Raw genomic sequence first — 144,179 nt, forward strand, 5'->3', positions numbered from 1 at the left:
AATTGTGTGCTTTACCCTGTTTGTTTAACATGCTCCAAGTGCTTTGCATACGTTTGGTTTCAAGCATGTCTGAACCCAAACACCTCGGCCCCAACCTGAGCCACAGTGTGTGGAACACAGCCCTCCAGATTGGAACCCAGCTTGAGGTAAAGGTTAATGGAAGCGACCTGCAAAAACAGAGATTTACAACTACCGCATCTGCTGCGGCAACCTTGGCATCACAACATTCCTTGGACTAAAAACACCTTTCTTTATGGCCCAAAAAAAAAATAACCAAAAGAAGAGGAAAAAGTTTTATTTTCGTATGGCGCAGTGTTGGCTGTATAAGCTGTCCCTGGATATTTGCTCGATGATTCACATTCATCTGTGAACCCGAGAAACTCGATGTCAGGTTGAGAATTGCCTTGAGGCAGGTTAAGATGATTCTGCCAGGCTTAAGATCAGAGGAAATGGAAAAAGAGAAGAACACTAGAGAGAACAAGTCCCAGTCTAATGTGAACACAGGAAGGACAGTGCAGAGCTGTCTCTCACCCTGGAGAAAGCCTGAAAATATCTTCTGTTGTCAGAATCACTTAGACAGAACACATGCACCAGTGAGGGCCATACATCTACCCATACGGGTTAGTCTTAGAACCATATGTGACAGCATGCAGGATGGATGGGCCCATGCGCAAACTTCTATTTGGTTCCCAGCACCATTACTTATGAGCTCATGAATTGCTTCCAGGTAATGCAGAAGATTGTCTGTATTTTCAGCCACTGTGTATACTTTTGTCTCTGAGAGAGCTCAAGGAGAAGTGCTATTGAAATCACTGACAGCCTCAACGTTTCAGACCTGGAAGAGTGTTCCACATGTGAACGTTGCCGGGCAACAAACTCGGTTTCAGACCTGGGAAGAGTGTCTCGGCAAGTATTGGCTTTAAAAGGTGCAACGTGTGAGATTTTTTAGTTTAAAACATTCAAAGAAATTAACAAACATTATCAAAAGAACATGAAGAAGCAACAGTTTGTGCAGAGGACTTAAATGTATTGTGCTGATGTGATTCATTTCATAATGTGGCAGAAATTAGAAGATGACTCCTTCCTCGCTGCCGGGAGGCTGCTTGCTAGGGGAGTAGAGCATCCGGCAACAGCTAGCTCAAGTTCAGCCAATCAAAAACCCCAGCAGTGTTGTAAAAATTGGCCTTTCTCCCAGGAGACCGCTGTTCGTGCGTGAAACGATAAGTCAAGGATGATTTATTTGTCACGTAACGTCCGTACTTAACGGCCCAATACTGTAGGTTTGTCATCCAAACCTAACTAAGTACTTCATGATCTTTTCCTAAACCTGATGAAGTAGTTTTGTTTTCTTAACCTAACTTAGTATTTGTTTTATTATCTTTTCCTAAATGTAACCAAGTAGTTCTGTTGCCTAAACCCAACTGTAAAGACGGAGGTTCATTTTGAAAAGACCTAATGCATGTAACGCGCAAAAAGTGACACATGTTGCTGAACTTTCGTAGGAAAACACAAAAAAAAATAAATGAGGAGTAACTTTCTTGTGAGATGTCATTCAAACCATTGGATGAGGGATACATTTTTGATCGGCTCTTTATATTGTATGGACCCAGTAGAAGAGGTGCAATACTGCTCCCCCCCCTATTTCTTAGGAGCAGATGGCGAGACATTACATGTTGCACATTTAAAACTATATTTTGTTCGGGGAGGACACAATCCCTCATGACAGCAAACGGCTACAGTCGGCTGAATATCGTCAAAACAAAACAACAACAAAAACATTTTACGTGAAAGCAGAGCTTAAGAGAATTTCCTGTTCAAGACCTCTAAATTACTCTTCTTTTTCTCCCCTGTGAAAATGTTGAATACGACCTGACAGACACTTAAACCAACAAGTAAAAAAAAAAAAAGGTGAGGGTAAACTACATAGTTATATTTCTTCAAGGTAGAAATCACTGCTGTGGGCTGGCACCGTCTCTGTCTCCATAACTTCACAGGGTATTAATTGTTTCAGCGCCGTCAGCAGAATGGCCTCTGCTTGTTGAACCACATCCAGGAGTAAAGTCATCAGCCAAATTGCATGGGAGCCGGTGCTGAGGCTGAGCCACGGAGCAAGATGCTGAATTTGAAGACGGTGTCGGAGAATTGCCGGAGAGGTGGATTGAAATCAGATAACCGAGCAGATGAATGGGTGGGGCCGGTCGGTATAGCATGGGACATTGCTAATGCATCAGGACAGGATGACTGTAAAAAGACGTGATAGAGCTGAGAGATGTCATTGACATTCATGCGACATGTCTCACCGACGCTGATCTACAGTGCTGATTAGTATGCGAGGATATAATATACCATGAGAACAAGTGAAGAAAGGCATTTGGTGGCAGTCACATACCAAGTGATTAGCTGGGAATAAGTGCAAGAGGGGCCGCAGGGTATAAACCTCTGTGCTAGCTTAAAACGATGGGGGGGGACATTTTCATTTAAATAGTCCGACCTTCCACAGGGAAAGACATACGTCACCCAGAAGGTTCTATTTAGCAAGAGCTCCAAGAATGTTAGTGGTGGAAGTGGTATTCAGATCCTTTGTTGAAGTAAAAGTACTATGATGGAAAATTGTATTTAGAAATTTGCTAAAGTAAAAGTGCGAACATGTAGCTGGAGCATATACTGGAGGAGCAAACAATACAAGTTATCTCTGTGACTGTTGTTACATTGAGAATATTAAATCATAAATTCAGCTATGCATTTTAATTTTGTAGTTGGCTCCAAGTTTGACCTTTTTCATTTTCTCCAGGGAGTTTAAACTTCTGTATATACTAGTTACTACATATATCATATATCTAGTAAGCTTACATGTTTTGAATTGAGTATATATATATACACACACACACACACAGACACACAAGTGTACACACAAAATATACTGAAGTAGCAAAAAGTAAAAGTTCTCTTTGTGATGATTGGTGCATTAAGAATATTAAATCATCATTTCACTAAGTGGCATTTTAATTTTATAGTTGGCTCCCAGTTGTACCTTTTCTTCTCCGGGGAGAAAAGACACTTATATTTTCAACAGTATATATATATATATATATATATATATATATATATATATATATAAAGATAGTGGAGAAATACAGTAAGTAGTAGTTCTTATTAAAATGCAGCAAAGTTCAAATATGCAAAATGGAAAAACCCAAGTAAAGTACCAGCACTTCTGCCAGTACAAACAAATATACAACAAAAAAAGAAAAAAAATGTTACCAAATAATTCCTGACTTAAGAGTTTTTTATAGATATGGTTGCATGAATGCCAGTAGGAGGCCAGCTGTATTCAAGTCTGGAAGAAACGGGCAACATACTGTATATTAGTAAGCCAGTGCAGATGCAATCCACATTAAAAATTCCTCCCTTAAATACACCCAAGCTCTAAAAAGGCAGCTGGGGGCGACGCGGAGGGAGGCCGCTGTCGATTAAGTGCCGTTTGCGTTTCCAATGCGGGTTGGTGCAGAATGTTAAGTAGCATTCTGTTCATAACTTCTGGTTCCTGTCGTTCCTTTAGAACTTGTCACTGTTAGAAACTAGGAATCAGAAACCTAGGGCAGTTCCGAGAATCAGCCACATTTCAGCACCACGGACAGCGTCCTGGAGCCGTCTGTATTGGTTCACAGTACGTGGGTTACCCTCACAATGGACCTCGTTCCCACACACGCAGGCCTGTGCATGTTCTTCACAACACAATGCATTTCATCTATTCTAACCACAGACGTAACGACAATAACCTGCAAGCATGTATCTAACCTGAATCTAAACCTTATTCTAACCTTGAGTCTGAAAGTCATTCTCTGTCCTCACAAATATAGAAGAGCACACACGCACGCGCTTAAGCACAATTTCATGTTTAGGAAATTATAACGAATTCAATCCGTATTACAAATTCCTATATACCTGCGCATATACTTAACACAGGATTTTTTATACAAACACAGAAGCCAATAATGATGAGGCTGTTAAAATAATGAAGGGGTCGCTTGTGATATTTGGTTCGGCCGTGATGGGGGGGGGGGGGGGGTGTATGTCGGTGTAGTCCGTGGCAGCACCCTCCCCTAACACACGTCGCACCATCAGACGAGTTCACGGGTCGCGGTCTCGCCAGAAGAGGGCATTCCGATTCTGCCTGACAAAGTTGCATTGACACGCGGACGTGATTAACCACGGCGTTAAGCCTGCATTCCAAAAACCGAGCGGCGACGAGACCGAGAGGAGGATTTGTACCAAAAAAAAAAAAGAAAAGAAAAGAAAAGATGGATCTTCGGATGGGTGATTGTTCCGCGTGACTTCTTACACGGCGGTTTCGCAGAGACTTGTGGACAGCCGACCGTTACTTTTGTTCCCTTCTGTGCGCCATGCGCGGATCCGTCTGAGCATCCTCGAGGATAGAGACGCCGAAGGTTCACTTGGTTGAGGAATCTAAGGGCTGCTTGACTCTTTTTGGAAAATATCGTCTTGTTGTTGTTTTTTGTGTGCACCATGCCACCCGATTTGTGAAGTTTTTTTTTGCGACAAGATTTTCGCGGATTCTTCGTGTAAGACTGACACGAATCACTTGGACGTGGCTCCGTTATTGTCTGCGCCCACTGCGGTACTCTTTTTGGCTGTAACTTGAAAAAAAAAAAAGAGAGCAATTCTCCCGCTGCGAAGACATGGATAGGGAGTTTTAAAACCGGATATTTCTTTTAATCTGGAGTTGGAAGTAAATGACATTCGCCCCGGTTCGGTTGCAGGGTTATAGATGCAGAACTAAACCGGATAGCACAACCAGGTCCGGGAGAGTGAAAAAGGGCAGGTGCGCTTTGGAAGTCGGCGGCTGCGCGGAGAGACCGGGCTAGTGGATTAGGACGGTACCTGTCTGTGGAGAGCGCGTCATGCGGACTCGGATGTCGCGCACCAGAAGCCATTAAAACCTGTAGGCTGGAGCTGACAGAGACGCGGACATGGGTGAGTTCTGATTCGTGTTATCATCTTTTAGATAGCGTGTTTCAAAAACATAATTATATATTCTCCTGCTGTCCTCATTTCTCGCAATACAATACGAGGACCTCTCTGTGTCTCTTCCGAGCGGAACCTGGGTTAAATCACATGTGTGCATCAAAAAACAGTCTGCTTTTTTTTTCTTCAAAATGCACTCTTGCAATGTCTAATATGGGGTTTTGGTGTCTTTTGTGAAGTGGTTCGGGGAGCTTGAAGGATGTGGCTGAAGCCCGTGCTGTAGCCTGTTAGTCGCAGAGCTGCAATGTGTTTTTCTCCTCCATTTCTTGCTGGTGTGGCTTATTAGAGCCTGTACTTATATTTGTATTTCATAACGCTGTGCGCTAAAATATTTGGTTCGCTGGCAGAGCACATAAACTCGTGTGTCTAAATGAGGTCTATCCTTTTTTTTTTTTTTTTTTCCATGACTAGTTAGAGTCGCTGGCTCATTGGCGTGGACTGAAATGCTAATCACGGCAAACGCTGGAAGCCAGTCAACTTTATAAAGCGTGGCCCTGCATAATCATTGATTTGGGCTTAATCTGTGCGCACGAAGCCCCCATTGTCCAGCTTCAGCCCGGTGCTGACGCCTCCCCAGAAACTCTTTGCGGGCTGAAGGCGCGGGGATCGTGCAGGGTTTTTTTCTTCTTTTTTTTTTTTTTTGCTTAGCGGATTGATTCTCATTCAGAGACAGACGTCGTGTTCTGCACCTGGCACCGAGAGGGACTCTCCAAAATCCAGCAGAAAACTGCGCGTCCATCTATCAATATACTCTGCGTCTGTTGTGTTTGTAGGCGTGTGTGTGTGTGTAAACACCCCACTCCTTCAGCAATGCATCATGTTGTTTCTCTGTCTGCGCGCGTGCAAGTGTTTTAACTATCTTATTCGCAATTATATATAATGAGAATTAACCATTTTTTGCCCCGTTCTGTGTCCCTTACGCGTGCGCCAGTTGCACACGCGTAGCCCACCACTGCCCCCCCCCCCCCCCCCCCCCCACACACACACACACACACACACACACACACACACACACACACACACACACACACACACACACACACCATCACTCTGTCCCTCTGTTGGTATTTAACTGTTAGCTGTGTCATAGTAATTAATGGCTTTCCTCCAGAAAAAAATTTAATAAAATCAAACATTGAGCTTCTTCTCCTCCATCTTTTGCTTTTACATTTGTCTCGGTCTGATTTCATTGTCCGGGGTTACCCTAATCTCCTCAGCCATCCTTAACTGGTATACAGATGGCCAAGTTCACTGGTGGTGCTGTGCCATTAATTGCGAGGCCGCATGATGTATCGACCCACGGCGGGTTACTGCACCACATCAATATAAGCTACAAGAGCGCAGAAAAGCCATACAGTACGGGCCGGTGGGAGCTCACACGTAATTTATGTGTGCTGCAAAGCAACCATATATTGTTAATCATAGAGGTCTAGTTTATGGGCCCCCATTCCTTAATTTAATACCAGAGCATGTCAAAAGAACCCTGCATAGTTGATGTGCAGAGATTTTTGCTCCAAACGTATTTCAAGTCCAGGGGCTCAGGCTCAGTCCCCGAAACTGCAACTCTTGTCGACCACACGGCTTCACGCTGCTGCCCACAATTATTTCATGATTATGCGTCGCCGTAATCTCAGTCATCCGCCAGTGTAGCTGACAGCGATGCTCTTCATTAGCAGCATGCAATGCACTTATGTTTCATGGGCCATATCATTAGAGATCTCCCTTGCAGGAGGAGAACAGTAGGGTAGGGATTGCAAAAATTTAATAAATAAATAAAAAGCCACAGCCAATGAGGCAGTTGCAGAGCTTTAAGATGAATTCAGAGGCCTGAATGACATTCCACACGCTGTCTGTGTAATAGTAAATAAAAACAGATGCACTGTTTCTTTGCATCAGTGCGACAGTGGCTCGTCCGGCGAGCTCACAGTACTCTGTGTTATGGGCAACAAATGACCTTTTGCTAGCCCTCCAGCATCCAACAGGTAGCATTGTTGAAATGCCATGGTGAAGCAGGTCAAGGGCCGGACATTAAAAGGCCCTTTGAGGGCGATATGGGGCCTTTTCTTATTCACATTTGCTTATTTTGAAAGAAAAAAAAAAAAATCAATTGCTTGTGAGGCGCTTGGGATCCAGCATTCATAACCTGCAATATACATGGTGATCCTGTCCAGGTTTTTAGGGCCTGGATGCATTGAGCTACACCCTGGAAAGGTTTGCCAGTAACATTTCATATGTGTACTGATGTAATCTAATCATCAGCAATGTTAGACAATCGTCCCAGTCAAAGAGATATACATATGCTGTTTTCTACTTTCTCTACAAGAACACAGTTTACATGGAGGAAGTCAGTTTCAATGCTAATCTAAACTCTAAAACAGATCTTTGAGGAAATGTGGCGTTCACTTTTTAAAAGCCAAGTTGAAACAATCAAATGTGATCCTCACAAATGAAAAACCAGAGCAAGGCCAATTTTCTACTTTCAGAGTTATGCATGTTTTTATAGTTTCTTTGCTCTTTTGGTGGTGGTGGTGGGGGGGGGGGGGGGGGGGGGGGGGGTTGCCCAGTCAGGAACGCAATCCCATCACTGTGGATTCATGAGTTCAACATGACCAGGATGCTGTTCTTTTGTTGGGTATCTAAGCTAGGTGAATTGTAATGAGCCCTGAACAGGAGGAAAGCTGTTGCCTGGTTACTGTTCATTTACCTTTTGTTCTCCAGACTGGATGGTATAAGGGTTGGGTGATCACTTCTACTCTCATATCATCCATTTGGGGTGACTGGAGATCACCAATAGGCAATCTCAATCGCCAGGGGGTGGAGTGGGAGAGGGTGTTGTGCCACAGCACGCCAGCGAACGCCATCATGGAAGACTTTGTCTTTGTGTCAAAAAAAGATGAAGCATCTTGTATTTGGGGATAATATGGGTTTTACCCAGATGTCACATAACTGCTTAAGTAATGCCACTTCAGTTATTTTTATCCAAACAACAATCTTTTCTTAAACCTATCTAACTAGTTTGTTGCCTAACTGCGACCCAAAACCAAGATGGCGATGGCCAAAATGCCAAACCCCAAAATGACTACATATCACAAACTAATGAGTGATGTCACAGTGATTATGTCCACTTCTTATATTCAGTCTATGGTTCCAACTCACACAAGCTCCGCCGTCTACTAGAGTCCATGCGTAGTATTCTCCTCCAATCACAGGCGCGCATTTAGTCCAGTCAAAGGCCAAGGCTGTGTTTATTGAACTAGACTTACAGTATTGTAACCTTCCTATAAATTCCGTGGATATACATTTGTAAAAGAGTACTTGTTCCGTTTACCATCAATATATTATTTTAATATCTCAAAACAAATCACTTCCCTAATGTTAACTATACTCTTATGGAGCGCAAAGCAACATTTGGTGAGCGCGTATGGATATCCATGGAAAAGAGACCGCAAACTGGTTCATAATGAAGGATTTAAAATTCACTCATTGCTCATGCTGATTAATTACGCTCAGCGGGCGGACATGCCATTCCACCAGAAACATCTCTAAATGGGGCAGATTTTTTTAAATAACATCTTAGGTCTAATAGTAAGTTAGTTAAAAACGCTTTAAATATCGGCGTAGAAAAAAAACCCGATATAAGATAACCCACATTAGCATAGATTGTACAGTAATTTCAGTTTCGAAAACTTTGGCAATGTAGCATTATAATGCGTCGTCACAGTGGCCTACTGCAGAGTTCAGATAGGGCGAGAGACTTTTCTCCACTGCGGTACAGTGAAGAGTGAAGGTCGATTGGTCGTGTGTGTGTGTGTGTGTGTGTGTGTGTGTGTGTGTGTGTGTATGTTCACAGTATTCATGACAATACTCCCTGCTGTGCATTTCCATATTCTACCCTAATCAGTGCTACAAATACAAGACGGGCACGCCAGGACACACTGTTTCCCGACCACTGTTGAGATGGGCCTAACTTGGCAGGCCTTGCTATCATCTCAAAGATAATTGGAGACTAATAGGATGGCTTAGGCTGGTCCGGGGACGTCCTTCCCTGTGTGTTCGGCTCTTGTCCAGCCTTTATGTGCAGTCAAGGCTGAGGCTGGGAGCTGCTTTGTCAATGACAGGCAGCAGATAGCAATGAGCCACTTGTGTGCACTCAAAGTGCACCAGTTAGCGAGTCCATTTGCCAAGTTATTAAGCTACATTTGGTTTTATTTTAGGTCAGCAGTAAAGTGCACTTACTCTCTCCATGCGTTAGGGTTGAGAGGTAGAAAACGACTATCTTCCCGTGCTGAGGACAGCAGGGCCGTCTGCTACATAACTAAGCGTTACGCACATGCCTCGAGACAAACTTGAGCTTTGACTCGTCCATTTGTATTAGATCGAGACAGGTAAACTGCAGAGGGTGACGCATACAAAATGAGAATCACAGGTGTCCTAAAAGTTGGATCTGATCGAAGCAAGGCAGAAAGACGTTTGGAGGGCGAAAATGGAAATCAGTAAGGGAAGTGAAAGGGCCGCGGAGATGCATAAAGAATAGGCATCACATTCTGGCAACAGCCTGATGGCAGTGTGGTTCAAGGACGTGAATAACTAGCATATTTTCAAAAAGGACAGAGAACAGAATGAGGGAGAAATTATTCATCTTACTAGATCCTGCATAAGAACAGTAATGGTGAGAGGTGCATCAGGTAAGAGGTAATGGAGACACAAACCCCACAAGTGACAGCTCAGAGGGTGACTTGTGCTCCTTTGTGAATAAGATAAGAGGAGTAGAAGGGAAGGAGATGACTTACAGAGGCATTAGCGCACAGGGCGCTCATTAAACCGCATACAGTGTCAGTGAGGGAAGGGGGGGGTGTCTTGTGAGGCAGGTCTGAAAGAGATGGCGGAGTCACTTCTAATAAAACAAGCCTATTATGCACATGGGAAATAAAAGCAATAGGGGTCTGTTTCTACAGCCTCCTGAGACTCGCGAGTCAGACACAAAATTTAGAAAGCATGCATTCATGTTTAACAGCCCACGCAATCTGTTCCCCGGTCTATTAAAATTGCTTTAAATGCGCATGGAACATTACACATGGACATTGTTCTATATTGGCATTCGTCTGCCGTTTCTACCTTTTTTGCCTTCGATGCACAGTGTTGTTGGCAAATTAGTTGAAGATACATTCAGAAACCTGCCCTGTAAAAAAAGCAAACAAATTGGCTGCATTCAGATGAACTGCTTCTTGTGATCACCGTCTTTTGTCTCAGCAATGTTCACGGGAATGTATCACAGTTGTTGGAATCCAAGATGAAGAAACATGATTGATACATCTGCTGGTATAATCAATAGCCAGCACAAATTATCTGTTCAGTTCCATGGTTCCCTCCATCTGTAAGGAATGATGAAAGATTCCTCTGAAAAAACAAACAGTAAGTGTGTCTCCCTCCCTCAGTCACACTCTCAGTCAATACCCATATGGGATCAGCAGATGCTTGGCAAGGAGCGGAATGGCTATGTTAGATAGCATATGCTCCATGATGCCTCTCAGCCACTCTATGTCGGGGAATTATTTCTGACAAATCCTGCAAAGACTACAGAAAACACTAGAAAAACCCAAATTACGTTTATTGCTTCAACTGTAACGGTTATTCCATGTTTTTAGCTCATCGTCAATACAACACATTCATTTCTGTTAAAAAATTCATCATGGTGCGTGCCAACACACTTTGTAAGCTATTTAAAGTGTGGACTACTTCCATTGTGACATATTAATCTTATATCACAATGATTGTGGTAATAAAGTCCACACTTGATGATATTGCCTTGAGAAACACATATAAGTAGTGAATCCCCCCCATACCACTCCCTCAAGGGGAAATCAATGCATCTTAATGACACATCATTAGTGGCTCTGTAAAGGGGAACGATTTTAATGGAAACAACTCTGTCTCACCTCAGAACAAGGAGTGATATCACAGGGAGCTACTGACCACTGTTTTTCACTTTTCAAATAGTATTTGAAGCCGAGCTGCACACACACACACACACACACACACACACACACACACACACACACACACACACACACATACACACACACACACACACACACACACACACACACACACACACGCACACACACACACACACACGCACAATCATGTTTCCATGACTTTTGGGGACAGTACATTGACGTACATTAATTTGCTGGAGACTTACCATTACCATAACACCAGCTTTTTCCTCACCCTTACCCTAACCGTAACCTAACCATACCCTAGTCCATACAGTATGACGGTCTAAACAGATCAATTTTCCCACAGGACAGGTAAAACACGTCTACACTCACACACAATTAAGAAATTTACTGTACATCATAGAAAAGTAGCAATTCTCCACAGACAAATGTTGGCATTCAGTTAAGTTGTTTTCTGCAGCACATATGAGTTGTGTAATTCCATAGGGTTTATAGTGATTGCTTTAATCTGAACCAGTGGAAAGCAGAATTGATGATTCATGTTGAACCTGTGCTACTTCGGTTTTGGTTATACATGAAATGGCTGGAGTTTTGAATTGAAAACGCCTCCGGGATTGTATGCACAACCACCAGCTCTTGAATGTTAATTTGCTCTGTACACGCTGCCTTTCACGACTTATCTGCCTCTGCCATTGGTGCAATGATGGCTTATGGGTTGACTGAATACAAACACAGATAAAGATATGACTGAGCAAATTGTAAGTTGTTTTGTATCAACACTGGTTGTCAGTGTTGATACAAAAGGGTCTGTCCTGAAAATATTAAAATGTATGTACAAAATCGTATTTCCTTTTACCTCCTCATCCATAGATTAAGTAGTTCAAATGGTTTGGAAGCCTTCTGGGTAGGTGAGTCATCATTCACAGTCACAAGATGTTTTCCAGAGGTTTTTTAGACTTGAATTCCACAGCAAAAACTAAGCTTGCGAGATGTACTTTGGTTATTATAGATGACAATTCCCTTTACATCTACTTAAGCTAAAGAGGTGTCTATCTTTATTAGGCAAGACGTCCTTTGCCCCAACCTACATAGAAGTTGCGCTGTGGAGTTTTGTAAAAAATATCTATAGTTGCAGACACTAGTGATTTGAAGGCACCAGGTTCTGTAAAGGACATTCTCCTCAATTGTAGGATGTGATGTGACTGGACCTAAGTGTCAATAGTTGTGTTGTGTGGGGGGAGGTGTTAACAATGTATGTTACAACCTTGGAGACTGAACATTTCACAGGTTGATTTACAACATTGCTGTTACAGTTGAGTGGAAGTAGGGGGTTTTCAAGAAAAGGAAAAATGGAAACTGGAAATACTAAACGGACAACCAGTTTTGAAGATACAAAATTCTGAAAAGTGACCCTGACAAGTGGACCTCATTGTTAAATTATGGCAACTCCACGTCAATCAGTATATGGAAGAGTCTTCCTTCCTCTAGTGTGAGGGACAGAGCTGGCAGGCATGATGAGTCACAAGTGGATTTTAAAAAAAGAGGGGTTATTTACCCCAAAATAAAGCCAACAATTGTCATAATACGTAAATTAGGTCTGAGCTCATAAAAGGGGTCAACTAAACAGAACTACACTCAGGCTACAATAACTTAACATAAATGGATGAGAACTGAAATGACTAAACTGACCTAAGAATGACAAAAAGTCACCAAACAAACTGAACTCAAAGGGGAACATAGGATCGGACCAAACAAAGGGGTACCACAAAGACTAACTAAAAAATGAAACTAGAGGACAAAAAGTTACTATCAATAAATAGAAATATTTCAGCAATTAACCAAAACAAAACTTATATATAATCAGTTGAACTAAAATCTTTAGAAATCCCAATCCCCCCACAATGTGACACTTGGCTATAAGCATTGGTAACTCAAATAAATAAAAATCAGAAGGGCATGAGGCCAACTTATCAAAAGACAAATTAAAGTGCCTGTAAATATATAATTAACTATAAAGTCCATCACATCTAGAAAAAGCTTTTATCTTTATTTTTCTTGACTTTCACAGCTCAGTGTTATGTTATTTGGTGAATTTCCTTTGCTTTTTTACGCTTTTGGCAAATGGGTTAGTGTCCTCCCCATTCAGATGAACACAGTAATCATTACACTGAATATGAGCTAAAAACACAAAAGAGTTGCAAAACTGCCAAGTTTGCTGGGCCTCAAATTTTTATCGGCAATACGTTAGGTCTGGATGTGTTGAAACATGTTATTATTTTATTTTCGAGGAAAAAACAACCATTGGTTGGTGAACACCATCATTTCCAATACTGCACACAAGGAAAAAAATAGGCTACTCAGTTTGTAGCATGCATTTATTTTTTTTCATAACTGCTGGTTTAGGGTTTCTGTAATAAGCTCATCTGCTTAACTTTTTTTTTCTCCTTTGCCATTGTCCTCTCCCCCTTCCCCTTCCTGTAGGCTCAGCTTTGCGGCGTCGCTGGTTAGTGGTCCAACTCCTGATGCAGGTGTGGCTGGCGGCAAATCCATCTTTGAGTGAGCGCGCATGCCCCAAGAGCTGTCGCTGTGATGGAAAAATTGTCTATTGTGAGTCAAGCGCCTTCCGTGATGTCCCCAAGAACCTCTCAGGAGGCTGCGAAGGCCTGTCTTTACGGTACAACAGCCTTGCCAGTCTTCGCGCAGGCCAGTTTGTAGGCCTCAACCACCTCATCTGGCTCTACTTGGACCACAATTACATTGCCTCTGTGGATGGAATGGCCTTTCAGGGGGTCCGCAGGCTCAAAGAGCTGATCCTGAGTTCCAACAAAATCACGTCGCTCCACAATACCACATTCCACCCTGTCCCCAATTTGCGTAATCTGGACCTGTCGTACAACAAGCTGCAAGCCTTGCAGCCTGGGCAGTTCCAGGGCCTACGGAAGCTTCTCAGCCTTCATATACGCTCAAATTCTCTAAAAACTGTCCCAGTGCGTCTGTTCCAAGATTGCAGAAATCTTGAGTTCCTGGATCTGGGTTACAACCGCTTGCGCAGTATTACTCGGAATGCATTTTCAGGCTTAGTCAAGCTCACTGAGCTGCATTTGGAGCATAACCAGTTCTCAAAGATCAATTTCTCCCACTTCCCTCGCCTCTACAATCTGCGGGCACTTTACTTGCAGTGGAATCGAATTCGCTCAATGAACCAGGGCCTCACCTGGACCTGGGCCTCCATCCAGAAACTGGATCTGTCTGGAAATGATCTGATGGAAGTGGATGCTGTTGTTTACCAATGTCTACCTAACCTGCAGACCCTCAACCTGGACTCCAACAAGCTGACCAATGTCTCGCAGGAGGTGGTCGATGCCTGGATCTCTTTGACTACGATAAGCTTAGCTGGGAATGTATGGGACTGTGGCCCTGCCATCTGTCCTCTGGTGGCCTGGCTGAGAAACTTCAGAGGGGCAAAGGAGACCACAATGATCTGCGCCTCCCCCAAGAAAGCCCAGGGGGAGAAAGTGATGGATGCTGTCGATGCTTTTGGTGTTTGTCAATCAAATCCAGCAACAACGCTCACTGTGAGTATCCCTCCAACCCCATCCAGAGTCCCTTTGCAGACTGAACGCCGACCAGCCATTCTGGCTTCACCTACTGGTTCTGGAAAGAGAGGAGAGGGATCTATCAGGGGTCCCACATTGTCAGCTGTTACCCCACCTGTGGCCCTTCCCCCAGAGCAAGACATGGAGCCTGTGTCCTTTCACAAGATTGTGGCTGGAAGCGTTGCCCTTTTTCTATCTGTTGCGATGATCCTGTTGGTAATCTACGTGTCTTGGAAGCGCTATCCTAGCAGTGTCAAGCAGCTGCAGGAGCATTCGGCAGCAGCCCGCAAACGCCGCAAGAAAGCTAGAGAGACGGAGCGCACCCTGAGCTCTCCACTTCAGGAGTACTATGTGGACTACAAGCCCACCAACTCTGAGGCCATGGATGTGCTTGTGAATGGGACCGGACCCTGCACCTATACCATTTCAGGCTCCCGAGAATGCGAGGTATGACCCACACCACCGCCACTCCTCCTAAACAAAACTCTGTCCACAGCGCTGCGACCAGAGGTAATTATTTACACTGCTTTGATAGATGATTAAATCTGCTACTTGATTACTTAGCCTTACACTGCAGGTTAGGTAAACACTATGTACACATGGATTATTACAGAAGTGGTTCAGCAGTACTTTGTGTATAACAAGATATCTGCCGTTTTCAGATGCTTGTTTGCATATTCGCTTAAACCTTAATCTCTGCTGAGTTTGTTTTGCTGCAAAAAAAGTGTACAGACATACAGATAAATGAGACTGATTGGATTTCCTATTATGCGTAATCTTGAGCCTCAGCAATGCTGTTTATGATGAGACATTTGTGCTTGTTTCGGTACTTTGCTTGTTTTTTTGCTTGGGTATCACGGGCTTTGAGCTTTGTGTGTTTGCTCTACTACTATTCAATCTTTGATGAGCAGTATTGTGTAGGGACACTAGCTGAATGGTGGTTAGATTCACTTCTGGACACTGGATGTGAATGCTGAAAGAGACTCTTGTCACTGAATAGAACTTCCCCTGAGCCTGAACACTTTTCTTGACATAGCTATGGCTCAAGACAGTTGGAAAAGACTTAATGCCTATAGTCCCCCAATAGTACATGCTTTTCTGATATGTTTCCTTCATTTTCACACAGACTTGCTGAAGTTACTCACTGCCTAATCGATTAGTCACACAAACTGAAACTGGCCATCCACAATTTAACTAACACAGGGATAGGAAAAAAAATGACACACACACACACACACACACACACACACACACACACACACACACACACACAGAAAGAAGTAGTGTTTGATAGTCCCGAAAGGAGTGGGACTCCTTTGAAATGTTTTGTTCACTGGCAAGTGAATTTCTTCAAAACATTTTTTACAGACTACAGCAATGTGGGAATACTACTTTCTCCCTTTGCTTTCAGCTGCTACACTCTTGTGTACCTGACATACTGTACCATTCTTGGTTAAACATTTTATTCTACTGCTGAGTTTATCTAGGTTTTCCGCACTCTATCTAACCAAAGCTTCTGGAGGAATGTATTCATCATCAATGATTAACTGGCACAGTTGTAACAGGTAGCAAAGAAAGGGCTAAGCCCACCTGGATGATTAGGTAGCCCACCATCAGAAGCTGTAACCCAAGCGACATAAGACATATTTTGGTTAAGCTCTCTATATATTTCCACATTACCAGCCCACTCATACTAAGTCTAGTTCCAAGATTCCCTTGGCATTTCCATCACATGAATTTCTGGCAGGCTCTCTCTGGAGGAATGACTATAAATGCAGAGGTTTAAACAGCATGGTGAAGGAGGAGGACTCTATACCTCAAATTATTTTCTATTTCTGTTACTGCACGTCTGGCTTTCCTGGAGGCAGGTCGCCTGGTAATATGTTATACTTGCAGGACTGTGAAGAGGGACCACCAATCACAGCTGCCATTTTGTTATTTGCCCTGCCATCTCCCATATATGCTTTCGGTGCCTCCTTGCAGCCTACAGTGCTGTTGTATGGCTAGTGTGAATTTTTTAATGTTAAACTTAATTTAAAGTGATGTTGGATGGATGGAAGGGGGAAAAAAAGAGGATGCTGCAGTTCATCTTCAACGGCTGTACTTCATGCTGTACAAAAAAACATTTGAATTATGTGCATTTCACATTATTGCATTTTGACACATCTTTAAACTCAACACCCCATGCTGCCAAGCAAACAAAATGTGTTCAATGTTTCCAGATCGAAACATAGAGCACAGTCTGACAGCAATATGAATTTAATGTATAGAGGCTAAATATGATCTGTAAAAAATAGCATAATCCACTACAAGAACATCATAAATATGGCTAAAAAATCTTTTTTATTGCAATCCCAACAAAAAAACTAAAGATTCACATAATACATATTTGCTGTTTGGGTGATTTGGATTTCATAAGCTTGTACAGGTGCTTGTATTCTTGTGATCGCCCCCTATAATGTAAATAATTAGCTAATTTGCAATAATTTGCAAAGGTACACAGCTGGAGACAGCAGCCAAAATGAATCATATCTATAGGGAAAAGGCATGAGTTGCAATACAGATGAATATTCTCAATTACTGAAAAAGGGGGAAAAAAAGGTATATGGATACGGATTACATTTTGATATCCTTTGTCAGATGAAGATAGTTGTAATTAATACATATTTGAAAATAGTAATCAATATGGACACCTGGATTGTCAGTCTGTTCACGCCATATTCAAATGTGTCTCAGGGAACTGAAAACAGACAACCATATATATGTTAGCATTGTTTGGTAGAGAGCTGCTAATGCCGACAGGTACATGATATTATACAAACAATTGAAAGGTAGGTAAAGGTGAACAAAAGAGTGCATTGGTTGCCTTCCTCTATGTCACGTCACAAGGGATAAAATAGCTAGTTGTTATTCCACTCATTTTCATTCCCGATATCCCATGCCAGTTGGATCGTAATATTTTCACCCTCGTATTGCTCATACAGAAAGTATCAATAAAAAGGTGCCCCCCCCCCCCAACCCCACCTCGCTTTCTCTCTAAAGGACACCACACAAACTACCTCGCAGCCTCTCCATCAGCGTAAGCTAGAAGCAGGCCTGCAATTTACCATTGAAATCATTGCATCTATCATTAGCCTTTTATCTTGACTTGATTGAACTTGGCAATTTAGCTGGCTTTTTATCTTTTATCTGTGAGCAAAATAAAGCAGGAATTAACCCATACTAAGAGGGGCAAGGGTCAAATCAACAGTACAGAGCCAGCAGAGTGTAACAACTCACGGGAAAATAAGGTACTGGAAATATCTGTGACTCATAGACACGCGTATAGGAAAGAAATAATCCAGAAGAAAAGAGTTTAAGTTTTGTCATTTAGGGCAAATCAGGAGTAGATCAAGTAATTCAATGAAAAGGTGGATAAAGGAGAGAGTAAGTGAAGTGAGCCATTCTCTATAGAAAAGTACACAGTAAAAAACAAATATATTGCCAACATGGTAAGGCTCCCAATAGAAAGTTGACACACAGTCTCATGAACCACAATTAAATCAATTGATCTCCAGTAGGTTCATTAATTCTGATTTACCGACTCCCTAAGCTATACCTACAGGAGGGAATCTGGCATGCACGGGTGACGTAAATCAAGCCATTAGCTGAAATCTTTTTTTACTCTTATGAATGTGAGGTGTGTTAACAAAGCTAATCAAAGCATCAATAATTACTGAAAAAAAGTAATACAGTCTTATTTTAGTCTTCTTCTTTTTAACACTGCAACAGAGTAATGCATTGTTGAAAATGGTTACATTAATGTCTTTTATTTTTTAATATTTAACAGAATTTCTTAAATTTAGAATTTGTGAAAGTGAAAGACGGACCTGTCATCCAGTTGAAATTCCTATGCAGGGCATACATGAGGAGTAGAATAGCAGTATGGGCTCCAAGTTGTCCACCTTGTGTGTGCCCCTCCCTCCCCTGCTTTCTGCAATCTGCTAATTAATTCAATACACCTGTAGGGGATTGCTACTGTCAGCACTGTGGCATGTTGGCCTCCGGTCTTCGACGGCTACTAGCCATATTGCGTGTAAAGCGTTTAAACTCTTTGTGTGAACACGTGGAGGAGAAGCGAGTGAAGGCCCGGCTTCCTTTTCTCCTGCTCTCCTCCATTTTGTGTCTTGAGATTTATCCTTGAGAATGCATTCTCTCCAGCCTTATCTGTCCCTCTGGCTCGTCCCTAAAACATTGCGGAGGACGGACGGGAACTATCAGTCAGCGGTCCCAAGTTCATCTCAGAATGTGCTCCGATCTTGTTCCTACATTCCGTTGCTCTCGCGTGGACATAAATCACTCGGCGAGAAGGGTTGGCAGCACCTGCACTCGCTCGCTCCACCACCTCACATCCCCGGCTGCCTCTCCTTCAGGCTCCAGGCCGTGGCGGCTCAGGGGCCTGTTCATCTCCTCTGAGCTAGAATTGTTTATTCCCTCCCGTGTGTCACTCATACCTTTTTTCTATCATTTGGATTCCGTGCCATCGCCATAACTCACCGTGGACCTCTTCACATGATTGTCCTTTATCAGCCCCCAGGTCCAACCCTGACATAGATGCGTGGTCGGTAGCCTTTCTAGTGAATTGCCAATCCTCATTTTCTGATGTCACTTCAACCTTCTCACAGCAAAGCTTTTTTGTATCACTTCATCCCCATCTTCTTTTGATCTTTTTCCTTTCTAGCGGTGCTCTCGATACGGCCCATGCATTTGACCTGATCTTGAATCTCTGCCACTCATGTCTCCTTTTCATGTCTCAAAATCATTTTTCCGTTCTTTGCAATTTTTTTTTCTGTATTCCATCTAGAAACCTGGGTCACACTACAAGTTAAGATTTGCCGCCCTTTTTTTTTAAAACAATTCCTTTCTTCTTACTCTCATTTCCTTTCACTTTGCTCAATCTGTCTAGCAGCTCATATCGTCATCCGATGACCTCTGCTCATTTGTTGTATCCTGCCCTCTTTAGTGGTCTGAACCCCAGTGAGTAAGTGATAGAGAAGTGGCCGAAATCTTCTTTTTTATAAATGCTTTGGTGATATGCCAAGCCTGTTCTGCCATCTACCCAGCAGTGCTAGCCCTAATTGACTCAGTACTCAGTCTTATCTTACCCGACTTGTCCTGAAAAGTCCCGAAACTCATTTCTGCCTGCAGGACATGCTATTTTCCCTCTTTTGACTCTTACCTCCTCAGCCCTTCCTTTGTTACTGCTGCTGACCTTTACTACAACCTCATCCACTTGCTGTAATGTCACACTGCGTATAGCTGTCTTTGAATTAATTAATGTGGTGCCTATTTTTAAGAAACTCTGACATCTGATGCGGAAACCTAGACAAATGATATCGCACCTACTTCTCCTGAATGTGCTGCCCTTTAACCAACTTACTTAATAGGTCTCACAATGCTGAGATTGTTCTCATTGCAGATTCAACTCGCTACAGCAAAGAGGGAAATTACTCAAACTCTTTGATTATACCTGCTAACTGTGCTTCATGGAACACATGCTGAACTTTGACCTTGCATTTGCTTTAATTGGCTCTTACAGCCTTAACAAAGTGGGGGGCTTCTTTTTTTTTTGCAAATAAATGTTTTATCAAACCGTTGTTTTGGAGTTCTGAGTGAGAACAAAGGCGTCAACCAATCACAACAGATTTATTTAATACGTGCACTACGTTATACAATAAAAAGGTAACAGGCTGCCAGACGTTGCTCTTGGCCAATAGGATCCTGGTAGTTGGTCTTCTATTAAAATCTTTTATTAAAAAAGCGTTACAACTGTCAAATTCCCATAGCCATGCACATCGTTTACCGAGCAAACGTGGGGAATGCTAGACACCATTCTACTATGAATAGCAAAATACATGCTAGCTGTAGCACTAATGCTTAGACTCATGCCGATGATGTTCCCCTTTATATTCTATTCTGGTACTCAATTAACTCAATTAAGTTAATTAATTAAAGCAAAAATGATTGAATTATTTTTTATTGAAAAACTATTAAGATTATCTTCATAGTTAAAAAAACCCAGCATTAAATGTGTTTGGTTAGGTTAGGTGACAATGACAATGCTTTTTGTCAGGCACTGTAATGGCTAACTTGATTCATATCCATTGTCAAAGATTTATGATATGAGAAAGCATTTTGTGGGGTTTGTTGGATGCCTTTCATAGCAGACGTAGCTACTGAAATGTGACGCTTCTGTTTCAGTCAAAGCCCATGATGTAACACTCTGAAATGAAAAAGTGCACACATTCCTGGGCAAATATGTAACAAAAGTTAACCGTGCTGTTACTAACTTGACCTGTGTCACCGCACAGTGGGAGCTGTCTCTTAAGGTATGAGGCATTTTCTTCTCTCCCTGCCGCTCTCCCTTCGTTGCACGATGCAAGGTCATGATGTCAGATTGTTAATTGCTCCGAAAAAAATCAACACAAACACTGGGAGGCGAGCCAAGGGCAAGCGAGCTATCTGTAATTCAGTGGGGAGGCTGAACTTCTCGATGCTAGTGTCTTCAGTCGACAATTAGCCGTGTTGGAGACTTCAAACATGCACTGTGCTTGAGAGAACATCTCTCATCCTGCTAATCCTGTCTGTTTCACACTCTGGTTCCATGCCGCTGCTTTCTGCACCGGCGTTTGATCCATGCTTAATGAGGGTGTTAGATCACCAATATAGCAATTACATTACATTACTTGGAAAAGAAGCAAGACTCTTTTCTTTTCGCCCCAGTTTCTACCTTGCAACCCTTGTGCATCGTTAATGCTGAGCTTCCTGACTCGCTGCCTCTGTTAGGGTCGCTGCTCATCAGCCATTATTATTATTTTTTCAACCCTGGTGGTGTGTTCACTCTCAAAGCCTTCTTTGTTTTACACAGGTCTCTTGCCATTTTTACTGCCACTTACTTGTTTCACTACCTACTGATAGAAGTACTGTTGCTCTACACCGCTTGTTCTATTCACCCCCCCGTTTGGATCAGAATACTAGGATTGCATATTGTAACTGCATGTGAATTGTGTATAATAAAAGAAGCCTAGGTTGCGAGCACAGAACAAATGCTGAAAGGGTAATATCACATTAGAGCCACTACTTGGTTGCTTGCCCCTGAGTGATCGGTGTTTGCTGTCTTTTCAATTTTTGACAATGCATTTAGTTACAGTGACAATATCAATCCTTCACCTTTTCTTCCAGCATGAATCCTCCTCTTTGAGGATTTTCCACATTTATGTATTTTCTATATCAAAACAAGAAGGAATAAATCAGATATAGATTCAAAATGAGTGATTAAAGCTGCAATCTAATATCGATATTTTTTTGTACATGAGACAGATAATCCAAAAAAAGAAGAAAAAAAACAGGTTCCTTCGCCTCATTTTCATTTTAATGCTCCTAAATGGATTTGCAAGTATCCTCTAAGAAGATTTTCAAGATTTCCACTGGCCGTAGAAAAGCTAAACAGTCTATGAAGAAGAGAAATAGGCAAAACAGAGTCTAGATTCATGTTCGATCAATTAGTTTGATAGTTTGATAGTTTAGAATTCACGAGCTTCGCGAGCAGTGATTGGAAGCTGCGTTGTACAGACTGCTCGGCTCTGATTGGTTGTTTTTCCTTTGGGCACAGTTGGAATCTGGAAAACGCCATTAGAAGCACTAAAAGGAGGCAAAGGAACCTGATTTTTCGAAGATTATACGTCTTGTGTACTACTGTCAGGATAGTGACAGTTTGAGCAAATATTCTAAAAACATTTTTTTCAAAGAAGTTACCAACTGCAGCTTGTTTTTGATGATAAAGATGAAGATTTAGAATTTTAGCATATTTCTCCAAAAAACATTGCAACATGCATTTCACGAAGCAATTTCACTCTTTTCATAATGGATTGTAGGTGTCTTGTTTGTAATGATAATTGCTCGGAAGCTGTGTGGAATGAAGGGAAACAAGGTTAGACAGTGTGGATCCAGAGCAATGGAGCACTCATTTTTCCTCATTAGTGGACAGCCTTACTATCACTTTGCGCATTAGTCTCAAAATGAAAATACTTATATCAGTTAAGCATGAGGGAGGATGAGTCATTCATGGACCTGCATCTGAGTCCACAACTACAGCAGAGCATCTGTTCAGGCCTAAAGTGACATAAAATGAAGACGTGAAATGCGATGATATGCTTTTTAAATCATATCTTTCTTTTTGGTTTTGTTTTCAGAGCACTTCTGCTAAAATTGTGCAGACTTGTTCACTCTCAGAAAAAAATGATGTGCCATTTAATGATTTGACAAAGAGTCAAGTGTAATTAGCCTGTCATCCTTGCATAACGCCGCTGTCAGATGAAAATATTAAAGCTCTCCGAAGTCCATTTTTTCATATTTCTGTTTAATACGTTTTGCGAGGGCCCAGTGTCAAGAAACTTACTTAGAATTACAACACTGCATCTTTCAAGGAAATAAACTCTCAATTCATTGCTTCTTGGAAGAGTCGTTATCCAGTTCTACAGTGCGTCCTAATTAACTAACTACTGTAATTAGAGGAACAGTCTGAAAAGAGAGGGTAGAGGCCTTGTTCTTTGTGGGTGAACTGAGTATAAAAAGACCACAGATCTGTGTCTCAATAGGATTTCTGTTATCCAGCCTGCTTTTTTTTGGTAACCGTTCCTATAACTAAAGAACAAAGTACATGATCTTTCCACTGACATTCATGTCTCTTGTGATAGCGCTTTCATGTCTCTCTATGAAACCATTCAAGAGAGAAAAAATAGGAATGATTTTGTGTGGAAAAATTCTCTCACTTCCTAACCCAGAAATCATCTCGGGACCCCTCAGCAGGGGTCACCGATGCAATGTGTCCTTGGCACACCCTCTCAGCTGTTTCCACTTAACTGATTACACGTCTTCACAGCAACGTGTGGGCATGGACGTGCTGCGCGTGATTGGCGTCCCTCTAAATCTCCTGCTACTGACAAAGCTCTTGTACCGGTTAGGGTGTGAAAATGTAGAACTTGATCGGTCCTATTCATAGACTTTCATGTAACCGTACCTGTAGACATTAGGGTCACCAGCCTTACATACAATGAACCTGCTCTGAGACTGGCTAAAGTAGTATGATACAGTAATATACAGAGAAAAAGATGTTAGAATTTAGACTTCTACATTTTTGATAACACAGTACTTCTCACTTGAGTGTATGGTCTCAATCGCTAGTTTTAATTCTTGTTGAATACAGTATAATGTATGGTCCCCTTTAGAGTCACATAAACCATTAACCAGGGTATGCTTGAGGGCTGGGCTAATTTGTGATTGACAGGTCGCCACCACAGCGTTTAACCCTTTTACTGTGTTTTTTTAGTTCATGAAAGTTGTAACATTTTGTTTCCCAAAAAATGTTCTTGTTCAGCATCTGGTTGTACTTAGCTCCGCCCTCTCATGTCACTTCTGGTTGCAATAAACCAAGATGGCGACGGCCAGAAACCAAGATGTTCACGGACAACATACAAAGATGGTGACGGTCAAAAAGAAACATGGCGATGGCCAAAAACCAAGATGGCGACAGCCAAAATGCTGAACTTGAGGTTTAAAAAAAACGCAGTCCAATGGTTGACGTCATTTTGACTACGTCCACTTCTTATATTCTGTCTATGGTTGTATGGCTTATTGGTACTGACAGCATTCAAGTCACCCTGTTCAGCAAATTCAACAGGCAGAAGAGATAGACCTGCTCAGGGTGGAAGTAGAGTCAGACAGGTAGGCAAGTGAACCTGGCAGAGAAGCACGTTCAACGGGACGGAGCGGTGGACAGGCGGACAGGAGAGGCAGTTAGAAAGCCAGCAGAAATCAGGCAGTCATCCAGACTCAACAGCTAGATTGGCAGGCGTCCGTCCACAAAGACACACAGGCCTTTGTCCGTGGACAGCTGTCCATTCTCTGATCAGTGATGGCTCAAAGCTTTTTTCTTTTCTTTTGAAGTAAGATAATAAGTTGGAGGCAAGGCCCAGCAGATTGGCATGTTTTCCCCCAGTGGTCACATCAAGACTGCTATGCACCGGCGATGTTGTGTGCGTTTTTCAGAATTAAAGGGCACTTTTGATCAAAATTGTGTCAAACTTGTTGGGTTAATTATGCCACTTGAATTGGAAAAATTACAGCAGAGATGAAAAACTTAAACTTAAAATGCATTAACTACCAGCCTATTTCAATAACACTGTTGAACAGACTCCACACTACAGGCCCAGATAAACACATTGTTTCCTGCCCGTATTTGACAGATCTGAGATATTTCCATTTAAATGGTAATAGCTAATTGGTATTAATAGCTATTGCGTGCGTATATATATATATATATATATATATATATATATATATATATATATATATATATACACAAACACACACACACACACACACACACACACACACATATATATTTATTTAACAATTTAGGTCCGCTCCCAGCACTGCTTATTTCTTGCTTTTTAAATTCTATTTCTTTTCAATCAATTCAAATTAATGCATAATTTAGCTCCTTCAGTTTCACATCCCATTCAAACCAATCACGTCACATGTATTATTTACATCAAAGCGCTTGTGCGCTTCGCGAGAGCGTCGCTCCCGAACACTTCTACGAGTTATGGCAGTCCAACGCGAGTCGTAGCGTGAAATACATTGATGTTGAAAATCGAATGAAACATTCCCATGCCTTTCAAGTTTTGATCCTTCTCCGGCGTGTAGGTGTCGGACCTGCATGTGCCCGCATCCACTCGCTTCTGCATGCAAAAGCAACCTTCATCTCTCTCCGGCTAGGCTATTCTCAGAGGTTTCATTCCATTGTGTCTCCTATTCCTTTTTTAGCCCTTTTTTTGCTCGGCAATGTCGAGCACGTATTATTTTTAGTTAATTACCTGTCTCTGTCAACCTCCAGCGTCCCACGCTGTGGCCTCGCTGCATCAGCCTAGAGTTCAGGCTGTCTTCCACTGCAGGAAAATGCACACCTCTCATGATTGATGACTTCTATTCTCCCACGGCTTCACTTTTGTATTCTCGGCCTCACGTGTCCGAGCTGCGAGGAACGTAATACAAACACTTGTCCTGCAGAATAAGTCCCAGCCTCATGTGTGGTGTTCCGACACAAACAGAAAGACAATTTTTGAAAAGGGAAAGATAAGGAGGGAGACGGAACTATTAGAGCTCTCGAATACACATACTCGAGCAATATCCACTCTATCGTGCAACACCCTCTATGTTGCAAGTCATATATTTGGAGGCCATATTTCACCGTAAAATATAACGGTCCCACTTTTCTATTGAATTAGCAAGGTAATAAAAGCTCTGTATTGACAAAAGTGACAATGGCTACGTTGGGGATTGATAGTGCCATGAAGCTAGCAAGGCTACTTAGGGATCCGGACCCCTCTCTGCATCCATCGACTGCCTCTTTGAAACACGAAAGAGAAGATCACAGATAATGATGATCATAAAATGATGAAATGAGGATGAGTGCAGAAACCCACCTGAGCCCTGTGTCTTTTTATAAATCACGGCATCTGTTTCCCCACAAAGTCCTTGGACATCTTTTAAGAGTACACGCAGTAATTATAGTATTCATTTGGAATGACCACATTCGCATAATTGCAAATTGCTCTCAAGGTCAGCATTTGAATATGTTTCATATACTCTGTGGAGAATGAGACTGAGCATCAAACCAGCCCTCCATCTACTAGGGGCGGAAACATTTTTAATCTCAAGTAAGCACAGCACCAGCAATTAAAACAAGGCGGCGCCTCGAGATTAGATAACAAATTGCACATGTTCTTAAGACTGACTTGTTTTGTATTTGACTGTTTCATATTACCACCAATTTGTGATAAAGGTGGACTCTCCAAGACTCCCAAAGACCAGACTTTGATGTATGTAATTGTAGTGGAGTGCTACTGCATATGAGAAAAGAGTTGTATAAACCGGTCATTCTCAAGTTTTTTGGGGGAGGCGGAATCCAAAGGTGGGGCGCAGGAGAATGTATTAAATTCATTTACATTCTCATTTATTTCTGCAGTACACCTTTGAGTCACTAGAGAGGGCCTGAACGTTCTTATTGTTCTGATAATTGTAGCCTACTTATAACATTTAGTTTAATAAAAAAAGGCAAGCATACATTCTGTTTGTTTGACTGTCCAAAAAATAACAGCCTTTTAACTCTCTAAATGCATTTATTTGGACAAATTTTCAAAGTATTTCACATGTTTTTAGTTACATGTGCATGAAAGAAAAAAATAAATAAAACGTGCATCTTTTCTAATATACATATTAGAAAATATATCTATTATATACATATCTATATTGAAATTGGATCTTTTCTGGCTGGTTTATCTATTCAAGACAATAAAAGGTGATGTTGAAATGGCAGTAAAAACGGTCAGGAACGTGCCTTTACGCATAAATCAGCTCTTCTCATGATTAATGGGTCATGATGGTTTGTCATTTTTTGAAAAAGTGGATCCCCAGAGCAAAAGTTTGGGAAACGCTGGAGGCTGGAAACTACATTAGCTGCTACTAGCGGTTTTACAGAATAGTCGACAGCCAGATGCTCGCACTGAACACTGTGTATCTTTTTAGACTAATAGCTCATCTGTGGTTTTGGCACGGTGCGGTATTAAAGCAGCGGCAATGCTTCGTGCTATCCCTGTAAGAAAGCAGTGGAGTTGTTTCTGCAGTCAGACAGTATATCTCCAGCTCAGACAAGCTGCTAAGTTTAGCCCAATCAGATTGCGACAGAGCCCAAGTGGGTCCCGCCTACATTAGTTAAACCTTTACTAATTGTATTTCAGACCTTTTTGAAACTATAATCTCTCACAGTCGACTACTTTCTGGGAGTATAGTCGATGACTAGTAAAATACAGTAGTTGTGAATGCTTGCTGCAACTGGCATGAAACGCCACATATCCTATCAAACTTGAGATGCATCATGGGTAATATAGGTGCCCGGTTTTGACAGGGAAGAGGAATGAGAGGCATAAAAAGTACAATATCTCTGGTTCGGCTTTCTTATTTATTTTTTTTTAAGAATGGGCCCCGGGGGCAGATTCATTCATTTTGACTGGTTGGTAACACAGCCTTGTGTACGTATGATATTTGGTAATGTTGGAGTATATTTCCCTTAACTTCTCGGTAATCATGTATTTTGCGCGGTTGCTGTCAGTGAATCATGCACCACCTTTAGTCACTTCTGTCCTGAACGTATAAAAGAATAAATTGATCCCAGATAATGGATAATGAACGCCGCATGGCCTCCTGTTACCCTCGTAATGACTCCTGCAGTGAATGACCGGTATGCTCTATGGGCTCTAAAAGGGCAGTTATTCTTTGTGCGACCGCTCGTTGTTGTGAATTTTAGAAAAAAGCAAACTGAAAATCATTTGCAAAAAGGCATCTCTCGTGCTTTCTAACTGTTGCACAACTGCATGAATAGGAGGATCTGTTTTATATCATTTTTAATGAAATGTCTTGAAAAGATTTGAAAAATCATCATCAGTTGCAGCCCCTAATGCAACCGTCCTTCGACCTCTCTGTCCTTCATGGCGAACCCATCAAGAGACCGCCTTTTTTATCGTCGAGTGTTTCCTACATTCTGTCCATTCATCTTACCTGATACGCAGCCTTTGAGATATGATTCTCCGCTGCTATTTTGCCACCGATTATAACTATTAACAAGCACAATGGATGGGGTCACTACCCCTCAGCATTAAAACATTCACCAGGGAGTATGATTTACTGGGTGCTCTCACCAAGCCGGAAAAACTGCGCTCTTTTGCAACGTGGGACATTCAAAACGGGACGCATTCCAGAGTGCATCACAATCGACGCATACAGAGCATTTTAATCGCCTCCGCCACTCTCCTCCAACTCTGTTCTGATTAATTGAATTGTTCACTGCTGCGTGTCTGATTTGACAATGTGGCTTGAATGCTATGACACAACTGAGCCCTTGTGTATAAAGAGAGATTCCAACTTTTGGAGCAGAGAAGCATAACCGTGGATGTAATAGTTGTGTACTTGAACAGTAATAATTCAATTCTGCAGTCCCTTTTTTATTTTTTTTTAAAGACGTGAACTGCCCACAAATTAAACAGTTAAGCAGATTGTTTTTTCTAGTCAGGTGGAGTTTTTTCCCCCATCATAGTAAGGGCCAGGGCAGGGCAGTAATCAACATCAGGCCAACCAGAAATGGGTTAACAAATTGATGTTTTGGACCTATGACCGCTGTAGGTGATGCTGGCAGAATAATCTGCACAGCTTGCATGGGTGCACAGATTAAAGTGGTGGGTGTCAGTCGGGTTATCCTTTCAACGGTGAATTAAATCACCTACAAAAAGGACAACAATACATAAAGAGCAATGCAGGGAATCGTGATAAATACAGAAAAAGGTACAATAATACAAGGTACTGGGGAACATTTTACGCTGTCACCTATATTTATCAAGTTGGCTGCAAAAGTGTGGTACAGAAAAAGACACAGCAAAGCAATGGAAAATAACAAGTTGAGCCAAAAGATAGGAGTAGACAAAAAGGCGAGAGAAGAGAGAAATGGGCAGGTGGACCCGGAGTGATGTGGGATTTGAGGACGGAGAGAAATTGATAGTTGGAGTGGCACAGAGCGCACACACAGTCGCTCTCTCAGCTCTCTCTGACCTGAGAGGCACAGCCTGTTTGATTTAGTGCCAATCAGATTTTTTAATGTCTGTGCGGTGCATCATAATTTATTAGGATTATCATAAACTTGCGCTGGGAGTTGGAGAGGGCGCACTTGTGCCTCCCTCTCAGAATGAATTACTTGCTGCGAGCAGGAGTGTCAATCAGGCCAGAAATGGCGACACCAGCTCCCCCTCCACACATTTTGTTTTGTTTTTTTTCCTCGTCTCCAACCTTTGCATGTGGCCCATCAAAGCTGGGGCCCACAATGAATATTCATCCCATCATATTCCACCCTAGATGGGGGGCCAAGGATATGAGGTGAAGGAGAGCTAAAGAAAGGCAAAGCTTAAATTGCATTCTGGATTGGAGCGGAGTGTCTCACTCATCAACAGCGAAGGTGGGGGCTTTTTTTTTTTTAGGGAAGGCTTTGGATTCATTATATTAGTGCAGTACCCGTTTGGGGCATGGCTCTTTGGGAGCGTGTGCCTGCTCTTAACGGGTCCATTTCATGGCTCCTGGCATTGCTGCTCGTAACGTTGTCAAGGGGGCGTGCCCGTTCAGAGCGAATGTTAGGAGCGGGGACGAACAAGCGCTGTTTGTGGCGTTGTGGAGGAACCAGCTCATTTCTGGATTGTGGGTCGGGTAGCTGCAGTCGGCTGCGGTCAATGAGCCGCAGCCTGTAAAGGCTCCCTGGGAACCACATGCAAACCTCTGAAGCCTCGCCCCCCCCCCCCCCCACTGATGCGCGTGTCGCATGTCCAAAATTGCCCCAACTTGGACACTGCACGTCCTTGGCTCCCTAGCAATACAGATGCCAAGTGTGAAAATCGGATGAACGGTTCTTGAGATATGCGATGGAAGATGAGTAAAAGAGAAGATACAATAAAAGAGAAGATACAATCTCACGGGTACAGACCAGTTTGGAACAGCAGGTTTTGTTCCTCATCATGGACAAAGACTATTTTGATTTGCATCTCTGATTTATCCACCATCACAGAGTGGAATTATTGCCATTAATACAATTCATAATTATCACTTTTTTTCAACTTCGTCCCACCACCCCTCCTGCATATAATTCCAATATTGACTAAGTGAGCTTTCTGCTCCCTTTTGTGACAGCTGAACGCCGGGTAAAGGGGACACGACACTTGTCTCCCTAGCTGTGTCTGTCGAGATTGAAAAGGAGTCTCACATCTTCTGCTAAGCCTTGTCATTCCATTTTAATCACGTAAGAAGGAAAGAACCATTGAAAGCACCGCTTTAAATAATACGGTGTTGAAGTGTTATTGTGTCTCTTTTGACATGATGCACTGATATTGAATTAATTTACTCCGGGCAACAAATGGGTGAGTGGGAAGCAAAAACAAAGGTGATGATGTAACTTGAGAAAGATCACTAGCTTTGAATAAATAAATAAAAAGTCCTTCTGTACTGTGTCAAGATGTGAAATAAATACCACATATTAATTAATTTGGAGTTCAGCCGACCCTGCGAAAGCCTCAAAGTCTAAAATTGACCCATTAAAGTTTTTTTTTTCTTTTAAAAAGAGAAAATCTGTCAGTGGAGTCAGTTAAGAGAAATGATAAGTATTTGAACTAGACATAAGTCCACAATATTAAATATTTCAGTCAGTCATTTCTAGAAAATACTTGAATTATTTATATTGGAAACAAGTATTTTGTGAACAGGGTGTAGGGTCTGCACATCCCAAAAAACTGGAACTGATGATCAAAAAAATCAACTAAGGCACGAATACCCCCCCAAAATCTGATATAGTTCGTAGGAGACTACATTTTGATCTTATATTCAATATTTGCTTGCCTAATATTGATCTTGATGTTTCTAGTTCATTTTTCATAAGCATGTCATAGGTGGGAGTAGCAGACGGCGTTGATTGAAAGTAGATTGACTTTCAGTCATGCAGATCCAGATCACCTGAGTGAGGAATGTGTTTGTGTCCACAAACTGCGATGGTGATTGGATAACGTCTGCCATAAGATCTTGGTTCGATTGAAACGTTGCATTACTAAAAATCGTGGGGCTCTTTTAATGCAGTGCGCGGGTCTATTGTTTGGTTCTCGTCAAAGAACTATTTCGTAGCTGAACTGGGAGATAGTTTCCTCTTAAGATGGGCTTCATTATGGTCGAATATTACTTGAAATGCAAATATTTGCAGTAGTTTAACCTAAGTGGGTAGCATCGTGAGCACTTCATCACAAAGTACAAAGGACCTGAACTATTAAACATTTCACCTTATTGCAAGTTAAAGCCTCCCTAACCGCTAGTGTCTTGCAGCATGCGCTCAGGCAAGCACCAGGTTGTGTCTTTCCTTTTTAAGGGTACATTTACTGTGATTTACAGAATTTACAGCGTGGCTTTTAAACCCCACGGTGGCCTGCAGTGATAGTGGAAACAGACATTCCAGTGAATGAATGGTAAATCTGTGGAACAATAGATGGGCTGGCTGTTGGGAGCTGGTTTGGGGCCTGTATGCTGGCATGAAGCTCAGTGGGAGTATGAGAGGCAGGCACGCTGGAAGCCTAATTAATCCAGCCTTCCTTAATTAGTCTCCCTCACCGTCCGTGACGCGCTGGCCAATCTTCCGACGCTCCCCTTTCCCTCCTCCACTCTTCCTGAAAAGTGCTCTCTTCTTTTTCTCCCCACAATCCACACTTCCCCGTCTATTTCCTCCCCTTCCCCTCCCGCTGTGTCTGGAGTGTCGTGCTTTTGCAGGCATGACCGAACGGTGACAATATGTTCCGAGGTGATAAACATAGCGGCACGCTGCTGCAGAGGGCAGCTCAGGCAAAAGCGACGGCAATCTGTGCCGTGTGTGTCGCCACCGGAGGACCGCCAGACAAAAAAAAAAGAAGCCCAGCTGTGGGCGGCAGAGATTGCCGGCAGCCGCATTGTCTTTTAGAGATACACGGGCGGGTCTCACAATGCAGGGTGGTCGCCCGCGTGGCCGGATGGTGCGACGCCCTCGAGCGCTCGTGCCTCCTTTGCGTGCAGTAATCGCGCCGGTAATCTGCGAACGCCGGTTCAAGGGGGGGGGGGCGCTGCTGAATGCATCCCTCCAGCTTGGCAGGGAAAACAGGCCAGGGCAGTAGCTGTGACCGTGGGCTGCTGAGCTCAAAGATACTGACATTAACGGCCCCGGCCCTCTCACTCTGTGCCCAGAATAATGAGGCAGTTATTTCCACTTGTGGCCGTGGCCATTCAAAATGACTGCACTGAATACTGATCAAGACTAACTGTTGACATTTTCACGCACCACGCCGGCTCCGTAATGAGCTGCATGATGAAGTCATCAGGGTTTGCTTCATCTTTCTTGCGGGAAAAGTAATGTACTCCACTTCAAACTTAGAATGTATAGAATTGATGTTGCAGCGAAGCAAACTGTTCCTTATTTATTAGTGTTACGCTAAAAACTATGAAAAATAACATGCCCAAACCATATATTTGTAGTGGAAATGTGTGTTATTTTAAATTCCAACATTAATACTGTATTGCTGCATTAATTATATACATATCTATATTGAAATTGGATAAAATAACAGGTAATGTAATGATGAACCCATAGAGGGTAACCACTTACCAGCTAGATAGATTTCTCACGAGTTGGTGGGGAACAAACCAGAGCTCATATGAGAGTAAATTCAACTTGCAGTCATCAGGCAGACATAAACATGACACCAAATGAATGGTAATGTGTCATTCCGGCTTTTTTCGTCCCAATACAGACACCTGTGCTTTGGGTTAGCGGCTGATACTGAGTACTGATCCAATACCGGCGCTTACTTAACAAGCTTTGCATCAATCTTGACTTAAACACTGCTTTCCTAGCTGTGTAAAACAAAATGTAACACATATATAAGTATTTTGAAATTTACGGAAATGTTATTTATAATTAGAATAATAAATCGTACACCAGCAACTTGGTTGAAATTCAACTGCAAACCTTTTTTCTTAATGCAGCAACAAATTAGTCAAAACTTAATCAGGAATTAAAATGATAAAGTAGTAATAAATACCAGTCCATCCCATAACGCTGGTCTGCGCAAATTTATAAGGAGATAATGTGTTGTTTATGTTTTTCTCTTCACATAGACTCTATCCCCACATGTGGGAGTATCAGACAGCTTCGTTCAGCTCTGCTCTGATTAGGGCCAGCTTGACAGTAGATTGACTCTCAATCATGCAGATCACGACCACCTGAGAGAGGAATGTTTCCAGCAGCTGTTGGAAGATTTTCTGGATGTGCCTACCCTGCAACCTGTTCATCTTTGGTATCAATCTTCTCATCTAACTCTATGCAAAAAAAAGTTACAAAATGTTTTATCTCAATTTTGTTTGCATTAAAAAAATAAATAAAAATATTAGGAAGAAGTTAAAGGAGTTAAGTTGGATGGGGTTTGGTACTGCACATGCATCTTAAGAGGCAGCTCCTACCGCATCTTCACTCTATGTATAGAAAAAAGATGGTGAGAAATATGATATGTGATAATTACCTGAGACAGATCTGCCATACTGCCAATGGACCATAATTTGATAAATAACTCAAGGGATTATTTTTTTTATATATATATATATATATATATATATTTTTTTTTACTTTCACTTCTGACCTCTTATTTCCACGGGGGTCTGAAATAGAGACCAGAAAAGGGTTGAGGTGAAGTTGTCTTTTACACTCCAGGAGCTGAAAATGCCTGAATTTTCCTCCTCCGTGCTCCCCTGTAATAATGTTTCAAATGTCAAACCTTGGTCATGATTGCCTTCCACCATATCAGATGAGGCTTTGGTGGCATTTTGCAGTGAACTCGGTTTTCAAATGAGATAGAAACACAAAAAAAAGAAAGAAAAAGAATCCTTGGGATTGTTTCAGATAGTATTTTTTTTTTTTTTTGGGGGGGGGGGTTTCAGGAGGAAACTTGAAAGGTTTACAATTGAGACGTGAACACCATCTGCAGTGTGCTGTAGCTTTGTGTAACTCACACAGTTCAGCTCCGGGGAAAAACCCACGGACGGAGTGATCCCCTCTAAGAAGCAAGCGTTGCCAGAAACACAAGCCGGAGTTGTCAGCTTCTTGTCGATTGTAGCGGCTTGGCGAGTTCGTCTCCAACTCCTTACCCCTCTGCCTGTAATCCCAGGTTACTCTGAGGACGTGTGGGTCTGAGATCTGGGAGCTTTCAAGGTTCTGCACTCTTAACTGGTGCATATAGTGACTCACTGCTCACACTGCAGTCTGCAGACTTAACCGTCGCAGTCCCCGAGCGCTGAGCGTAAATCTGTTCAGTCTGCTCCAGTTTTTTCTTTCCCCCACATTTCTTGTATATTTGATGCCGTGATTCACCGGCTTTGCGTCTCCTCTTTGAGAATATCTGATTTTTGGTGCAAAAAAACTATTTTTTGGCCTGTTAAGTGTGGCCCATTTCTTCTGTGTTTTTTTTTTTTTTTTTGGTTCTCTCTATGTCTATATTTCTATAGCTCTCTCTCTCTCTCTCTTTCCCAGGGCCTCCTCGGCATCATTTGCATGGCCTACTTTCCGTTCCGGGTTTGGTTTAATACCCACAAGTAGACACTCGAGCAGTAAACACTTCCCTTGCCGTGACTACCAGCGGGCTTTCCTGAATGAACTGATCCACTTAGGGCTTGATCTGTAGAATGCCCGCTATACCATGCTGGACCATACTTCAGGATCTTGACCGAGCAGTCGCACACCTCCGCAGGGTCAAAAGAATTCACTTCCCTCTGAAGGACGGACACTTATTACAATAATGGGATTCATTTAGTTCTTAACAGGGATACATAATCTGCACTAATTTTAGTAGTTCACTCTGTCACATAGGAGAGTCCTGTGTGAAATCCTGAGTTAGCGCATCAGAGAATAATGGAACCTGCATTTTGTAACAGTGAGGATTGTTTCAAAGAGCCTGGCAACGCTACATGACTGAAACAGTATAAGGGCCATCAAAATACTCAACAGAAGGAAAAAAACAAAACAAGGAACATGCTGCAAATTATGGTTATTGATCTTACCGACGGATTTTCAGCAGACAGGAACACGCAAGATTTTGACGTACAGTTCTTCCAGGTTCCCGAACAGTCAGCGCAGTGCGATCACTTCCACCTGTCACGGTACCTTTCAAATTTGAGCTTCAGATGTGCAACAGCTGAATCTAGTCAGGAACTGACAGCTGCGCCTCTTTCACTTGAGAGGGAATCTGTTCCTCCTTGTCAATTTGTTTCCTACTGTGCTCATTACAAAGTTGAAATTCCTCAAAACATATTCAAAAAGCTGTGAGATGAGTTGCAATGTTGTTGTTTTTTTTAAGCTGTAACATGGATTTCATCACTTCAAATTCATTCCGTATTAGTTCCAATGTATTCAGCGTTTATAGGCCAGCCATGTGTTTTTAAATGTAATTGCCACATGCACGCACAACGCATAAAGGTGCAGGGATGATGTATTTTTGCATCACACTGGTTCCCTTGACAATAAGCCAATGTGATTTTTCCAATATAAGCTCTGTGGCAAACAAACGTTTATGATTCTTACATGATGGGTTCAGCAAGATGATTTTTGAAGCGTGAATATAATAGTCATAGTCATATAATAGTAAAAAGCTAATGTGAGTGGGCGTGATGAATTTTTTGTAGTCTTATTTAGCCACTTGTTAGCAACTGCCTTTTTTAAGACACTAAAAAGCTTCACGACTCACAAGAGGGGTATCTACTGATGTATTTTTTTTTATGGTAGAACAATAAGTTGAAGACTTTATTTCAGGCATTTCACCAAAAACCTTAAAAAACGTTAAAAAAACGACAACAATGACTTCAAGCAGAAGGACCCGGAAAGTGCAAAAATGCTGACTCATTTCCGGGGTTGTCGGACTCATTCCTGCAGCACTCTATTATGTGCATATAGACACACAGTCACATATAGTGTATGAATGATAAAGGCAGAGTATATGCAATGCATAGGCCTACAAAACAACATCAGTGACGGGCTTCACCTGTCAACCTGAGCGCTACTCTCCATATACCTCCAGGGTTCTCCACTATTTCTCCATAAAGTGTTCCCTACAGAGATGGGAAAAGAAAATAGTATCAAATGCATAACTTCATAGCAAATGTTCAGCAGCATTCGCACATTTGCATTCATTTCTTCGGTATTTGGGAGGTGGTGGGGGAGGATCTCAGAAAGCTAATCTCCCACTGCATTTGCAAGGCTTTCTGGGACACCAGCACCCCAGGAGGAAGCTGTCTGTGCACTATAAACAACTTCTCAGAGTTTTTTTCTTTGAGAGAGCGGGAGATAGACGCGGAGGTTTGCCTTCCCTAAGATGGGAGCGGCGAAATAAGAGACGGGGAAATGGATGAGAGATAGAGAGTGCGGGAGCAGGGTTCATACATAATGGCTGACTGGTAGAGAATGAGAATTGGCTGTTTTTCATTTCACCTGTCGTCGTAAAGGAAGCGCATGCCACAATGGGGGGGCAATGTCACCAGGACGGACGATGTTTCCATGACAACTGGGAATCCCCCCCCCCTTCCCTTCTTTCTGATTTGTGTTGAGCTGTAGGATGAGGTCTTTAGGGACTGCCGTTCTACACAGAACGTGAGTGAACCCGCGTCATGTCCACTCTGTGGGACCAGTGTTGCGTCTTCCTTTCTCTTCGTCGTCGCGTCGCTCTCCGTATCTTTGTCTCCGTGCTGCCGTTTAATCCCGCTCGCATCAAGCTGCGGCCTTCTGATCGTCACTCTGCTTGTTCTACATCAAACGCCGGCAGCGAGAGTGAATTTAACAGTCTGTCGTGCTGTCGCTAATGTGTTACATCTGTGTTTTACATCTTGGCAGCAATCGGGTTGCCGTTCGCAGGTACTCAAGTACTCTCCAAGTTTTGCTCATGTTTTTGGGAAGAGCTGGAGAAAAAAATAAATAAATAAAAGAGGCACCGGAGATACCGCTTTGTCCAACAGAACAAAGAGCGCACAGGTTAAGATCCCCACGGCTGTCTATAAAGATAACAGCCCATCGTGGTTTAGGACGTTTCCCGTGCTATCCGTGAAATCCCCGGGATGAAATGTATCAGCGCTGTGATCCAGGATAAGGCCGTGCTGCATACTGACACACAGCAGTGACTCAGTTCATCCGAGTGGTTTAATAAGTGTTGCAGAAAAAAAAAAAAAAAAAGGGAACATCCTAAACTCCTGCTCAGTTATCATCACAGTGTGTTTGTGTGTAAAGGGTCTGCTCATATGAATCACAAATAACAAATGTGTGGTGCTAAAAACGCTTTGACAAAATACTTTATTTAAAGAAAAATCACTTCAGAATCAGGGTCTAAACTATAGTTATAGATAATATGATGGATTTTGAATTCCTGTTTAAGTTTTGAGCAATTTGTTGTTGCACTTGAATTGTGATTTGTGGGTCTTGTTTCCTTCTTATCAGATAGGCACTCAGTAGCGGCAGACACCCAGGTATTGGTAGTGGTGGGGCATGTCCTCCATGCTCATCCGCCTCCCAGACCCGGATGAGCACTCTACCATAGTCCCCCCCCCCCGTGCTGCCATCCTCCAGTGTTCTGTAGCCAATATTATTCTAGTTAATCTCAGTCGGATAAAAAAAAATTGCTTAGATGGGTCACCAAATATACTGTATAGTATACATGGGAGGCCTGCCCAAGTAAGGTCACCACTTTTATATTTTCATCAGTGCAACTTATATATTTTTGTTAGTTTATGGAGGTACAGAAAAATGCTTCTCATTTATTCCCCCCCCCCAAAAAAATGATCTTTCATTCGAAAGAAGGTTATGTTAAAGGCTGCTTCATGAATTTGTATGATTGAATATGTGCTCTGAATAACTTTAAAACAGCTAAGTTATTTAAGTATTGTTTTATTATAATAAAGATGTCTTTGGCATCAAAAGTGAAATGAATAACATCAAAAACAACCAAAACATCAGTATTGACCAGGAATTTCACGATCAGTGCATCCCGACTGATGTTTTTTTTTTCTTCTGTAGACAGTTGTTGAAAAAGTAAAAACCCTTCACAGCAAGTAGATAATCGACAGTAACCTGTTTATGGAGAGACACATTAATCTTGAATTGTTCTAATGTAATTTCACAGTGCTGAATATCTCAAAACCTCAACAGATAAATCCAAATCCTACCTGCATTCGTAGATACCACTGGAGATGAGCAAGAAAATGTGTTTCCTGTTGTAATTTGGGTGAACCAACACTGAAATTGTGTGAGGCGCTTCAACCGGGGGGGGATGTAAGTGATGGCACTGATTCAGATAAGATCTCCCACAAAGCACCACGCAAAGTCTTTTGTGGTTGGTATTGTTCCGCCGTTGTTGGCTTGCTCACAATCAGACCTGACTTGGAAAGAAGAAGAAAAGGAGATCGAGCGAAATCAGGGGCCACTTTTCCATTGTCACGCAGTTGGAAAATGATGAGGACAATCTGTCCCACGCAGGGAGAGACAGTCCCCTGTAGGCTTACTGATTTTAAGGCAGTACGTTTATGTCATGTTCCTCCATCTCTCATTTGGGGAGCTGCAGGTGGGCTATTTTTCTTTTTTTTTTTTCCTGGCATTGAGTCACTCCCCGACAGACCTACAGTAGCACTGCGCCATTTTCAAAATGTATTTACTGTGGTCAACAGTTATAATCAAGGTCCATTTCACCTCCACTGAAGCACATTATTAGGTGCTATATCTCAATAATACGTTTTGGTTTCAGACGCATTTCTTGGATATATATATATATATATATATATATATATATATATATATATATATATATAGTGTGAGGCATTCAAATGATGTTGATTTAAATGGTGTGGTATAGTGGAAAACAATGGTTGGAACAAATGGAGAAGTGATGATAAGCACTCCATATATTGATTCTCATCCGAGCCGCACATTCGTAATCATCTGTGATCCAAATCTTGACCACAGAGCTTCATTAAGATTCTGACAAAGTACAGTTTTATAATTATGCAAATGTCAGCCTTCTTTTTAAGTCCCTCTAAAAATCCAGTCCTGCAAATGTGATTTATTCATATCGAGTCGGTGGAAACACACAAAAGAGGAGACTGTTTGTTTGACATTGCAGGACTTGGTGCTGGTAAAACCGTATTTTCAATTAAAGGCTGGTGTTCTTTGCCAAGAAACTTTAGATTGTAGACTTTTTCTATAACAATCAATTTGAGGCTGAAATAAGGCCAATGCATTACTCACTCCCAGAATCAATCAGCTATTTTTGTCCTTTTTTTTCCCCCTTTTTTGCTGTTGTTGCTGTCACCACTTTGTTGATCGGTTTCTTTTTTAATCAATACATGCATGGATTTCTGTTTGAAAGAATATCACTTAATTTAATAGATTGATTTGTAACATAACCATGTAAATATTATTGAGTGCGAAATATGAGGTCGATCAAAGTAAAACGTTGTTTTTAGCATGAACAAAAAACAATAAAAAGGTTCTGGGCTGAGTCACAAATAACCAGAAGAACATGGATGAAGACAGGTATTCAGCAGCATTTACTGGTCCCCACACTTTGATCAACTCCACATGAACAATACTTCCTGGTTTCCCTCTGGCATGAATTAGAAACTGATTGGAAGATAGGACAACAAATGTGAAGAAAAACAGCAAGGGTGCAATAATTGCAGCAGTTTATTGATATTCTCTAAGCTGCTGGTTAATATGTAAACACTTGAACTCTTCACATTGTCAAATCTGATTGGTCAAGACTTTCCTACCATCCTTGGCGTTTCCAGAAGAATAGGATCAACACAGTTATTGACTGTGATACATGTGATTATTGCTTGGCTGTTTCAAAATAATGGGTAATAGTAGTGTGTGTGTGTGTGTGTGTGTGTGTGGATGTGGCACTTCCCAGAGTACTGTTCTGGATCGATAGATAGATACTGTGTTGTCCTGCTGGCTTTTCATGATAGTGTTTCTACACGCCTCCCTCTGATTTTAGAGAGTTTTTACTATTTTGCACTTCGACAGTTCTACATTCTTATGAGTACTATGATCAATCAACGTGTTCATTGATTTTAAAACAGAAGCCTTGTTGTTATTTAGCTTTTCTGAGGCCAAGATGCTGCTCCGATGGTCCCGCAAATTTGGAAAGTGCAATTTAGACTACGTGGTGATTTATTCACGCCCACTTGATTGAAAGCACAAATTGTTATTCACATTATTATTAATAGGCTGATATGTATGCCCAAATAGGCTATGATTTAATGACAGAAACCAAGTAATTCTATGTATAATCAGACATTCAGCGCATCATTTTGTTCCTTCAAATAGTTTATTATTCCGGGTCAACTTTCATACTTTTAGTGCAGCCTACAGACATCTGGACAGCACATCACACATCTAAAGTCTTATCCACGCCTCATGTATACATTGTGAAAGTAATCCATTAAAGTTCTGGTCACTTTCTGGTCACGGTCGGTATGGAGAGATGTAAGTATAGTCAGTGCCGGTACTTGGCTGTCATGAGAAATGCATGAAGTCTGCGGTTCTATCACCTCCCCGACTCCCACGGTACCAGCCACCCCTGTTTCGATCAGTCTGAAGCCGGGTTGTCAGTTCGAGGGGTCAGAGTTGAGACAGAACTGTTAATGACTCCCAGCAGAGAGGACATCAAGGCTGTGGTCTCTCACTTCTGGCGTGATGCAAATACACTGGAAGTGTGCATTGATTTCCCCATCATGTCAGGACTATTCAGCAGCGCCAAATCCTTTCCCAGTCTCTCCCAATTAGCTTTCGGCCCGGGGAACACTGTCGATCCCCATCTGCCTATCTGCCTGTCAGTGGCTTCATTCCACCAAAAGGGGGGGGGGGGGGAGAGAGAGAGAGAGATGAGCAAGAGAGCAAGCAAGCAATGGATAATTTTGTGTTTGGCGGCTACGGGCGAGAAAGCTTGGCAGATCCGTCCACAGCCAAAGCCAGTAGGGGTGGTTTGGAAGCGGAAGGACTCCCTGAGAGAGATACTGTTGTTCGGATGATAGAGCGAGGCACAATGCCCACTCGCTCTCTCCGCAGCCATTTATCAATGAAAACATAGGACTCGTTCTCCGTATGGCCTCTGTCAAAAGGAGGGATGTAGATTTCTTGTTTTCTCTCTGAGTTTTATACGTCTCTGTTTCTGTCCATCTTCCATATCTCCCCCTTGGGATGGAGCTATCACAGCGCCGCCCTGAAGGTTAGGGAAACTGGTCCAGATAATGGCCTGTCTGAGAGGACTTTGTCTGAGTCTTTCACTCTCCCAAAAGGCCTTGGCGTTTGAAGTTGGCAGAGCCAGATGGACGCTCTGTATGATTGCAGCCTCATCACTTTCCTCTGGCTTCTCCTGCCCCCCCAAAAAAAAAAAAATAGAAGATAGTTTGCTCCTGAACCAAAATGACTGACTGGAATATATCCTCACAGTGCCAACCGCGTCAAATGTCGCTCCGTATCTTCAACTGCCCCAAAAAATCTGCCACACACCACGATCGTCAATTTGGGGGCTGGAATGAGACATCTGCACAAAGATGAGTAAAAAAAAAAAAAATAGTCCTGTCTGTCAAATTTAATTTGACATCCACTTTTCTCCTCGCAAGGGGTCTTCTCTGCCTTGCCCACCTCGCACAGCTGAATAGTCCGTAATTGTATTTATATGGAGTAGCTGTTGTATTCAATTGGCCGTGAGTGGTTCCATCCTTTAGGAACAGGCTCCTCGCTCATGACGGAGGCTTTGTCCACCCACATTTAAATGAGAGTCGACGCCACTCTCCTCGCTCATTGATATTCCTCCTCACCCTTTGTCCCCCATGGGTGTAATTACTGAAGCCACGGGGAAATGGCGGGATTTTATATAGTTCGTAAAAAGCCTACTGAGAGCTGCCCACTAGCGGGGAGGAGGAGAAGGACACACCGCCCTTTCTGGACCTCATCGACCGGGCCACTAAAACCACCAATTTGATGAGAAAAAAAAGAAATGCATCCACACGTAGACAGTTGTTCAGTCGTGATTGGACGCTATCATCCATGCACACAAAACGCCGCTTGGAAAAACACTCATATAAATGCATGCTCACACGGCAGGGCATGTAGTCACACATTGTGAAAAAGTAGCTGTCCGCCCCTGCACGCAAACAGATAAAGTCGCCATTGGCCTGGGCTGCAGGCCGATAAATCCCCCCCCCCCCCCCCCACACACACACACACACTACATCCCTTTATGGGTTGTGCTTTATTTTGCTGCTGGGGTTTTATCTGGGGGCAGCAGTAGCTGAATCCGCATATCCCGGGCCCTGGCACAGCCGAGACTTCGCCTACAGTGCATTAGCTCTCACATGAGGAATGAGTTTTTTGATGAAACGGCCCACCATTCTCCGGCCTGATGGAACACCAATACAGGTTTAGCCACAGTGATCTAATCCGCTGCTGGGCCCAGACACCGGCTGATATTCTGGTGAGAGGGCAGGCAGACAGAGAGAGATTGAAGGAGCTGAATAGAAGAGATGTGGAGTAAGAGCAGGGGGATTGAACCAGAATGAAAGGGATACACTTTGCGAAGGAGAAACAGCGTGAGAGGATCTTCCATTAGAGAGTCCATATTTGGCGTGTGTGTGTGTGTGTGTGTGTGTGTGTGTGTGTGTGTGTGTATGTGTGTGTGTCTCACCCATCTTGCTGGCAGATAAACAACGCCTTGCATGACTGCAGGCGCACCGGTGGGTCAGCGCGGTGTGTTTGAGGGGGTAGATCGCGAGAACAAACATCGATAACAGCCAAAGTAAGCAACAGCGGCAGCGGCGGCGGTAGAGAAACCCTGGAGGAGCAGAGGCTACATTCAGGATTGTGGGCATGACTCATTGGTGGGCTATAATGACCACAGATGGCCATTAGCGAGGTGTGAGGTGAACGGCGCACCGGCCCCGGGCCCCTAGCGTCGCAGAGGTGCACGCTGCTCAGTTATGACAGGCTCAGGCTTGATGGGCGTCTAACGAGCCCCCTGGTAAGATGTTCTCGTTGTACGGGGATGCCGTCCCCTTTTTCGCCTGCGGGAGAAAATTTGGTGTGCTGTGGGAATATTCCACATTCTCCAGCTTCTAACCAATTACAAATAAAGTTGGTCACATTCTCTAGCCTGTCAATCAAAATGTGTTTTGAGTGGGATAAGTACTTTTACAGGATAAAAAGTAATCCTCCACTCACAAATTCTTCTAACTCACATATTTTAAGGCAAGATGTTTTATTATTTTTGTTGTTGTTGGCAAGCCATGATTCTAACTATGCTAATGTTCACACACAGTATTTAGTATTTTCTAACTGCCCTCCGGTAAGAAATAATCAATTTCCATTGATCACACTAATTCATACAAACTTGGGAATAATATGGTTGTTTAAACGGATGCTGAAACGCTTTCTATGGAATCTAGTTTTTGGAGAAATCAGCGAATGACTTCCCTTCATTCTTTCCTTTCCGGCTGTGTGTGAATTTTGCATATGTGTATGACCCGCTTTCTCAAGCATCCTTCACCCTGCATCCTTCCCTCCTCCCTCATATCACCTCCTGAGCGAGGAGGGTCTCACTCAGCTGCCTCAGGGTCTCATGGCGCTCTTATTCCCCGGGTGCTTTCTGTGTAACTGTACGGAGGGGTTGCTAAGCCCCCCCCTCTGCCGGGACGTGGGTGCTCAAACGCCTGAAGGAGTTTGGGTGGAGTGGGGGTTTGCTACTTCCTCTATCGCCTGCGGTTTGTCCCACATCCCTGACTTGTCCTCCTCTCCCTCTGTCTCCCATATTTCTCTATAAGCTCATTTAGATTTCCTGCCACGTTCCATCGTGGCTAAGCTGAACAAATCCCTGCATATTTTCCTAATGGAAGCAGGGCTGGGAAATTTGGGTTTTATTTATTTAAAAAAAAAAGAATAGTGAGCGAGGAGAGTGGAACAGACTTATAGTCGGATCTAAAGCAGTATTGGCCTACTAATATGTGTTTCCCTTTATTTTCACACAAACTTAAGGGGGTATGTATTCAACCAACCATGATAATAACTAAGTGGTTTTGTTACCTAAACTTAATGTTAAATTATTTCTTGTTTCTTATAATAAATCACATGCCACCTTCACGGAGTTGTGGTTGTTTTCATGTATTTCTGTGAGATCACTTAGACTTTTTTCTCAGTATTTGTTTACCTGTTGTTGTCTGCCACAACATTGTAAACCACATTTTTTTTTTTTTATTTTGCTCTACCACTGACACTTGTACACCTTGGTCATGTGGCCTCAATAAGAGCATAGCTCACACAAATTGGGACGCAGCCTGACGCTGTGAACACCAATCCTCTGCCCGCCACATACCGAGTGAAGCCATGTATTATTAATAGGGTACATGGCACTAAGTCTGGAACAGCCAGGACCTCTCCAGAAAGGGAAATGCGACAAGTGCAAGCAAGTGCATGGACACCACTGTCCCATTTTCTGCCGTGTTCCTCTTTGTCAGGTTTAGTTTGACACTTTTTCCAGTTTTATTGGCAATTTCATAGATTGGAACCCGGTCACACGTCTGGCCCAAATCTGCCAGCAGAGTTACACCTACCTTTATTTTTTTTTTGTTGCTTTCTCGGCTCTACTTTCAACTCACCTCATTGTATTCTACCTATTATTTTTTGAAAAGCATAAACCCAAAAGCTATTCACGCATTGTGCATGCGCTTCACCATATTGAAAAATCGTAATCCCACCCCTTGCATTCAAGTATGTGCGCATACTTGAAAAGTTGGAAAGTTGCTAAAATTGAGCAGCAACATGATTTGCTTTGATGTGTGGTCACCTTTTTAATATTTAAGTCGGCTGCATATGTAGATATTAGGCAAATGTAGAAAAATGTCTATAGCACCATGTGCTTTAAATCAGGGGTCTTCAACGTTTTTCAGGCCAAACTGATAGAGAGATGGAGCAGGGACCCCCTACTATATACAGTATATTGTATACAATTGTGTTTTATATTAAACTGGGCCTAGTACCATGTATAAACATACCTTGTTATTGTGCATTCAATACTAAGCTATTCAAATAATACACAGGTTCATATATTCATGTTTTTATTTTAAAGGTACAGTGAGTAAGGTAGTCGTGCCACTGCCATTTAGAAACACACCTTGTATGATAATCATGCATACAAGCTATTCAAATGTGTCTAATCAACCAAAAAATTTGCGGACCCCTTGCAGTACCTCCGCGGAACCCCTAGGGGTCGCGGACCCCCCGTTGAAGACCTCTGCTTTAAGTCATTACACTGCAGGGGTCTCAAGTTCTGTTCTGCTGGAAAATAACAAGCATGTCCTTTCAAATATATTGGCCTAATTCCCATTCAGATAATGCCAATGTGCATCCATGGGCATATTTTAAATTTTTTTCCAGAATAGTTGAGTGACTGTTTCATAACTTTTTCCATTAGGGTCTAACATGACTAAAACTAGCTTACACCTTGCAACAGGATCAAACAGTTTTCATCTGCCACATCCTTTTTCCTGAAGCGCAAAACTTCTTCAAAGAAAAGCATTGCAAAACAAGACTGTTTCCAACTCGTCACACTTTGAATTTCTCTATCCTGTCCTCTCTTGTTCGTCAAAAACAACAGAGTCTGATCCTCACGCTAATAGGTTCTGGGCGTCCTTCGTGGTCCTTTATGGTGCATCAGGCTGGCGACGGCGCGGCTTTGCTCGACTCAGCAGGTATCCGTCTCCAACTCCTCCTCTCTTGAGGGAGCTCGGACACCGAGTGGACAGAGGCGCAGAGGCCTGTGGCGGAGGCCCGAGCGATTTCATGACATAAAAACAAAGCAAGCTGACTGTGGAGCAGACAGTGGGGGGGGGGTGTATGCCGAATGGCGGCGTCTGGGTGGGGGGTGGGGGTGTATGCCGAATGGCGGCGTCTGGGTGAGGCAAGGAGCCAACAGGCCTCGGACCAGGCGCTCCGATTTAACACATCTAATCATTCACACTGCCTTGGGCCACGGCGGGGGTATTATGGGATTCTACAGGATTTTCATTTTCAGCTTAGTGACTGACAGCTATCTACATTGATTGACACTGAGGGAACTAGCAGCCCGCTGAGAGGGGGTGGGGGTGGGGTGGGGGGTAAGGCTAATTGACTGTCTTCCAGCTGGTTGATGACTGTCTTCGGAAGAAACGGCTGGGCCCCGCAGCCCACCTCCATTTTTTTCCCCTCTGCAGATCTGCCTGGAAGTGATGAATCGTAGCTGCTGGAACGTCTTTGGCAGAGATTCATGAACTCGGCTCACCAATTCTCACTTTGTCTTTTTCCATAAACATGTGGATGTGGTTGCTGTGAGTCACCACCGCCGCCACCCTGGGTGTGGGGAGTTTTTTTTTTTGCGGTTATGAACACTGTCTCCACGCTCCAAAGGCAGAAATTGGAATTAGACGGAGCCAAGGGGGTCTACTAAATAAAGCATTTCAGTGTTTGAATTATTGAACAAATAGAGATGTATACCTGCGAGCAAAACAATGGGGCCTGATGGTCTTTTTGAACACAGCAGCAGAGTCATTCATGTATTAAATTACGTGTTCCAATTATTTGCTCCAGCGTACAGCGTTGGATGAGGAGATTATTTTTTTAACAAGACCATGATTGGTAAATAATAGATATTGCACGTAGAACATACGCGTGCACTGGAAATAAACTTGCCTTGGAAGTAAAGACAGAAGCTTCTGAGAAGACGAGCCAAAACTATAACTGAAAAGGCTGCCGGAGTTCACATTAAAACGGAACATTATTTCATCCACCAAATATAAAGCCCACGTTAGCTTCAAACATATGATTATGAACACACTGAATACCACGTTTTATAAGGGCCCCATGAAATTAATTTACATTTTTTCCAGATTCACTTTTTTTTCGTCTTTATATTTTGCTGAATTCTGTTTTACGAAACATTGTCATCATGTGGCGGATGAATACAATTTCAACAATTCACAAGAAATTATTCAAAATACACCACAATGAAACCCATTCCATTACTCAAAATAATGGGCTCTAAATTGAACTGTTATTGTTAACTTCCTCAGGTTTATGGATAACTAAAAAGTGAACCCTCTCCAAAATTTCTCACCAACACATGTCGTTTGCTCTGTTTGGCTGTAGCTCCCCAACAGGTCAGATATTTAGCCTGCTAGGTGATCCATCTTGCCTTGAGTCTTTGAACAGCGAGCACCGAGCCAACGCCACTTTGCCTCTGATCTGGGGCTTTCGTTGGGAAGCTCCAAAAACAATCAGCGGGAGGAAAATCAGGGCTAAAGTCATGTAGTGAGAACTATGCTAGCCGTCTCAGAGGGCCTGTTTGTGCAAATTCCATGACATTTCACAGCTGAGTCCATCTTTACCTTCAAATTCCACCCCTCTGTCCGTTTTGTCAACATCGCAAAAGTCAAAGGGCTCTAACATTTTAAAATAGTCTCTTTGGCTGCTAAGTTGTGTGATAACAATTTGTACGTTTATATATTTCCTCATCTTACTTTAGAAATGTCTCCTCTCTGTTCTTCATGCAGAACTTTAAAATCAACTTTACGAGCTAGACAACGTTAACAAAAAACACCATTTCAATCCATTTGAAATATCTCTTCAGCGATGCTGATAAACAATATCTGATCCACAGCTAATATCTATTTTAATTTGCAATAGATACACAATGTCTGCACTGAGGTCATCCCATTGATTTAATGTAAACTGCCTCAATGGGAGAAATGCCATTCATTGAACCCAAACAAAGAGGGTTGCATTTGAAATTGATTTTGCGAGATGACACAGTCACTGTAATGTTTCAATGCACCCCGACTATGAAATCTTTAAGATAAATTAATACATTTGATTTAACTGTGGCTGTGGAAAATGAATAGCTAAGGTGAAGGCTTGATGAACCATAAAAAACGTCCTAGTCAACTCTTATGCAAGCCACTTGTCATTGTAACTACCGCATTGAGAGGCAGGAGGATCTTCGCTAATGCACCGAGGACGCTTCTCTGCGAAAAAGGAAAAGTGGCCCGTCGTGGAATTTGGATAGACCATCCAATGTTTTGCTCCAGTAGATGTCTGTGGGTGTTAGGTGTGCTTGTGGAAGGCCACGCTTTGGTGATAATGCATGGAGACTTCAGTTTAGAGTCAGCAAAGAGAGTAAAGAACTAAAATGGGTAGTTAGATAGAGAGGCCCTGACTAACCGTTTGAAAGCACTGGCCTGTGTTTGTGCGTATGGTGTTGCTCCACAGCTCTGGCTCGGGCCTCGGCATTGACAAGCTGTCCACATCTCACTGTAATTTAGAGACCTCACCCTGGAGAGCGGGTCTGAGTTATAAGGTTTCTCTCTACCCACCCTTCCTACCTTTCTCGCTCCTTCCTCCTCCCTCGACCCATCCTTCTTTTTCCAATGTGATTTGGTTTTTCTCCTCGCCATTGAATTTATTAGGGGGGGTTCTTTGGGTTCCTGCGACTTGGATCTTTCATACTTAAAGCCACCATTCTTGCCGGTCATAGTAGCATTGTACTCACCAACTGTATCACTGTGCCCAACACAAATTTCCACTTGGGGAGAATAAAGTCTATCTTTGTATCTATCTATGCTGTATATCTATCCAGCTATCAATAAATCCATACAACCATCCATACAACCAACCAACCAACATACATTTTACTTAAATACTGTTTTCTATCTCCCAGTTCAACCCGTTTAACCCTCCCAACTGGTCAGTGCCCCTCGGCGTCCAATACTGACGCACCGAGGCAGCCTTCAGCATTAATATTAGACGCACCCTGCTCCTATGTAACTGACGTACTAACTAACCCAGCCTACGTAAGTTACGCCTAAACCAAACTAAACCTAAAAAAACTAGTCCGACGTTACAAGTTGATTTTGAAGACATTTCACACATGTAACGATGTCAGAGCCCATCCGCTATCACTCTGACGACGGATAAGCCTCTTGGGGCAAGGGGCTATATTTCTGGGTTTCTGTCATAACCAGCGGATATCCAGGCCAAGACTTCCTTTTTCGTGTGCTTCTCATGGTTCGCACTCCACTTAACTAGAGTTGAGAGTAGAACTCAAGAGACAATATATATACAAGTAGGTTGTTTACAAGCAAATTTTAAACCAATAAAAAGCTAAATCTTCATCAGACGATAGACGGTGGCCCCTTTTGGCCCCAACAGCAGCTGGTTTGGTGTCGCACTTGAAAAGAAAACAACACCAATCTCATGAATGTATTTTTCTACGTGGGTTTAATGGAATTCTGAATGGAATTTTGCATCATCTCGACATTATAATGCACAGAAGTGTATCTAATTTTGACAAGTAGATTGGAATGGAACGTTCTCTGCTCTGGGATACTGCAGAGGTTAGTAATTGTAAAAGCTCCCCCCCCCCCATTTTCTTCACATCTAAATATATCCTCTGTAGTCTGAACCTTCTTTATAAAAGCACATGTCTCCAATCAGCCAGAGTCCTTGATCAGGTGTCCCACAAGACCGGTTAGAAGTTTTCTTTACGCATGACTGAGACACAATTACATGAAATGAAAATGGACATCCCCTTGGACACAAAAGAAGCCGTTTATCAAAACTTTCATTTTGTACCAACAAATTACCACGTAATTCTGTCCCCCAAACCCCCCCCCCCCCCCGCTTCCAAAACAGATGCCAGCGATCAGCTCAAGATGAATTCTGACAAACACTTTGTTTTTCAAAGCGGGCAAGGTAAGAAGTCTGTTCCAGAGAGGTTCCACGCACCTCATCACTGTTGACATTTCCGTCTGACAGCGAGAAATTAAGACCGGCCACTTTAGATGCTAATTCAACGGTTTAGCGCACGATTTTCCATTCTCTGCAAAGCTTTACTCCCACCATAAAGCTGTCGCTCCGGCATCCCATTCTCGCCTCTCCTTTGCAAACTGAGGTTCAGAGGTACACAGCAGTCCTCCCCCACCCCCGCCGAGAGGAACTACAACCTTCACTCTGTTAAGTTTTAATCACTTAATCCGTGCTTTAATACAGAAGTAAACAAATAAAAGCACATCTGAGTAAATGAACAGTTGGAGTTGTTCTATAATAGCTCGTAAATCGTTCAGAGTTTGTAATGAGCTCCTCTCTCCTCTGGGCTCGGCGGCAAGAAATCGGCACTTCATACGCAAGTGAGAGCGCCGCGCAAGCAGATTCCCACTCCAAATGTGCACTATTGGGAGACTTGGTGGGGGGGGGTTAGATTGGATTGTGTGTTTGGGTAGGTTGCGCTAATCTGTGTGTGTTCAACTTTACAGTGCTCGCCATTTTGATGCACGCCTTTCAGGAAACGATACGGGAATGTGGCTTTGTTTAACATGCATGGATGTAATCACACAACTATCTAACTATCATGTGTGTGCTGTGAAAAGCATGAGCGTTTCAATTTAAGCATTAGATACGTAACATCAAGATGAGGTGACCACCATTTTTTTTCCCTGTATCTAGGCAACAAGAAAACCACATAACATTTCCCTTCTTTTCTTTCCGTCTCTGTCTCTAACTCTCTATCTGTTGCGCTCCGGGGAACACCCCGTCTTACTTTGCAAATTGATGGCTCATGCAGAATATTTTTCTTTGCACATTACATGTGTGGCGATGTATTCACACTTTCCCTTTAGAGGCAAAGAAATAAAAAGATGTGCTGGTGTGTTCCTGGTGCATCATCCGCTGAGCAGTGACTGTGTTTTATGGGTCTCCTTGAGGAGTGATGAAATGTTTACCAGTGGGTGAGGAGCAAACAGGGCAGAGGCGGCGGAGGGAGGGGAGGGTTGATGGCGGGGGGGGTGGGTGATATGTGGGAGGACTGGCTCACTCTGACCACAGGAGGGATGGGGAGGGAGGAAGAGGAGGAGGAGGAGTTTGATGTCATCTAGGCACAACCCCCACAGAGATAAATCAAATGTGTGTACAAAGTTATAGAACGCTGTGTTTTCCTTTTATGTGTGCGTCACGTCCACATGGACGTTTTTGCCGCAGCACGCATTTCCGTTTTTTTTCCCTCCATGCCATTGGACTTGTTTTTTTTGCAATTTATCCTGCTCTAAATGTTTCTGTTTTCTGCCCACCAGTCTTCAATTTGCAATGATTTCCGGGCATCAGACTTACATAATCTTCGGTTGCCCATGATGTCTGGCATTCAGCGCTGATGCTTTGAAATCCAGTTGCCACAGAAACGGTGCTGGATTTTTACTGCTGGCTAAAAAAGAAAAAATAAGACAGCTTTGACTAACAATTGTTTGTTAAAGGCACAAGGGGCCCATTAACTGTTTTGAGTAATAATCACTTCTCAGTAGCCTATGATCAATTATTTGCATTTGTTTTCTTGATATGACATGTCAGCGTTGTATACACATAGAGTAGTTTCATTTGATTTATATTTGTCTGCTTTCAACTTATAAATATGTGGGTAATTTAGTTTTTCTAATTAGCCTTAGATGATAGGAAAGGAGAGCTGCCTCTTCCAGTAAATCTTTTCTTATTTTGTTTCCCCTGTTTCTCAATCATCCCTTCTATCATTGAGATTTCTTCACACACTTCTTCTTTTCCCATCTTTTTTTGACATTTGAAAAATCATAAACAAACTGAGGATTAACTTGCACACGAGCCCGTGGCGAATAGTTTATGTTGAGTCTTTGTTTAATCTGTCACAGAAGCTTTTAATAGTTCAATTTGATGCATTGGTGGAGTTTCTATGCTGAGAGATTAAGGAGTTCATGTGTCTTTATTTTATTTATTTATTTTTCTCTCTTGCTACCGCAATCCCCTGGTGTGCATAGCATAACATTAAGTGACAATACACAGTATCTGTAGCAATACAAATGACAGTGAGAGCTATTTCAGGCGCTGGGTGCAACACGGCGTTGCCCCGCTTGTTTCCAACAAGTGCAGTAAGGAATATCTTTTTTTTTTGTAAGTAGAGAGAATGTGGAACGACTGCACAGATCTCCAAATGTTCATCCCACGTATAATAACCCATTCACTTTTTAAGTGACGAAGCACGAAGAGTGGAAAGAAACGTTGCAGGTGTAGCTGCTGGTACGAGTTCCACTCATGTTTTAATTTATTGCGCTTGCAGCAAATAAGTGCACCTGCTGAAGTCCCAAAGTATCCATGCTTTGTTATTCCAGATTTTTACTTTTGTTTTTTACTTTGAGAATATGTGGCAGTGCCGTAGCACGACCTAAAAAATGTGTATATACAAATATATAAATTGCGATAAGTATCAGGAAAAGGATTGTCATTCATTTTGGGAGGAAACAATGTTTTTATGTGTTCATAATTTTACTAAAATGAATAAAGAGATCATATTTTAGAGATGCTGCAGGATTATTAAAATATGCAGGATGCAGATAAATGTGCCAGGTGACCAGACCACTAAATTATACTGTACTGTAGTATTGCTTTGTAATAGTCCCTGACTTATCACTGGCAATCTACGTGTCCAACAGACACAAAGCAATTAGCATTCATCCTGGGGAAAGTTTCTATCCATGATTTTTGTACCGCAATATCTGTCTCTTAGCTTTTATAATTCATACTTTCTACACTTGATAACTTTTTGGTACATCCTATGTGTGTAAAAAAACGTTTTACCTGCACTTAGATTTGCTCTTGATCCTCAGAAAGCAGTAAGGCAGCAGGAAGGCTACAGAGGGAGATGAGAAACTGACTCCGGCTGATAGCTCCGTATGATGGATGTGGCTCACTGGTGACAATTCATGCTGACAACCCCAATGACAGCGCCATGCTTTATAGCTGCTGGTGAACTACTACCTGCAGCTCGGTATATCCTCTGCAGTGTAAAAATCACTTGTGCCACAGTGATTCCGCAGAGTGATGCCATTGAGAAGTGCCACCGTGTCGGGGTAAAGCGGGGTCGGCTGCACGGCAGCACAGACTGTAACGTCACACACACACACACACACACACACACACACACACACACACACACACACACACACACACACACACAATGTTGTCGGTGTTTAGGTTCTTCAACGAGCTTTAAGGAACAACCTTGAAAACATTTGGAGCAACTTACTTAATCAGACACTTAATTATATTGTAATTCATTCCCATGCATGGCGCTCAGAGTAATCGCAGGTCTCTTTCTGGCACAGTTCTGCATATAGCAATGCTAACCGCTAACATGAACGGTGGTTGCGTTGACTTGCATTAGGTTGCTTTCAAGCTCTACTCAGTAAAAGAGGAGTGGGACGAAGGCTGTCGTGATACTTTAAAATGCAATCTTGTAAAATGTAGTTTTTGGCGAGAAACTGTTCTTTCATCACGCAATCATTGAAACTACCAACAAGCAAAGAGGGTTTTTTTAAATAAAAATCAAGTATTTAAATACAAAAACGGTAATTTATTAATCATTTGAATTGTGTGTTTTTATGCAAAATAACCACTATAGATGACAATAACAAAGGATGACATTTATAATTCCTGACAGTTGTCACTGCCTTTGTGGCCGCCATGAGTTGCAGCAAAGAATTACGAGGCCAGTTTTTAATTATAACCAAGGTGCATTGCACAAGCACATATCAGGGCACCTCTGAGCTCGACGCGTATGTGTGTGTGTGAAGGTGAGGGTGGTGTGTTTGTGTTTGTAGACATATTGTGTGGATGTTTGTATGTGCACCTCATGTCTGTGTGTAAACAGCATCATGTCACACATTTTCCCAGGTACTAGAATTAGCACCAGCTTTTGAGATATGGCTTGCTGGAGGATGCAGAGAACAGACACACAAACACAGAAATCCCACGGCCTATAGATATTTTTTTTTTTTTACGGGAGGTAAAAGAAAGGGGGCAAACAGGTTCCTGTCAAATCTTGCCGTTTGCAGATTCATTCCATGACTTTATTTTTCCTCCAAAAAAAAACCCCACATCCTTTCAAGAAGAGAAGCCTGCGGGGGAGGAAACAAAACGTCAACACCTTGCTGTCTACTTTTCTATTGCCTCACTCTTTGGTGCGAACCGTACTATGTGGCAAACCGAGACTTATTAGAGGGCATGAGAAAAGAATTGAGTAAGGAAGATAAGCTCAGACTCCCCCTTTAAGTACCTCTCCATCCATTAAGATGGAGATTATAGTTTCAAAGCTAATTGTTTTTTTCCCCCCTCTCTTTATTATTCTTTTCATGAAGAATGTGCAGGAAGTCAAGAAGTCTTTCTTTTCAATTTCCTTCCTAATAAATCCCCCCCTGCTTTCATCCCTTGTCCTAATATATAACGGCAAATTAAAATTCATTGAATTTCAACATGTTCATTAGGCTCTGAAGGTGAGCTCTCTGCAAGAGGATGTGGTGCTCTGGAGCCACTTGTCTCCCGCTGTATAAGTGAATGACAAATAGAGATGGAGTGTCATAAGTGAATGCAGACTGAGAGGTGGCGGAGGCTCCCTCTTTCGCTGAAGGAGTCGCACTTAAAGTACGTCGTACCATTACGCTGAGAACTCTGCACTGCGGAAACACAATGGATAGCCGATGACATACAGATCCGTTCATACTGTGCTAGCCCCCCCCCCCCCCCCCCTTGTGCACTATACACCAGTCATGAGAGGTTGGCTACTTATTATAGATGACAATTCAGGAGTTTCGGATGCTGACGCGACGATACAAAAAGTGGTTCTGGCAGCTGTCGGGGAGTCATGTGCAGAACAGACAATGGGTCAGTAACCCTGACTTCCTCACTGAGATGCAAGCAGACGGCCGCGAGGGGAAACACTGCGAAGAAACTGACTACGATGTTGATGTACACGTATAGTTGCCAAATGTGATTACATGTCATTGTAATAATCCTACCGTCACACTACTGCTTTGCTCAAAACAACAACAAAAAACGATCGTTATCAATCTTTTCAGTCTTTAACAGACTTGCAAAATGTAGTTTGGTGAGATTACGGTGGTAACAGTGAGGTCTGATGTGAGGCGGTGACTGTGTATAAAGGGGGTGATTCTGTGTAATGCAAGTCGGTGCACCATACCAGGCTGCTGCTGCTTCTATGTATTTGTTCTTTCAGGTTGTTTGGGGGGGTTTTTTCAGCCTCAGACGGAGCTGTAATCAAGGTGTCTGCAGAGGAAAATTGGGGTTGAGTCACCTGAGTTAGGTTTTATGTAAGTGATTCTTCCGAGGTCACAGCAGGACAATGGAGTCTGACTTAACTTGAATGCTGGCATCTGTGTATATCTTAAGAGCTCTGGGAAGATGGTTTTTTTCCCCAAAATCGACATTTTTCACTGCCAGTGAAGCAAGTTATAGCTACCATGTACCAGGAAGTAATTAGAGGCTACAGAAGTTTCTTAACATTATGTACCTGTGTAAAATGGCTGCGTGAGAACAATAATGCATTTTGAATGATTGCAGTCAGCAGTCAAGGTCATGTTCAGGTATTATCCCAAATTGGTCTAACTTGTCATCATTCTTAGCTATAACTAAAACTACAAGAGAAAAAAAAAAGCGCGGAGGAAAGAAAAATGCAGATTTCAGTTTCATTTCAACACATTTGGATCCAAGCAGGGAGATGGGAGAATATATGAGCTTTTTAAAAACTGATTAATTGTTTTGATCAAGAGAGGGGGCAATTCTCCACTCCATAAAAAAAAACAAAGAAAAAAAGCTTCCGGGCATTATTCCTGTGATGGGGTAAGAAAACTGCAGGCTAAAACTTGTCGTCCTGGGAACAGCTGATTTTACAGCAATAAGACAAGTGCAATTCGTTTGCTGCCTGGGATGCAATAAAAAAGATGTGTCTGAACAAAATGTAAGGCAAAGTGACTCCAGTATATGTTTTAGTGCCATTTGATAGTCTTAGACAGATACCATTGTAAATCTCAGTAACTTTGGCCGGGATAATCGGAACACTTTCACTACTTCCGAGTACCCATACGTGAATGGAAATGTTGTCTGTTGGTCCAATTTTCTACTGTCTGTATGTCTGTTAATGCAAGTAGCACTTGAATTTAGATGCATGCATGAAAATGCCTTTGTACAGACAAGTAGTGGAAGCACTCATACCATCACCCTAATGGATTTACATTAAATGTAATACCATAGATACGAATTAAGCATGTAGGATTCCCAGTAAACAATCACATGTATGATGCATGTAAGGGAGTGCATAGTGCATTAATCCCCCCCCCCGCAAGCTTTTGACCTTGTTGTTTTGTTCTGAGGGAGAGACAATGACAAAGAGAGGGGAGAGGGAGATAGTGAGGTGACGGACAGAGAGAACAACAGAGTTCCTAATGTCTCGGACTACTGCGAAGTGAGCGTGTGTGTGTGTGTGTGTGTGTGTGTGTGTGGGGGGGAGGGGGGAGGCTGAGCTTGTGTGAGGGCTGAGCGTGTGTGTGTCTTGAGGGCTGAGCGTGTGTGTGTATTGAGGTTTCAGGATGATGAGAAAAACCAAGGACAGCCGCCTGTGCCTTCCCTAACTCTGTTAGGCCAGACTGGCATTTTAATAAGGCCTGCTGAATACCACTGCTTCATCCCCTGGGGAACACACACACACACACACACACACACACACACACACACACACACACACACACACACACTCACAAATCTTCGGCCACATGCTCACAAAGTACACAGAGAGAGGTAGAGGCACAAATCAACGCATAGGTGTGAATGCGCACAAGTGTACACACAACAATGCTATGTATATATGTATTCAAAAGAAACCTTCATGTCTACATATTGTAAAGATAGCCCACCGGTTCGAGATATTAAATTACCTCAAAAGTAAATCTATAAATGATGACTTAAGTGGCTGGCAGAGACCATGGGAAATTCTCCCCTGCATTGCAATACCATTACTGTCCATACAAGGGTGGGCCGTGTGAAAGCGAGAAACACGTGGAGCACACAGAGCCAGCGGACAATGACGAAAAACCCGGCGCGGGGCTCGCATTAGCGTCAGCGGCCTCTAGTAGCGACACAATCGGGCCACAGTCGGCGGAAGAAAAGTCAAGATTGATGCGGATAGATGAGCTCTGCCTCGTATTGACCATCGCTGATGAAAACAAAGAGTCGCGCACGGTGTTCACACGTACCAACTCCGCTTACTGCGATCGATTCCCAGGCGTGGAAGCAGCGGGAGGCGGCAGCCGGGCTGCGATGCATTGGATTCATTCATTGGATTATCCTCCGTCTCGGCAACACCCCCGCGTCACAATGTGTGCAATGCATCTCTGCACGGAAGCTCGGCCTAGAACACTTCTCCCTTTGTTTAACCTGCTTCGATTAATAAAAAAAAAAAAAAGAAGAAATGCCATCAGCTAGAAAATGCAGAACATTTTTATGTAATTTGTTTTCGTTTTATTTGGAACAAGAGTGGAAACACAATGACTTTGACTGCAGCGAGTCGCAAATGCAGTTTGGGAACCAAACTAATATGTTGACCTTTTAAGCTGACAAGTGTGTAATGTGATTGCACGCGGATCCGTTTCTATTTTTCTCGAGCTTCGTTTTTCACGCGGCGGGGAGAGCGGCTCGTGACAGGGATCAGAGCGGTATCGCAAAGAGATGAAACAGAGCAACGTCCTCATTGAAGATAAATCCACCCTGATTAGCTTTGCTTGGCTCCTTATGTTCCTGTTGCTACTCCTAGTTTTTCTTCCTTTTTTTTAACTTGCCAGTCCAACCGAAATGTAAAGTCTGTCATAAAATACCGATAAGCTTGGATAATTATTCTCTTTAAAAGCTCATTTTCAGCTGATATCAGAATTGTGCTCATGAACGCCAAAGAATAATTTGATTTCAGCTGAAGTGTTTGGAGGGTCATGCATGCATGCATGCAAACAGGAGCATGCATGATTACATTGTAAATTATCATATGCATTACTTCAATTCAATTATTTAATAAGAAAATATTGGTTTTGCACTCTACTTCTTGATTTATTCATTTTCATTTTCCCAGCAAGAGCCATGGAGGACAGCAGGGTCAGTCCCTTTTTAAAAAAAAAAATGTTTGCTTCCATTTGGACCTTATCTATACACACCTATGTATAACCCCAACATGCATAGGCTCTGGGTCGTCTCTTTACATTATTGGAATTGCCCAATGGGCATTGACAGTGGGGGTTTAATGAATTAAAGTGGACATAGCTGACTCAGTTCAATCGATGACTGGTCCCCTCTGGAGCCCTCTGCTCCGTGCGCCAGAGACAGCAGAGAAGGGGAGATAGAGTGACGAAGAGAGCGAGAGAGGAAAATGAAAGAGAGAGAGAGAAAGAAGAAGAAAAAAAAAGGCATACATAAAAGGGAAAACGAGAAGGGACTAACCCTCAAGAGAGAGATGATGTGAGGGTAGAGAACCAGGGATGGAGCGGAATACAAAAACGAATGGAGGCGATGAATGAGGTCCGGCTGATGAAAGGGTTAAGTGTTTTGCAGTTCCTCACCCTAATGGCTCCTGAGGCTTCTCCTCAAGAGGGCTAGTTTGTACTATACCCCCCCCCCCCCCCCCCCCAAAAAAGATCCTGGGTGATGCACACTTGATTCCTGTTTTTTTTTTTTCTTTCTTTCATCCCAACAGCGGCTTGTTTGTACTTTACAGCACCAACAAACTGGGACTTTAGAACACATGTGGCCTCATTCAGTCCGGCGCTCACAGAAGCAACATTTGTCTTGCTCGTCACCGCAGCGCTGAAATCATAATCGTTGCGGGCCCTTTTGAGCAATAAACACTTTCCACGGGTACGCTTTGTTCCGACACGTGATCCGGCAGCGAAGAAAAAGAGATTTTTTTTTTTTTTTTTTGCGACGAGATACTAAAGAAAACTGCTGGCCTCGAAAAGAAGTACATAAGAAAAAATGCAAAGCACACCCATCTCACAAGGCTGAATGACCTCCTCTCTCTCTCCATTAAATGTATTTTGGCAGTGTCATGAGTATTTCACATGAGAGTATAGTATCCGACAAAGCCCCACTGTTGAAATAAATTACAATATCAGCCACTGGCTCAAACAAAACAGGACAGACATAGTGTGACAATCTTAAGGCGGAGTTCAGACCAGATGTTTTAGTGACAACAACACGATGACAATGTGTTAGCGAACAGTTGTCTACTCATCGAGGAAACGAGGTTGCTAAATGTGCCGTACAACCAAAAACTGGACACTATTTTTTCCATTTTGAGGAAAGTAAATATGGATTTTTGTCGAACCACGCCAATCTTACACAGGGCGTAAACACATCCGGTCGTCTCCTGTTCTCATATTCTATTATTTCTGTTTTAGTCCCCACGCCGCCCTGTGCTCTCTTTTTGTATTATTCTGCCTTGACAGGAAACGGTCTCGCCTGTCATGTCACACTTGTGACTGACTGCATGATGGATGGTATTCTGGTTAGAGCTCCGCTCTGTTTAAGGCACACAGCGGGGCTGAAGCAACCCGCCACCACCCACTCCACCTGTCACGCACCGCACCCAGCTCACGTCACCCTGTGTTAGGTTTTTCCTCTTACTGCTTCTCCTTTTTGTTTTTTTCTCAAAGCAACCTTGCGCTGGCTCTCCATGCATGTGTTGGCTCTTCACTCTTCGCTTTGCACTGTTTGTCCTTCTGCTGTGTATCCGTCTGCTGCAGACGGCAGATCATTGTCTTATACTTTGCGCTGTGATTCTTTTCTGCATTTACATTTCTGCCATTGTTTAAGCACAAGGTAATAACACTGTCTCCTCCGGTAAACATAGTCATAGAGTTATCTCATAGAGATAACATAGAGTTATCTCTATGACTATCACAGATTTCACAGATTTCCTAAAGCTTCTCTGCAGCTCCTCGCTCCTTTCTCCGCACTATTGTCTTTCAACAAAGACAGTGTAATCTAATGGTAGCTTTTTTTAACACTTTTTTTTTTGCATTAGACTCTCTGTTCTACCATCTTTTTGTTCCCCTGCAATAGCCCATCTCGCTAATAATCGGTGGACAAGACGTGTTAAAATTTAGTTATGCTAACAAGCAGCGGGGCAAACTGCAGCCTCTTTCCGGCGTTGCCCCGGTAATGGGTCCTTGACTGATTGACAGGCCTATTCTCTGCTCCTCCTGAGTGACAAGTCTGCAGTCACCGCTGCGTCGTAGGAAATGAGAGTGGAATTACAATACCAACCATGTCACCTCCTCAGGGGACAGGAGAAAGGAAAATACAATCACATTCCCCATCAAACACACACACACAGATACACAAAGACGCAGTCTCCATTTAGCTGGAGAAAAAAGAAACACACACACACACACACACACACACACACACTTAGACTCCAGCAATGTTTTTACCTGCTGTTATAGTGGTCCGTACTTATAGGGAAAATCTGCCACCCTTTTACGTGGATGTCCAATCAATGTTGGTGGTAAATGGAGTGGATTGAAGCAATACATTTCAGTGTGTGCTACATTAACCGTGCTGGCAGCGCCTACATGTACCAGGATGCAATGCGCGCGAGGTTCCCTGCTGGCAGTATCCTCTGGCATGTCTTATGCGTGTCTTGGCCTCTTTAGGCTGTATTCCTCTGGGTTGCACAAACTGGCTCGATTAAATTACATCCATCCAAAACACATCCAAACCCGTAACATAGCTAGCTTTACAATCCAAGCGAAGAGAACAAGAAAGTTCTGTTAAAGGTGGAGACTCGAATCCCAAGTAGAACTGGCCTGTAGTTGCACACTCAGCTGTCGCGGTCAATTTAACTCGCGCTGAGGAATCGTTTCAATCGGACCACATTAACCGTCAACACTGAATGGACAGCCGCGTAAAAAGGTTGGTGAATTGAACCTTTTAAAGCTTAAAATGCAATCCAGTCCAGCTGTTAAGACAATTAAAATGAGTGAAAGGCTGTATCTCTGTGGACATGTAGTCTTTGGATAATGGTGCTTGCATTCTTACAAGAGAAAACCGTGTAAAACTGAAACACACTTGATCAAATTCAGTCCATTATGTTTTATTAATTAAGATGTTTTGTTTTTCTGTTTGGAAACATTTGGGCTTTGGAGCAAGTGACAATGTGAATACAAGACGAGGGCAATCCATTTCATTTTACTGCGGGGACATTTGAGTAAGTGGGTGAATAAGTGTGATTTTCTAAGAAAGTACTGTGAAAACACCCTTAATATTTTAGGGTGTCCCAGGGATTTGTTTAAAGAAAAAAAAAAAAATACTCTCTCTCTATCTGCAAATGTGCGTTTTCTACTTGTGCATAGAACTGAAAGGACAGGGGAAAAAAAGAGAGCATGCAGGAATTCCGAGGTAACTATTTACGCCACATGAGGAAATGCAAATTCAAAATCCGCTGATTTCTCCTCTGTCAGTCAAGTCTAAGTAATATAATCCTTGTAAGCATGGGGGGGGATACTGGTGTTGACCGAGGCGTCAACCGCTGAGTGAACCGCAAGTGGGGATCTTTGACTGCCTTTTTTTTGCCAGTTCGTGCTGAAAATGTGCCCGTGTACCCGGGACATCACTGGGTCTGGTTTTAATACAATGCCTGGGTAGATTAACGTCGAAGTCGGGATGCTTTCCATTATGGCTGCTTTTTCGCGGAGACAGCCACCGTCCCAGAGTCCGTTTGTGCTGCATTTACTGTGGTGCGAGCAGGGGGGGGGTTTATGAGTTCATAAAAGGCTCATGACGCATCACCATGCTTTTACAAATTCAGACGCTCGGCCCACATGCCCCCCCCCATCCCACATTTCTTAACCATCCCAGCGCATTCCTCTAACCTTGTTAAATCCTCTAAACTGGGCCGCTTTGGGGTTGTTACACGCCGCTGCAATCTCTGGCAGGGGATTCATTTCCTCCACCGTTAAAAACGAGAAAGGGTTCACGTCGGCCATATATATAATTCACAGACACCAAGATCTATAGAGGAGGAGGGACTGTTGTGATGTTACTTGAAGACGTGGCCTCCGGGGGACAGGCGTCTAGACAAGAGGCAGGTTGGTTAGCGCTCGCAAACGACGGCAGGGCCTTTTCGTGGCGTGACAGGCCAACGAGAAGGGAAGGGGGTTTTGGGCCAATAAGAGCGGGAGAGGTCCGGAGGCAGACAGACGGATCCGTGTATGGACGGGTATAATAATGAACTCTATTGAAGGTGAGCAGGAGCCAGGTGGCCGGTCCTTTCAGGGGTGGATAAAAGGCAATCAGCCCTCAGCCACCCCACCCCTACATTGTTTGTTTGTGTGTGTGTGTGTGTGTGTGTGTGTGTGTGTGTGTGTGTGTGTGTAGGTGTGTGTGTCTGTATATGATGCACACGTTCCTGTACAAGAGGGAAGAAGGGATCAGTCAGAGAATGGAATTGTGTGCGAGCGTCGAGAATTGCTTTCAGGGGAGCTGGAGAGTGCTGCTGTAGATGGACTGGTTTTATAGCCTCAGCTAGACATCCATTGGGAAATCCCCTCAGGATTCGTTGTGGTAAGAATAAAGTCCCGATGTCAAGCAAAAGAGCGTTCAATGATTCTCCACTGTAAATTGATAGTTTTGAGTGTGTTGCGCCTCACGGTGTCGTGGGCTTCTCAAACTGTTTTCTTCTTTTTTTTGAGGTAGAGGTTTTCGCATCCTGCAGTTAATGAAACTTGTGTTTTATTCTCCCAACGGCAGCCATCCATACGGGCAGCACCTGTTTGAATAAGTGAGGGCCAGCATAATACTGTGCTGTTAAGGAGCGTCATATGGGGGGGTGGGGAAAGAATGATGATTGTCTCCTTCCCAGAGAGGTTCCTCGGAAGCCACAGCATGGCGCCCACTCCATAGATAAACCACCAGATGTTTCGCCTCCTTAGATTCAGGCTATGAATCTTCTTAACTGCGGCTCAACCCCCCGTCCTCCTCGCCCGGCCCACACAAAATGACAGAACAAGTAATAGTCAAATCACTGTTTGTGACAGCACCCCTACAATTTCAGCTCTCCCGACAACCGCCATCGATGGTTTCCCTTTCACTCGTCCCCACCCCTTCAACTCCACGGCCCCTCCTCACCTTTTTCTGACGGGGTTAAGCTCCTGTGGCACGCTGCGCCGTTCGCTGGCGCTAATGCGTTTACTATCAGCGGCTAATTAAAACGGCAACATCGCTTTGGTAAAACATCTGTTCCGTTTCTCAATGAGTGGGGGCTGTCTCGAAGCGATTGCACTAAGTGTCATTAAGTGCTGATCAAACGATGCTGCCCGGTCAGCGGTGGTGAACGTTGTTGAATGCTGACTTGGACGTGCATGCCCTGAATTCAAATACATACAATACACAACAATCACAATGTATCTTCTTCTTCCTTTGGGGGGGGGAGTCTATGCTCTGCTATTGCTGTATGTGGTCTGTTCTGTCTTTTGCATGCAGTGTGCTGCTTTTCTTCTTCAAATATGTTGACTTTGTTACCAATTGATTTATTTGTTTGTGTGCTTCTTAACATCTCTTCAGGGACTATATGTTAGCCCTCTAGGCTAATATATGGATTTGCTGTAAATAAAGAGAAAGAAAGAAAAGAAATTATTTGAAATATCCAGTATGATCCCCTTAACCCTTTACGCATGGATATGTGAATGTTGTTCTAGTTGTTGCATGACTTACTTAACAGTCTAAATTGTCCCTGATTGTTGGTGTTTCGACATCAACAATGGGGGATTTTGGAACCGTTTACCAAAATGAAGCTGTTTCCTCTGCGCTGTGTCGACTTTACCCGATCAACAAATGCTACCCCTGCATGTATCTGGGGCACCCATTTACATACAGACAAAAAACGAGACGGGGAGAATGAGAGAGACTGGGGAGAGAGAGAGAGAGAGAGAGAGAGAGAGAGAGAGGAGAAGAGGGAAAGATATCCCCAAAAATTATTCATCTGAAAGTCGGAGAGCAGCCGGAAAAGAACCATCAAAAGGGGAGTGAATTTTAAGCGAGGTGCGGGATGCTTCAGAGAGACTGATGGTGTGTTTCCTAACTAGGTCAGACAAAGGAACCCCTGACATCTGAGTGACTGCGATGATAGATATGGTGAGATAATGTAGCTGATAGTCTGACTTCTGAGGCCAACCCTGTCTCCTACAGAATTACCTTCACATACAACTAAAATACACTGAATTATGTTTTGAGGAACTGTATTTTCATGTATCTTAGCAATTTGGTGTCACATACACAATCCCTACAAATGATCAGCATCAGCCCGTCTATCCTTTATTCACACCATGTCACAAAGAGGACACGAGGATCAGTTCACATATGTCAGTTATAGATTCAGCAGCAGGTGAGAGCTCATTCCATATATATTCATCACTAGCTTTTATTTAAAAATTTGAGCCTAAAGATTATCTCGAGGGCAGCTGAACGCACTTTGTTAAACCATAAAAACAACAACAAAGTGAGTCATGTCAAGGTTTACAGACTGCATGAAGTTTATTGCCCTTGTGATGGTCTTTTTTATTAAGACTTAATGGATTTGGCCGGCTAGCGCAACTCTCCGAGGCTTTTGTGTTTCCAAAGATGCTCTTTTTTTAACTCCCCCCCCCCATGCTCTATGCTCTCTCTCCCGCTGTCGCTTCCCGAATTACTGTATTTCCCTTCTTCAGTCTTTTCTGTGCATCCCCTCTATGTGAGCGCGCTCTGTCGCTTGTTCCCATATAATGTCTAAAAGGCAGCATTCCAGGTCCTATTGTGTAAAGCATTGGTGTGCATTGCTGAACTAATGGCTTTTAAGATGTCAAAAGGGAAATGTAGCGCACAGAAAAAGAAAACTCCCTGCCCTGTGTGGGGTTTTCATCTAAAATTGGTTCCTGTGCACTCGGACGACTGCCATCCATTCTGCGAGAAACCTCTCTCTCTCTCTCTCTCCTCTCTCTCTCTCTGCTTATTCTTCTCTCTCTTCCTCTTCTCCTTCTCTTCTCTTTTCTTCTTCTCTCTCTTACTTCTCTCTCTCCTCCTCTCTCTCTCTCTCTCTCTCACTCAAAGAATGGTTAACAGCAGCAGGCAGCCGTGGCAGTTCAAGTGGATGCATATTAAATTCTCTTAATGTTCACACCGCCTTGTGAACTTGAAAGCACGTCGTACAACAGATGTTAAAGATGTCGCCTGTCTTTTTTTTGGCGGGGCGTACGTTTGACTCTTGAATGCAGCGCTGTCAGGTGGCAGTGGGATGGATCTGAACCAGTTATTTCCACGTCCGGTTCCGCTCTCAGGTGTGAGCAAAGAAATCTCACACCCGCCCCATCCGCCGCTTCGGCTCGCACGACGCTTCTTTGCTCTGGCAATCTTTTTCTAACCCGGCAAATAAAAGGGGAGCTGTGTGAGTTTTATCGGCAGCGCAACGCTCCCTCTGAAGGCTCCCTCTCAGGAAATGGAGGAGGAAGTGAGGGGTTTGTGCACCGTCAGTTATCAGATATACAGTAGTTGCTCTGGGATATTACTCGCTGATAGATTCTGAATAAGACATCTGCCGGAATGCTTAGAGGCCACTCCTGGCGTAGGTGCTCTTCACAGGAGAGCGGACACTATTTGATTCCGAGATTGGAAACCCAAAGCAAGTTGCAATTGTTATCGGTGCAACATAGTGAAATTGCACGCAGCCGCGCTAACTCCCTCCACCCTCCCTAATTTACAAAGCCGTGTGGGTTAAGAGGATGTGTAACCAACACAAGGGGACGGCTCTGCTACATCCACAACACTTGCACAGACACATCCAGACAGGTGCTAAAATGAGACATAAGGGCCTGTAAAACACAGAGGGGAGCCGCAGATTCTGAGAGGGGACAAGGAGACTCCGTCTCAGGCCATAACCCCCCCCCCCCCCCCCCCCCCCAACAGCATCACCACGTACCATTAGTCTTCACAGATGTGACACTCTTTAATTATTTCCAGGGGAGGCTGAATGATTTGTATTTCTCTGTCGATGAGCTACGGGCCCCTTTTCTTCATCTTGTGTTAATGATTTAACTAAGTGCCTCTCATGTGCTTTATCTGCATATGAATTCTGTTCCACATATTATTTTTTCTTTTTTAAAGCCCAGCATATTCCCTGATAGCTGTATGATTCTCTGGCTCCTGTTTCATTGTAGCTTATCATTGAAGTATAAAGTAATCACTACCTATTGCTATAATTGGCTTTACTGTGTGCGTGTTGTTGTTTTTTTCAAAGAGATGTCCTTCGGTCGACATGAAGTTCTTTTTGAGACCTGTGAGCTTTGAAGCTCTGCCTCTCGCTCCGTTTTGGTTTGTTTACCTTGTACATTGGTGAAACCTTTCCTAAAGCCCCCCCCCCCTTTTATATTTTCTCCCCATTTCCCAAGACGTTGTCGCTGTAAATAGATTTACCTTTCCCCATAGCAAAGTCCTTCCTGCATATGTTTCCCCTCCCCGATCAAGCCTTTCATCCTCCACTATCTGACTCCCTCTTCTCACTTTGGGACTAAACTGAGGGGGCAGATTGATTCAAGGTGTGTCCCCCCCATCTAGCATCTCAATTGTGCCATTAAGTTTGGTTCCATTTGTACTCCCACACCATTAAGCGCTAAGGACTTCCTCGTTGTTTTATCTGCATCTAATCAATTGCGTTCATCCCTCTATTTCATTAGAAAGCAGCATAAACAAACCCAAGGTGTGCTTTTTCATGAGATGAAAATGGCCTGTTTAAAGATGCAAGCCGCCGTTATAAGAGCCTCGCTAAGCTGACAGTGTTACCTCTCCATTCATTCAACATTTAAATCTGCCTGCCAAACGACGGCAAACAATGGAGGAGTGGCTTCCAAAATCCCCGGTAATCCATCTTCGCGGCGATTACCGCGAAAGGACTGGCTCGTAACTGCTTGTGACAGCCAACACGACGCGGCGAGACAGATGTCATAAGTTATTGTCGTTGGCAGTCAAGAGGCGTTATGCAACTTTAATGATGACTTTCGTCGAGCCTCACAAAGCTCCCCGTCGACTTTGAGCGCAGATGCCGTGTGTCGCGCGCCCGTGCAATGTCTCTCCGGCCCCCACGAATTCGCCACTCAAAGAGCCTGCTGCTAGAGGAGGCGTCGCTCCCCAAAAGACTCGCCCCTCCAGCCACCTCGAGCTGTGCCGCCTCTCCTCAAATAACTCATTGTGCAGAAGGAAGTTGCTGTAAGCGCAATGGATGTGCTCAGTCGGCAGCGATGGCCCTGAAGGAGTCCGAGAACACAAATGAGGCCTTGGAGCTATTTGATTCAATCCCTCCCTCTTTCTCCTCTCTCTGTCATTCGTGCACGCATGCACAACATGCGATGCCCCTCCCATGTCTCTTTTTCTCAACCAAGTTTGGTTCTCAGAACATTTCACTGCGATGGCGGCAGAAGTCCTCCTTTCCCTCCGCTCGCTAATGTTCAGACGGCGTAGCTCCTGCCCCAGCTTCCCTCCCCGACCCCTCCAACAAGTCACCTGACTCTTGCTCGTCCCCATAGCTCACGCCTGAATCCTCTTCCGTAGGTCTCGCATGTCCCACTGTCTCCCATTACCCTCAGTTGCCCCGGCCGGCGTTCTGTGCGGCGTCGTGGAAACCCACTCATCTACAAAATGTTTCCTTTTACTTTACGCATGGTTACCAGCCGACCACGGATACATAAACCTCTACCCAGCTCATCGGGGCTGCCGACAGCGGCGGTCGCTCCTGCCAAAGCCACCAAAAGGGGGGAGAGAGAGAGAGAGAGAACGAGAGCGAGAGCAGCGGCCGGGGTTTTCGGTCTGCAGGGTGGGCGGAGACAACGAGGTGGGGAAGCGAATTATCCCGAGGATGATCTGGCTTCTGGACTGAGTAAAAAAATAATAATATTAATTTGCCAAAGACCACCAAAGTGTAATGCGCAGCCCTAATGAATGGGAATAGCAAATTAAAAACTGGCATATACAAACACAGGCTGTCTGAATAATTCCATTAGAAAACAGTCAATGTTAATTTGGGCCGTAATTAGGCCCCTTCTCCCAGAGACATGCTGGCCTGATTGATAGGCAAATTGCAGGAGATTGTGTTTACTTTTTCATCCCATCTAGTTAGGAATTCTCCCTACGTCGCATGTCTCATGTTCTGTCTTTCATCCCCGACCCCCCCCCCCCCCCACCCGCAACAATCCGTCTCATGAATAAACCAACAGAATGGCCGGAGGTTTATTCTTGGAAACAGGAAACACAATTATTGTAAACTCCAGGTACACCTCTCTAAAGGGAGGATTGGGGGGAACTAAAGCAGATTAATTTCATCACTATCGGTGTGTGTGTGCTTGCTTTTAAACCCCCCCCGTTAAAAATATAATTTGTCCGTCAATAATCACAAAATGTGGCTTTTCGAATCATTTAAACAGTGTTTTCTATTGTGCCTTTGGTCGAAAATGTTTGCTTTTTCCATGGCTCACGGCGGAATGTTTAATCTGTGAGAGTACAGGTATGGCATCACGGTGTCATCATGGTCCTTGAAATCTTTAGCTCCGGGGTGGCGCACGCTACCCACTGTGTTGCAGTGTTTCTGCAGAGGAGGAGTGTGCCTTCCAGTGCAGTGTTTTGTGCGGTTAACATATTTTTTTTGTTGTTGTTCCTTTTATGTCACCGTGTGGGTGGTATTCGCTGCAATGTTGCACGTCGAAGTCAAGTAATGACTTGAATGAAAATCCGGTTGGATCCTGATTGGGTCCAAACAGCCAGTCGGTCTGAGTCTCGTGATTGTAATGAGCTGCTGTTTTGTTTGGGTTTTTTTTAAAACGCTGCTCAGATGTATTTAAAAAAAATCCATCCTTCTGGCTTTCCAAAATGTCTTCTTTACCGCCCTTCCTAAATTCCTACAGTGTCCCCATTAATGCGAGAAAAAAAGGGGAAAGCAGAATGTGACATCCTACCCTTTTTTTTCCTTTGACCATTCAACCAGCTAAAGGGGGGGGACATTTCGTAACTGCCTCGCGACAGCAGTTTGGTTTTCTTTATTGTCCGCTCAGGAGTCTGGGGGCTGACGGAAAAAAATGCCACCGCCCGCATGATCCAATGGCAGCACGCTCGCCCTATGTGCGTAATCGGAGTGTGCTGGCAGCGCCTGCAGTAATGACTTAATATCAGTCCTCCCACAGCGGAGCAGATGAGAGCACAGGTGTGCAGACTGTCCCCCTGTCACATGGCACTGCAGGGGCCCACACAAGCCATTCTCCATTACTTATCACCACCATCGGGCCATTAATGCACATACTGGCATTACCATATATATATATATATATATATATATATATATATATATATATACACATCTACTCTAGTAGCTCTTCCTAGCTGTTTCGCATACGAGGCATGTGCAGCCCATTGTCCTGTAGGTGTGGAAACATCCTACCCTCAGGCGAGAATGTGCTTCCACTCGCCCTCTTGTCTCTTTCTCCCTGTGTTTCCCTCTCTCTCACTCATACACACACACACACACACCCGCAAGTGCCAACACGACTACATTGTCTTGCACAAAAACGCAGCAGGGGAGGGAGGTGAGGATGGAGGGGAATGGCGATGACTAGTGATGGGGATGTGTTTCAGCTCGAATCTCATCCAAAGGCCCCCCCCCCCTGCCAGTCCAATGCAGGACGGACCCAGCTGCCATCAGGACAGAGCGTGCACGGCCCAGTTAACAGGTCAGGTCGGCTCTGCTGCCACGACACTCCGTTACTCCTCTCTGAGGGGAGCAGCCTTTTTTTTTGTGTCGACAAATGGCTTGAAATAGAGACAAGATCACAGCATGCGTATCAAAGATAGGAACACAGGCAACATGTATTTCATTCAGGCTTGAAAAGAATGATTTAAAAATTACAACACTGGGTCCCATTTAGAGTAGTTTTGGTCGCGTTTATAGATCTCAGCAGTTACTTTGGTGAGTGCAGTGTTATCATAACCCGGTAAAAACACACAGCCGAATCCATTATGATAAGCCTCACCTTTTTTTTTTTAATAAGCTAGAATATCCTATAACACGCTTCATTTGACACAGCTGTGGCACATTGCAGGTGAGAGTCAATGAGACTCTTTTTCATGATAATCTCAAGAGCATTTTTTTCATACAAGTTATAGCAGCAAGTTGATCTATGGAAGCCCGTTTCCGCCATAAAAATATAAAATAAGCTTTATAAATAATAATATAAAAAGAATAAGCTTTCTTAACAACACTTTTGGTGCATCCATCTGTAACCGTAACACTGACCAGATGTTTCCAGTTGCTGTTCAATGAAGGTTGCCACCTCAGCCACATCGGTTTTATTCTTTCTACTCCAGAACTGCTTCTTGCTTAAAAATGAATTATATTCAAGGGTGCGTTTGCTCAGTACAATCCCACGTGAAACAGCAAGCAATTGAAGTATGTCATCTGTTGTAAAGCCACGTTTAAAGTTGTCTTCACTGTACTCGCAATCAAATGAGTACAGTGTAGAGTAACCTGTGAAGAGCTGCTACTATGACTGTTGTGTTAAAGTATCTCATAATTTTGTGAGTACTGGAAACATATGATCAGTGTTATGGTTACAGATGGATGCACCAAAAGTGTTGGTTCTTTTTTTTTTAAATCCTGTTTATTATTTTTTTTATGGCAGAAACGGGCTTGATCATAGTAAGACAATTGCACTTTAAAAAAAATACAAATGAGCAAACATCATAACATGGATGTTTAATTTGGGTAATTCTACGACTGAGATCATCTCGTTAGGAATTTAAATGCATTCGGTGTAATTGCACATCTCCTGGATGCAGCGTGTTGGTCTCAGCTCACAGCTCGAAAGAAAACACATCAAGGCAGTTTGACTTGCTGCTGGACACCGAAACATTTGCTGCTTTTGAAAAGAAACTGACTCTTACAGCGTGCTTGTGGCTTCACAGCTGAAAAAAAGTCTTACTGTAGATGAGCTAGAGCGGGATGAGACCTGGGAAACCAATGGTAATTGACTTCACACGGTTTTCTGTCTGAGTAATTAGAATTTTTTGTATGAGTTGATTATAAACGATAGTGTCTAGAGTAGAGAAGTTCAAAGGAAAAGTTAATGTTGTTAGTTGTATCTTAACAATAAAATAACGGTGTTATGCAGAGCAGACATTACAGATGTCTGCGTGACACCGTTGTGGAGCACAAGGTCAACTATGATGTATATTTTCCAGGAACATGAATGCTTAATTTCCTTCTTGACATCTTGTTTAAAAATTCATACAGAATTAATTTGCACTGTCAAGATGATTTTCTAAGCAACAAATTTAGCCCCTAACAGGCGGTAGCTGCGTTCCAAGGAGCCGGATCTGTTCAAAGCAGTAGATGTACATATCTGAGAAACGTCTATTTCAAGGTTGATGAGTTTGTGTAACAAATGACAAAAAGCCAGAACAGAAACATGATTTCCAACCAGCGGAGACTAAATTACCTCTGGCAACTGTGACAAATGGTTGCTGTGATGTCAGACGAGGCCTGTTCAAACTAAAGAAATATAAAAAAGTAATGAACGTAAACATTTTGTCATGGGGTAAAAATACCACCCACTGGTTTCCTCAGTACGTATTTTTTGACCAAAATTGGCGCACATTAAAGAAAATAAAAAATACGACCTCATGCTGTGTCATGTGACATGGGGGGTGGCGGCATGAGAAACAAACCAGTGTTCACTGTGATAATGTGCATTTCTCTTCCCAACACTGTAGAGTTTGCATCAAGCATTCACTCCCATGATGTTCTTCCACCACTCTGAGGTCAAGCTCAGGCCAGCGTGCTATTTCCCTGCAACCTAGCTTCAAAGAAGTGTGGGTCCATTCAGAAACAGGCCTGCTCTTTGAGCTGGCTTAGTTCTTGTTTTTTTTTCCTTTCATATATGTGTGTGTGTGTGTGTGTGTGTGTGTGTGTGTGTGTGTGTGTGTGTGCTGGTAGCAAGGAACCCACTGGTTGCTGTTTGAGATGTTGTGTTGTCGTCTTCAGACCAAATAAGTCCCTGTTTGAGTAGAGTAAAGGGAATCCCAGAAGCTTAAACTTAACCTAAAAACATGAACAATCTGTGAAGTTCATGTCATTTTCAAAAATAAGATGTATTGTCAACATGTATTGAAATCTGGTGTTTTGATGAATTTGGTTCATCACTATTGAATTTCCAATATTCTTTGCAATGCCTTACTAAGTCTAGTACCAGCAATAATTTGCATGTTATACTTATTTTAATAAACATACCTGTTTTATTACAATGTTTGAAATATTGGCTGTTTTCAGGCTGTTAACAACCTGGCTTGAAAAGAGCCTAAATTCCTATCACCACATCTGCACAAGTAGTGCTATTCAAACATTAGCTGTTAATTTGGCTAACCTTATGACATGTGGGGTACCTCACAGATTCACAAATGCATGATTCATATCGTTCGTGGCAGAGCCGAGTGGCTTGTGGGTGTCGAATTTGAGATGAGCTTGAAATATTAAAAGGCTGTGCGCGGAGTTCATTATTTGGCGAGTTACGCATTCAGAAATAGTGCTGGAAGATCAATAAAACCCAGGCACTTTTTGATAAGTTGAAAAAAAAAACCTCTATAGACGTTACTCTGTGTTACCTTGTATTGAGAGGGACGGGGAAATAACGCTTAAAAGTGAAGTGCAATTGGAAGGGGGGGGGGGGGGGGGGGGGGGTTGTGATAACTTCATCCATCTGAAGTGAACTGAAAAATCATGAAAATGCAAGTTGCATTTCCAGTGAAGCAACTATTATGGCATTGTGCTTCCGACAGTATATGTAATCCATACACGGGGTGATCATTTGAAAAAGCAGAGCAGATGTGCAATGCATGTGGACTCATGCCCTAAACAATGAACAAGATCCTAGGGAAGTGACAGCAGTCTAATCCTCGGGAGGAGCTCAGAAAAGAGGGTGCTGTACAGATGTTGGTTGCTAATATTAGAATGTTAACAAACGGAGAACAAACCGGAGATCTAGGGCAGGCAGGCTGATTGTATTTACACACACAGGTTCAGTTCATTTCTCAAGAAGCTAGGCACGTTAACTATTAAAGAGTCCATAGTACTGACACATGAATAAAATACCGTATGAGATGGAAATGAAATAATGATGATTGCAATGAAAGTTATGAGGATCGCATTTCATTCCGTATTTATTACCATTTTCGCTACATAACTGGAGGGTACAAGTCGCCCTTCCCATTGAGAGCGGTTAGTGTGAATGAAAAAGCCCATTATTGGAGGGGTTCTCTTGGGCCACCGTTTTGTAATAGCTGTTCAGCTTGCAGCCACAAATATCACTTTTCACATAAAACCCCCAAATACAGCAAGAGGACCATTGAAGTTACTCTAAAGCAATTATAAACCTGACACCTTCACAAGTAAACCTCGCCCCAGAAAGGTTTGGGTAATGCCAGTGGGTGTACCGTCATTGGTACTGGGACCCGGTGAATGTAGAATTTGCTTGCAATATTACACGTCTAGGGCTTTTATTGTGAAAGATAAGAACAGAAGTCTGCATCGGTATGCGCTGCCTTTGTCAAGGTTGAAGGGGATGATGAAGTTTGCCATCTTCGTTGGGAACACGGAGCCACCGACATGTTAAATATGTTGATATAAACATAGGCGCAACTCAACTTGTTTCGCACAACTTCATTGGTTGATGCCTTTTTTCGCAATGCGAAAGCTCCGAGAAATTAAACTTGTTCCGGAAACAAATCACAACGCTTTGTCACGGCAATATATTCACAGTTGGCACAAAAGTATTCATGACAAGACAGCAGTTTGAAAAACTTCCTGAAGATTGAAAAGAAATGCCCCCCCCCCCCCGATAACAAAACAACTGTGAAGTTAACTACGTGTTAACATTATTAACAATTTATCCAAAACCCAAATCTTAAATTTTTTTAAGGCTGTCTTTGACCCTGACATCCTCCCATCGGACTCTTTGCTGTTAAAAAAGCGTCAGCATAATCCAAACAGCAACTGCTGTATTTGAAAAATACATAATTGCTGCTAGTTTCCTTGATCTTGATAAAACATGTCTGACCTCTTGTTATCATGCAGATGAACACTGCAGGTAAGCCAGGTCAGTAAAGCATTGGAGCCTATGCTAGGGAATTATCTATCTCTCTCTCTCTCTCTCTCTCTCTATATATATATATATATATATATATATATATATATATTTCTATGTAATTATTTCTCTATATGAATGTCTGTGAAAACCCATTTATGGATTATTCACACTGGAGTTAACCTTTAGGACATTGGTGCCTTGTTAGTATTGACCTAATTATAAGCACACCTACCTGCTTGACTGCACCTGTGTCAATTATCCAGCGCCGTCTTGATTGCAATTGGTTCGCAGCTGACACCAGCTATGGTATGTCTGTCTGAGCTTTTCACACATCCTGAAGAAGGCTGTGTGTTGAAATGTGGAGTTTGTTTTTTATCTATTTTTTTAAGCTTCATATTTTTGCAAAGCAATGGGCTTTTGTATTTTTGGGTTATAACTTATGGATAACCTTCCTCTTTCTTTTTCTTTGGTCTCTTAATATCTCTTTGGGTCCAAAAAGCTAATTTTCTAAATTTTTTTCTCCTTTTATACCTGCATTCGTGAAGTCTCCACAACCAATACGGGCACTTTGGACTCTCCATAGCAAAAGTATTGTGACAATGTGACAATTACACTGCATGGTACAAGTGTTGCTTCAATGCAGGGGAGCACAGTTGGGAGTTTTAGGTTGTCTCATAGCAACAGTCAATATTAGTTTCTTTTAAACTTTATTTTAAGGTTTTGGGTTTCCTAAACTCTTCTTAATTAGTAGGGGCTGCAGATCACAAAACACTTGATGAGTCATGTAGTGCTTTTGGAAGAGAAACTACCTACAACATTTTATCATCTTATGTTTGAAAACTTGCTTTAAACCTCACTCTGTGCCTTTTTTCCCCTATATCATGTGGAACACATTCCCCTTATGTTGAAATAATTCAAAAACCTTATCTTTCCTTTTTTTTTTTGAAGGAAAGTGATTGAGACAGTGTGTTTTCTCAGAGTGTAATAAGATTGACTCAGATGACACACCCGCTTCATCACTGCTAATTGCCCTTTCTTGCAACTACGCCACAGAGGGATTTGTATGAACCCGCGGGACATCAAAGACAAGCATCCGTCTACTCATCCATATATCCCCCGTCTCTCTAACATCCGCTCTTATAAAAAAACGAGTGGTTTGGCTTAATTGACTCTGCCCCATCCGGAGTAGCTCTTCCATATTACTGAAACCTAAGCTGCTTGTGAGTGTCATGAAGCAAGCCAGCACGGGCCCGGAGGGGGGGGGGGGGGTGGAAAATATTCTGCGACAGCCTCCCTCTCTTCCCCGAGCCCTTATTGTTCTTCCTCCAATGCCATTGGCTGAGAATGGAACATTTGGTTGATTAAAGGGGATTTGGTGGTGCGCTATGTCATGTTCCTGTAATCTCCCAGATGATGGATTAGGGGTCTGCCCTGTCATATTCCCCTAATCTTGCTGCCCCCCCCTCCCCGATGACGTCTGCACGGCGAGTCCCGGTTGCCTAGACACCCACGTCGCCTTCCCAGAGGCCTCGGCTGCCCTGGAGGAGCAATTTGACCCAGTCAGCCAGATTTCCTGAATACAATTGCATTGCATGAGCGGCTTATAGTGAGCGAATGCCTGCCACTTATCTCTCTGCATTCCTAAACTATAGCCATAATAGAGAGATTGTTGAATATATATATATTTTTTTCCCTCTTCATATTTGATCCATCTATCCCTTTTCTTCAAGATCAGAAAGGGTGGTGGTTGTAAAGCGAGATAATTACTATTCAGAGTATTTTTAAACCCAAGGGAGCGTCAAACTCGCCTTCTGTCATGATGCATATTCTCACCCGACACCGATGATTCGGCCGGTGGGTCTCTCGAGATTTTGCATATGATGAAGTGGAAAGATATTGAAATTAATAAGGTGAAATAGATGGACGCAGCCTTGGCCTTTTGCCTTTTAAGTGGCTGACAGTTGTCGCCCTCCGAGGCGCTTCACGAGGAGAGGGGGATGAGAGTGAGAGAGAAATAGAAAAGGGACGGAGTGGGACGAGGCGAGAGAATAGCTTTCCACTGCCGCCGCCCCTAACAATAGCCCTGTCATTTCCCTCCAAAGAGCAGATGCCCAGGTTTCCCGGTGGCATCTCCAGAGAGAATGTCAGGGGAGAAATAAATCTCCCAGCCAATTTATGTGAGGAAGGTGAAGTTTTTTTTTTTTTTTTTTTATTCTTGCTTTCCATGGTAGAGGCGAGAAAGGAAAATCACTGACAGCTCTGAGTGGAGATTTTCTTTCTTCTTTCCTCGTTGACATGCCATTTTTATTCATTGGACCTCCCGAATGCACTCTTGTGCAACGTGGGGGTGAAAGAGAGTCAAAACCAGTCCATGTGAAACTCCCCAGACAGCTGAATGGTAAAAAGAAAAGTGAGAAATGTTTCTTTTTACAAGGGAGCTCAAAACCCCACCGATCTGCTGGCTGTTTTTTTTTGTTTTTGTTTTTGTTTTTTTGCGGAAAGATGCCATTATAGCCAAGCTGTAAATACTGTAAATGCGAGGAGCACATTGTGTCTTTTGCATCCTTTTGCTGAGCAAACACCTTCCTTTTGTTCCTTTACAAGCTTCTGTTGTACATGTTATGTCGCATTTCCCTCAAAGCAAAGTAACAGGAACATCCAATGGCAAACTGAAGCACATAGAATTAGCTGTAATGATCTGTTTGTGTTGCTCTTAGTGATTCTGAAAAAAACGAGGACATAAAAAAACACAAAGTCAATCAGTTTGGCGGTAAAAACCCATATTTGGTTGCTGCAGGTCTGTACAATAACAGCCTTCAATATGTCTGCTCTCATAAAAACACACTGTAGCACGAGGGAAACGTGCTCGGGATTCAGCGCACGTGCGACACACTGATGTATCATTTCATACCAAACAAAGCAGTTAATAAGCTTGAAAAGAAGTGAGGGGGAAACCAAGAATCCTGCAATTTACAGCATAGCAGACGAGAGGAGCAGGTTACAGAAGTGTAATGTGAATTTACGTAACGGTGTAACCTCGGAAATGCCACGCGGTAGAGAACACCCACATCGCTATACTCTTCTACAGCGAAAAACATTGGAACAATTTTGCAAGCTAGATTTGCTGATTAGCTCTTAACACTAAGTACAACAGAGGCTGATGGGATTCAATAGTTGTGTAGGTATTTTGTAATTATGAACCAGTTGGATGAATCAGTTTTTTTCTTTCGATAATGGAGCTAAATGAAAAGTTTAATTTGCAGTCATCCTGAACACATGGATGTATGCAATGTACCAGCAAACCATGGTTGAAAAGTGAAAATATCTGGCAGTTCTGAAGTTGATGTAGCACTCGTTACTCATGAATAATAAATGCTGCAGATGCAATGAGGGATAGGTTTGACTTAATACACATATATGGGTGCTCTCCCAAAAGTATCAGCGCCTATACTGGATGTCTTGATTGTACCACATGATAGCAATTCATTCTTGATCTCGTCAGACTGTGACTAAACTTTTCTCAATTACTTGAGTGTCTCCAACACAAGATTTTGGCCTTTACAGCCTTTTTTTTAAGTAGTTTTGTTCCAACAAGTTCTCATTCCAACTTGTCACATACTTGCGCTTTGTCAGACCCCTTTGCATCAAACGTCTTTAAACAACTACGTAAATGAAGAGAAATGCAAAGTGCTTTGGGAGATAAACACCGGCCCTTTGTGCGTCGGTATTTGACGACAAGGGACGTCGCAAAGCGTCTGTATTTTGACGCCCTGGGAATGTTTGTTTGCGGAATAAAGACCCCCCAGACATTAACTAAGCCAATAAGTTAAATTAATGAATGGAAGCAGTGTTCAGTGCCAAGTTCCATCAATAAAAGTGAAACGTGATCAAAATATGAGCTTTGAAGATGCTCTGGCAGGTAGACAAAACTGAGGCTAGCGAAAGTTTGAAGAATTTCTCAAAGATCATGTACATTTCTTAGGAGTGGGACCCGTGTGTGTGTGTGTGTGTGTGTGTGTGTGTGTGTGTGTGTGTGTGTGCTGGTATTTTAGTGTGTGTGTTTCCTGTGATGTTAGCCAAGGATGACAGCCTTGTAGGGCACCAGAGGGTTTCACACCGCAGAGGTCAGCGACTACTTTTATTCGTTCAGCGATGACGAGGTTTTGCACTTAAGAGCATAACACTCAGGTTTCGCCGGGCAGCGCAGCGACGATATTGACAAGCCGCTACATGACTATGTAGATAGCGAGAAGTGTTAATTAGAGAAAGGAAAAAAAAAAGCTTCCTCATCTCCCTGGTTGATGACTCAGTGGCAGTCAAAGCCATGAAACATTTTTTTTTTCAAAAGCTGTCCTTCGCAAGAAACAATGGAAAAGTATATATTTTTTTACTCAGGATTTCAATTAAACTGAGTGTGAGTCTTCTTGGCCTTATTGCACAAGAGAAAAGTCAGGATTAATTCAGAAAGAAAATCATTAATCTTTGTGACACATCCAGAGTTCAAGTGGAAAGCTGGTGCGGAGGAGGTCTTATTCGCATCCACCCTGTTCCGTCTGTCCCGCTCGGCGGAGCCTCCTGGCCCCAAGGGGGTCTGCCCGCTAGCGTGGCACACAACTTGGCGCAGGGATCCGCAGTGCCGGCTGGTTGCCGGGCAGAGTTCACATCTATTTCTGTCCGTTGCGGTGCATTTTCTTTCTTTTTTTTCTTTTTTTTGTCGGGGTGGCTCCTCCTCGGCAGGAATGTCAGCTATACCGATAACGGTGTGCAGGAACGTTAACGTGCGCTTGCCGAGGCGCTACCAGAGAAGCCCGCTCTCTTTCTGTTTATAATGAGCCGGGCCCCATAAACAGGCACCATCACCTGCACTGCCTGGGCATGAGGAAGCTCATTGGTATTTGCATAAAACACAAGGTGTACAAAATGGTATGCCGTCCCTCCATCCGATATGGTGTTATTATTTGCATATCATTCCCTCCCTGGCCGATGTATTCAATGTATAGAATGTAAATGTCTGTAGGTATCATTGTGAAACTGTTTGTAGGTATTGTTCGCTTCATCTGTTGAACATCACGGCAGCATATTTACAGTGAGCCAGAAGTTGTTAGATTGTACTATGCGCCTGGACGACAGGCTTATTCTCTTTCATATTGCCACGATGCTGCAACCATGTAATTCGCTGTCATTATCTATTGAACACTAGGGGAACAGTATTGACCGAGAACATTAGACGTCGTGTACTATGGCAATTTTTGCTGCCGATTCCATGTCGAGCTCTGCTTTTCTCCAACGACAAAATAGGTTGTTTAGATTCAAGAGATGGATTTGGTAAATTTAAGCCAACTAAAACTGCTTGGTCAAGGTTAGACAAGGATCGTGGTCAGAGGAAACTAGTATTGACTGTTCTCACGAGACGGTCAAATTCGGAGACAATGTGCAGGCAGTTATCCTTCCAGTCTGGTTTTCCAATTCATCCCTACAAACAAACACAGGACTTTTGTCCAGGAGACCGCTGTTCGTGTCCCGTGCCAAACTTGTTAAGTTAAGGTGCCATTTTTTCACGCAAGTCTTTGGTCACTTGAGTCGTTTGTGTGGTTAGTCACTAGTCACGTGATTTGTTAGTTTGTTTAGTTTTATCAGTCACATGACTCACGTGAGATTGCGACTTGGCGTGAGTCATTAGTCAAGTTACCGTCAACTAAGCTCTTCCTAAACATAACTAAGTGTTGTTTTTTGCCTAAACCTAACTTCCTGTGAAGCGCTGGACGAGCTGCTGCATGTGACGCATTGGTGTGAGAACGTGTGGATCTCGTACTACATTTTATTTTGTCATCACTTTTTATCTTACAAATTATTGTCATTGTATCTTTTCATTGTCTTTCAATTGTATTGATATAAATGCATCCTATTATTGTCATTTTATATTTTATACGATAAGTGCTCTTATATGTGACTATTGCTTTTACAGCTGAGCTGATCAAAAACATTTCATTTTTGGGGTGACCCATATGCTAAACTACATATGACTAACAATTCTAAACTTGTAACATGAATTTCCACTGTCATCACGTGCTGTAGCGTTACGACAGTGACAAACATAATCAGACCAAAAATACACTAAAGTACGCGAGCGAATGTCCGAATACTTTTGGCCACATGTGTTTTGTCATTTGGTTGAACCGGTCCTTTATTTTGGGTCCTATATCCAGGCTTTTTCTCTCTCACTTATGCTTATTTTATTTTTTTCCACAATGCTGCAACCACCAAATTCACAGTCAATATCCATTGAACACTGGAGGAGCATTACGGAGTAAGCACATTAGACGTAACAAATTTGCTGTTTTCTGCATGTCCGCTCCTGCTTTCATCCAGCCCACTGTTTTTAATAACGGCATCATCTCCATGTCACGTCCCACATTACAGTGCAATTTGTCCTGATTCGAAGTGTATTGTTCGTTTGGCGGCGACACGCAGACCACGTTGGGATGTCGTTAACACTGTCAGATGGCATCGCTTTTTAGCCAGTGTATTTGTGTGTGATGTGTCCTTTTGGAAAAGAATGTCTATGTGATTTTCCCTTTTTATTTTGTGTTGCGTGTGTGTGTGTGTGTGTGTGTGTGTGTGTACATGTGTAAGCGTGCACGTCCACTGTGGGACCGAGCTCTCCTCTGGATATGCGAGGGGCGGTGGTGGGGGTGTGTGATGGGATACACTGCCGCTGTCGGCCATCCTTCTGAGATAATGTCATAATGGGGGGGACAGCTGGCAGCTTCGTTTCCTGTCGGCGCACATTTTCTACTACATCAATAATGAGTGCCACAGCCCAGCCATGAGCGCCACGGCTCAGTAGGCGCATGACTGTATTCTCATGTGTCCTCTCGTTCCCCTTCCCCTCCCCCTGTCTGCATATCCTCCCTCCCTCGCTTATCTTCTTCTTCTTTTTTTACCTTTTCCAATTCATCTGTCTTTTACCTCCTTCACTCTTTTTTTCCACCTCACCATCTCCAGCCTCAAGTATGTGTTATATCAATTGTTTCCTCCCACACAAATCTGCTTGTCCTCGTTGCTATTCGCATTTCTAGATACCTTTTTCATGTGAAATGAAGCATAAAAGCAAGCGAGGTTTACTGTTTCTCAAAACATGGGCAGCGTTGTGATATTAGAAGAGGTTTTCAGCAACGCCCAGGTAAGTTTTTGGTAAATATTGCTATATTTCAGGGCATATACAATGAAGCTCCCATTATCTCACATATAAATAATACGACCTATGTTTACGTGCAGCTCGACAGGCCTCCTCCAGCCGTCATGCAAATGGAGAGCCCTTAATTCTAATTACGAAGGATGCTTGAAAGCCATTGAGTAAATTATCCATTTCTGCTTGAATTTAATTTTGTTGCTCGACTAATATTTAATTTTAGGGGTTTTCTAGTAGAATTCTGCTCGGCTTTCTAAGTTCTTGTGAAATATGTGCTGTCATGATTATAAAACAACATATTTACGAGGTGCACAGTAAACTGGAGACCGTTCTGCTCTCGACATGTTTTGCTATAAGCGGTAAGGAAGTGATTTCGAGGTAGGCAAAAGTGACTTCCGTTTGTCATTAGGGACCAATGGTTGGCATGAAAATGTGGCGGTCAAATGTAACTTGGGCTTTCATGAAGACACACAAGCTGCTATATGTCTTTCAAAGAGCATGAACAAAACGAGCGCAGTAACAAGAAACTCCTCACATGTAAAGACTTCGACTGAGATGTTCTGGGATATATATCTACACATATTGCTATTGAGCCAGGAAGCCTTGTAAAGTAGCATCACACGGTGAGTCATTTATCAAGTTGCCAAGCAACAATCTGACAACATATGACCACTGCTGCTGGAACAATGTCATCCTAAATAAAAGATAGACCTCGGTAGGACCTTTCAGCTTAAATCCCTGTGATTAAATCTGAACTTTGACACACAGAGACATGATGACAGTCAGAGCTCCCATTTTGCACCAATCAGCAGAGGGAAGCCCCCCCCCCCCTCCACACTCCAATCTGATGTCATGTGTAGACCATGTATTGGCTGTTCGTTGAGGCGGCGTTGATGCATGGCAGAATTGAGAGAAACTGTTAAGCATTTTTTTTCAGCTTGAGATATCTCGACTGACAACACAACTGAAGGAACACATCAGTAGATAATGATAACATGTTACGATAACCAAACGTAGTAAAAGTAGTATTTTGTCATGGTCACAAATGAGTTCTACAGTGTGACGCACGCACATTCATCAGTGTTGTGATTGGTTTATAGACATGGCAATGTCCGTCAGTCGGCCTCCGCCACTGTGGTCCGGACATATCTCAATGATGGTTGGATAGACTGATAACATATTGTACAGACATTCATGATCCCCAGAGGATGAACCATGCCAGGCACCACAAACAGGTCTCAACAATGTCATAGCTAATCTTTAAGCAATTCATCAACTCTTTTTTTTTTTTTTTTTTAATTAGTTTTATTCTTTGCAGTAACTGTGAGTCATTCCTGTTGTTAGGCTGTTTTGCGTTCTCTTCCAGTCTTTTAAGTGTTTCAATCTTGATATGTGTCTGTAAAGCACTTTGCGACTCGGTTTTAAAAAGCACTTTATTCAAGTAAAGCTCATTATAATTACTATTAGCCAGTCCATTGTTGCAACTTTGGTTTTGGTTATACCAGGACTGAGTAATGACCTGGCAGAATCAGTTTTTTTTTAACAAAAAAAAGAAAGAAACACTCAATATTCACGCCTTCCAAACACAAAAGTGTCAGAAGGAAATAAAACTAGCAAGCGGGCATGCAAATCCTCCTTCTACTATAATTAAGATAACAATTGTTTGAACAACATAGGCCGTGGGTGCCAAATCAAAACGCTAGTTGCAGTTTTCCAGCATGACGGTTCTAGTATCCTGCTGCTAGCTGGGCTGGTAGCTTTGCTGCTGTTGCAGATTGAAGGAGGGGGGGGGGGGGGGACTTTGAAAATGTTAACGCAGAGTGCAGAAGGAGATGGAACCAGCCAGAACCTTCTGGAACCAATGGAGGCATTATCGAGAGTCAAACATCTGGTGAGTTAGACTATTGTTAGGCTGCCAATATATTTCACTGGTTGTCTTTATGTCTTTTTTCTTCCTTTCATTGAATATTGGATACAGAGGCAGTCATGTGGTTCACTGCTGATGTGATGGAGGTGCATCCCAGACACGGTAGGACAAAATGTGTAAAAACCTCCAGTAACATTTGATGGTGTTGCAAATCGTATCTACTTATTTTACTTTTGTAAATGGTTTTGTTAGCAATACATTTTTCAGGTGAAGTCAGCATTGTGGCCAGGATTCCACTATCTTTCAATGTATGAAATGAGTCGTACTTTCTTTCGAATTCAGCCACTGTAAGTATTCATTAAATGGAAGTATTGCCTGGTGACTTCTTAGGAATGTTTGTTTTGTTGGAAACTCAGAATTCTTGACGTTTTATCGCATTGCTGCATTCTGTGTATTTATTTGAGTTTGGAGCCCCGCTACATTAAAAACTCAACATATAGCTTTAGTATGGAGCGTGCTCGTTATCCATGTCCCTCACATTTTGTAATAAGTCATAAGGAGCGTTGTCTCATCTTGATCAAACAGCTGCAACATTTGTTTCAAGTCCCTTTGAGTTAACATTCTGCTGCTGAACATAGTAGCTCTCGTCTGAACTGCCTCTCCGAGATAAACACAAAGCCAAATCATTCTGCTAATATGCAGACCTGATGTCTCATATTAAAATTCAACAAAACCCTCGCTGTGGAAGCACGCTGCAGAGAAATTTGAGCATTTACACGACTTGCAATGCGTAAACAGTGTAATAATGACAGCCACTCTGGGGTGCCGCATTCTGTGATTTCAAACAGCATTTCACAGCCACAAAAGAGACAAATATTCACACCAAGATGGCAGTGAAAATCATCTTAATGTTGTGTAATGTTTTTTTTTTAGTTTCTCAAGACAACATATTTTTGCAAGAACTTGCAGTTCCCAGCATCACTGCCATTAAAGTGAAATTTTAAAAAATGTGGTCGTTGATATCGCACGTCGACGAGGCATGAGTGACACCGCGGAGAAAATAATCAATTGTTCCCAAAATGCAGAGCCTTAATTGAGTCGACTTTGCATCAGACACTTGCGAGAACTTTTTGATGTGTGTCTGGAGGCGTCGCCATGGAAACGGCGCTCTTAATGCCCAGGACATGACCGAGCAATCAGACCACTTAGGCCGGCGAGTCTGAAGGAAGGTGCTTCTTTGGCTCCCTCTCCTTCCTGTAATTCGGTTACCACTAGGCTGTCATTTAGCTCCGGTAGACTGACAGGGCTTTAAAAGTAAGGAAGAAACTGCAATTACCCTGGGAGGACTGCAATAAAAAAGGCTGGAGCCATCAGGCCACTTTCATGTCTACTCCGACACGCGAGAAGTGAAAGAACGGCTCCGCGTTCCGCATCACTGAGACTGAAGAAAGCGTCCTCAATCTTTTGATTCCTTTTTTCTTTTTGTTCTCCATATAGAACAACGCGCCGCATTTTGAGGCCATTAGATGTGATAAGACTCTCGTAGCATCATCGGTTGGACCGCATGTCATGTATATATCAGTGTGCTACACATCAAATGCAGCCAGTATCTGGCATTTGATAAGGAACTGATTCAAATACAGAGATGCGTCTACCCCGCAGGCAGTTTCTGACACATCCTGTCCAGTTGATGATATTTTCTTTAGCAGATTTGTTCTTTGGAGCCTTCACATCACAGACTGGACCTTTCTAACTTCTCGCCGTGTAGCTGTGTTTGACTTCAGTCTGCAGTCTATTCATATCAGCGTTTAATCCGCGGTGGCAAGCCACGGCAGGAAGATACGCTTGGCAACCGATTAACGCGTCTTGTGTGAAAAAAAAAGAAGAGAACTTTTGTGTCAGTACTCATTAAAACTAGAGCATACAAACATCATACGCATCCTGTTCAAATAAGTAGACCTTACTCTTTATAGTGCTTGATGTGTTTGATGTCCGATGATAAGACGAATCACCAGTAAATCAAGTTGAATTTCATCCAAAAAAGGCTTTCCTTATTACTTCAGATCTGGCATGGTAGTCACATTTTCTTCAGTATCAGAAGTAATCAGGTTTATGTTCTTTGTACATACAGTACAGTCACATGATTGGACTACAGTGCCAGAAACTGAAAACAGGTTCATCTTTAATAGAAATGAGAAACAGAAGGAGGGATAAACTGTTTCTGGAATATTGAACCCAAATCATATGAATAAATGAATCAACTGTGAAACACAGTAACTGAATAAATAAACTCAACTCATTATTATAAAAATGCTATTATGATTTGATTGAACACATTTCATTTCATGTATTTTTTTTTTGCGCTGTCACCATCCTTTCACGCTTAACAACTGCTGCCAGATGCAGCCAAATGTCAAACCAATTCTGAAACAATTAACATGTTGTGTTATTGGTTTTTTTTTCACAAGTAGTAACAATGCCTCCATAAAGGGAGTGATGACTGAGGAGAAAAAAAAATAATAAGGGCAATAATTATCATGATTATCTAGCATTTTATTCCAGAAATACCCTTACAGACACAGGCTGGTGTGTAATTACCCAAACAAAGAGTTAACTTGCTGAATGAGCGAGAATCTAAAACAAAATGATCCTCAGATCACCTCATACTGCCGCAATAACACACAAAGTAAAAGATTTTTTTTATTCTTATCATCGTGAGGGATAACGAACTGTTCTGACAAGGACATCCAATATGCTCTATTAAAAGTCTGACGAGGTTTCAATAGGGCATGCAGCTAGGTATTAGTATTCCAGATCGGTATGAAGATGCCCTGAGACAGTTCGGCTGTATTAATGAATATCTGTATTTCTCCATAAACATGAGGATTTGTCTGTGATGCCGTTGTGGGAAGATAGCTGACTTTACCGAGGACAAGAGGGATCCCCGAGGTCTTAAGTCCTCGGTCACCTCATACCATCCGCGGTCCATTGTGAGTGCCGTTCCCACTGATTCCCACTGTGGGGGGGGGGGTTTGATTTTGCAGTCAGGTCAGAGAGGGCCTGTTATTCTACATCTGTCAGCTTTAAATTCCGTCCGAGTACATACCAGGATACAAATTGAGCTTGCCTGCGTGCGCTTGGCTCAAAACCTGTGTTCAGTCGTTGGGTTCTGCCAATCAGTGAAATGTAATTTGGAGTAGAACTAGAGGGAAATGTTACGGGTCTGGTCCAGAAGAGAGAAATGTAAAATCTGAAAATGTACCATAAAAAAACAAGGCGGCGTGTCTGAATCTGTTTCAGGAGTGTACAAGACCGCGTCCAGCTGGACCGAGTGAGCGATTGATCGTTAAACTTGCAAGGACAGCAAAAAGCAGTCAGATTTGCCACCGGCAAGCTGACCGCCACTCTCAGCCAGAAGGACTCTGGAGTGCTAGTTTGGGCTGACACTTGACTTGGCCGGGAGCAAGGTGTTAAAAATGACACAGCTCGTCTATTTATTGTCTCCGAGCACGAGAGATATCTTTTCGAAAGACACAACACCTACCAAAGTGTGTTTACTTGAGTCACTCCCGTATCTGATGTTTCTTAACAATACGTCTGCTGCGGTCTGCAGTCTGCCAGCTCATTAGTCAGCTAGTCACTGGAGGACAGGCCTGCCGGGCTCGTCTCGACGTTTATTTGAGCAGGGGGAATTAAATCATGACAATGATTTACCTCCAGATGAAACATCCGCAGCGTTGTCGACTTGAAACTTCAAAATGTGAGGTTCCCTTCATCGTTTCTGTTCGGGAGGGTTTGAGGCTTTGCATAACACCTTTTGAACAAAATAATAATGTGACAACAAAAGGATCGTTCAACATGTCATGAAAGCTAAGGATTAAGACCAATTTTGTTACAACCTAACTAATGTACATGGGAGAGACAGTGTGTTGTTTTTGTTGGCGTGTAGAAGAGTAGTCAAAATTGGCCAAAAATTATCTTAAATAGTTTGATCCTATGAGTTTTTTTAAGAACAACTATTCTGATTATCAATTTGTGTGCATTATGTCCGTGACACCTCGTCCTACTGGCTGTGACACTGGCCCTTTAAGTGTCCAGCATCTGTAACTCATGTCCTGCAGCTGCTTCACAGTAAGGTAGTGCTGTTTGATTTTGAATTAAGAGAACTCTGGACTTATTAAATATAATGCTTAGGAACAACGAGTTTCATTCATGTTTTTTCAGCCACAAATTAATTAAAGGATTTAAGGACATGGCAGGAGAAACCATCAAATTCCGAGAGTAGCTTCATTTTAAAGTTATTTAAAATCATTTCAAACAAGCAAATCAAAGCATAAAGTAGACACATGCAGAATCATAAAAAAAAAAAAATACTCCTTGGTTTTAATCAGACAAACGTGGGGCGACTTGATGACCACATACTTAGCATGTAGAGCTCTGCATGTACTCATACAGTTTACTTGGATCATTTGTGCGACCTGAGCTGAGCAACAGAAAGGAGAAGGTGATGCACAGATGAGGGAAGGAGCAATAAAACGAGATAAGAGAACAGCTCGTAGGCGAGAGACAGTGACGGGGAGCCTGGCGGTGCATGGAAACACATTGCTGTGGGCTCGGACCAACTGCTGTTCAAAGTGCAGTAGACTGGGCTATTTTGCTGTTAAAAAATTCTGTCAGGTTTCAGACCCCCAACTCCCCACCCCCCTCCCCCGAGACCACCCAATTCTAGTTGTGTAACCTCGTATGTTAACAGCAGTGCTTTGAAATCCTGCAGTGCCCCTGTCTGAAAGCCCTCAGGTGGCACAGGAGTCATTTCATGGTTTTGAACTGAGATGTATAACTGCAATATTTAAAAAAAAAAAAGTTATGCGGGTCCAAGAGGACCATCACTCAAGCTGATTTTCGATAGATCTTCCAGTCGCCGACAACAGAGGAGCAATATTTTGTACTCACATCGACACGTTGCTCATATTGTACATTGGTGTGTCATCCATCCATCCATCCAGCCATTCATCTGTCATACACACTTGTCTATCATCTGGTCATGGAGTGTCCCAGCATGCATTGGGTGAAAGGCAGGGAATAAATGATGTTCATGTTTTCACATTAACTGGGTGTGAACCAGCAAAGTGCAGTTCTGTTGTTCTAAACCATTTTGTCAGTTCACTCTTGTGTATTTTCATTGTGCAGAACTTGTTACAATACCACGCAGTGTTTATTTCCTATTGGGAGATTTGAGCAAATTGCTATATTGCTGAAGTTCTGATAAAAATAGCGTGTGATTGTTTGCTTCTGTAATAGCAGCCAGAAAGCTTCCTGTGAATATGCATGTGTGAATGTGTACGAGCATGACAAGTGCCATTACTCACCGTGTGTGTTTATATGCATGTATCTGTACGGTACTTGTATGCATATGCAGGTTTGCGTTCCCAGTGCCATCTGTGAGACAGAGTGGGCGGGGGGGGGGGGGGGGGGCGGCTACTAAAGGCAATTTGAATACTGTTGCTCTATTACAACAGCAATCACCAAGAGCCACCTGATGAAATATTTATCAGGGATTTGAGGATTCAGGCGTTTTTAATTACCATTTGCCAACCAGGCATCTCGCACGGTTCACTGTGGCGCCGTCGGTCCTGTCAGTCATTGTTTGCTTGTCTCCTCTGCTTGCAGCGACATGTTTTGTTCTGTGTGCGTTACAAGATGAGGAACATGATAAACTAACACAGGAAACTTATTGTGTTTTTGTCTGATTTCATAGCCAAAAGCTTGGTTTCCCTTAAATTACAGTAGCTTATAATATGGCGTAGTACAACACATAAGTTAATTCCAGGGGACAGTTTCATAAAGTCCAACTTAAGATAGACATCTAATTTCATCTGTTGCACAAAGCTGTGTGCTAACAGCACAGACAGTGCACATATATTAATGCTCTGAATTCTGACTTTAGCGTCTTTAAGTGGAACCAATTTGCTGTGAAAGTGGGTATATTGACAATCGTCAAAAAGAAATGTTTGCCTTCTTGGAGAATTCATTATTTACACTTACATTTTACTGTGAAAATTCAGTAAAGCGAGTATGAGTAAAAAAAAATAAAACGTCAACAAATGCAATTCTGAGCTGAGACGCTGTGATTTCTTAATATGGCATTGATGTGTATTCTGCTGACTCATCAGTCAGTTACTTTGGGCAAACGAAAACTGCCTAGTCATATTCTAAGATCAATAATATTAAGATTAGTCTAAAAGCTCTTTGTGAAAAAAATCCACAGTACATTTTTCTCCAAGGGCTTTACAGCCTTTAGCATATGACCCTATTCATCCTCAGACCCTCTATTAAGATTAAAATAATGTCTCATATGCAAAGAAGCGCAGTTACGGAATCATACTGTAATTACAGAATACATAAGGACTTAATTCAATACAGAATGAGAATTAAGATGGCACAAGCTGGTCAAGCTGGAGATCAAAGGAGGTTGAAGGAGATAACAAAAATGTTTTGGTACGATTCCTGCGATACAATAAAGAGCATGCAATTCAATTCTAATAATATTATTTAGGTGATGGTGTTATGCAGTTGATTTTAAACTAATGAATATGGATTTATAGTCTTAGCTGGGAGATGAAATATTTTGTATCAAAGTAAATGAAGAGAGATGAAACGGGCACCGGACTGCACTTCTTGTCAAACAATGGAAAGATGATCAAAGGAGTTATTTGCCACAGATTGTCTGAATCCCACATGACTGCATTGCTTCGCCGCTGTCGGGTTTAGTTCCATTTGCACAACCTCTAATTGAAATTCAGACTAGAGATGTTCTGGCCCCTAAGGAACAGTCTGGTCAAGGTTTCTCGGTGAACAGGTTCTCTCTCGGGGGGATTCGCTCCGCCTTGGGCGTATGCAAATCTGTCCCCTTGGGGACTGCCTGCAGCGACCTGGATTTTCCCGCGATTACTCCAGCCCTATGGCTAATTACCTTTTTCAGATGAAAACATACGCCTCCTCATTAATTCAACACTCCACAATCTATCATAATTACTGCCAAATAAGTTGTTGTTATCGCTTTAATTTAAATTAGTGGCTGCTCCATGCATGTGTGTGCGTAGTAAAGTAAAAGAAAACGCACCCAATGTAACCTTTTACTAGTTCGGAGTGTGTTTTTTTTTAAAGCGCGCTAGTTCTAAAGATTCTACATTCAAGCTATACTTCTAAATCAAAGTTTTGTAAACCAGATATATGATATTAATGTTTTGTAAATAGCAGGACGATACATTTTTATTTTAGTGTGTTATGGCATTCAATTTGAAAAGGTCACAAAAGTCTCTTACGTGCCAGCCTGGACTTGTGATACTACCCAGTAGCAGCCCGGTCTCCCTAACAGGGCGTCAATTACCGACTCTTGGTCAGCGTCTTGACACAGGACACTCTTTAGCATCCCTATGAGACACACCGGGCTTTCAGCTAACTCCAATATACACCTATCTGTGTCATTATTAGACCTAAGAAGAAGAGAAGAACGAGAAGTCCTCTAAAGGCTGGTGGTGTATGGGACAAACAAACAGGACTCTGACTCAGGGGACCTGCGGTGTGTCCTTATTTTAAGCCAAACCATGATGTTTTTCTGAACCGTTACTTACTTACAGCCACCGTTTCACAGAGATGGCTTTCCACAACCACGCCTTACAATGTTATACAATGTTGTTACAATGCCCATAAACTGTGTATAAGAAGTGGAGTGGACGTTGTCATCATGACGTCACCCATTGGTTGGTGGACTGCCGTTTTGAAGCCTCATGTTTGGCAATTTGGCCGTCGCCATCTTGGATTACGGCCGTCGCCATCTTGGCTTTTTGCAACCGATGAACAGAAGTGACCCTATTTGGAGTGAGGAGGAGTGACGTAGGGACGCAGTATACGGCTCTGGTAGCGGCAGTAAACTTAAAGTATTCCCCGCTTTATGGTCTATTTTACACTAAATGGACCATAATTTACTAAATGAACATCATGCTGTATTGAAGAAGACTTGAAACTAGAGATTGAGACCATAAACTCATGTTTACAATGTTTACTGAGGGAATGAATCAAGTGAGAAGTAGAGTCATTTTCTCATAGACTTCTATACAACCACATGCTATAAGTTATCATTAAAAAATAAATTCTAGTCCTCCCAGTAGCTTCTGACGTTCTAAAGCTTGTCAATAATCTTACAAGGATAATACCCCGTATACCACCATATTGCATCAGCAATCGTTTGTTCAATTAAGTGCATTAATGCCATGTTTTCCTTTTAAATTGAGGAGCAGAACTATAGGACTACTCCTCAATTTACTCCTCAATATACATGTGTTATATAATAGAACAGTCAGAGGCATCCATGCAATGCATCTCCCTATACGTCTCCATCTCCCCTATTTTTGCTTTCCATCTCCCTCTCCAATCAAATGAGCTACCAACCGCTCAATCACTGCCTCACTGCCGTGTGCCAGAGGCCGACGAGTGGGTGGGGAGGAGCGCCTCGCCAAGCAATGATTAAAACAAACAGGCATTTCACACATTTAATTCCGAAACGGAATGTGTTGATTCGAGGAGCCGGATCTGCGGTGAACTTCGACTGTTCCTGATCCTCGTCTCAACTTTTAAAACGATCACGCAAGGGGTGAAAATCCGCTGAGAGCCAAGAGAGAAAGACAGAATATGATTAAGCGTGAACGCCACATGCTGCGTTGAGATGTTGTTTGTTTGCATTGGTGAATATCTAGCTTTGTTAAACTAAAAAGGCCATCTGTGTCCGAATGCTGTCGAGGCAGTGTGCGGTGAGTCAGGATGGGAAGCAGATAGGGAGAAGGTCTGCGTATCGGCTCTGGCTGCTGCCCAGCTCCCTTTGACATGTCTTATTAGTCAGGTCTTTAAAAGCCCCGGCACTGCCTTCCCAGGCACACTCCTGCCCAATATCCCTGATTAAAGTGCGACTGACGCTCCCGCTGTAGAGCCAAGCTGGCCACACAGCGTTTGTGTCGGGTCATGCTCATTACTCAGAGCACACTGCCAGTGCCGCCGCGACTGGAGGCGGCACATAATGCGAGACACCGACTGGCCGAGAGATTTGGGGACTTTGAATTCCATGTGGGACGGCAGAAATGGAACTACAAATTGTTCTCCTTTGACACAACCGTCATTCTGCCTTCTTAATATGCGCTTGGGCACCAGGGAATGGGTGAAAGAGATTTATTGTATAAGTGGAGCTGGAGGCAATTGAAATGTGTTTGTTCAGCGTGCCCTTACTTTGATCATTTGCATGCATATAGATAACATAAAAATAAAAAAGGACATAGATGGTTTTGTCTGCACATGGTGCCTGCTATAGGGTTAATTTATTCTACACTACCCAGATTTAATGGATGGCAACTAATAAATATAAAATACAATAATTGTTTAGTCCTCATAATGTTTTACCTCCTGTGATTAATATGTGCTATTCCTAAAAACTAGAGCGTCAATTTCTTTTTGCATCCAGAGAAGGCAAATTACTTTTTTTTTTTTTTTTTGTTGCCTAAGTTGCGCCTGAAGGTAATAACAACACCCAGGGCAGCTTGTATGTAGCCTGAGAGGTAGACCCAGGGCAACAGATGACAGAAAATCACTCGCTTCTGCTCGTTGAACTGATTGCTGAGAGAATCTACAATTATGATAATCAATTCACCACTTGTGATGAAAAATCCTGCTTCCAGCATGGAAGGATTTGTTTTTTTTGCTGTTTTTATTTAATTACAAATGGAATATCTTTGAGCTTTGAACTGGTGGTCGGACAAAACAAGCTATTTTTGTAATATTTTGAAGGTTTTTAACTTCTGATTTCTGTTTTAAATATAGTAAACTAATAATCGAGGGAAAATATTTAACAGTGATAATAATCATTAGTTGCAGCCCTAATCTGCACTGACAGCAGTGAGCCAACATGAGACTCTTAGAAAAAAAACGAAACGTAACAACAGTAAGCATGTACTGTACACTGCAAGCTCTCCCATTGTTCACACATTCCCAGCCCCCGCGTTCATTAGTTGCCGTCATTGTGTGTTGTGCTGAATGCCTGTGCGCGTGTATGTGTGTGTGTGTGTGTGTGTGTGTGTGTGTGTGTGTGTGTGTGTGTGTGTGAATGCAAACCAGGCTGAAGAACGTGTCGAGCATTGAGTAACATTTCACGGTCCATTTGCTGTGGTCGGTGGAAGCTCTACTGTACGTACCGTCGAGTGGGAGGAGGCTGTGATAAGCCGACGCTGGGCACCCATTGGTGCGTGAAGGGGGGGGCTTCATCCTTGTTCTCTCCTTCTCCGTCTTTCCCCAGTTCTTTCTCTCTCTTTCCCTTCCTCTAAACCAGCTCCCTAAGTGGAGTTCTGCATGTATTTACTAGTGTGTCTATCTATCTGTGTGTGGTAAATGTGTGTGTGTGTGTGTGGGTTGTGCCAGGGACCTGTAATCAAGAGTCACGGCACATAAAGGGACCTGCAGTCATTAAGGAATTAGTGGGAGGCTAACGGCTTGTTTAGAGAATCAATTAGTTTAAAATGTGGACATGTGGGCTCATTTTCACACACAGCTCTACGAGGGGAATGTCAAGGTTGTACATTCTGACTCTGAAGTTAACTGACCCTTTATGGCTCCGCGGCTATCGAAGTCCTGGGAGGCCTCTTGAATCCAGTGGAGGTTTGTCTTTGAGACACAATGAAGCAGCAGTTTGAGCATGTTCAGCTTCCGCCATGTAATCTAGTTATGGGTGAATTGGAATTGGGCAGGTTACGATTTCAGGAAAGATTTGGGATTTGATCGTTTAAAAGCGGGCATTAATTAATGAGCGCGCAGCGATCCCTCAATTTGCGTTGTTGCATCGGGACGCTGAGGGAGGAGGAAGAGTGAATCAACTGCAGCCACTTCGACCGCGACGGCAATTTTTTTCGAAATGTGACACACGAGAGGAGACATGCACTCGCACGCTTGCACACACAGCTGGGAAGTCTTCCTCTTGGGATGCGCTGTCTGAAATCAAACCGATGGTGTTTAGCTTCACACCCCCTCAGACACGTCCACGCGCACCGCTCTGCTGAAAACCTGACTGGTGGGCTCCGTGTCATTGACGCCCGCCTGGCAACATCTGTGCCGACTACCCCCGCATGCTACTGCTGCGTGCATTTGGAAACACGCAGTGCCATGCGTGCGCACACACACACACACACACACACATACACACACAGGGGCACTGTTTGCAGAGGACGTGTGATATAGTTGTTTCAGTTTTAAGAGTGAACTTGTGAGCTTATGATTTCACAAAGCATGATGAACCATTTGATGAGCAAGAGACATCTGTATATACAAGTACATATTTACACACCTTGAATATATGCTATTAACATATGGCATTTTGCAAGCTGTAGCTGTTTAGGATGCATCACTCTGTCATTGTTTCACTGAACTATAGTCTGCTGACACAGGTACAGAACAATGCTGTATTTTTAAATCTCTTTTGTCATGTGTTCAGTTTTGTACTGTACATGACTATAAGTTGGAATTAACCACCATCACATCCACCACTACAACTTCTACCACCACTACCATGACTAGTACTACTACTATCACCACCACCACATCTACCTCCACCACTACTATTACGACCACTATTACTACTACCATCACCACATCCACCACTATTACTACTACCCCCACTACCAGTACTACTGCCTCCACTACCACCACTACTAATACTACTACCATCACTACAACTATTACTACTACTACCACCACCACTGCTAACAGTACTACTACTGTCACCAATAAGTAGCAGTACTACTACTACTACTATCACATCCACCGCTACTACTTCTACCACCCCTTACTTCGCTATTACCACCACTACCAAAACTACTACTGCCACCACCACATTAATCTCCACCACCAATGCTACCACTACTTATACTACTACCACCAAAACCACTATTACTACTACCACCACCACCATCACTAACAGTACAACCACTGCCACCAATACACCCACCAATACTATTGCTACTACCACTACTACTACTACCAGCACATCCACCACTAGTACTTCTACCACCCCTTAAGAGTACTACTGCCAGCACCACATCCACCTCCATCATCACTACTACTACCACCACACCCAATACTACTACTACCACCACATCCAATACTACTACTACCACCACAATCACCACTACTATTGCTAATACTACCAGCACATCCACCACTAGTACTTCTACCACCCCTTAAGAGTACTGCTGCCACCACCACATCAGCCTCCATCACTACTACTACCACCACATCTGGGAAGCTGTGGCTCAGGTGGAGCTGGTCGTCCTGTGTGTGAATGTGTGTGTGAATGTGAATTAGTAGTATGCTACTAATGTGAATGTTTTATAACATATATAAATTGATGGTATGACCAATCTGTACCATTTCTTTCTGATCACACATTCAATTCAAATGTATTATAAAGCAATGTAATACTAATGTGTTATTTCATTAAGCAATATGCAAGTAAAAGTGAAGACAAGACAGTAGTGGAAGAGGAAATCATTTTGTTGTGGGTGGAAAAAGCATGGAAGAAACAAAACCCAGAGCTCAGTGGGAGCTGAAATGTATCCCCAGTGGCAGCAAGTACTTTGTACAACAACACAGCACTGTGGGTCATGGTGATACTGAAACAGTTTCAACAACATAAACACTGGACCTTTACATCAAATATGCATCACAGCTTACTTTAAATATAGATGGACAAAAGTGATTCTTGGTAATATATCTCTAGACTTCTACAAAGAGGACTAGAGGGATGAGAATTAGACATAGAAAATAGTAATTAGACAGTTCTTTCCAGTTTCAATAACGCCCCAAAATGAAGAGTAAGCCTTGAAATTTGTTTATATTTAACAACGCAATATGGATAAACATATACATGCTGAAAACAATGTTATAGAAGAATAACATCTTTAAAAACGAGTGATTTTTAACAATGTATGAAAATATATTTTGGGGGAAAGACAGTGTGATGTCCACAGAGGCAGACAAAAAAAGAACACAAAATGCTTTAATAACGAATTCCCAACTTGATTCATGGGTGCACAGACATAAAAGGCTGATCATTAATGAGAATAAAATCAAAGTTACATTTAAGTGGGAGTCTGTTGCACCTCTTCTTCACCGTGTCGCCCTGCTGTGTGCCACAATATGGTGGGTTGAGAGGATCAAAGTGTTTGGCCGAGAGAGCGGCGGACTTTTGAACCGTGATGCTCCCAAAGCCTGGGGAGGCATTAGCATGGTCTGCCTGTGGCACAGTTAGTGTCTCCTTAGCTGCTCATGAAAGCGTGAATGCAAAAAAAAGAAAAAAAGAAACACAACTTCGGAGGGCCGCTGGAACGCTGTGAAAGAATGAGTTTATGGGATTTGGGTCTCCTTTTAAGAGACTCCCCTTGCAAATTAGAGCTGCTCTGAGGAAGAACGTAGAAATATCCACAGATGGAGGAATTGTATAATCAGGTTTTTGCAGTCTCTAGTTAATCAGGCAAGTGTTTGTGCACAGTGGTACTCAGAAGTGTCAATAAACAGAGAAAAATATGAAAACAACAGAGTCTGTGCTATGACAATTTGAGTTGAACAGCACCTTAAAACTGTACCGGCAACAAAACATCACACGGCTGATATTTAAACATACAAAAATCAAAAGAAGTCTCTCAGATGAAAGCCAGATTTAAAAGATGACGCTGATCTGGGCGGCTTAATGTCCTTGGGCAGGTTGCTTCAATGCATCGGGGACAAAATGGCTCTAAGGTCACTCTAGTGTGTTCAGGCAATTCGGAGATAAAGAGGCAGGATGCCAGTCATTGTCAGCCGGAGCACAACCAGGTACAGGTGGCAGAGATCCAAAGAAGCAGTGCAGCATTTCGAGTTGAGTTTTTCTTTCCTATCTGTCTTTCTGACAGGTGGAAGCTGCAGTAAACAACACAGCATATAGGATGATGCACTCGCACTAAGGCTCTCGCACACGTGATACACATGATCAGCTACAGAAATTGCTTTGGAAGTAAGCCATTGTTGTCCTATGGAGGTGCAAAACCTAAATTCAGCATTGCTCCCTTGCTCAGATTGTGTCCAGAGGTCAATCCATTTCAACTTTGACCTTTTTATAGCTGGTGATCTTTCAATGCATGCTTGCAGTGACAGCTGCATTGTACATGGAATACTTTAAAATGTGCGTATCAATCTTGCGTATCTTCTACTCAGAGGGAAGACTGCCAAACTGCTTGGGCCTTCTTCTGTCTTAAAGAGCCAGTGCGTAGCATTTAGGTTGATCTATTGGCAGAAATATAATAATAATAAGTATGTTTTCTTTTGTGTTTAATTATTCCGTGATTCTTCACAGAATCCACAATGTTGCATCGCAATGTTTTTACACTCGCTCTAGATAGGGCCATTTGGGGTTTTTGCGGTTTTTTTTCCATTGGCCATCGTAGTTCTCGTACACGCTTTGCGTACATGAGAGGCTCCAACTGGTTGCAATCCGCCGCCAAATCCTGCACACTGACCTTTTTAAATTGAAATACATAATTAACGTCTTTTCTGCTACCTGCTGCATAGTGACATGGCCGTGTGCTACACTGCACTATGCTCTGTACTCCACCTTGCACAGCTCTTCCCCGTGACCAACACAGATAGGGGGCTTTAAGTGATGTTGGATATTGCAAAGTAAAGACACCACATGAAGCAATCATTCCCTAAAGACATAACAACCCGGTTGAAGATGAACCAATTTGTCAAGCATCAGTAAATGCTATGTCAGACCTACTTTTTTTTTTTTTTTCCACACAGTGGCAACAGAGACGGGCGCCCATTCAGAGCTGAATATGTAAATGATGTGCTCAGTGCTAAACAAGCCTGAAAGCCACAGATTTAGTGAGGGAGCCAGCCTGCGTCATTGTGTCTTTATGCTCGGATGGAAGGAGCGTCTAGACCTTGTGACTGCCAGGAGGTTCCTGCCGGGGGGTCTCAAGTTGCACTCACAGGGGCTCACCGGTACAAAAACAGAAGAATGTAAAGTGTCCGAACAAAGACACGCCCGCGTGCTGATCGTTGAAGTCTTCGATTCAGTTCTGATTTGCAGTTATAGGCTTTAAGGAGGCAGAAAACGGAATGATATGAGCTTTTACGCCACCCTCCTCTCCTCAAATTTATGCAGAAACCACCCTCTGAATGCAATTAAGCATAAATGTACACAGCCAACATGTTTTCCAGTTTATTTTTGGAAGCAGATAACCAGAAATCAAATTATTGATAGATGAAATATTACAATTTAGAAGGACCTTTTTTTTTTCATGTGGTAGACACTAAACATTTATCTGGCAGGAAGAGGATGTCATTGGTGGATAAAGGGTCAGAAGAGCCAAGATTAATATCTCAGTGAATAGTAATGGGCGGCTCACACACTGAAGGAATAGGCCCTGTGATGTTTTCACTCTATGAACAAAAAAACACCAAAAACTTCTCAACATCATCCATTCCCACCCACACCACGTATTTTTGTTATAGAACATTTGGAAAATAAATTGAATTGTCTGCTGTATATTTGTTAGTCTGACCAGATGTTATCCGTTCCCATATTTGGCAGTCTCCACAGTCAACAGACTATCCAGTGTGAGGAATTAATAATTTCCTAATGCTGAGAGGCACAAAGGGAGGCCGATGGCATTCCTAATGAGCTAGCGGTTCCTCGTAACTACACGGACGGCCGGTGAATATCAATAGCACCTTTTTGTTCGCGGAAGCCGCCGTTAATGAGCGTTTTGCGTCACTGACTTTGTCCGACAAGCCAAAAGTCAGGTTGTCTGATGTCGACGTTGCATGTTCTTTTTGGAGCTGCACTGAATGTTGAAACGTGGAAGCGGATTGTCCAACTGGTACATACAACTCTTACAGTATCTATCTCTTTTTCTGTCACGCTCAGCCCCTGCTCTCTTCCGCACGTACAAATACGCAACAACACACTCAAATCACTCTCTGCACGATGGGCCAGATTTGTGCCCCGACAATGTGATAGAATCCACTGGATTTAATATGGGTTAATTGATCCGTTGGACCTGTGAGCAGAGCTGAGGTGGTTGTGGTGGTGTCAGGGTTGGTGAAGGGTTTAAACTGAAAGGGGAATGAGGGGAGTAATCCACTGAGTGCCTGTAATGTAATGAGTCAGCCGCGTTTAATGGGAGTCCATTTGAGGGGGAACGAGGTATGAACTGAAGGAAGGCGGTGGCTCTGGAGGTCCGTAGCTGGAGCTGAAAGAAAAGCCTGGGGTTGGAGGATTGAAAGCTGGAAATTTAACTCTGGTTGCATACATTATCACCAGACCAGATGAGCATACTCTGAGCAGCTGTTTTATCATAGAATACGCCACTACAACTTTGCTGAATTGTAATGCAGCATTGCATCATTGAAGCGTGTTGCAGTAAACGCTTGAGGCAACAAATAACACTTTTTTTATTTTTTTTTTTATCTAAAACAGAACTGGTGTTAATGCGTTCAGAGTGGCTTTATCTCAGCCCCGCGGTTCAGGGTAATTCCTGAACCGCCGAGCTGCGTTAGCCCAGTCTGTTTCCATTTGACTTTGAAATCCATGCTCGCTTAGACACACACTCACACAAACACACACTATTCCCCTTTCTCAGCCAGCATATATCTGCATTTCATTGACACAGTCGGCCCTCTTTTCACAAATCCTGGCATGAGTTCTCTCAAGTTCCCTAAAATAGGATTGCTCCACTTCGAATGCCATTATATGATAAGTATAATAAATGTACAAGGATATTGGTGACATGTTTTCTGGGTCGCACGTAGCAGTGATTCTCTTTTTTCTCAGTCCACTTGGTTGACTTTGCTTTGCTCCTCTGGGACATCATTTGTAGTTCCTTTGGGATCACTATTAGAGTATCAGTTCACCAAATTAAAAATGATATTTTCTTACCTTTGGTAGCTACATGGCAGCTAGTTTTTAACTTCCGTAGTTTCAAGGTTTTGAGATCAGTGCATCTAAAATAACTATTCTTCAATGTAAACTGTTCAAACCAATGTGTGTCTATTAACCAAGTAAACCAGAGGTTTGGTTGCTTGAGAGCTTTTTGAATGTAATTTTCAATGATTTGGAAAAGTAAGTGGACGTGGCCACCGTCACGTCACCCATCGGTTTGTTGAAGAACGATTTGAAGCCAGGAGTTTGGCATTTTTGCCTGTTGCCATCTTGTTTTTCGGCCGTCCTCATCTTGGTTTTGGCAAGCCAGAAATGACAGGAGAAGACTCAGTACAACCAAACTCTGAACAAGACATTTTAGGCGATCAAAACAATTTAACTGGTAGCGACCTGTCAATCACAAGGTGACCACGGCCATAAGCACACCCTGCTTTATGGTCTATTTGACTCTAAATGGACCATAATTTATGAAATAAACATCATGTTGTATTGAAGAAGACCTGAAACTAGAGATTGAGACCATAAACTCATTTTACAATGTTTACTGAGGTAATAAATCAAGAAAGTAGTAGAGTCATTTCTAGGCCTTTTTGTAAATAGGGTGACCTGATTAATAGGGAATCTCACTTGTGAATATATATATAATTTTATTTTTTTCTCAAGATCTAGTTACCATCAATGGTTAAGGTTTAAAAGGAAACCTCAAAGATGTGCAAAGGAGACGGTGCAGTTGTGGCACTTGCTCTGCCTCCAACGCCTCCTCAAGTGTCAGGAGTTATATTATTCATGTCTTCCTTGTTGGTGTCAAATCCGCAGCTCCCACTGTTGTCGTGCGTTTCTTGTCGCCTGCGTGTACAGACCTGATGATCTGTCGCTCTGCACAGGCTGCGGCGTTTAATCCAGGTCAGCTGCCATCTTACCCTGCTGTTATCACAGCCTGTTAGAAATCTTTTAATTGGCCTCCTTTCTTTTTTTTTCAAGCGAATAAGTTTGCGATTTAGTTGGGCAGACAGAGTGTCACAAGAGCCTCATCTGTTTTGTTTGGCACGGTATTAAGGTTTTGGGGACGGAACACGCGACCAGACGCATAGCCAGATGTGACGAGTGCTCCTGGCAGGGACACAAGTGACATGGCACCGGAGAGAGAGCTGCGGGCTTATTCGCTCCAGCTCTTGTGCAAACGGTTCAACCCAAAAGAGTAGTCATAATGCAGCGCGGCCTGTGTGTCATTCATACGTATGTGCAAACGCACATCTTCTTATTCAGTCGGCGTGCAGTGCAGGAAGTGTAGGAGTGAAATGCTTCTCACTTCTGTAAAAAAAAAAAAAAAAAAAAAGCAGCTGTCGCAGATGCTTCGCAGCCCACATTTTTGGAGGGACTTTGAAGCAAATGGGTTTTCGGGAAGCTGCAGGCTCAGGTGGTCACCATGCGAGGATGATTACAGAGGGCCAGCAGTTAACTGCCAAACTAACTGTGCTGTAGGCTTGGAGTCACACAGGCACAATGAAATGTTGTGTGACAAATTAACTGCATTGAGAAAAAAAGAAACGTCATTTGAAAGTGTGCAATATTCATTTTAAAAGAAAAGCAGCTGTGGCTGTTGTAACTGCAGTACAACCAGGGCTGGCTGTTTTTTTCAATCATAATTCATTTGGAAATGTTAGTTTACCACAATCGCAAAACTACAGAACTACACGAGATATATTTTTTTAAATATGATGGGGCATTGTTTCTGGTCTTGCAATTCACCTTTTCATTATTACAAATGTGAATGTATTTTTTAAATGTTAAAAATGAAATAAATGTTATGTAAAAAAAAAAAAAAATGCAGAAATCGGGATAAAATCTGATTACAAAAATTCTCTACGTAACAAACGTATTATTTGGTTTTACTATGAACTTCACTTTTTTATATGGCTAACATATTGTTTTTTCTCCCTGTCCCCTTTTGTTTCCTTGTCTCCTTCACTCTTGTACAATCCTACCCATCATCCCATCCTCCCTCTGTCTTTGCCCCCTCTGTCCGTCTAAAACAGGTCCCCCACCAGTTGGGTGCGCTGACCTTCTACCGCTACGAGCAGCCTATTGTGGACTACTGCCAGGCCCATCAACCCCTGCGGCTCAACATGGGCTATGAAGGACCCCCACAGGGCCTGGAGGGCCTGGAGGACCTGGGCCCGTGTGATAGGGGCACCATACAGACAGTGGCGCTGCCGGCCGTGCCCTCCGCTGCCAGCATAGGTGCCCCCGTGCCAGGGCCTCGCTCTCCTCCGCCGCCCCTCAGACCACCGACTGAAGGTCCCAGCGGCGGTCCTTTCCTCCCCCCCGCCGAGCGCACCGGCACACTCAAATTCGGACGCTAGCGGGCCGAGCTCGGTTGCTGGAAGTGGGCCAAGGGCCTCTGAATCGACGTGACTTTGTAACGAAGGGGCAGGCGAGCTGGTTATTCAGTGGGGCCTTGTTTTCAGAACATGAGTATGTGAACTAGAGGACAAAACATTTTTATAATTCTGCCTGGAGGGATTTGGCATCTGAAACACACAGTCTCACTAATATACAGTAGAGGGTGAGACATCCTTGTAGATGATTTTTATTTCTTTTTCCAAAGCACCTCATATAAAACTACTAAATCATGGGAGGTAATACAGCATTTTGACGCATTACCTTGTTTCCACATCCGGTCTTTGCCATATTTTGCCATATCCCATCATGGGGCACCTGTTCACAGCAGTCCACGTGCACTGAGACGGGAGTGGAAGGGGGAAGTGCAATAAACACGAGGTCTCGATCATGTGAAGGCAGTAAAGTAAAACATAAGAAAGAGGTGGAGCTGGACATCATGTGAAGGGGCTTCTTACTGTGATTATAATTAAAATATCGAGTCAGTGTTTCATAAAGATGAGACATTCTCCCGAAACAATTTCATAGAATTTCTCGATCCTTTGTCTTACTTTCTTTTGTTTCATTAGATGTGGGACTTCATGCTGAATTCCATTAATGTGCATGTCAAACCAAAGAGTTTACTTATATGTTTTTTTCATTTTTTTTTTTTTTTTTTTAATGCACATAAGCTACTTTAGCTGGGGGCATTCTTAAAATGCCAGTTGGTCTACTACAATAGCCTCTGCCAACTCACATTCACATTTACAACCCCCCCCCCCCCCCCCGTTGGTTTCAGACGGACTGGGCTCATCTCAACAGATAAGCAGAGTAACAGTACGACAAATATATTTATCATGATGATTGCCTGGTCCTCCCAACATAAATTTTAACTGGTGACACTACAAAACAGCAACATACCACACAAAACACTTCAGAGGAGATGTTGTGGGCGTGTTCCACATGCAGGGGGTCCCTTCTCGCAGCAGAATGGCAGGTCTTTGTATATGATTACATCCCAGCTGATTGACTCACTATGCTTTAAAGAGGGCATCATGGGGAATTCATGGTGGTAAAATAAGTACATGTGAATGCAAAGTATTGTACATATTCTTACAAAAAAAGGTCCACTTTACTGAAGGTCGAACCACACTCACTGCCCCAAACGGTCATTTGAAACATCGTCGAGTCAATGTCTGACTTTTAATCACACTGGACAATTCGGAGAGCACCATCTTGCTGGGTTGGCAAGGCTCTGGCCATGTGCTCCCCCCCCCCCCCCCTCCACAGCAGAGAACAACAGTGCCTAGTGGGGGCATGTTGTACCGGCACGTTGACTTCTCTTTAACCTGCGTATGAACCCATGGACTGCACTGGGAATATTGCCTGACATCATCATTTTTTTTTTTTCAGAAAGCGTGCCTGCAGTGCTGGACTTTATTGCACTTGGTAACCCTTTGTCCACCGTGTCGAGCACTGCTACCCATTGACTTGTGGAGGTAATGAGGACATGAGACGCGGCTGTGATGGCCTGTCAAATGTCATCCCCGGCTTTATCCAAGCAGCGCACCGGGTCGTTTCTTACATGTCAGCGGCCGTACTCTCGGGAGTTGTGGAAAGTGTGCTCGGTCCTCCGCAACCGGTTGATCCACATGTGATATTGCGAGGGGCCAAAATGTCTTGCCCAACAGCAGGCGTATCCTCAAGATAAGAGAACAAAAAAATAGTATTTTTTTGTTTTTTTCTTTCGTCTGTTATTTTGTCTTTTTGTCTTGGAACATAAAAGACAGTTTTTTTGAGGTGTTCAAAGATGATGTCAAGAAATTCTATGAGACTAATCAAAGGACAAAATCGAATAGAACTTATTTATCGTGTAAATAGTGAATCTTTAAAGATGAAGGAAAAAAAAAAAAGAAAAAAAGTATGAACTTCACTTCTTCTGAAACACAAAACTTGCTTGTGAACAGAGGAGGAGCCTTATTCACTTTCCGGTGGGAATCTGTTACCAAGATGACTCGGTGAAGAGGTTCTGTACTGTAATGCTCCTGTTGTTTCAATGATAAATATTTTTCTATCTGCTCCCGCCACTATTCTACCATCGAACACCAATTATGTTACTGAGGATGTTTCTCAAATCCAATTGTTTTACGGAATCACAGGAAGGAGGGAACGATCGGGAGCCCTGTTTTTAACATATACTTCAAACGTCCAACCGCACAGAGATCCACATTTTCTGTTCTGACTTCTGACATGTTTCATATAGCGGAGGGTGTGTTGACGGGGTGCATCCCAATCCACGTTGGACAACTCCATCACTATCTGCCATTTCAAGGTCTACTCGGGGAGAAGAAGTGTGCTATTCTTTGTACCAAGAGTTTAACTTGGGAAGCTCTTTTTTTTTGATGTGCCATTATTGTGTTTTTACAAACAAAAAAAACTAAAAAAACAGCCACAAAACAACAGGTGACCCCAAAAGTCTTCATGGTTTCACGACCAAGGAGGGGTTCAGTCCCCTTTGTGTACAGGATAAATGCATAAAAAATGCAGTTAAATTCGCTCAGTACGGTTGCTTAATAGTGCTGGTGGAGTTTACTTTGTAATAGCAGCTGTGCCGATGTCTTTATAATGGGAGCTCTCTCAATTCTATCCATGTATTGTCTTGCCTTGCTCTATATCACCCCTGCTAACTCCTTGGCCTGAATTTCATGTCTGCCTCCGGGTGACTCGGGTGAACCTGTTTAATGATGTTCTATTTCTGTCCGCATGCTGATATTTTGGGAAAGTATGTCCAGTTAGGGAGGAGCGGTGAACCGGAGACGAACAGTACGGGAGACGTTTCCTGTCTGGAGTGCCCTAGAACCAGCAGCACGTGTCACGGACAACTTCACCGATTTCTTTTTTCTTTTCTTTTTTTTTAAAGCAACTTGTTTGCTGACCCGTCCCTGCCCCTGTCTCACCCAAAGTACAATTCCCTGGCACTGCATAGGCTGTTAAACACATAAATTGGCCTGCGCTGGGCACACACTCCAGGGAAAGACTTTCCCTTTAATAGTCTCCTACAAAAAAAGCCCAGCACCGCATACGTGGTAATTACCTCAGTTTTTTTTTTTTTGCCCGGTAGCAATAATGGTTAAATTCGGTCTAAACACAATGATCAAAGCTAGTTCGCCCATCATGTGTAATTAGAAGACGCTATTAAAATCTTTGTCTGTTCACAATTAAATCAACTACTAATAAGCGATTGATTAATCGTGACTACCTCCCTGATAAGATCGGATATGTTCGGCGGAATGCTTGAGTCCTGCTGCCAGTAATTATTTAGTCTTTTGTTCATTTCTTTTTTTTTTCTGTCATCGGAGAGCTGGAAGCACAGGCGTCGCATGCTAATGATTGCATGTTTGAGCTGAACTCCAGGACTGTCTGCGGCCCGCCTCGCAATGCCCGTAGGCTTTACTTCCCTACTCAGCTTTGTTGGTTTCACCCAAGTCTTTTCTGTTTTTTGGGGGACTTCTGAAGGGGTGAATAAAGGCCTGAAGAATTGTAGTGAAAAGGGGGGGGGTAGACACTCAATTTGGGATGACATGGAGGGACAAATGACAGCCTCATGATGTATCTGTACATATAGTACTAGTACATAGTTACATATGGCACACGCAGGTAAAAACAAAAGGCATACTCAAATCAACGGGCATTTTCTAAACAATGTGTATGATGCATGTTCGCGTACACGGATAAACAGACACACTCAAACGTTTTAAATGCCTTATTTGCTCATTTGTTACGGAGGAACCATTTCATTCTTGTCAGCAGACAATATACAGTATACTGTATATATACACTGTATATATATATATATATATATATATATATATATATTAAAGAAACTGCAAACACAGGCAACACACACGCCTTGATAAATGATAATAAAGTTCTGCAGGTTTTGACGCTCCCATCCATTTCAGTCCACCCAAGGCCATCTGCGACGGTTCAGTGGGTTCTAATCCATTACCTGATGAATAGATTTGAAAAATTAATTCCGAGCCAGACGTGGAGTTGCAGCTTTTTCTTTGTTTTTCTCTCCCTCTACCATACATCTGTGTCTTACCCACAGGCAGCGCCAGGACATACCCACTCAGCACACGGTCATGACTCCAGACAGTCAGCATGTATACACACGGATCAGGGAGAATAAGCAGGAAAAAAAAAAAGAAGAAGTTAATGCTCCCCATCTGCCACTTCTAGACTCCTAATTTGAGTTTCTATTTCTGTCAGTGTGTCATTAGTGTGTGTGTGCAGACTGCAAAGTGCTAAGAATGAATAACTTGTTCATGCTAAAAGGCAGAGACTGGGAGCATTGCTAGTGAGTTAGCTACCCCGCATGTACCCAGATGGCCAGTGTGTGTGTGTGTGTGTGTGTGTGTGTGTATAGCAGCACTTCCTCCTCTACCTCCTCCGAACCAACGTCACCATTACCGATGTTCAGGCCCAGCCCCGGTCCCCGTTGATCGTTATTGTTCCATGATTCACATTAGCAGGAAGTCTTTAACCTCTGACCCCGCATTGTCCCGACTCTGTTTTTCTGCCATTGCTTGTGTCAGAGGGGACACAGAAAGGGGAAGGCATGATCATTAACCTCTGTCAGGGAAACACACTTTTTTTTCTCGTTTTTTTTTTTTTTTCCGACAAAGCCCCGTTAACGCCCCTAATTGGATTTAATGTGCGCACCGAAGAATGGGCTGCGTTCTCCTGCTTTTGGCTTGAGAGTGCAGTGAGAGAGAGGCAGATAGAAAGCAATATCAGAATTAGTCTTTGTTTTCTTGCCGGTTCAAAGTACTCTCCCTATTTCTTTTTTTTTTTTTTGCTGCCACTTAAATGCTTTCCACATAAAACCAGGGGATCCCCGCTGTCTCCTTTTCGTTCATCTCCTGCAGAGAGCGTTGCTTTCTGTAGATGTAAATATGCGCTGCATTGTTTTCTTTGGTAGTTGGTTTTGTTGTTGAGTTTTTTTTTTGATTTATTTGGATTTTGTTATTTTTACTGTATTCAGACCTAAAGCATTTTTGTGGAGACCTGGTCCAAGCGCAAAAATATGGCTCTTCTTTGAGTATATTATTGTCAGAAAATGTTTTGTAAAAATTTTGATGATGATATCAGAAATAAACATCTAAAGATGGAAGCTGCCATGTGTTCTTTACTTTAATGTTAAAGGAGAGCTTAACAGATTTTACTCATCATCAATAGATAACTATTTATGGGCAGTAACACTCTGTGAACACAGCTGTTCGTGTCAATTTAACAGTATATGGTTTTCTTTGGTGTGAGACTAAATTCCTGATTGCTCTTTTAACACTAGGACCTCCAGGATTCTACCAGCCGCAGCAACTGGTCTGCCAGTCTGTCATAAGTAAATTCATCGTTTGTGTTCATAAGCACATGAATAATGCATTTCTTTGATGAAGTTATTAGAGATGATGGGATATTATCAATGCACAGATCATAGAGCAGGATTGGCAGTCTTTACAATGCCCCGAGCAAATTTACAATGTTTATATCATTGCATAATGTGCATTGATTTAGCTACTGCTGCAGCACGCCTCTATATTGTAGGCTTCAGGTCATAAACTTAATGTCTCTGATATGCTGCATGCGAGAGACTTTCTTTAAGGCGAGAAGCTAACTGTTATACCGTTTTGATGAAGGCCTTGTAGCATAATAATGTATACTATGGTATACTATGAAGGCCTTGTAGCATAGTAATGTATACTATGGTATACTATGAAGGCCTTGTAGCATAATAATGTATACTATGGTATACTATGAAGGCCTTGTAGCATAATAATGTATACTATGGTATACTATGAAGGTCTTGTACCATAATAATGTAAACTATGGTATACTATGAAGGCCTTGTAGCATAATAATGTATACTATGGTATACTATGAAGGCCTTGTAGCATAAAATGTATACTATGGTATACTATGAAGGCCTTGTAGCATAATAATGTATACTATGGTATACTATGAAGGCCTTGTAGCATAATAATGTATACTATGGTATACTATGAAGGCCTTGTAGCATAATAATGTATACTATGGTATACTATGAAGGCCTTGTAGCATAATAATGTAAACTATGGTATACTATGAAGGCCTTGTAGCATAGTAATGTATACTATGGTATACTATGAAGGCCTTGTAGCATAATAATGTATACTATGGTATACTATGAAGGCCTTGTAGCATAATAATGTATACTATGGTATACTATGAAGGCCTTGTAGCATAGTAATGTATACTGTGGTATACTATGAAGGCCTTGTACCATAATAATGTATACTATGGTATACTATGAAGGCCTTGTAGCATAGTAATGTATACTATGGTATACTATGAAGGCCTTGTAGCATAATAATGTATACTATGGTATACTATGAAGGCCTTGTGGCATAATAATGTATACTATGGTATACTATGAAGGCCTTGTAGCATAATAATGTATACTATGGTATACTATGAAGGCCTTGTAGCATAGTAATGTATACTATGGTATACTATGAAGGCCTTGTACCATAATAATGTACAGTATACTATGGCAACTTCGGCCCGTCTGCTTCAGACTTTAGACGACATAAAAAAAAAACATATTTAGAAAAAGTCGCGGTCTGAAAGGTTTGGGGTTTTTATAATGGAAATATCTGTTTTAATAAAGAATTCAATGGATTGTGAGACCGTCTTGACGGTCCTGGTGTAAAGTAGTGATTATGGTTAGCATTCATTACCCATCACTCTTGCTGTCATCTGCAGCGCGCCATTCTCGTGCCTCTTCCGTCAGACGTGCTCCTGTTAAGTACGACTCACCTTTTTGTAGCTTGGCAACAAACAAAAATTACAGCTTGTAACAGCATCTGATATTTCATGTTAGATACCTTTTAATGAAGCATGCTGAGTTCATAGCACAAGGTAATTCACAGGGAAGAAAGAACAGTTGTTTCCCAATGAGGGCTGGAGCAGTACGTCACTGAGAAGGTTGCCGGAAGAAACAAAGAAAAAGTGCAAAGAAATTTAAGCAAAATCCCCCCGATCATGCTGATTGTGCTTATTTGAATTTGTTAAAATCTGTAGTGTTTCTACAAGTGATTTAAAATGACAGATTTTAACCCTGGCTGTTGATTTACCGTGAAAACATTGACGGTAAAATAAACCTCATAAGTCTCATTGGTTTGAGCTGCAGCTGTTTCTGCGTCCTTTGCAGGATTTTTACAAGCTCTGTGGATTTTACAGATAATGCGGCTCCGGCTGTTTGAGATACATCTTCGCTTTAAATGTCTAATGATTTGAGGCCGATCTTATTTCTTAAGTTAAGTAATTACCGGGCAAATTTCACACACAATTGTGCATGAGAAAATGTATTCCAGTCATCGCAATAAAAATATATAAAAGCTATTCTGCTAGGCTGGACTGTAACTGACAAGTTAAAGACATTTCAACACTCATCCAAACATCTAAACACATCCACAGTAAGGAGTGTAATCTGGACCTTTCACCACCTGCAGGACTGCAATCACAGAGTCCAAAGAGAAGGAGTAAAATCACAGCCAGCGGGGGCTCTGACAGCCTGTGATGAGCCCGACTGGGGCGAGTAAAACTCAAAATAGCAACGCGGCCCCACAGAGAGCACCATAAGAACAAGAAACACGGACCGCAATGAGAGACACATTGTGATCTCTGAAACCTGTGAGATTGTAGCTGGTTTACACATGAAAGTGTTTTTTGAAACTTGCCCAACATGCTGAAAATAGTGCTTCAGGCACATAAATGGATTTCATACCAAAACATAATCTTAGCTGTAGTGTCTATGTTGCTGCTTCGTATGTAGGTGGGTATTACTCTAAATACTACTCAGTACTCAAGCCTGTTAAGGCCATGCTATAGACATGAAGCCAGCCTGAGACAAATCAAAGCTGTAGCTCATTTAGAACACTTTAGTGCTGGGATTAGGAGCAGAGTTTATCCTAAATTGGTCCGGAAATAGAACACGAAACAGAGTCGAAAATGTGAACAAAAGCAGTTTTCTAAAAGCATCTTGAAGAGCAGCTTCATACTTGCCGAAGATATTGCTTCTGAACACCAGAAGTTTACGTTTTCACCTTTGCCGCAGTGACGCAGAAGTGCACCTCATGGTGTGTGAGTACACCTTGACACGACTGTTGGGAGTGGTTACACTTCTAACCACACCCAGCATCAGGGTGTTGCCAGAAGTGCAACAGCCTTGCAGCTTGGAGTGCAATGAAAAAAAAAAAGTTAGCTGTCTGGTAAGCTCCCTTCTTTCTACTGAAGCGGCATCACTTGTTGCTCTGGAGCATAATAATACTCCTCAAGACCTGTGAACAGACTTTGATGTGTACAATTGGAGGAGCTTCCCTTTTAAGATGCTTTCGGGAAATGGGGGCCCTGTTCCAAACAGAAAGGTTTGATGGCACAAAACTAAAATTGGAGCTCAACTGTATCACCAGTGAGTGAAACCGTGCCTCCCCTCCCTCCGAGGCGCGCTGTGAGTCACCTTGATACCGAACGGGCACAGCCGAGAAAAGAAAATGCAAAAAAAAAAAAAAAAAGGAAAAGTTTGTTTATTTTATAAACTTTCAGGAGATGGTGCTGTCACACGAGCACTCAGGATGTAAACTTGATGAATGCGACCGTCTCGCTCTGAGTGAACCAAATACCCTCGGCGAAAGGAGCTCCGTCTCAGTCGCGGCGATGGGAGATCTGTTTGCTCCAGCCCGCTGTCACTTCAGATGCACACGTCGCGCCGTCACCGCCTCGGTAAGGAACATGACAGGCTCGCTCACTCTCCGGCTCACAGCGGTTTCCAGTACATGAGGTCCTTGCTATCTTTTACTGTTCTCCTCCTGATGGTCGCACATCCCCTCTGGAGAAACGTCAAGACAAGAACGTCAAGAAATAAGCAATGCTCATGTATCGAATTCAGACCTGTAGCCAGGTGCTTCGTGACCTTTTTCCAACTGCTAATGCAGGCTGCAAATCACGCTCATTATAGCTCTAGAACGCACCTTCATTAGTGAAAAGTAAAACTTTCTCACCAGACATATTTCACTTATAATTCAACACAAGTAAGCGTTAACCAAACTTTTAAATATTTAACCAAAAGCGTGTATTTTTCCTACACACATACACACATATATATATATATATATATATATATATATATATATATAAAAAAGAGATAAACTGAAACGCTGTGAGCGACATCATATCAATTTATTCCAAATTGCTATGCTTTGGAAGGGTACCAGCTTTTTCCCCTGCATAGCACGTCTTATCTGAAAGGTTAAAAAAAGGTCTGACTTGGCTGAGGGGTCAGCCTCTTTCAGCTGATTGCACACAGCCCACCTCATCTCATTCTGTGTTTAAAAAAAAAAAAGCCTGTGGCTGGCGGTTGATTGGCCGGGTCAGGTGGCTTGGTAAGTTTGCAGTGTCTGATTCGCGGTGACCTTTTAAAGCAGCGTGGTGGTGGTGGTGTGTGTGTGTGTGTGTGTGTGTGTCGGGAGATGGGGGGGGGGCAACTCTCGACTGGAAGGTAGTGGACACGTCACAGGTTTTATACACTCTGAGGTTGTTTCTCAATGTTTCGCAACAGTAACTCTCTCTTTTTCTTTTTTTTCCCCCAACCAGGCCGAGATTTCTATGTCACTATTGGCCCTGCATCCACTGTAAGTAATGGAGCTCCTCGGGCATGTAAAAAAATGTCTTGTCCTCATACAGCCTACACTGGCTTTCAACAGTCTGGAGCAAGCTTAAGTAAATTCCATCCACAATTGTTGCCCTCTATAGAAAGCCAAAGAGAGCCCTTTTCCTGTTCCCTTTGGCACTTTCCTTTTACACACTGCGCCGCGTCTTCCTCTTGACCTGAAATGAGCAGTCTGCATTTTAAAAATAGTTTGTATTTCACTGCGTTTGCTCTCTTTTTTTTGTTTTTTATGCTCGCATGCGGCTTTTTCTTCCAGCGTTTCCCAATATAAATGATTTTACTTTTAGATGTTTTAGGAGATTCACTGCTTTGTAAATAAATGAAATACATATATCCGTGTTCATGACTGTTCTATGCACAACAGATTTAAAAATATCTACAACCACGCAGGTAAAAGTGAAAATTAAAAATGAAAAGAACATCTCAAAAAATATAAAACATCTAGAATACTGAGCTAACCTCTTTTGAAATGAGGTTAAAATGAATGCAGAATGTGTTGTTCAAAATGAAAAAAAGAGCTACGGACATGTTTTCATATTCAAATTGAATTGCAATTATATTCTGTATTTTATGTATTGCCAGTGTCCACACAACAATGAACATGAACTAATCATATCTTAAATTTTATGTTAATGCTAGCTGTGGCTAGCCTTGTTCTGTGACCAACATGCAACATTAGCAAGTGCACATCAGCTACATTATCATCTTCACTGTCTCCCAATCTCAAACCATATATCACCCTTTATTTGGTTGTTCACTGTAGTTGCTGGTGTGTTTTTCCTACAAAATGTGGGTGTTGAGAATCCAAACTGATACAAAAAACGCCCCTCAATTTTGGCAGCAGGCTACCTGGAGTTATACCTGGAGGTATGGCGTCACTTGGAAGAAAAGATTTCAGGTCCATCCAAATATGTTTTCATCACGCACGAATGTTTCCAACCTGATCTCAGAAATACTTTAAATGACCAAGTCCAAGTGTGTTGGTAATAATTAGTTGTCATCACCACGGAAACAATGCCAATGGTAAGTCAATTAGGATCCACATCGTCTTCATGGACGCACAAATGAAACTCATCCATGTGAATAGGCAATGCTCAGAGACACGGAGACAGACGCAGCATAAACAATCAAATTTTCAGTGCAAATCTTTTTTCAGACAAAAATCTGTGCTTGCCGTGGAACAGCTTTACATATGTACTGATGACATCTTCAGACTTTGTCGTTGTAACTTCATGTTTTCTTCTCAGAGAAACACACAGAGAATTGGGCAACAGACGACTGATGCCAGCAGCAAAAGCCTTAATCCAGGTTTTTCCCAACCACAACAACCCACTGATTCAGAAGAAGTGAGAGTCCGTCCCCCTGTGACGGAGCAGAACAAAGCTTGGCTGCAGACGTTCACAGATGCACAATCAAGGTCACCAATGTTTCCCCGATGAAATCCCATGGCTTTAACCAGACAGATGTTTACTTCCAGCAGAAAGCATCAGGGTGTAATGGAGGGAAAGCTGGGACGCCATGCAGGCCCCTGGAGGGAGGGCAATGAGCTTAAGCTTCTGCTTTCCCCTCCACTGCAGTGTCACATGGCGACCGTTGAGGATGCAGACACTTGGAAGGCTCTGTCAAAGATGGTGTTGGTACTGGACACATTTTTGCATGTGAATGAGGTTTGCAGAGGGCGTGGAGGCATGTAATGAATCACACGCTAAGATTCCAAAGTATCGAGTTATTATCAAATTATTTTGGTCTTTCAAAGGTCGAACAACTTGTAATCTATAGTCTTTTTTTTGTTGCATAATATTTCAGTTTTGCAGTATTTCAAACTCATGCCATTTTAAAAAAAAAAAGCATCTGAAATGTGTGCAGAGTAAAACGTTAGTTTTAAATTGGTCGATTACACAGAAAGTGATTTGCATTGATATTACAGCTAGGACAAAAGACATTTCCTGTGTTGGCAAGGTAGTTGCAAAGCACAACTGTTTCATTTCACGGGCTTGAACAAGTGGATATTTTGCCTGAGGTTTCAGTGTCTCTCCTGGGTTTTCAACTTTTTTTTTCCACTACAAACCGTCTTTAACTCCCTCGTGTGGAGGTTTCAGTCTCTCTCATGGGGTGCAATCACTCTACAGATCTGGACCTCTCTTCCCTGACTTCAACCACTTTTGTCTAAATCGGTGCTTCTTCCTGATGCAGAGTCTCCTCAGGCAGAACACACACAGACACACACACACACACACACACACACACACACACACACAACTCATGCATTATTTGTAAAGCTACTGAGGGAAGACTGGACTAATACCCTCCACTGGGTAGGGCCTTTAGTATTGAAAGGGAGGAACGGACGTCATCGCAGCGTAACAAAGCAAGTGGAGCATACCAATGGGGCTCCTATATGGTGGATGGACAACTAGAACAAGAGCAGGCCACTAAGTGATTTCACTGGAGCTCCAAAATAACAGGGTTTTGTGAATATGTAACAAAAACACAGATATGAACTGAACATTTTCAAGGTAAAACATATCATCAGACTGTTCTCACGTGGGGCAAATTGGTATTCGTGGTTGGGTTGATAGATGAGTGTAATTGGCTTTAACTGTAATAACACAAAAGTGTTAATCGGCAGCAGCTTACACAAAGTAATTTTACAAGTCCAACCAGGTAACAAATCCCCCATGTCACAATACATTGAATTTACATGACCATTTCTTAATAACTTCAAATAAATCTGATACACATAATCTGTGTATCAGAGTGTGCCCTCAATTTATATCACAAATGAATTACAGGAAGAAAAAACAAACAAGTACAGTTAAAAAATCTGGTGAGGGATGTATTTAGGGGAGTATTGCAGCATATGTGGGAAAAAAATAAGTTCTCTAAAGTATTTTTGGGCTACAGGGGGAGCTCTGTGGAGGCTGATAAATTGCCTCGAGTGATGTCACTAAAGTCAGTTGAAGACTACAATTTAAAAATAAAATCTGGATTTAATCCAATTAAACTGTCTCTAGACGAGTTGCATTTTAAAACCTCCACAACAGCACGTGTGCACAGTGACGGCTCTTTGATGGCTATGCCTATACTCAGAGCAACCGGAGTTACAACACAACTAAAATGGTAACATCTGGACTCTAACGGGCAGAAAACGGTCCATACTCAGTCCAAAACATCACAGAAAAAAATGTAGAAGGACTAACTCTTCATGTATTCCATTTGTTCAACACATTAATCCATCTAGCTTCAGTTTTTCAGCAATACATTTCCAACTTGCCTAGACTAAATCATCTGGGGTGACGGAAATGGTGTGTCCAATTGGCAGTGGCATATAATTAAATTCCCTGTGAAATAAAGTTTCTCGCTATATATCTGTCTAATCTTTCAGAGCTCAGTGTGTTCAGACAGTCTGTGCTGTCTTGGAAGAGGAAAGGCAGCGTAGCTGAGAAGAAGAAGAGTATGGTTGGCATTTAAATTGGTACCCTGCACAGAGCATGAGCTTATTGGCTGTGTGTGTGTGTGTGTGTGTGTGTGTGTGTGTGTGTGTGTGTGTGTGTGTGTGTGTGTGTGTGTGTGAGTGTGTTGCTGTTGATTTTAATCCCTTGCCTTCTACGACGCACTTTGAAATCAAACATATTTGTTAAAAGTTGCCTTTAGGGTACTTAACTTGCATTACACATAATAAACTGATCAAGGTTAAAGACTGTGGAGAAGAGTGGAGAGGGGCAGACATGTAGGAAACTTTACAAAATGTAGATGTGGCTTTTTGATAAATGTGTGACCTTGGTATCAAACTAAATTCTCTCAGACCTCAAGAGAGGGGTCGAATACTTTAAAGCTACAAATCAGAGTAAAGCTGGGTCCTCTCAGTGGGAATGTAAAGAAGATCCCATCTAGTGTTTTTATTCTGATTATTCCAGTTAAATCTTAGGCATTAAATGCCTCCTGTACAACATGTGCGGCTTGGCTCTTTCCCTGAGCTACACTGAACAATGAGCCTATATAGTGACCTGAATCGGTCTTTTCCAGTTTTGCAAAGTGGCATTATGGCTGTCAAATTCTGTCTCCATGCCCTCAGACTCCCCATAATTCGACTGCCTCACCCATCTACACACCTGTCCCCACTTCCCTCATCTCATTGCCTCATCAGCCTCTCTGTTCAAATGCCGGCGCAGTTCCATTCCTTCCCTGCCAGAAAGTTGCCATGAGCATTGAACTCGTGGGCCTTCCTTTATTTTTATCTATACCTGCCTTTTTCCAACTCTGCATTGGAAATATAACATTGAACTGGACCTGCTCTGTCACCAACTTCATTCGCTTCCTGTTCCCCGTTTTACAAGCGTTCATTGGTGGCGAGGCTCTTTATCAGCCGACAGGCAATGCTTTGTGAATGAGAGTTGAACAATTCCACGTAATGCATATTATTTAATTTGATCTGCAAACTCTGAAAGCAAAACTGACAGACAATGGCGACTTCCAATCATCTGATCAGAGAAAATGGAAAATGCAGCAAAATGAAAAAGTAGTCCTGGCAATTAATTTGCTAGACGGTTGGCAACGCATCATGCCTTCTATGCCTTCGATCTTTCTGTCTTGCTTCTGAAGAAACATGTTCTTATGTAAACATTTACTAAAAGGAACTTTGAGCCAATACTTATGTGTATACTATGCTGGTTCCCGAGTACTGCATGGGCCTGAAATGTTGACCCAACAAAACCATTCTGAAACCAGGCCAGAGGGGTTTGGAAAGAGCAACAGTGCATGTGTGTGAAAGGAGACTATCCACCTAAAATAAAATCATTGCACCTAGACAATCTAAATATTGAAGTATTACTATTTATATACTAGGGTTAGCCTTTCATGATGGGCAGATTTCTTTAATTAAAAATGTAATATATTGTAGACAGAAAAATGATAAGAAGAGTGTGCTCATTTGTGATAATTAGTCCACATTATAATTTATGGAGCCACAACACTATGTGGCGTTACATGACAAATTATTCAAGGTTGCCTTCTGGTTTTACACGGGACACAGGCTGTGGTCTCCTGGGTGAAGGTCCAGTTTTAGACCGATCCACCCTTACCTTCTCCCAAAGCATATACTGCGTGTTTATTAAGGCTAATGAATGATTGTCCTCAACGTATGTCACATGTCGTTTTGGGATACTTGCTGAAACAGCTGTCATTCTTCGTGAGCGGTCTCCTTTTGCTACCATCAGAATTACCCATTATCCTTAAACGGGGGTTATAGGGTTAGCCACGGTAAAAAACCTGCTCCATTCTCTTGTGTGTGTGCAGTTTCATGCCAGAACAATTACCAGAACTCCACTCATCTGCATAAACACAAACCTGAGCTGCGGCTCTCCGCCCTCCCACGCACAAACACACTCATTTGTAGCCACAAAATTAACAAATGTGAGGCGCAAAAACAATGGTGTTGTTGTGACTGAAGAAAAGATGGTTCCGCAGGAGCCGAGCATGTTTATCTGTTGATAGTTTTCTCGTTCCTGCAGGGATAATATCTGTTGGAATAATATGTACTGTAGCCCCGTGCGAGCAATTCCGAGGCATAATGTGATAAATACTGAATATTGAATAGCAGCAGAACAGCCCATTTAAAAAAAAAGAGGGAAAATCCTTATTTATGCTCTATTTACTGAACGTTTCAGTTCTAGCTCAGACATTATTACACAATCCTATTTTTCCTCAAAGGGGCAATAAAGACAGACGGGTTAGGTAGAAGCCGAGTGAGAAGATAAATGAATGACTCTCACAAAATAGTAATCAAGCTGAAACACTGCAGCTCCAGCACCATGAGCACCTCTGATAATGAACACAGTACAATGCCTCTGTGCATGTAGTCCAATCCAAAGTTTTGTTCTTCTTCGTGCAATCCTGAGGGTTATTCTTAATTTTCTTGTTGCTTTTTCTTTTCCATCCTCACCGTAGTGTATTTTTTTTTTGTCCGTGTTGGAATAAGAAATATAATGGCGTTTAAGCAGTTTGATGACATATTGCTCTCCTCCAGCCACAGGCCAAAGTAGTGCAGCACAGAGCTGTAACAGGCAACTAATTTATCTGAATGATGGGCGAAATTTATCAAAGGCACATTGGTCTCTCCGCAGGGCAGCGACGCCGCTGGCGGGAGTCTAATGGCCGGATGGGAGGAAATTGTCAAAAGGACCCGTGAGGGAGCTGTTGCATAGCCCCTGACCTCTAGACCGGAGCGGAGCTCGAGCCGAGTCGTCCTATTCGCCCTCATCGTAGGAACTCGCTCAATACGGAAAATATACAAGGATCGTACTGTCGCTAGAAAGGAAGGAAGGGGTGCATTTAGATGTGTCCGTAATACACGTTTCATAGATAGAAAGTATGTCAATGGTTCTTTTTTTTAAGCCATTTGGTTCTGATCTCCCTCTGGTATTTAGGCCTTAGCTGCAAGTGAAATAGATCCGATTGCATTGATGTGTAAATGCTACATGCTCAGCCTCCATTGTGGGAAAACGTTTCCATGGACGTGTGGTTAAAAAATAAAAAAATAAAACATTTAAAGCAATAGAGTGCATCTGATCTCTCCTTCCAGGCTCCAGACAGCAGTCTCTAACTCATTTGTGGTCATCTTTAAGGGCACAAAAGAACTCAAATCCTCAATCGTCCTGAATCTGTCTTCACCAACAAAGCTCCATGGCGCTCTTCTCTAACTCTCTTTCACCATCAAATAAACCTTGGTTATCTAAAAATGTATGAGCTCAAGACAGGAAATAGATCTCAACTTCAATTGAAAAAACACACAGAAAAACTTTGCCTTTTTGAAAGTTTGTGTCGTGTTATTTTCAGTAGAGCTCTTGTTTGCATCAAGGCCGCTAACTTCTAAAGAAGTGAATCACGCCTCCGGAGAGTAACAAGTAGAATTCAGCTCTTATCCTTTCCACCATTTAAGCAGTTGCAAAGCTCAAACTCAACACCGTTATCAAACAGAGAAGGGAAGGAGAGCGGAAGAGAGGCTCTTTTTTTTTTGGGTGGGGGGGGACGGACTGACTTGCAAAGAGCTCTGGATCTGTGATGTCTTTTAAAAAATGCATGCAAGTTTTTTTTTGCACGCAAGCTTTCAGAAGTCAAAGCAAATAACATCTCAATATATCACACTGCCGAGAGAGGGGCTCCAGTGATTAATAAGCCTTTCGTTGTGGTTGTAGTGAGCCGCGCAGATTTCAAAATGTATCAGCTTTTCAATTTACTGTAACCGCATGGTGTAAGGAGCTCATAGAGGAAGCAGATACTACACCTCGTTCTCTGTAGATAGACTCTGTGAACCGTTCGCCTATCGCTTTTTTACTGCTGCAATAATGCCGCTCAATGAGCAACACTTGAACCCAGCAGTACCATAGATCCAAAGCCATAATATCCTCTCCCGGAAGCCACAGCAGCAGTATAACCCCCCCCAGCCCCCACACCCCACACGCACACGCACACGCACGCACACACACACACACACACACACACACACACACACACTCACACACTTTATTGAATGCTCTGCTGGTAGTGTAACCCACTGTTCCTTAATTCTCTTGATTTTTATTATTACACAAATCCCCTACTGTCTCTGATTTGTTAGTCTGTTTGAAGTTATCCACTCATTAACAATACAATAGTATTACCTCACTACAGTTCTACTGTTCCCACATCAGGCTCCTACTTCATTTCATCAAATAAATAATAAAAACAATCGGCTTACAATAATGCTTTACTAGAATAAAGAGCAGATCGGTTCAAGTTCAGTTTACTCATCACAGTGAGTCCTGCTACGGGAACAATCTAGTGGCCCCGCCGCTCTCAACCATAACTGTAATCAAACCTCACTGAAAGGAATGTGTGACATCTGGCCACATGTTCCATACAAATAGGGGCCAGCAGCACTGCTGAGAGATGGTCAAGATTGTGTTTACAGTGCCACCAGCCTGGGAGCTGTGTGGTCTGTTTACGTTACAATAGTTTATTTATTGGCCTAAATCCAAAGAATCAGGAAAAATGACCAGCACCTTTTGTAATTTTTGTCCACCGGGAGGACAGCGTGCGGCGGCTCCAGGAGACGGACCCCAGTCAGAGGCTGCAGCACCGCAAATCCAGACTGCACAAACCCCAGTTTGAAATCAAAGCACAAACCCCAGCGCCGGGAGCGACAGTGGGGAGGTTGAGCGGTGCAACAGGAAGTTTGCTGATCCAGCGGGTGGTTGGGGCAGGCCCCTGAAATCAGACCCCCGGTGCTGGGGTTTGCACCGCTGGTTGAATTTAAACTAACCGAAGGTCCTACCACATTGGATTTAATCCACCAAACTTCTACAAATCACTTATTAACAATCCCTCGGGGCAGCTCTAAGTCTTTGTCATCTCACGTCGGACGGACAGTGATTCACTTTCGCCTCTCGAGGTACAAGCGGTATTACAAGACAGGGCCAGGACTAGCAGGTTAGCATGCTAATCTCTGCAACACAACACATAGACATCAACATAAAGCCATCGCCGTAGCCCTCTTCACATTCTGTTGAGAAACAGAAATTCTGTCCATATCTCACACATTGCAGCCATTAACAGCAATCATTTTGCATAGTCGTAAAATGTCAAAAAAAACTTTTGACTCCAGCTAAAGCTCTAACATTTAACTATCTATTAACATGCGTTTGTTTGTTTCTTGTTCTTTCTGGAACTCGGAGAGCTATACTGTCAAGAGAACCGGGCCGAGAGTGACGTTTTGTCTAACAGCATCACGTTCTATGCTCCCACTAAGCCGAGGCATGATGCATGGAGCTCCGGGCCCTGCAGTGCTGGGAAATCATTTGAAATATTTGACAGGGGGGGAAATTAGCTCCGCGCTAAAATACAGGGCTGAACTTGAAGAAGAGCCTCTGCAAAGAAGCCCCCGAAGAGAGAAAAACAGAGAGCGAAAGCGAGGGGGAAAGGAGGATTAGTGGGAGAATGAGACTGACGAGAGTGAGACAGACAAACAAACAGCTCAACAGATTGACCGGGGATGGAGGGACAGATGAAAGCCACCGACTGTAAGAGTGACTCAGCCCAAAATTCATAATCTTGCCGCGGCGCTGGGGGGGGGGGGGTTGTTTTCAAACATGATGACCTGCGGTGAGCGCCTCTTTCCAATATTGGTGAAGACTCTCCCTCGTGAGAATTGAGGAATAAAGAGGAGCAAAACGGACTGCTGGGAAGAAAAAAAGATGATGTATTCCGAGCACAAGATACCTGCCGCCGCTTAATTACAGGATCAGTGTCTTAATTACTGTCTGTAATCAGCCGGCAGAATGGCTGTCCTCTCTCTCATTACCTGAAGCGTCAGCGCTGCAATGGACTTCTCACAGAGTCTTCCTTTGTAGTGGATTTCCATCGGTGGGGTAAACATGGGCTCTTGTGTTTGAAGAGCACTTGCGAGGAAAAGGGGAAAGGAAAGGAACCGTCAACGAGTTAAGCCAGAAATTAATGTGCTGGGTTTAATATATTTTTGATGTAGGCTGTTTCCTCTTTGGAAGAACTCACTGCTATCGCTGGTTTACTTATTTTATTTATTTTTTTAAACTATCCTTAAGTGGGGCAGGGCAATAGATCAAATCTAGTAGTTTCCAATGCAATTTCCCTCTCCGCATGTTGAATAATGACTGGTTTTATTCTCGTTTTCAAGAGCTTGTTGGCGGAATAATAATTTCTTAGAGGTGATCAACCTCAAAATTTATCAGTGCCAGCAGAGAGCACCCCGCTAGGATATATCATTTAATATAATTACTGCTTTCTTGTTGCCAAGGCAGCCAAACTGAGATGCTTTTTATTGCAGCAGTCTTCATTCTGTCCACTGAAACAGCCTTGAGGCTCTTTTTCTTCTTTTGTCAGGCTGCGCTGAATTATCAGTGCTAACTTAATAGTAGGTAAATTCATTTTGAATGACAATGTGTGAAAAGAAAAGGTTTTCATGTGTTAAAGCAAACAATAACCACAAACCCGTAGCAAGGTTGCAACTCTTGAATATTTTCATATTGGCTGAACTCGGTTGTCGCAGCTCAAGGTAGAAAATGTAAATATGTTGTGATGGAGTTTATTGTTCAGGTGAGGAGATGCCGAGACTGTCGTGGACATCACGGGTTGAGTAGAAACACCACTGGGACCAATTACCGGGCAGTATTAGCAATACAAAACAAAAATCCCAAACACCTAGCAACAAATTCTTTATTTTTTCCCCCCGCTCTGTGTGGCACAGCAGAGGGAGGAGAACACCTGTTCCTCCATTTGCTCCTACAGACAGGTAGAAGCTCCAGAGACACGAGGTCCAACATCAAGTTGTAAATCTTTTTACTTTCCTTTTTTTCTTCGTCTTTCTGGGTGCCGTTTCTGGAATGCCGGAAGATTTAGCTAATTAGTAGGAGCCAGGTGTTAATTAGCCGAGGCGGGGGGGGTCTCAGTTTGGTTCCGATCCATACTGCGATGTCTCACGGAGCTCCAACTCTTTGATCTCCCCTGCAGGGCTGAACGCGCCACCGTGCTTGTCATTTCCAATTAGGATGTTAAACAGATATTCCAAAGATATCCCCCCCCCCCCTCGCAAAACCCCTTCCCTTCCTCGTCCCAGTCGGATGAGTGGAACAAGGAGGATGACAAAAATCGGCGGAGTGAATATTTTCTTTCTGTCAAGCGTTCTCCAGTCAGCTGTCTGTTGGGGAGCTGTAGCTCTGATACGCAAAGCAGCACCTGCTGAGGAGGACACGCCAAGAATATAAACGTATACTGTCTTTTCTGTTGTCGGTTTGGATGAAACCCAATGAGATCAGCCCCGCCCCATCGTTGCAGTTATTATTTCGGTGATTAGTGAGAAAGACAATTCACTGGTAGCCCTTGTTTAAATTGGCAACACTCAGCCTGAATGTTCTGTTCACACAATAAATACACAAGTTGAAGTGAAGTCTAAATGTGTCACCAGCTGAATTGAGGCGTAATTCAGGCCAATCAATCACCGCATTATGCTAATTAAGTGTGTTGGCTGGCACGGCCCCTCAGAGGCTTACACGAAAGCACGCGTTTCGCCAGAGATGGAGTACAGCCAGCTGTGTGTGGGACTCGAGGTGCAGGTGACAACGTATCAGTCATGGGGCACTTTAAAGCCAGGGTTGGTAATCTTCAAAAAACATTTGTTATGATTTTTGAAATCCTCTTAACACCCCGACAGCAGTCAATAAATCAAATGCTGTGACAAAAAAAGAGAAAATTAAGCCTGTCCAATCATTTAACTGGGCCACAATGAAATGACGTGACGGCTTACCTGCTTCTATATGCCTACCTGCGTACACTCTACCCGTACAATAATGTGTTGTCCATGGAGTCTTCCACAAGCTGCTAACAATAGCCATGTTTGTGGTTTACCTTTTTTATTATAATAATTTGGGGGGAGTGGCTTTGGGAGCAGGCCTGAATAGACGGGCTGTCGTGACGCCAAATTGGCAACTTCCTCGCTAGATTTAGTAACTAATTGATATAGTGCTGCTCGCTACTTCCATAAGAGTTGGCAACACTGGGCTGGGTTTGATTTTCTTGATAGTTTCTCAAGTTTACTATACTTTAGCTTTCAGTACATTGAGCCAATAGTACTTCAGTAAGATTTCAAAAGCAGTTATCTTACCTTTAATGAGGCAGCCTATTGTTACGTCGTTATATCGCCACTTTTACTTCTTACACCGCTGTTGGATCCTGACATAAATGGAGAATAAAAATAGAACAGAACGAGCTCTCCAACCAATGGGCAGCCGTGAACTTTCTCCGTTCCATTGAATATTTAGCACAAACGTTCTGAATCCCATGGTTGAAGTTAAAAAAGGGTAACATCACTGTTCATGCATTACACAGAGAAATACATAAATAGTTGATACATAATGTTAAATTATATCACTCCTATGTTGAATAAAACCTGTTGGAAAGGTTTTAAAAAATGTGCTTCCCTTTACTTTCAGTTGTGTTGCTTCATTTTAAACGGCCCCAACTAAACAGGGACATTAAAACACTGCTCCACAGTCCCAATATTGGTGCTAAACACAAACACAACCTTTTTAATATGCAGAAAGATTCCAGATGTTTCGATGAGCATAAACAGATGTGGGAAAAGCGGTTGACGATATGTTGAGTGAACGCTTATACAAGTCTAAAGATAAAATGTAAATTACTTGTGTGTTTGGTCATGTCCTGTCTTGTCATTAACGTCATACTTGCTAATTTAATGGCTCGATGTTCTTTTCATGGACATTTGTCGTGCTTAAGGCAATGATACGAGTTTGCCAGGGCCTTATCACGTCTTGACATTCTATTCTGATTTATGAAAGAGACGGCACAGCGTGAATATGCATAGAAAATGGATTAGTGGCTGCAGAATTTTCACTGGTGTCTAATTTGCATCTCTGCAATGCCTCAAATATCTAGCAGCAGTTTCTGCACTGAATCTTGTAAACACCTTTGTTTTGTATGATGAAAGGCAGGTTGGGGGGGGGGGGGGGGGGGGGGCGAGGAGTGAAAAACAGCATGCAGATACAAAATAATAAAGGGTTAGCAGAGATACATTTGCATATGAAAAACTGTTCACTTATGGGGAAAGCTTGATGCCTACAGTCTATGGATGATCGCTCAGATGAGTAATGAGTCTTATGGATGCGCATGTGCAGGAATAGCTCGCGCGCTCTCCTCAGTAGGATCCAATTGATGGGCTTACATAGAATTAGCCTGGCTCTGGAACTGTAGGATTCTCCGGCACGGACACATAATGACAGGTCATTTAACATACTGCTGTGGCGTAATGTGGTAATTGTTTGCCCGTGTAAATATGAGCCTGAGTGTTCTCGTTTTTTGAACTGCAAATCTGTGTGAGCAAACCATGGAGGAAATGGACAATTAATTGAATGGGTGGCACACATGTCCTGTGTTTGCACAGTGGACAGGATGGATGGGTAACAGCGCAGAGGGAATTTCTGGCTACAGTAAGATGTGCAATTGCAGCCTTTAGGACACAGAACCTGTGTGTGTGTGTGTGTGTGTGTGTGTGTGTGTGTGTGTGTGTGTGTGTGTGTGTGCATGCGAAGGACAGAAGCAAAAAAAAAAAACGGGGACAGAGGGTAAAGAAAATCCATCAGAGATTTAAAGGCATGCCACTCAACTGAGAAAGTCAGGCAGGTTTATGCACAGAGACAGATGGGGGCACAAAGGGGAAGAGAAAGAAAGAAGAAGGGAGTGTGAGAAGAAAGCTGGGGGGGGAGAAAAAAAGCAATCGAGTGATACTCCTCTCACACTTAATTTTGGAGTAAAGCAGCTTCAAGGGGTTAGAATGGGGAAAATGTTTGAATTGAGAGACTTAAAAACCGAGAAGAAACAGAGAAATGGAAGAGGAGGGGGGAGTTGGGGGGTGTAGTGGTAGGGGTGACACACAGCGAAAGACACTTGAGTGGTTGCCAAGACTGCAGCACAGCATCAGCAGCATAAGAACAGAAGAATAAGAAATAATTGACAAATTACACTGTTAACTAACTTACAGTTATTACTTCAGTTGGTGGTCCCACGGGCGAGGTGCTACAACTCTTTTCTGGCTGATTCATGAAGGGTCAGTGTACCGCTCTTGGTCTGGCCCCTCACCTAGTACCACTTTGCTTTTGTGATACCAGTATCACAGTCTGGAGAGCAGGCAACAGAGGATGGACCCAAATGCAGACAAACATGAGGCAGCAGCAGAGATGATGCAATGATTTCATTTGTAAAACGCTCCAACAGAACGGGCAGGAAACAGCAAGCAAGGACAAGGGCAAAATGGTAAGGAACTCCAAAAAAATTTAAGACAAACGGACGAAGAACAAAAGAACCCGGCTGGTATAAATATCGACTGAGTAATGGAGAAGTGGGAACAAGTGACTAAAGGGTATAACAACAAAAATGCAGGAAGTAAAACCAGACAAAACACATGATGATTTAACTCCAAAAGAATAGTAGGAAATACAAAACCTGAATGAAAAACATGAAACAAGGAAAAAACAAACGGAATTCACAAAATGATTTTGAAACTGAAAGATGCAACACAGTCCAGTCTCTACAGAAAAAGTGAGCTGCCAGCTCCCCCATCTCGGATCTTGCACCGTTTAATGATTTCTGCACACATTTTATGTACACAGCTTCAATAAAAATTTGATTTGCTTCTAACAGAATGAAGACTCTGAATATAAACATCTCCCTGGTAGAATAAGAATGTATTGCAAATAATTTACAAGTACAAAAATTGTTGGATTTTTCTTCCAAAACACTACCTAAGACTAGATGATAGAGGGTGAAAAAAAAAAAAAATGACGACATGGTTGCTTGAATGATAAAAGATAAAACCTTATCTCTCGGATTGCATTTAACATTTTTTGATCGATGTCTGAGCAATGCTTTTCATGCTAGATAATAGCGGGATATGAGATTTGTGACATGGAAAGGGTGGAAGCAGTGGTAGGTCACGGCCCCATAATGAGCACAACACATGAACATAAAAGCTCAAATTCATCAGATATGTACATACTGCACATGGTAGACGGATGGCCAGCGAAGAAGCTCATCGCCAAATGACAGCACCGCCACTAAAAGTCTCATAGTGCCAGCCAACAAAAAACCCCTAAATGTAATATAATAAGAACTGACGTGTTCCTATGGCCACCATGTCCCTGTTTTTTGTAAAAGCCTGTCATTCAATCTGGCCTGGAGACCCTGAAGGCTTTTATCAATCAATGTCTCTGCAGAGGCAATTATAAGGAGAAGCACTTCTGCTGTAAACCCCAATCATCCTCATGCATTGCCTCCCAGTAAATGTTAGGCGACACTGGCAAGGCCGCAATAGGTGGAAATTGAAAAGCACTACACAGTTATGCTTCAAGGACTGTAAAACTGTTTCTTTTTTTCACCCAATCACACAAAAGATCCCAGATGCTAATTGAGACAGCACGAATCACTGCACTCATGCTCACAGAAATGTCTGAAGTCAAACGCTTGTCGCTGCCATATTCTAAACAGGAGGTTGCTATAAACACAGATGTTTTCTATACTTCAAGACTGTATCCTTGTCTCACAATCTTTCCTTCTCCCGTGCTCCCTTTCTCTGTCATTCAGGGGTGTGATAGAGTGACCTGTAGAGATATAAATGACATGAATTCCTATCTATCATTCCTCCTCCCTTCCCTCTCCCCTTCCTCCTTCCCTTGCATTGTGGAAATCAAAGACTGCTGAGCCAAGGGAAAAAAAAAAAAAAAGATTCCATCAATCTTCGCTTGTCCCTAACAGTCACGTTTACCTGACAAAGTTGCACAGCACTCTGTGAAATGCGGCTCCTTCCTGCCAAAGCCTTGGCTTATGCCCCTGAAATACTGTTTCTTTCTTTATATTAAATTCTATCAAATGGGCTTCCTTGGTGTCCCGGCAGGCGTACGGGTGCATAATGTGAACTTGCAAGATCATGGAATCTGTCTCATGACCTTCGTCACATGTCTCACTCTCGCTATTTTAAGCTGTATTTATTCAGGGAGGGTTTGCTGAGCACGCAGAAATCGCTTACAACAATGGCTTGCTTAACAGTCATACAGATACACACATTGTGTGGGAGCTGCCCCGCACTGATACAGTCCTCACTGTTGGACACTGAGCAGCTCCAGACTTAACTTAAATAGCGTTTTCATGTCGTTATATTACAGTTCTGTAAAAGGTCGGTACTGGATACTTCTACAACTAATCAGGTACCTAGAAGTTACATTCAGAATACAGTATTCACATGCACTATTATGTACATTCACCGAATTATTATTATTATTATTGTTGTAATTGATCCTGCTCTCCATCTTGGCTGTATGGGGATGGGAGACAAAAATCAACCTCTTTTAATTCAAAAGTGCACTCCAAAGTTTTTAATTTGAGGCTTCAGCACACTTACACAAATCAAATGGATTTGTGTAAGCAAAGTCATTTTTGGTGTGTTGTACTTGTTGAGGAGGTGTCGAGGCATGTCAATACTACACGAGGCACAAAAATACTCAAACTATGGAAGGAAACTCGCTTGTTAAGTCGAGCACAGACTGCTCAGACCTTTGAAAGAAGACCATTTAAAACGAGTCGAACTTGTGTGTGGAGAGTTGCACAGTACTGTGGATTTTGTTCCCCAAGCCTGTCTGTTGGAAACACACCAGGAAAGGATTTCACAGCCAGTTTAGAGAACAGCAACAATTAACAGCGAGCTATATTTTCTGAAACATTGTACACGTGAGCATTGTCACAACACAGACCATGAAAGAACGTTGTGGATAATCATAGCTCTACAACTTTTTACAATGTGGGAGGGTGCTGCCCATTCTATTTTCAAAATAATAGCCCTCTACCAAAAACGCAATGCTGTGATTGAGCATTTGGTGTGAAAGCCCTACAGGGGCAGCCACACTGATCTACTGCACCTGTACGCTATTTGCAGTCCTTTCAATGGTGGGTGGATGTGACTTTGTTTGCTTTATTGGTGATTGGGAAATTAATTGTATTGATACTTCCTCATAATAATACATCCCAACTCATTTTGCCAATTACAGGCACCCTCACATTTATTTTGTGTGAAATTGTGACAACCTGTGAGAAGACAAAATCAATGCAATGCACATCATTCTGTTTTTATTAGATTCAACGTGAAACTTAAAAAAATAAAATAAAAAGAAGGCAAAGTAAAACCTTGAAATCCTAGATAATGTTTGGATTGTAGGTTTTCCAGGTCATTTTGTTATTTAATGTACATTCTATTTTGTCTATTTAGCGGCTCTGCTTTGAGATGGAAAAAAAATAAACCTCATCGGCATTCCTCTTTTCTGCCAGAGCCATTTGTTTAACGGCATGAACGACACAAAAAGATTAATCTATTCTCTTCAAAAGAGCTAACCATTCCCAGAGTCCTGGTTTATGGCCCATTTTTAAAAAGAACCACAAAAAGATATAAAGAATCGTCTTTGATTAAAATGGAGACGGTTACTCAGCACTTTTTTCCCCTCAAAATTCATGCATAGTTTTTGGACTGTTTGAGCTTTTTTTCCTATTAAAGTACAGTTTAAGTCCTCTCTCAATAAATGTTGCTGTCACTCTCCAGCAAATGCCGAGATTGGAAACGAATATGTAAAAACTTTGTTTAAGGCCTTCGGTCTCACCCAATTATTACAGTGGATTTACTTCAAGTAGCCGGTCATTATATAACAGTCGTGTAGGCTCACTGTACATGAGTAATTCCTCCCTGACAGCCTATGATATGGAGATAGGGAATTGTCCTCAGCTAGCCGCTGAATGAATTACATGTTGCATGTGGACAAGGATTGCTTTGCACAGTCTCCAAAGCTGGAGTATATCTGTCCTCATTATTCTGATATGATATTGCCCTAAGACAGATCAGACAGCAGATGCTAAATACTCCACTAAGCTTGAATAACCCCTAGAATCTTTTGCCCAGCCTTATTTTTCATTGCTGAAAAAAAAAAAAAAAAAAAAATTGTCTTGATAATGTTATTGCAGATATGCTTATGATGGTCTTCTAAGTATAGCAAGTTCCCCCGGGTTTGGCTGTAAGCCTAGAGGATCAACATATCATTGCGGGCCGGAGAAGAGCTGCCCAGAAGCGTGTCCCCGGCGGCTGCTTAATGAGAGGACAGAGAACGGGGAGGAGGGCTTGAAGCCTGCTCTTCTCAGAGACCAGTAAAAAAAAAAAAAAAAAAAAACATGCCTGCAGTGAATGTGTTGACAATGGCTGCGGGGCCGTTCTAGACAATGTCACGACCCCGTTCTGCCTCCCGGCCAGCCGGCAACGCCGTTTATCCAACACGAGAGCCCCGTAGCTGCGGTCAGGTTGACTTAACATGAGATGACTCCACAGCTAAAGTGGATACACAAGGATACAGGGCTCATCTTGAGAGAATACTGCCCACCCTTAGCGTCCCATTTATTGTGTTGTTAACACAATGAGACATATAGCCACCTCTGGAATACACCGTGACAGGTGTGTGATGTTATTGCTCAGTATCGGAGCTGCACGGAGCATCATAATTCTGCAACAGTATCCATCAGGGTGTTGGGTTGGAGAAATACTCCTCCCTCCGAAAGGCCGGGAGCTACTCTTGAGTTAACGGCCAGGTGCATGTGTGGTGTTTAACCTCGATTTTTATTGTACAGCAGCTACATGTCAAACAGTTCACTGATGATGTCACAAAGGATTCAGAATAAAACATGGAGGCTGGCACATCTGAGAGGAGCTTTGACTGTGAGCCAAGCCACAAGGCATGAAAGTAGCATGAAAACAACGGGGGATATATTGTTTTCAATAAGTACTTTCAATTGTATTTCCCCGACCGCCCTTTTCTTTGAGCTCGACAGGAGCAAAGACTCGGGACAGTTGGTGTTCAGAGAAGCTATGCGCTTGTTGAAGCAACATGTGAAATCCTCAGTGAGTGTAGCATCGGCCTCTGCTCAATGTCAGCTCTGTGGTAAGGCTTTGTTTGCTACATATTGACATGAGAGAGCATTAAAAAGGAAAACACAGAAACATGTCATGTGGTGGACTTTCAGCCGTGAGCATTATGCTAAAGTAGGAGCTCGCAGTGCAGGATGTGAGGCACGGGGAGGGGGGAGTGGGAGCTAAACTAAAGTTGGCTCTGGCCTTCTGTAACCCCTGCAGGAAATTATAATGCAATAACGGAAGTGCCCTCCTTTTCCAAATGGGAATATAAACAAATGATGGATAGCAATAATCGGAGCAGTCAGCGGAGCACATCGAAAAGCCCCGCCGCCCACATGACCACGTTGAAACGTTCAGGGAGAAAATAAATTGGGGAGAGGACCAAAATTAACAGTAAAAAAAAAAAAAAAAAAAAAAAAAGCTCCACTTCCATAAATAACTAGAATTACAGTCAGGGTAAAATTGAGGACTGGTAAAGAGTAAAAAAAGAAAAAAAAAAAAAAAGGAAATTAAAGCTGCGAACAGCGATGAACGGGCCCTCACATCCTCCTGCACGTCAGGGGTGCCGGCGGGGACTCCCTAGGAGGAGTTCACAAAACGCAAGGAGATATCAAAAAGCTTTTGATGATGTAGATCCATTAATGATCCAGAGGAAATTTGGTATCAATCGAAATCAGTGTGTAGGAGAAGTTTGCAAAAATGTGTTTTTCACAAAATTCTAAATTGCGGAAAATCTAAGTAGGTGGAGTTTAAGGATCTGAGAGGCTTTTTTATAGATCTAGAGGAGGTGAACATATGTGTTGAATTTCAAGTAAATCAGACATACTGGCTGAGGGGCGTTGCCGGTCCAAATTCTAGGGGGCGCTAGAGAGCCATTTATTTACACACAAATATGCAACCTATATCAGATGGCTATATTCACCAGGCCTGACAAGTGTGCAACATTTGGTGAGTTTTCGAGTATGGCAAGTCTCCCAAATATGCGCCCGATGTACTGTGTGTATTAGAATTTCAATAGGGCCTTCGCGGCCCGGCGTTGTCGGTTGCTTCGGCCCTAATAAAAAAAAAATACCCAACAGTTTGGAGCCTAGTGAAAGGCAGCATCCCATACACATCTGCTCTGTCTCTCGGAGTGTGTACTCCGTGTGTGTGGGTTGGCATGGCTCTCTCTGTGTGTGTGTGTGTGTGTGTGTGTGTGTGTGTGTGTGTGTGTGTGTGTGTGTGTACTGCTCCAATGCAATGTTTGTACCGGGCAGTAGGTGCAGGTGCAGTGTTGGCCTAGAAGTCCCATCTCACTACTGCACCATGTTTTTTTTGTTTTTTGGTTATTTTGTGTATTGCACAGAAATTCATCCAAATAGTTTTCGCTTTATGCGCAATAACATACATTTATTTTGTATGTATAAGCTTAATACGGGTTTTAACATTTAACACGACTAAGAGTTGTTAGTGATGCTAGTGGCTGTGTGAGACTGTACTTAGGCACAGCACTGCTTTGAGGTCAATGCTACGCGAACATGCTAATGTTTACAACGTTCACAATTAGCTTAAGTATTTGGTCATAAACCAAAGTATTGGAGAAATTGGAGTTTGATGATGCCATAGGAAATTTGTGGGAGTCACCAAGTTATTAAGACTAAACATCTGGGTACCCAGATGAGTTAAATTGTGCCAGTTAGTCACAGACCACACTGGTGGACCTATACACTGACATAGCTTAAGGTGAAGCCCCGACCAAAGAAACCAAATGCCTTAACCTTAAAGTTGCATTAATTAATCACTTGGAAGCTCTCAATCTAAATAAGAACCAGAATCAGCATCAGCTTCATTGGCCAGGTATGACAAACCAGGCATTTGACTGCAGTTTGTGTCCCTCCCATTGCACTCACACAGATAATAGAACTACAGCTGAATACAAGGACAACAAAGCTGAACAAGAGTAAACATAAACACGTAGCTATTATGTACATGCCAGTGGGTGAAAGAAGTTCCATACATGTGGAGGTGATCACGGTTGGCCTTCAGGAGATGGAGAGGTGTGTGGGAGGCTCAATGAGTGCAGTGGTGAGTTGATTGGCACAGCTGATGCTCGTTGTCTAATCACACGAACCTCCCTTTTACAAACAAAAGAACAACCTTACTTGACTGGTGTGGGAGGGTCGTTAGCTTGATTAACCTCACCTGGGCCTCCCAGTCTATTAGCGCTGGTCTATGTGCTCACTGTCTCTCTCCCTTTCTACAGCAAACATCCACCCTGTCTTTTGGTTTTCACACCTACGACACCTCCACGGCACGCATGACTGCATGCATGGCTTTCATTACTGCTGATCTACACACTCCATTGTTTGTGTTAACTGTAATTTCATAAATCGTGTTGGTTTTGAGTGTAACCTTGCGTGGACTGCTTCCTTGTCACATTCCCTGAGCCTGTTTGTGTCATATGGGTAATTTACTGCTGGCCTATCATTCAGTCTCACTGTAATCATGAACCGTGTCTCCAGCACTAGCAGGCGCCTATTTTCAGGAAACAAGCCCTGACAATCTCACTGCACTATATCCGTCCAGTAGCAGCAGACAATCAAAGTTGGTGACTAGCTAATAAAGACAGTGGAATATGTAGCAGCTGAAAACGGAAGATATTTGTCTCAAGAGTTGGCAAAGACCAAAACGAAGCTAAAAGGATAGAGAGTATTCAGCTCAAAATGGTCTCCTAAAAATAATGTTCCCATGCGACGAAACTGCTTTGTCAATCCCAGTTCAAGCGGGAAACTAATTTTGTCTCTTGATTTGTTTTTGATGTATCACAAATGTGTTTCTAAAGTCTGCGGAAGTCTTTGGAAGGAGGTCAGGGTGGAGAGATGGGTCTTGTAGCACACACAAGAACCTGACATAATAATGTGTTGGGGCTGTTTGTGTTTGTCACCGTGATTTTTCTGCCCACCAGCTGCCAAAAAGCGGTGAACACACCTTTTTTAAATGTCATTTTGCCATCACCAAAAGACACTGATATAACTTTGATCAAAGAGTATGAAACCAGCTGAACTGAGCTATAGCCATAGACAAAATACCCTTACTTGACAAAAGTCACCATATAGGCCTGATAACCAGGATAATATGCTGACCTACTGAACACGCAACCAACTTGACAGGATGACCAAAGCTATTATTTTATTTTTACCCCAAATTTACAGTGAGGATCTAATGTCGCAGGTTTGAATTGCTAACACACGTGTCTTACTTGGGATCATGATTTTGCGATTGATTAGTGATCAGTTCGTTAGAGGTAGCGGGCATTGTCGGAGAAGTCGAAGTTGATGAAGCGCTGTGTGAATAAATTGCCGACACAGCTGAATTGACTACACGCAAGCCCGCCGCTGCCGCTCCATGGGCCTGCAGGGGTCAGTGGTATCCTCCCCTCAGAAGCCTTTCACGCCAACCCAGAAGCGGCCCCGCTCACCTTGCAATGACCTGGTTATTGTTGTGTATTATTTGGAAGCAGACTGTTTAAGCCATGTCAGCTGGCCTAAATAATACCGTCACCTGAACAAGCAGGACTCTGCAGAGAGATGGAGGGTGGGGTGGGGGGGAGGGGGGGGATTAGCCAGCGTTTTGGCTGCTTGCTCTCTCGCCTGCTGAAGGGCAGATGGACATTACTTGGAAAAAACAATCAGTTTATCAAACAATGTCAATATTAATATTAATCGCCCGGGGAGCAATTCTGTGAGTAAAACTCAGAAAAAACAAAAAAAACCAAAATCAAAACAAAAAGAACGGCAAACAAACATTCAGAGAAAGACAGAGAAAGGTTCACACAGAGACTTTGTGCACCGGCCAACACACACATTCACTGTAAAGATGAAGGTCACTTAAGGACTAACCTGCAAAGGCTGCAAGCAATCGAACCCCAGATATGTGCAGTCTAAACGGACAACTGAAAAATGTTAAGGCTTGGCTTTCAGTGACACTAATTCAATGTGCTCAAAAGCATTGTCATTGCCAGTTTCAGACAGAGGCAGTTGTCATTTTCACGCCTATCGCCCGTGTTATCTAAGTGTACTTGCGCCCATCTGTGCGCCCATGGGCGTGTTGGTTTTAAAACGAGACATGCTCAGACACATTGTTGGCGCATTGCTATCTTGAAGCAGCAGAAATAGACTGCGCCATTGACCAACAAAAACCTGATCTAAAGTCAATAGTGCATTTCCTGCGTTTGTATTGAAAAAAAATGTATTTGTTTTACGGAAAACTCATTCAAAGGCTAATGTGTTACTATGACCTTTTAAGTGCTATTTTTACTCCGTCCTGGGGATGGTACTCAAACGCCTCTGACTAGGCTCAGCGTCTCCTCTCCTCCTCTGTGTGTGTGTACGAGTGTAGACGTAGGCTACTTCAGAGTTTGCAAGCCCTCTCCTCCTACACATGTTGATGTCTCCGCTCATTCTGCACCTCCTCTCTCCGGCAGTGGCTTTAATGCAGTCTTTGGCTTCAGCAATCTCCGTCAATGGACAGTGAAAAAAAGTTGCTGGAGCGCCCTCCGAATCATTCAATAGATTATGAAACTCATCAATACAAGACAGTTCTTGGGTTGTATCAGCCAGATGGAAGCTTGGAAGCTGCATTCATGTTGACATTGAAATTCCAAATCAACATTTGAATGTGCATGTCTATTGATTCTGTTTAAAGCCGGCCTTTCTGCAAAATTGCAGACAAAGATCAGGCAGCACTTATATCATTAGTACACTTGTACAAGTAGATTGCAGTGGTGGCTGCATAGGATTGTTTCCAGTCACTTCTCCAATTTGCCAAACCTGCCATTCAAATAGTTATGCACCAGATGTAGGCACACCTTGTTTGTTTTTTATCAGGGAATAGGAGATGATTGGTTTATTTCATGTTATACCCAAAACACAACTATGATTGATTAAGAAACTGAATACCACCTGTTTGCGGCCAGATTATGCGCAAAAAAAGTTGAACATGCCCTAAATCCACTTAAATAGAGCCCAACCACTCCAATGTCTCCAATAATAACACACTAACTGAGTACTTCTATTAAGAGTATCTCTACACAATGGCAAGGGCATTTTTTTTGTTTTTAAACTTTAATGCTCCTCAGCATTACATTTTGGCATGTTTGGCGGTGACAATCCCAATATCTACTGCCTCTGTCGAGCGGACATTTTCAGCCCTCAAATGCATTCGAAATACAACTGGGGAGGCTCGACTGTCATCACCGGCGTCCATCGCAATCGAGAAGGACTTCTTACTGGAACTGAATCACACCGATGTTCTGTACAACCGTGTCATTGAACTCTTTGTTAACAATGAAAGGAGGATGGACTTTGTCTTTAAATAGTGAACAGCAGCTTTGGTAAGTGAACTGCTTTTGTTTTCACATCTGCAGTAGTGTTACTACTGTGTTCATTTTTCTATGGTGTCGTTTTTATGATATGGTTATTATTGTTCCCTCTGATTTGAATAATATTTGAATGGTGCTCTTGAGTGTGTGGCGGAATGCGTGTTTTAGCGCCCCAGTTTTGCTGGATTGTGAAGAGGCCTGTTGAGTCGTGTTATTTGGGTTTTATGTTATTCTACCTGCTTTTTTGTCATATAAATATACGTGACTGGTTCTTGTGAGTGTGTTCTTGTCATTGTGTTTATTATATTGATTTTGACTATAAGCATTGCCAGTTAATGACGAAGCATCCCGTCATGCTGGCGTCATAATGAGGTTATTAGGAGGTGGTTCAACTGTAGTAGGACAGCACTGAAGGCCCAGGTATAAAATACACGGCCCGCCACTGGTCAAAAGAGGGAGAGCATTCGGGATTGTGTGGTGCTTTCCATTGGATTGCTTCCATACATCTGCTGTACAGTATGGCTGTACATACTGCAAATATGTAAATAACAGAAGCTAAAGGGGTTATGGGTATTGGATATGTTATCGGTCACGGAAAGCAACATAATCAGCAGACTTTTCTTTTGTGTTTTTCCTTTTTTTATACATTTATTTGGAATAACAAGATGATTTGAAACAAAACAATAATCCTTTTCAGACAATCCTGGTTCAGTCACACCACATGCAGCGTGGCATGTGATTGGTGGAACATAAACAGGATGGGGTTACAAGATGGATTATCTTTTCCATTACACTATGCAGTGGTTTGTCACCAAGGTATATATTAATCAGAGTTTTAGCAATGATAATGTAAGATTATTCAGCAATGTGTTCAATACTATATTTGAACTCTGGTTAACTAATCATAAGTATATGTGTTAATCCATATATAATATGTTTCAAGTGACATGGTGTCAATAATCAGATCAAAATGTATTTACTACAAGTACACTATGTATGTGGGAGAAGTCAGTAGAACCCTAGATCACCCAGTAGTCTACTTTCTGGTGAAATGAAAATTATTTTTTATAAATGTTTTTTTTCTGATTAAAGTTCCATATAAATACTGCAATATAACATGACATTAAATTTGTTTTTAGATTCAACCCAGGTGTATTATTTAATTGTGCAACAGTTTTCACAGTTAAACCTGAATATGGAACTTTTTTTTTTTTTTTATGTAATCCTTTTTTCGTGCAACCTAGCCGCTAGCTTGCATTTCATAGCCTATTTTTAAGTGCCAAAACCATGGAGGGATGGCAAAACGCTTTCCTTGTCAGGTGTGCCTTTGCTAGGCTGATTGAGTCAGATTCCAACACATGGACTCAGCTGAATCTGTTTTGTAGCGATTAAAGTCCTGCGCCAGGTACACTCCCCAGCTCCTCCACACTGCTAAGCTTTCAGATCTTGGAATGAGACTTGAGAGCATGAAGTGAGAAAACAAAGATGCTGCAGAAACATTGTTTTGGCATGTTACGCTGATCTCTCCAAGAGCTGAGAGGGGAGAAGAAGAGATGTGAAGTAGAACTACTGGGAAATATCTCTTGGATATCTGGCAGCAGGGAAATAAATGTAATCCCTTCCTGCTATTATCTTCGTCTGAGCTTGTGCGTACTTGAGATAATGTCGGCTTGGAGGAGTAGAGTAAAAGCATACTCTCTCCAAATAATGCATGCATCTGATTAGCCTTTGGCTGTTTTTGGTGGACAGGGAAGTGGCATTATCTCTTGCTCCTCTGGCAGATGGCAAATATACACAAAGAAGAGGAATTGAGGAAGATGAGCGGATTGTCGAAATGGAAGAGAGGGATGCATAATCATGTTTGATACTCATCTTCTTCATGCCGTTTTTGAAAAACACTCTCCCGCACATGCATGCCTTCCATAAGCTAAAATCAATTCAGCTGCCTGTGCGTAATGTTGCTGTCCAAGTCTATCCATTCAGCTTACAACTACGGGGGCTTTTGATGTGGAGACAGGGTCATGCCCCCGCATTCTGACTCAGTTTAGAGAACAGGGTGTCTCCATCCTAATGTTCATCCTGCAGGAACATGGAAATAAATTGCTTTGTAATTTGCAATCTTTCCTCCGCACAGGCAGCCACATACGCCGAGTGCTTTGATGTATTTTTCATGGAAATATCAACTGAATTACAGGCTCATAAAACAGAGATGATGCATGTTTTTTTACTGTGTTAAAAGCTGGTATTGTCATGACAAATGGCACCAGCCTTGCTTCCTGCCCATGCCATAAGTACCCTCTATGCATTTCTCTTTTTTTTTTAACTTCATTATTCCTTTTGGATTCCTTATCAAAGTGAATACTGCAACTGTGATTCTCTTTTCTGGTTCATCACACCAAATAGATCAGTCTGAGTTTCATGGCTAATTCTATTAGTCATTTCGGCTCTCAAATGGGGGAAGTAGTATGAATAAGAGGAGGGGAGAAACACTGGAATCCTCTTCCCTCTGTGGGTACTGGCACTAACTTCCCTTTTTCCCTTTTGTCTCGGATGTTTTTTGCCAGTCTCTATATTTCCCTCTGATGTAGACAGAAGCACACAGCTCCCTCCTTAACAATGTTAAAGGAGGTGATGGAGTGATTCCGATGGGCCGACGCGTTCTCCCGCCTCTCGAATTTGTTGCTGCTGTTGTTGTTGTTACAAGTTCAATGTCTTCCTCTCTCCCCTCTCCTTGGCATCTGTCGGCTGCCGCTGTGCCTGCAGGAAACCAGAAGAGACGACTGGCATCCTCAATGAGGGGAGTGGAGAGCGCCGCTCGCCTTCACGCTCCAGCGCCTGCACGCCCGAAGAGATGACGGGGAGAGGGAAAGGTGTAGGTTGACGGGTCTCGAAACAGCTTTTTGCATTCACGCCAACACATGAGCACATTATCACGAATACATATACACCCTGCGCATTTAGGCACACTAACGGGCGGGACGTGATAACGGGAACACGTGCACAATATCACGCAATCTCATATTCCTCTGCCTCCCATGGAGTTAAATAACTACATCGATAAAATTTAATGGCACAATAAAAGGTGGTTTATTTGTACACCAACCGTGTAATTAAACCTAACACAATTGCTTCAAAGACACAAACCAAACAAGAAGACATTCATAAACGCCCATACGCCTTTATAGTATATCTCTGCAAACACACATCCTTTTTCATGCATCGAAAAAAGATACTATTTGGGGTTCCAACATGATTCTTCATAAGGGGCTAAGATATTACCCAGAACAAAATGCTTCTAAAGCCCCCTTTTGTTAAATAAAAGTATTTTTCAAGAGTTCTTTGTAAGACAGAGGGTTCCATTAAGAACCCCGTGCATGCAATGAACCCTTTTTTGGATGAAAGATTGCTTTGAAAGCATGGATGTTGACTGTGAAAAGCTCCTGGATAGTGCCTTTCATAGGGGTTCTTGGTGGAACCTTCTACAGGTGGTTTTGTGTAAAACCTGTTTAATGTTGGGCTCCATAAACACACATGGGAGATACTGGACATTGCGCTTCTGATCCCAGCAGTTTAATTACATTTCCTTCAAAGAAAGAACTCTACAAACAGAATTTCCGGAAGACTTGAATGCACAGCAAAGACGCGTTAAAACCAGCCCGACTGTGACTGCGCTACCATCCGAGCTTCGTGTAAGTTTGACGACAAAATGAAATAAAAGGTGAGCTGAATGTTCAGCGTGTTTTCATGCCTATCTCAAGGGTCAAGGCTGTGCAAAAAAGATTTTTATATATGAAAATGAATAGTCACTGAATGCTGTCTGGAATGAAGGAAGTAACCGCATAAATAATTCTATTAGCTGTACAGGATTTAATGACCTTGATCGGCCAAAACATCAGTGAACAATTTCACTTATACGGGGCACATAAATACTTTTATTATATCGGTGCCTATTCAGTGAGTTTCTATTCATTGTGTGGGTTGCCTCCTTGACTCACTCTGGTGTAAACTCTTCCATCTGCATGGTCTGTTCTAATCACCCTCATTTTTATCATGGGTGATAATCTTTTCATTCAACTTCATTTAAAAAGGTTTCAATGTTGAACCAATACATTTTCTGATTGTGAGGATTTGTGAGCACTTAATCTGCTCTTCGGGTGGCTCAGCTAACTGAATAAAAGATAAAGATTAACATCCGAAACTTATAAAAAAAGGGAAAAAAATGTAACTTCTGCAAAATGCAACCCAAAATGATTTCAGTCTTCTCAGTTAATTTGGACCTACTGGGCTGTCGTTACCAATGCCCTGTAGACCCTTGTATAACCATAAACAAAGTGCCAGATTTCACAGATTTATTGTCAGATTCCAAGGTGAATTTGAATACAAGGACGAGCATTTTGTCAGTGACTGAACAGATTGCTCATGCCTGATCCAGCATGTAGACCGCCTGAGCTTGTGGGTGAGTCTGGCTCTGTGAAGTGGAAAACATGATGACAAATTGTCTCAACAAACGTTGTGTTGTAAGTTTAAAAAAAATGCAATTAGATGCAATTAGATAACCTCCTACAGCCCGCTACCATCACACACTAAGTGCAACATCAAAGTACTTTTTAGTACCTTTTAAATGACCCAAGCATTAATGAATATAGTAGAAAGCATCAAGTGACTAATTACAAGCCAGCCTTACTATTGCTTTGGTCAGTGTTATTACTGACATACACTCTCAGGAACATAACAATTTGAACCCCAAGCAAAATGCAATTTAAATGTAGCGTGGCGTGACAGTTTTAATGAAATGTTCCTCGCTATAAGCAAACAACACCTGAAAACAAGCCCAAATAATATAATAAGCAAATGGTTCTTCATGGTTCATGGCACATACCAGTTTTAATGGCTTTAGGGATGGTAGAGTGGTCCACCACTTTGTTCAAGACTTTAATACCTCAACAACTATAAGGCGGACATTTCCGACAGACATTTGTAGTCCTCAGAGCATGGTTCTTATATCTTTTGAGAATTCTCTTACTTGAACGAACAGTGGATTCCGGTGAGGTAGCAGATTGCATGTCGGAGAGCTACTACGGCCTTCCGCTTATGTAAAAACACGAAATACAAAGCCAGTGTTTGGTTTGTCCATTCTGGGCTACTGTAGGAAAATTGGTGGACTCCACAAAGAGGACCCGGTCCATATGTAAATATGAAGGGCTCATTTTAAGCAAACAAAAACATAATAGCTCTTAGTTTAAGGTAATTATACACTATGACTATTGTATTCCATTTCTGCTATTATATTTCCCTAAATTCTACACACTTGACCTTTTCACATGTTCCATTTGTAAGTGAAATGTTTTACGTCTACAAGATGGATGGGTACTCGATTTTGTACACACTTTCGTGAAACCCAGACTTTTCCTCTAGCACCATAGCATGTCTTCATGTTTTACCAGCAAGCGTGGTAAGTGATATTGCAGTGCCTGTTGTTGAGATTAAGTGGATCGTAAAAAAAAAACTGTTTGTCCAGTACTATGATGTCTCTTCCTTGGCTTTTCTGCAATTTAAGTTTTACTTTCCATTGATGCAAGACTTTAATTTTCATGTGCAACCAGGATGATTATCATATGAGGTTTATTTATGCCTTGCTGCCTCTTCCAGGGATGTAAAGCTCATGGCTTCCTATATACAAGATGATTTCGCCAAAGGAAACGCCATACATGTACTATCTGAATAGTTAATGTAAAGCTGTCATGAAAAGGATCCAGGCTGATGAAGCTGATATGCTCTCACATAATTTCCTCACGTCTCTGTGACATGCAATTATTGCCATTAAAACACAAAATGAGTTTCACTCATGACATGTTTTTTTTCACTTAGCATCTGTCAGACATATATGTGCAGTATCTGGCCCATTATATATGAACCAGCCATCAGTCTTCTTATTATTCATAGCATTTAATAATATCAATAACAAACTGTATTTACATATTGTATTTACTCACTTTATAAAAAACTAAATTGCCTTACATACAGATGAAAAGGTAGCATTTGTTTCTCTTTTTTGTGTGTTTTACATACATCACTGATAATCTCATTTTAAAAGTGATTTAAAAAGAAAGTAAAAACAGTTTGCTGCCCTGATCCGTCAGACAAGTCATTCAAAAGTTAAGGAGCTCTAACTGCAAAGGTTCCATAACCTTTGCGTCTAAGTTCAGATCTTGGAACAATGACAGCAGGAATGTCTGAGGATCTCTGGCAGACAGGAGAAACTCTGACAAGGTACCTTTGGGCTTTGATAGTAATGAGTCAAATCAACAAGGAGCTAGTGCAGAGATGTAAGGAGGATCAGTGGGATATGATCGTGTTTCTTAGCTGGCAGCCGCATTTTTTAATGAGTTGAAAAAAGGAGAGATTTCTTTTTCAACTGATACCAGTTGTATCAGATACCAGTTATTAGTCCAGTCAGAAAGTAATGAAAGCATGAAAAAAAAAAAAGGTGAAATGTTACAAAAAGCACGATTGAACCTTGGATTCTCCATCGCCACAAGAGCATTCATGATATCCCACTGATGTTGGGGCGATGAGGCTCACAGTCGGCATTCCAATTCATCACAAAGTATTGGATGCGGTTGGGGTCAGGGCTCTGTGCGAGCCTGTCAAGTTCTCCTGCACCAAACTCTTTATGAATCTGTGTATCGGTAGACTGTCATGCTGAAAAGAGGAGAGGGGCCTCTCCAAACTTTTTGACTCAAAGTTGGAAGCACTTTACTGTATTAAATATCCTTGTATGCTGTAGAGTCAAGGTTTTCTTGAAGTGGAACTTGACCAAACCCCTCAAAAACTGCACACAAAAACCGAGATCTGATCCCAACTCATACCTTTTGACCCAACCCAACTGAACCCAACTGCAAAAACAAAAGCTGTAATTCAGTTATTTTTTTCTTTCAAGATAAATAATTATATTCTAGGTTTTCTTTACACAATCAACAACAACAAATCTGAGAATGGCGATGGCCCAAGACAAAATATACATCTTCTAGTGTACTAGCCAATAAACTATAGGTTTACAGGGAATACACACATTGCACCCAACAACCAGCATGAAACACATCTTAAAATAATACATGATCCGCCTTATTGGCTCGTACTTCGTGGAGGATGAGAGTTGCATCCAGTGCGGATGGTTTTAGCATCATCGTCTTCTGGTCAGCCGCACACCCTGTCTCTCTTCACGCTTCCCAGTTGGCATTGTGTGTCTACTTGCATCACATAACACGCATTGACGCAGAAGACCGACAGAGTCGGAGAGAGAAAGAAAAAGCGAGCTCTCAAGAAGTTTACTTCATGCAACAAAACGGACCGTTATGTCGGGGACCCATTGGGTTCGGGTCAGGTTGCTCAACTCTAATATAGCCATACGGTGCATCAAGTTCGGTATAAGTGTATGCCATGGTGCTCAAAGTGATGGGGGATGAGCGGTTGTCACTGTCAATGTCTATAAAAGTAAGAAATGGATACAGTCCAACAGAGACAGGCGGTGTTAAAGAAGATATCTGTGAGTGACAGCCGGTTAGTTTGGAAAGTGGGGAAAAAAAGGAGGATGACCTTTTATGTGAGGAGAGGTGTCAGCTCCAGGAGGAGCAGGAAAGGGGACGGTGTCTCCTTCGCTTCAGTGACTTCCTCTCCCCTATAC

The 144,179-nt window shown here is 42.6% G+C and overlaps 1 protein-coding gene across 1 annotated transcript; it reads left to right on the forward strand.

Moving 5' to 3' along the window:
- The first annotated feature begins 4,117 nt into the window (after nucleotides 1–4,117).
- LOC137868916 (leucine-rich repeat transmembrane neuronal protein 4) lies at nucleotides 4,118–107,960 on the forward strand. Its single transcript, XM_068705952.1, has 3 exons — nucleotides 4,118–4,995; nucleotides 13,488–15,049; nucleotides 102,508–107,960. The coding sequence occupies exons 1-3, from the start codon at nucleotides 4,992–4,994 to the stop codon at nucleotides 102,832–102,834; spliced, it is 1,893 nt and encodes a 630-aa protein (XP_068562053.1). The 5' UTR covers nucleotides 4,118–4,991; the 3' UTR covers nucleotides 102,835–107,960.
- The last annotated feature ends 36,219 nt before the right edge of the window (nucleotides 107,961–144,179 follow it).

The sequence above is a fragment of the Cebidichthys violaceus genome, unplaced genomic scaffold (assembly GCF_023349555.1).
Source record: "Cebidichthys violaceus isolate CVI_PGR_0920_01 unplaced genomic scaffold, fCebVio1.0.p SCAF_12, whole genome shotgun sequence".
Taxonomy (NCBI): domain Eukaryota; kingdom Metazoa; phylum Chordata; class Actinopteri; order Perciformes; family Stichaeidae; genus Cebidichthys; species Cebidichthys violaceus.

Coding starts and splice junctions, on each gene's coding strand:
- LOC137868916 (XM_068705952.1), top strand. Junction 15,050..102,507: donor CAGGCTCCCGAGAATGCGAG/GTATGACCCACA, acceptor CGTCTAAAACAG/GTCCCCCACCAGTTGGGTGC.